The 143,665-nt window shown below is 48.6% G+C and overlaps 2 protein-coding genes across 3 annotated transcripts; one reads left to right on the top strand and one right to left on the bottom strand.

Moving 5' to 3' along the window:
• The first annotated feature begins 378 nt into the window (after positions 1–378).
• On the top strand, positions 379–27,619 carry EHD3 (EH domain containing 3). The gene is made up of 6 exons (XM_059660218.1): positions 379–1,329; positions 11,144–11,320; positions 15,186–15,283; positions 21,860–22,272; positions 22,932–23,096; positions 25,471–27,619. The coding sequence occupies exons 1-6, from the start codon at positions 1,103–1,105 to the stop codon at positions 25,996–25,998; spliced, it is 1,608 nt and encodes a 535-aa protein (XP_059516201.1). The 5' UTR covers positions 379–1,102; the 3' UTR covers positions 25,999–27,619.
• A 39,403-nt stretch (positions 27,620–67,022) lies between these two features.
• XDH (xanthine dehydrogenase) lies at positions 67,023–130,312 on the bottom strand. 2 transcript variants are annotated; one of them, XM_059660216.1, is made up of 36 exons: positions 130,114–130,312; positions 123,887–123,944; positions 117,806–117,902; positions 116,413–116,521; positions 113,180–113,306; positions 112,288–112,349; positions 108,181–108,249; positions 107,782–107,871; positions 106,555–106,696; positions 104,559–104,651; positions 103,813–103,964; positions 102,527–102,620; positions 101,149–101,258; positions 98,843–99,027; positions 97,687–97,861; positions 96,156–96,239; positions 94,277–94,446; positions 92,031–92,154; positions 90,243–90,362; positions 89,460–89,556; positions 88,436–88,560; positions 87,553–87,686; positions 87,063–87,150; positions 85,759–85,845; positions 82,346–82,537; positions 82,026–82,171; positions 81,183–81,264; positions 80,557–80,652; positions 79,557–79,685; positions 78,681–78,755; positions 76,489–76,541; positions 74,030–74,144; positions 72,977–73,042; positions 71,449–71,637; positions 69,845–70,021; positions 67,023–68,297 (listed from the first exon to the last, which is right to left on the bottom strand). In XM_059660216.1, the coding sequence occupies exons 1-36, from the start codon at positions 130,153–130,155 to the stop codon at positions 68,247–68,249; spliced, it is 4,005 nt and encodes a 1,334-aa protein (XP_059516199.1). In that variant the 5' UTR covers positions 130,156–130,312; the 3' UTR covers positions 67,023–68,246. The 2 variants fall into 2 exon arrangements, with proteins under 2 accessions (XP_059516199.1, XP_059516200.1); XM_059660217.1 differs by having other exon boundaries at positions 107,782–107,868.
• Positions 130,313–143,665: the final 13,353 nt, after the last annotated feature.

Here is a 143,665-nt window from a genome sequence, read left to right as displayed (position 1 = left end):
AGAGTCTGTAGGTGCTCGTCAGCTTTGAATCCAGTCACCAAAATTGGTGAGCCCGTATTACCGTCTCAGTACTGACAGGGATTTAGCTTGTTTTATTAGAATGAATGAATGAATGAATGTGAATGGTTTTGACTTCATTCTAGACTAGACCTAGCAAAAACTTTGGGTAGCTACAGTTTGGGTCCTTTTGTATAACCTGGTATTGGACTCTTCTTTCCATGCCCCAAGAAAAATATTCCCTTACTAGGGTACCTGCCTTCTTAAGGAATGGAACTCAGTACCTAAGGAAAGCCCTTTTCAAAGCAGGGAGAGTGATGAGCAGGTCAGCTCTGTCTTCGCAGCTGTCCCTGAGAGGGCGCTGTTCCCAAATGAACCCTCCGAGGCCTGGACTGAAATACCGGCGCCTTCCCACAGGATTTAGCATCCCTGGCTTCCCAGGCAGCAGCCGCGGGTCCCCAGCGGAGCATCTGCCCACAAACATGGCTGCGCCCAGCTCAGCTTCTCCTCGCCGGGACCCGCCGGCCGGGCCGGCCTTGCCAGTACTCGGGGACTTCCTCCGGGAGCCCGCTTCCTGCACCGCTGGCATTTAAACCGGCGCCTGGGGCTGCGGACGCCGAGCTGACCGCGGGCTGGAGCGCCGCCGCATCCCCCGAGCGACTGGGCTGGGCAGGAGCGCAGCCGAAGCATCCCCTAGCTGCGCCCGGGTCCGAGCAGGAGCGGTCTGGGGGGAGACCCCGGACCCCGGCATCTGGCAGTTCAATTACAGGTTTGACTTTAATTTCCAAGATCGCGACCCTCCCGCCCAGCCCGATCTTTCTTCCCTCCCTCCGGCCTTGGTCGCTGGATGAAGCTGGGGCTGGGCTTGGTCCCAGGAGCTTGGAAAGAGCGTGTTCTCCGCCCCGCGGCGTTGCTCCGGGGACCTCCGAGCCGCGCGCCCCGGTCATGGTGCGGCTGAGCCCCGCGCTCGGGTGAGGCGGCGGCGCGGTTCCGAGCCCAGCGGGCCCGCCCTGCGAGGCATTTTCCCCCCGAGGAGCCAAGGGCACCGGACGCGGGGCTCCGCGCCCTCCCGCTGGGTTGCGCGCAGGGGGCGAGCAGCGCCGCGATGTTCAGCTGGCTGGGCACCGACGACCGCCGGAGGAAGGACCCCGAGGTCTTCCAGACGGTGAGCGAGGGGCTCAAGAAACTCTACAAGAGCAAGCTGCTGCCCCTGGAAGAGCATTACCGCTTCCACGAGTTTCACTCGCCCGCCCTGGAGGATGCCGATTTTGACAACAAGCCCATGGTCTTACTGGTGGGCCAGTACTCCACTGGGAAGACCACTTTCATCAGGTGAGCCAGCCCAGGACCCCCCACCCCCACCCCCGGCAGCCCCACCCTGCCCCCAGCGCTTATGCCTTCCATTCACTCCTGGTGCCTCCTCCAGGCTGAGTACTGTCTTCTCTCCAGGACTCCAAAGCCTACCCCACCATTTCACTGCTGGTCCCCCACCCCCTCCTACCTCATGCCTCTCCACTGTACTTAGAGCCCTGGCTCAAGTGGTCAGTTTGAAATGTTAAAAACCAGAGCCATCTTGTTCTTCCCATTTTATGGATGGTGAAACCAAGGCCCAGGAGGCACGAGCGAGAAATCCCTTATCCCAAGAGTCCCGTGTGGGAGTATCTTACACCCTCACTTTTTAGGGACATGCCCTTTATGGCCACTTCCATTTCCCTTGCCTTTTAAAGGCTTCAGCCATTCACGTAGGGGCTTTACAGTTACAGCTGAAGAGGTGGGCTGGGGACCCTGTGGCTCCCCTGCCTGGTGGCGCCGCTTGTCCTTCTATCATTTTCCTTCGCGGAGCAGAGCTCCGACATGTATCTCTTGGAGACTGGACAGAAGCAGTATCCAGAAAGAGCATGTTGTTTTTGAAAATCTTTTCCCTTGTTTGGTCTTAATGGCTTGGTAATAATATTAAAGTCTTTTAGAGGAGGAAGGGATATTGATGATTGTCTCATCCAGCTTAGCGGGTGAGGTAACTGAGGCATGGAGAGGTGATGCACTGTCCAGAGGCATCTCCCTGGGGGGAGGCCAACGTGGGATGCTGGTCCTGGACCCAAGGAAGGAGATGCTTGGCCAAATGCCTGTGACTTTGAGGGTGAGTCATCCATTCTCTTGAATTACTGAGTCCTTGGGCTGGAGAGATCCGCCAGAAGTCAACGTGTCCACCTTGCATTCAGAGAGGTCCGCATATGGGCCACTAGAGGGATGAGAATCCTTCTTATCTTTAGACGACAGGCTTCTCTCCGGTCCTCAGGCCCCACATCCTTCAAGGCCAGCCATTTTCCTTGGCCTCATCTACAGCCCTGGCCAAGCTCTTGGAGCTTCTGGTCCTCTCTCTGTGTTGAGAGGCAGGCTCCTACAGCGTAGCGATGGGTCCCGTGGCCTCCGAAAGTCAGCGGTGCTCATCTCTGCCGGGTTTAAAGTGGGTGCTCTTGTTTCCTTGACTGAGCACCTGCAACACTCGGCTCTAGTCTTTGATTGGCAAGAAAAGCAGCAACAGGAACAGTCTGGTTACTGATTCTCCAGATACAAATGTTCTCTTAACGGTAAACTTCCATAACACACGCTTTCTGCAAGCTGCGCGTGCCCCACACTAACATGCTGTGTCTGAATAGACCACCAGATCAAGTTCGCCCTTGGGTGGGCGGATAGCCTTGGGCCCAGCAGCTTGGAGAGACTGAGTGATTTCTGAACAAGTTTGGTACCCAGGTGGGGGAGGGGGAGAGGTGGGTGGGCCGGTTGGCTTTTGGATCTTATATTGTTGGAACTACAAGGACCCTTCGCTATGAATTGAACCCATTGCTTCTTGACTTTTTAAAAGTTAGTTCCTCCTTTGAAAATCTGATGAAAGCTGCACTTATCTTTAGAAAAAAATACACATACATCACAAATGTATACATAATCTTGTGGGCCCGAGGACCACCGTAGACTTCAGGGCGAGGGTTTTGATCTAACCCATTTCCTTTACTTTATTACATACCCATTGCTGCCAAATACACTTGAGAGGTACCTGGGTTCTGTGCACAATTCCTTTTAACCTGTGTCTTTTCTCTGGCCTGTATTATGCCCCCACAGGAAGTCCTGGCCGTTTATAGATGGCTCCTGCCTTTGCAGAGCCTTCTCTGGCCCTCTGGACACACCTTGGTTCTTTAGAGCTTCTCTTTCCCGTAACAGCAGCACACAAAACCGTGCCTTAGCTCCTGGGGCCTCGCCTGGGGTCTCAGCCACGGGAGGTTCCCCGTATATGTTTGCAGAATGGGAGGGAAAGTGGGGAAAGGCAGGTGTCCCTAGGGTGCTGGATCTCTAAGCAGCAGATAGGTTTAAGGGCCTCTGTCTGAGACTCTCTCCTGGTTTCGCCTGAGTCATGCTGGCTGTTAACTGGGTCTAAGAAAGTGGCAGGGTCGAGCTACCATAGATTATTCATTATCTGAGGGAAACAGGAAGGCCGGGAGGGGCAGATCCCTCCGCTTTCTTATCCTCCGAGTACAAGAGTTCTCTCTCCCCACTCATGTCAGTAACTGAATTTAGCTCATGCATCAAAAGCCGCCTCCCCTTGGGGGAGAGTGGGCCAGCAGGGCAGGAGGGAGGGCTCACAGCACAGGGACGCCTTCCCAAACCAAATGGCATGTTTTCCTTCCTTGTCATTAAATCCACTGAACAGTTATTTTCTTTAAATTGGAAAATGCAGAGAATGGATGTACGGAAGAAGAAGAAAGATCACCCATAATCCCACAACTCCAGGGAAACCATTTTAGATATCATTCACATGTATGTAAATATATACGTATTTCCAGTATGGTTAGCTGTTTTATCACACGGTTAAGATCATTCATAATGTAATTTTGTATTCTGATTTGTTTTGCTTACAGCACGAGCATTTCTCATGTAAGTTTAAAAACCTCTGTAAGCATTCTTTTTGAGAGACTCGTGCTATTTCGCTGTATGTGTATGCAATTATTCACGGCTCCAGTCTACTTCTTTTCAATGTCTTAGGATGTTTCTGATTTTTCTGCTATTGCAGTATCACTCTGAATATCGTTGTGGGTAATATTTTTCCACACACTGACTGTTTTCTCAGAGATTCCCAGAAGCGAAGTCACTAGGCCAAAGGTTGTGCAGCGTTGTTTCTGTTTATTTATTTTATTTACTTATTCTTTTACTTTCAATTTTGCTATTCAGAGTCCTATTGCTGAATTGCTCTCCAAGAGGGTAAGTTGGTACAGCACCCCTCTCCCAGGCTGCACTGGGGTAGGAAGGTGCGCGGGGCGTAGATTCTCAGGGTGCCCTGGCCTCACCGTCCGCCCCATCCCTGCTTCCTGCCTTGGACACCACGCTTCTCCCCTCCGTCCCAGGCTGAGCCTGTGAGGGACCTTTCTCTCCAGAATAGAGACTTGCCTCTTCATTCCCAGCCCCGGGCCTTCGCCGCCGGAGTGCCCACCCACTTTCAGTTATATGTACTTGCCGCAGGGTTTATTTCTTTTCTCAGGAAGAACACGCAGAAAAGGGCATTCTTCTAACAACTAATTAATGGGCTATGATCTCTGCCTGAAATAACTTCTCTGGCCTACGGCCCGGCAACCCAGAGTAATAAAATAAACAATAAATTGGCCTGGTGGCTGCTCCCTCCAACACAGGCTGCCTCCTCGGAGTACAGTAGCTCTGTGTCCCTCGGGCCTGGCAGCCTTTCCCTGCCTCTGCTGTTTTTCTCCCTTCGCTCTTCCTTCCCCTGGCAGGCAGCCTCGAATTCCTCCTCCCTTGCCCCATCTGGCCCCCTGGTCACAGAGGTGACTAGCCGGCTGGTCCAAGGGCTGCGGGAAAGCCCAGCGCTCTCAGGGGCCATAAGGGAGGCCAAATAGAGGATTGGGGGTCAGGGGTCAGGCCTAGGGCTCCCAGAGCCAAGCTGCCTGTGTCTGCACAGGGAGGTCTGGGCTGATCTCAAGGCTCAGGTGGCCCTTCTACAGCATGACTTGAACTCTGAAGTGTGAGCACGCAGTGGGAGCTGCTACTAACTGACCCTTTCAACCTCTCCCACTTCTTCAGGGGGATGTTTGAATCCTCCTCAAAAGTGACTCAGCCTTTACCTGTGGCTGCTCCATCCCCACCGCCTAGGCCTCACCCAGTACATTATAGCATCACCATCCCACCCCCTTCCAGGTAGACCCACTGACCTCTGCCAGGTCTATCCCACCAGGCACAGTCCCTGCAACACCTCTGTCCTGTCCACCCTGAGCTCAGTGGACATCCTTTTCCTGTCAGGGCTCGGATCTGCTGGGCCCTAAGTGAGGCAGGGTCCGCCTGCCCCAGGTCGTTTAAGATCCGTCTTGGAAGTCAGGTGTGTGGATGGCATCAGGAGGAGCACTGCCTGGGAGGAGGAGGACCCTGGAGAAGGGGCTCCACCCCGTCAGCATTGGCAATGAGGCCAGACCATGGATAGAACACGGCCTGCTCAGCAGAACCTGGGCTCCAGCGGACACCAACAAGAGGCCTTGTTAGCAAGATCTGTCCCTCCTGTTTCCTCACCTCTATCGGGGGAATCGTAACAGCTGCCTCCGAGGGTTGCTCGGGGTTAGAAGGGGGAAAGGACCAATGTAGCTCGTTCCTTTGCAGGCCCTCTGCTTGGGGCTTCATCATTCCCTCTCCTCTTTCTAGCAGATTCTCTAACCAGAGGCTTAGAGGCTGGCCCTCAGGAGGTGGGGGAAGCCCTTGTTGGCCCCTCCCACAGCCAGGATGAGGGGGTGGGAGGGGGGGTGTGCAGGAAGAGTTGGAAGAGGGGCCTGAGCCACAGTGCTGGGGAGTGGGTGGGCAAGGGGAGGGGAGCAGGAGGCTTGGCAGTGTGGCCACCTGTCTTTGTGCTGGGGCCACCTCATCCAGTGGCAAAGGCTGCTGTGCCCCAGGGATAGTGGTGGCTGCTCTGCTCTGAGGAGCACAGAGCTGACTCAGACCTCAACTGCACCATCAGGGGTCTCCCCCACCTACTCCCTCATTTTGTGTCTCTGGGGTGCTTTACAGTCTCCCTAAAACCCCTGAGGCTGACAGGGCAAGTATGATTGTTGGGACTCCGTTTAATTTTATTTTTCGTTTTAATTTTTTAAAAAATCTTTAAAATGTTTGAGAGTATTATAGATGTGCCCCCTTTCTCCCCCCATTGCCCCTTCCACCTGGTTCCCATCCCATCCCAGGCCTTCACCATCCTATTGTCTGTGTCCATAGGTAAGACAGACCAAAGATTCAGATCTATAACACAAACACCTATGGTACAAGGCAGAAAGTGATATGTGCCTTCAGAGTCTACTAAAGATATGCAAATTAACAGCTATGTGATTTTCTGGGAAGAGTGTAAGTCAGGGTTGGGATGACGGCATGAATCCGTTAAGGCCTCGCTGAGGCGGCATGGGGACTGGATTTGGAGACGCTGCGGAAATGCGCTGAGTACTTAGAGGCAACAATGAGGTGTTTGTTTCCTCTAATTATTGTCTCTTCCAATGTGAGCAAATGTCTGGGATAGCCTTTGTTTTTCCCAAACTCATGGTTGTCCTATCAAAACCTTCAAGCCGTCCCTTTGGCTAGTTAGAAACCAAGGATTATCCCCTTTTTTATAAACCAGGGAAACTGAGCCACTGGGCTGTTGGGTGATGTGTCTAAGGTCCTATCTATGATGGAGGAGCCACCCAGGAAGGTGCCTTCTGGGCTGAGCCGAGGCAGAGGGCCCAGCCCACGGCAGCATGTTTGCGGAGCCCGCCCCTCTGTTCCCTCCCTGGCGCCGGCCCAGCCGCAGCCCAGCCGAGGTCGGGCCCACTGCTCTGGAGAGGGGTACTTTGGAAGCAGACTGTGTTAAGAGTCTTGGCTCCACGCCTCTCCCTGGGTGCTTAGGTCACCACTAAAGCAGACCGCATGCTTAGAGTGCCAGGCAAGCAGGAGACACACACACACACACACACACACACACACACACACACACACACAAATGAGGAAAATGCCATGAAATAATTTACTCAATCAAAACGTACAGAAAAGTGGTTCTCATAGAAAAAAATCAGCCTTGTGTAGGACTTCCATACACCTATTTTATGGTTTTAGTATTTACTTGTTTTTCATTCGGTGGCGGGGGATGGCATGGAAGGGGTGGGGGAGGGCACAGAGCACCAACATCGTAGCTCTTACCATTGCTAAATATTTTCCTTTGGCCATGAACCTGGGCAACCTATATCTCAATTGGCTCCACTGCAAAACGGAAATAATGCTGCCATCCCACAGTGCTTGTAGGATCGATTCAGTGGAATAATGTGGGTGAAGGTCCCAGAACAGCACCTGCCACTCAGCAGCCCCTCCTTACCCTTGCACGTCCTGGTCTCCGCCGTTCCCACCCAGGCTTGAATTCACTTGGCTTTGTGTCTGCTGCCGTGGGAATGGTTGCGCCTGGCAACAGAGGCGATTTGTATCACTTCCCACAGAGCAGCAGTGATGAGATCCCTCAATAGGTTGTCCTTTCCGGACACAGTGGAGGCTTTGTGAAGGGGGCACTCGGTGCTGCAAGCCATACCCAAATGTTCCTGAGAATTTACCCAGCTCCGGTTCTCTGCCCGGCCCCACTGTGTCCCTGGATGTGCTGGTGACTTTTCTGGACTCTGTGTTCCTTCAGGCCCTTGTGTGGTCAGCAAGTTTGGGCTCATGTGGGTTTAGCCACAAGGGCAGGACAGCCGGCCCAGCCTCCTGTCTTTTGCTCAGACAGACTCAGGCTGGGGCTCCGGCTCATCCCGGGAAGTGGCCCTGTCGTGCTGGGAAGTCACCCTTTGATCATCTGATCTCACAGCACGTCTCTCAGGGATGGAATCTGAGCCGCCTGGGTCAGCAGGATCCTCCATCACTGCCATTTGGCCCTGTTCAGTCTGAGTGTTCTCAAAGCTGCCTCAGAATTGCTTCTTCCCACTTCTGTCTATGCCAGCTTTCCCTCGAGCCTTTGGTCACCCACCACCCCCTCCTGCCTCAGAACTCACATCTGCCACCCCACTACTGGGCTCCGCTTAAGGCTTCTCACCCACGTGCTCATGGGGCAGGGGCTCCTGGCACACAGACAGAATGGATGGGGTTCCCCTGGCATGGTGTTGGTTCTCATGAAACGTCTTCCCAGGGAAATCTGGCTTTACTATTTTTAAGTCCCAAGACTGTCCTTTGAGAGCCAGGGGGCCTGGGGCCTGCTCTGGTCACTTGATAGCAACAGCTTTTGCATGCCACGCATCACTCATGGAGGCCTCGCTGAGAACCCTAGAGCAGGCGTGTATGGAGGTGAGTACATCGCTGGGTTTGTGGGACCCAGAGCCTACCTTTCTCCCATGGCCTGGGCCTGGACAGCCTCCTGCCAAGCCATATCCCTCCGTGGCCTTCTTGTCCCCTTCCTCATTCTAGTCCCATGTGGGGCTCAGCCTTTCTGCATTTCCTGGTCAAGAGGAGGCCTACGGCAGGAAAGGAGATAGTAACGGTGGTGGTTAGAAACATAGATTCTCAAATCCAAGTGACGGGTTCAAATCCGAGCTCAGCTATTTACCGGTGGCATGACCGGAGGCAAACTGTCTAACCTCTGTTAGCTCCCGCTCTTTAAAATGGAATGATAAGTCTGGGTGCCAGGCACTGGGTTAAGTGCTGAAGGACTGTAACTAGTTTAACCCTCAGAACACCCTATGAGGTGGGCTTTCTCATTAGGCCTATGTGACCATGAGGGTCTTAGTACTCACCTCAGAGTAGATGTAAAGATGAAATGAGATAATCCATAGAAAATCTAGAACAGTGCTTGGCACATCACAGGTGCTTGATACATTGGAACTATTACCTCCCGTGTTACAGAGGGAGGTACTGAGGTTCATAGAGGCCCAGTGCCTTCTGAAAGGCATGTCCCTCCTGGTTCAAAAACCAGGCCTGCTGGCCCCGGGCTGCTGAGATTCCCTGCCTCTCCCGTGAGGGCCTGGAGGAGGAGGCACATTGAGAAAGCAGGAAGCGCTCGCCCAGTGTGCAGCTGTTGGAAGTCTCATTCATAGCCGCAGTGCCAGATTTCACAATGGTCCTCTGATGGAGGAAATCCTGCTTCACACCCAGATTGTCGGGCTGGGATGCTGGAGGGAGACGAAGGGCTTCCCCAGGCCACCTAAACCCTCCAGTGTGTGCCGGCAGCGGGTGGAAGGGGAGCCTTCTGGGCACCAGCTTCTCTGCTGGCTCCCTGGGGAGGACCCATAGCAACCGACTTAAACTGCCTGAACCACAGAGTCATGGAACAGCTCCGAACCCTTCTCGGAGGCACCGGCAGGGGACCCATGAGCCGGAAGAAACCCCAGCGTGTCTCCCTGGCCACCACCCTGTGAGCAGAGCAGGACCCCTGCTGCAGGCCCACCTGGGGGAGGCATGGGATGGGCAGAGCACTTGGGCCGTGGAGACTTGGCCTCTGGTCCCAGCTCTGCCTGACCTTCGGTGGGGCCTGGATCAGCTCTCTCTGCAGTGACTTCCTCGGGGTAGAAGGCGGTTGAAGAGCAAAGGATTTGGTGTTAGATTGATTTCGGTCTGGGTTTCAGCTCTTACTATTAGCTATTTAACTTGGAGAAAGTCGCATACCCCTCCCAGGCCTCCATTTCTTCAATACCTACCTAGAGGGCTGCTGTGAGACCCTAAGGAGATAATGTTCCCAAAATGATTGGTGTGATGCCTGGCATGTGGAAATGCCATGGAGTGTCAGTGGTCTTATCAGTAAAATGGGAGTGCTGTCAACCCCAGCTGCACATTAGGGTCACCTGGGGAGCTCCTAAAAAGCACCAGTGGCTAGGGCCCCACCTCTGAGTGAATGGGTCAGAACCTCCGGGGGTGGGGACCAGGCACCTTAGCTAGAGCTCTGAGGTAGCTCAGCTGTGAAGCCGGGGTGAGGACCACTGATCCAGGAGGTCTCCATGTTCCCCTCCCAATTAACAGTGTCTGATTCTACCTCTCTTCTCCTGGGGGCCCTCGAAGTTCAGGAGGTTCTCAGCACAGTGAAGGTTCCCCCAGAGTCTGTGTTTGTTGGTCATACACCCGTAGCTCCTCGTCCATCATGGTCTTGGAAGATGCCCCTGGGACTCTCCTCTGGTCAGTCCCAACCGGAGGCAGTTCTGGGCTCCTCCCCTGAATCCAGCCTCATGCTATTTGGGCCCAAAGCTGTTCTGAGCTTCTTCTAAAAGACTCAGTTGTCTTTAGGAGCTGTTCTCTTCGTTCTCTGGCTCATCATGTGCCTTTGCTTTTGACATCTAAAGGGGGCTGTTTAGAGGGGCATGGCCTTGGGCTGTCACTGCTCTGGCCAGGAGAAGAGCGAAGGAAGGGGCCTGGCAGCTAGAGAGCGGACCAAAAGTCTAGAGGGAATGGAGACCCACTTTTCATAATGTAGCTGTCACACTGGCTGTATTTTTTTTATTTTTACTGATTTCAGAGAGGAAAGGAGAGAGAGAGAGAGATAGAAGCATCAATGATGAGAGTCATTGATCGGCTGCCTCCTGCACGCCCCCCCGCCCCCCCCCCCACCGGGGATCGAGCCCACAACCTGGGCATGTGCCCTGGACCAGGAATTGAACAGCGACCTCCTGGTTCATAGGTCGATGCTCAACCGCTGAGCCACACCGGTCAGGCACACTGGCTGTATTTTTGTCTCATGTATGAGCTAGTTTTCTATTAAAGGACTGACTAACCAGATAAATAAATAATGACCCGTGGAAAGCTGGCAGAGTCCATGGATGCTCTAATTCTAACCAAGTCTTTATGCAGATCCGCCAGCAGGTTACCTTCAGTTGTAAAGTCTGCCATGCTCTGTGCAGCAATCACTGTCCACCCGTGCTCCAGCCCCGAGCCCAAACCTTGCATTTTTTTCCCTACTGACTTGGGGAGAGGAAAAGGTAAGAACCAAGAACAGATTTGGTATTTTAAGTTCAGTTGTAATCCCACCTCCTCCCCCACGTCTTTGAAACCCTGCCCGGCAGTCATCTCCCTGCTGAGAAATCTCGTGGCTCTGGACCTTGCCCTTCCGTCCTGCCTTGTGGTAGATGCTCAGTGTTGATCTACCAGCAGCATCCCTGCTTTATGACTGTGCTCCCTCTGCCAGGTACCTGCTGGAACAGGATTTTCCAGGCATGAGGATTGGGCCCGAGCCGACCACCGACTCCTTCATTGCAGTGATGCAGGGTGAGGTGGAGGGGGTCATCCCTGGGAACGCTCTGGTGGTGGATCCTAAGAAACCCTTCCGGAAACTCAACGCCTTTGGCAATGCCTTCTTGAACAGGTGAGTGCAGAGGGGCTATACACACTGACTTTTCTTCTTCTTGGAGTATGAGAAGGGAAAGCACAGGGCCGGGTCTTGGGAGGCGTGGTGCCTTTCCCATACCTAAAGGCTCTCTTGATTGTTCCTTCCTTGCTCAGAATGTAACTGAGCCAGTCCCTATAGAGTAGGGATGTGGGAGCTGCAAACGCTAGGCTGCCTCCTCCTGGTCAAGGAGCAGGGAAGGGTACCGCAAGGTGAATCACACACACACACACACACACACACACACACACACACACACCACCCCCACCCCATATCTGCACCTCCTGCCAGTAAGAGCAGAGAGCACTCCCAGCCTTTGCCTGTGCTGCCAAAGGGGTGTGCATCCAAGTGGAAGGAGGCAGAGGAAGGTTTTTCTCTGTTCCTGGACATTGTTTTCCTTGGTGGAACGAACCCTGGACTTAAGGTGGAAGTCCTGAGTTTGAGCACTGACTTTCCTCCTAACCTCATTGTGTGGCCTTGGACAGGTCACAGGTAAAAGCCTACAGACACCAGAGTTGTTGTGATGATTTGAGTGAAAAAGCTCTAGGGAATGCTTGGTAGGCTGATCCAGGTCTTCCTGTTTCTGCTTAACCTGATCCCCTGATTGCACTTTTTCTATAAACCCACACCACATGTTTGCATGAGTATTGCACTGGAAATTTTTTAACTACTTTCCCTAATTGGAGGTATTTAGAGGAGAGGGAAAGGCTATAGGCTTTGGCTTCAGACAGACCTGGGTTCAAATCCTACCAAGGAGCACCATGGATCTCAGACAAATTACCTAACTTCTCTGTATCTCACTTTTCTCGTCTGTGAAATAGGATAATACTAATACCCTCCTTCGAGGCAAGAGCACTGAGATGGTCTTGTGGGAAGTTGGCATTTGACATGGGTGATCAAAGATGAGTGAGGTGACACTGAAAGTATAAAAAAAAAAAAAAACAACAACCCAACATTCCAGGCAAACAACATTCCACCCAGAGGGGAATGAAAGAATGTGGCTTAGTGCAGGAGCCCTGTGACCAGAACTGGAGAAGCTCCGTGCTTTTCTGACCAGGGGCTGGGGATCTGCCAGGCATGTCCATGGCAAGGGCAACAGGAGAGGGGGGCAGCTTCACTGCAGCTACTAACAGGAGGCTGCACCCCAGACCTTGGGTGCCCATCTCTGTGCCCCTCAGCCAACCTACAGCAGCCTACATCTTGTCCCTCGTCAAATCCCTGCCCTTCTCCAATCACCTCACCTCCTTCTTATAGCATTTGGCCTCCCTTCCCTTCTAGAGAGAATGGGAACCAGTGATGTGTACCCAGATCCATCTCATTGTTTGTTCAGTCTACCCATAAACAAGTTCATCTGCCTTTGTCCTCACTTCCTCCACCCGGGGCGTAGAGAGCTGTGGCTTCTCTTGTCCTCACAAGGTCTGACTCCTGCCACATCATGTCCTGGGCTACGGGACATCTTCTCAGGGACCCTTCCCATCAGTGACTGCTTCTCCTTCTGTCCACTTCACCCTGCCTTGGCTCCTTCCCTTCACACGAAAATCTCCTCTTGAAAACCCTACAGCAGGTCTCTCTCTCTCTCTCTCTCTCTCTCTCTCTCTCTCTCTCTCTCCTCACAGCCAAGTTTCTTGGCTTCATCTCCTCGTGTCTTCCCGTCCCCCAGCCTGTGGAATGTAGCTTCACCCTACCACAGCTGCTTGTGTGAAGGTCACCGTGACCTCTTAGTGATCATAAGCAGGGCCTCTTTCCACCCTTACATTACCTCTTTGGTATTTGTCTCTCTTGACCACCATCCCCTCTCCTCCTGCTTCCCTGGCCAGGCCCTCTGCATCCAGTCTCCTCTGTGTCCCCTTTTTCTCTGGCCCTGATGACTTGCTGTCACTCTTAGTTGGCCCATCATCACCCCCCTACCCTTCTTACTCCATATGCTTGGCCTGGATTTGGCCTCAGCCACAATCCTGGCCTCAAATACCAAATGACAGAAACCCAGCTCGAACTAGCTTCAACAAGATGGGGGATATATTGTAGAACACTGGGGTGTGTCATAGAACCCTAGGAGCAGAATGTGGCTGGGTCTCAGGTGTAATGGACAACATGGGCTTCGACAGGACAGGGGCTGTGTCACTTCCTGTTCTACCCCCCTTATCTGGGATAGTGCCAGGCATGTAGCAGGCACTCCATAAATATTTGTGGAACTGAACTGGACATGCTGACAACCATCATATCTGATCATGTCATTCTTTGGCTTAAAGCGTTCCAATGGGTTTCTGCTGCCTTCAGTATAAAATCCAAAATTTTAATGTAAGGCCCTTTGTGATCTGGCCTCCCGCCTCCTCCCTGTCTAGCTTCATCTCTGGCCACTCCAGCCTTCCTGTCCTCGCCTCAGTGATGTGTACCCACAGGAATGGTGCACACTCTCTCTCATTTCTGTGCTGCGTTTGCACCTACTTCTATTAGTTACTTGGGGCTGCTACTCGGGGTCTATAGCAACAGAAATGTGTTATCTCATAGTTCTGGAGGCCAGAGCTGAAACCAAGGTATGGCAGGGCCATGCTCCCTCAGAAGATTCTAGAGGAGCATCCTCTCTTGCTTTTCCCTCTCCTGGTTGCCCAGGTGTTCCTGTTAGCAGAAGCATGATTCCAACCTCTGCGTCTTCCCTCTGTGCATGTCTGTCTTCACATATGTTCTCTTATCTTATAGAGTGTTGTTTTATAGAATTTTATACCTGAGATTTACATAATATTATTAACCAGCGTTACCCTAACTTAATTTTAAAAGGGACACCAGTTTTATTGGATTAGGGGCCTATGCTACTCTAATATGATCTCACTCAACTAATTACATCTACAGAGACCCTATTCCAAATAAGGCCACATTCTAGACCCCCTGGGGGTTAGGACTTCAACAGATCTCCTTGGGGGACAAAATTCAACCCATAACACTGCTCTTTCACTGTTACCCCTTATCTCAGTCTGGAGTACTGTCTTCTCTCCACTACCCATCCACTGATACACACACACACACACACACACACACACACACACACACACAGGCTTCCTGCCTGCACTCTTATCTGCCTAGCAAATGCTGATTATCTTTTGTAGTCTTAGTTCAAGTTCAGCCTCCTCTGTGAAGCCCTCCCCCCCCCTTTTTTTCCCATGTGTCCTGCATCTCTGCCATATCACATAATATACGTGGGAGAGTAAGACACCTTTTTAGCTTCCACCAAAAATGGCATATGAGAGAAGGCTGAAGTAAGAAGGATCTAAGTAAGGTTTACCAGCGTGTATGTTGAGACTCCAGGATGTAACACTATAAATGTTTCCTTGAATAAGGCTTGACAGCTATCCTAATAGCAAAGTTTGATATTTGGACAGCCCTTTGAGGCATAAACAAATGTTTCTGGGTGGTGTGACCCCTTCATCAAGGCCAGTTCCAGTGCTGCCTCCTCCAGGAAGCTGTCCTGGACTCCATCTCTCCACCTTGGATCTCCCCAACCCTTCGCTTGGCCTCCCTCAGGTTGGCCACGTGCATGCCTCCTCTCCTCACCAGACTGGGTTCCCTGGGAGCAGGGCTCAAGTTCTGGACATCTTGGTGTCCCTGACAGCAGGGGTCACAGTGTAGGGCCCTGGCTGCCCAGGATCCCCCGGGAGCTTCCTCAGCATACAGGTCTTGGGCCCAGCATTGGGGCTAAGTCTGACTTGGAGCTGGGTGTCTGCATGGGAAAGCAGCCAGGTTTCTGAACCTCTGCCCCCGGGCAGGGAAGGTGGGCATGCGGCTGACACAACGGCGTGTGAGAGGCAGTGAGAGGACAGTGGCTCACCCCAGACTCCTGTCGTCCTTGCAGGTTCGTGTGTGCCCAGCTGCCCAACGCCGTGCTGGAGAGCATCAGCATCATCGACACGCCGGGCATCCTCTCTGGGGAAAAGCAGAGGATCAGCCGAGGTAGGGTCGGCTGGCTCTGTGCTCTGTTCTTCCTGGTATGTTCTCTCGCTTCCATACCAGGAGCGAGGCCCCCAGGGCCTAGCTGTCCCCTGATGAGCCAGTGCTGCCCTGTGTGCTGTATGGGATGGTCCGAGGCAGTGGCCAGGGGACAAGGGTGGGTCTACTGTGGCTCAGGAGATAGCTGGCCTCTGTCTTCTCCTCTGTTAAAATGGAGACATCAGTATCTGCCTTTCCTCCCTCATCGAGGTTATTCATGCTCCAAGCGACACCTAACACGGGCCGAACCCTGGTTGCTTCTGAAGTCCCTGCAGTCTCCGCCCCGGAGCTTGCAGCCCTGCAGGGGCGGCAGGCGAGGCAGAGAACTTCAGCTCCACAGCATGAGGACAGCATGCTCTGGGCCTGGGAACGGGAGCTGGGATGTGAGAGCACTTTGAAAACTGCTCACTCCAGACAGAAAGGGGGTAACCGCTCATGAGGGAGCCGCCCCCAGGGTGGTTAGGAGCTGGAACTCCAGCCAGACTGCCAGGGTTCCAAGCCTGCCTCTGCCACCTCCTGGTGGCGTGAACTGGGGCAGGTCTGTTTGCTCTGGTTGGTTCAGCTGTAAAGTAGGGAGAAATAATTCTATCTACCGGATAGGTTGTTTGAGGATTAAAAGAAATAATACAGATTAAGAGCCTTCTGCCTGGCACATAGCAGTGCCCAGTTAGCATGAGGTGTTATAGATCCTCACCATCATCATCACTGCCTTTTACAGCTAGACCGATGCTGTTTAAAGCTAAAAACAACTGCTCCCGGCTCCTCACCCCCAGCCTCCCCAGCCACAGCGTGCTGTGTGCCCCGGGTGATGCCCTACCCTCTCTGTGCCCTGTTTCTCTGGCGAGAAACGCAGACGAGGCACACCCGTCCGATAGCGGAGCTGGGAGCTGGGCTAGAGCCAAATCAGCACTCGGCAGTCAGCATCCGGGAAGGAACGGCTTTGGCCTGGGCAGCGGCTGGACTCTCGCCTCGCCTGAACCCTTAGCTGGCTGTCCACTTCCCTCGGCCCCTGTGCTCTGCGACCAGACAGACAGACAGGTGTGTTCTGCAGGCTGCCCGTGCTGCAGCAGGAGGCTCGGACACCCCCTCCCCCTGGTCACGGCCTGCCAGGGCCAGCACCCGCTCCCCCAGGCTGCACTGATTCCCACGGGCAGCCTGTCTCCTCCAGGTGGCTCCGGAGAGCTGGACTTCAATCCCTAAAGGTGGGTGGGCCTGCACTGCAAGGCCAGTGCCGCCTGACAGGTGGGTCTGGAGGTTTCCAAGGAGGCTGGACTCAAGTTCAGAGATGGGGGTTTAGAACCTGCGCGGCTCTCAACAGGTCACATGTCCCCCTGGGTCTCACTGTTCCCGTGTGTAATGAGGAGTAACGACCCATCGTATGACCTTGTGAGGTCCACGGATGGTCATGGACACATGGGCATCAGCTCTGAGTCTGGATCTCAGAGCGCTCCCTCCTTCCCCGACCTGCCAGCCAGGGCCACCGCTCTGCAGCCCCAGGGTCATCTGTGTGCATGGCCTCCCTGCAGCTGTGGGTGCACAGCCTGTGCAGCTGTGGGTGGCCGCCCTGCTTCGGGGACCTCTGCCTTCCTCAGCTCCTGTCCCATTCCAGGCTTCCTCTACCCCTCTGCCTTCTCTCCTGCCTTCATCTTCAGGCCTCAGCGGCTGCCCTGTGCAGATTGGCTGCTTGGCCATCTTCCTATCCTCTCCCATCTCACGTGACTAAGCCCCACCTCTGGGAGAAGTGATGCCCCATGAGTGCTGCCCAGGACAGTTTCTTCGCTGCCCTCCCGCGTCCAGACTACAAGTGCAGCTAGCAAAGCAGCCTGTGGTGGAAACCGGAGCTGGGAGCTGGGCCGCAGCACTGCACCGTCAGCCCGGGCAGTGCTGACTCAGCTCTCCAAGGAGACCAGGAAATCGGGGGAGGGAGGATCACACACTCCCAGATGTCAGGGGACCCCAAATGAGGAGGGTTTCCAGTATGCAGAGTCCCTCCTCCTCCTTCCTCACAGAGCTGTAGAAGCTGGAGGCTTCAGCTTATACCTACACACATAAACATGCACGCTCATATACACACATCCATACACATGTACATCCACACTCATATACACCCACACTCATATACACACACCCACACAAATATACACATCCACACTCATATATACACATCCACACACATGTACATCCACACTCATATACTCCCACACTCATAAATACTCACACTCATACCTACATCCATACACATATACACCCACACTCATATACACCCACACTAATACACACACCCACACACATATACATCCACACTCATATACACACATCCACACACATATACATCCACATTCATATACACCCACACTCATATATACCCACACTCATACGTACATCCATACACATATATATCCACACTCATATACACACACCCCCACACATATATATCCACACTCATATACACCCACACTCATATATACCCACACTCATACGTACATCCATACACATATATATCCACACTCATATACACACCCCCCCACACATATATATCCACACTCATATACACCCACACTCATATATACCCACACTCATACATACATCCATACACATATACACCCACATTCATATACACATCCACACTCATGTGCACCCACACACATAAACACCCACACTCATATACACATCCACACTCATATACACCCACACACATATACACCCACAGTCATATACACACATCCACACACACATATACACCCACACTCATATGCACCCACACTCATATACCCACACTCATATGCACCCACATACATATACACCTACAGTCATATACACACATCCACATACATATACCCACACTCATATACACCCACCCTCATATACACATCCACACATAAACACCCACACTCATATACACCCACACTCATATACACATCCACACATAAACACCCACACTCATATACACCCACACTCATATACACCCACACTCATATACACATCCACACATAAACACCCACACTCATATACACATCCACACATATACACCCACACTCATATGCACCCACACTCATATACCCACACTCATATGCACCCACATACATATACACCTACAGTCATATACAAACATCCACACACATATACCCACACTCATATATACCCACCCTCATATACACATCCACACATAAACACCCACACTCATATACACCCACCCTCATATACACATCCACACATAAACACCCACACTCATATACACATGTGCACATACACACACACCCCAAGTGTGTACATAGAACCAAACGCACTTTATCTGGCTGTGGTCTGGGGCCCTCAGAGCTCTGGGTTTGGTCACAGGGCAGATAGGCACTTCTTCCGTCCCTTCAGCCAGCCCAGGGCAGGGCAGAACCCCCAACCCTGCTCAGGGGTGTGGGGAGCCTGAAATCCAGGCCACATTCTGCTGCGTCCAAGCCTCGTGCCTGGCACAGGGCTGTGTCTCCCAGAAAAAAGGTGCCATTGTGACATTGGCAGAGCCTCCACTGGGCCCCATGTGGAAAGTGAGCTGCTCCCAAGGGCTCCCTAGGCCTCAGGCTTCACAGGAGGAGGACTCAGACCCCAGCCCAGAGCTGGACAAAGTGTGGTCCTTGCTTAGGGTGTGGCCCCATTGCCCAGGCTGGGGGTAGGTGCCTTGCAGGGTGGGAGAATGCAGGGGGCACCCCAGAACCCGGGCCTGGGAGGTCACGCGCAGCAATTGTCTCTGGATGGAGACGCACTAGGTGGGCAGCAGAGGGGCAGGGAGGCATTCCGGGAAGTGACAGGATGTGCCTGGCCCAGACTCATTACTGGGAAGGAGCAAGGAAGCAACAGAAGTGGGTGGGTCCCGGAAGCCTGAGTGTCCTCTCACTGGGGAACCGCGTTTCCCGGCTGCTCAGCTAGAAATCCCCACCGGCCCCACCCTGCAAAAGCAACACCCCCCCCCCCCGCCGGACATTGAGCTCACATCCCGCTCAGTAAGCCCCTTCCTGCACAGGTGAGCTCAGCAGCTCTACAGCAGGTGAACCCCTGGCCCAGGTCTCAACACTGCAATGGGAACTCCGGCCTCCTGACTCCCAGTCTAGTGGCTTCTCAGCCCATTTTCATGGAGGTGGGGAGTAGGCATGAAGGCAGACTCATCCCCTGGGGAACCTTGGAGGGTCTGGGCTGACTCTCACAGCCCTCGCCCGTCCCTGACACCCTTGCTGGACCAGGGCCGGCACTTAGGGGCCTCCTGGGCCTCACACTGGGGCAGCAGGAGAGTCCCATTGCCTTCCAAAGGACTTGCGGACAGCCTGCAGGCTTCCTCTGGAAGGCATGCAGTGTGGCATTTGTTCCCCGGAGTCATCTCAATTCTTCCCACTTTTTGGAAATCGATGCCTTGTTATTATTTTATTTTATTTTAAATCTTGAAAGAGATTTCGGGGGAGGCAGAGCAGGACCATAAGTAACTGCCTGTTCTGAGGGCTCAGCCCTCTGGGCTCAGCCTGGCACATGGCTCTGAGCAAGCAGGGAAGGTGGACAAGAGTCGAGGATCTGGGTTCTAGTCCCAAGTTTGCCACCACCTGGCTGTGTGAGCTTGGGCCAGCCCCTTAACATCTCTGTTCCCTCTCCCTTCCCTGTAAGATGTGCATGCCCTGTTAACCTCTGGCATAGGCAGAGTTAGGAGGATCAATGAGATTGCGTGGCAAATGTGCTGCCTTATCCCCTGCATTTCTCTTTAGACTGCGAAGGAAGCCAGTGGGTCATTAAGGAGCTGCCTTGCTTATTGGGTTTGTCTCATTGATTTCCGCCTGCCTGGCATTACTTAGGAATACTCTCTTACCAGTCGGCTGGAGCCTGGGGGCCGTGGGGAGAGGCCCGGGTCCCTGCAGGCTGCCCAGACTCTGGGCCGGGCGCCTGCAGTCCAGGTCTCTTGGAGCCAGCGGACTTGCTGTAAGCAATTCCAGGAAGGCCAGCTTCACCCTCCATCTCTTGGGGCTCGAATCTCCCCCACCCATAGCCATATCTTATGTCACGAGCCTCAGGCTGCTGCAGGTGCTCTAAATCTCTCGTTATGGGTCTGAGAGCTATTCCTGGGACCAGTGAGGGAAAGGGGGTCTGTCACTGGTGTCCTGTCCACCCCAGGCACTGGGGCAGAGCCTCCAGACTCAGCACAGCCCCTCCCTCTGCAGTCAGATCCTGTTGCCGTAGTTCTGCCACTGACCCCTCATTAGTCAGTTTTTATCCCCATTTTATAGCTGAGAAAATTGAGGTTCAGACTTGCCCAAGGCCACACAGTGAATACATGGGAGAGCCAGTCCCATGCCCTTTTCCTTATTGGCTCCGGCATCTGCCTTTCAGCTGCTCCCACTCCTGGCTGTACATAAGCCGAGTCTAGGCCACAATTAGCCAGTTAACTGCCATGCATCCAAAACGGAAACCATCTCCACACTCCACAATATTTTGAATTTAATTGCGTACAAAGGGTTAAACACCCATCCTGGAGGTTGCCCTGATTTTCTGAGCCCTCTGCCCCCTTCCTGCCCACAGTTCTGAAGGACTGCCTTTGGGAGGTGGGAGCAACCAGTGTACCAGGCTATGCCACAGGGACGATTAGAAATAGCCAGGAGCTATCCCTGGGGCGGCACAGGCAGGGGAGCAGGTGCTGGCTGCGGGCTGCAGGCCTACCTGCAACGGGAATGCACAGGCCTCCCAGGCTCTGTAGGAGCTGCTGGCTGGGCCTGTGCAGTGGGCAGGGCAGGGTAGGGCAGGGTAGAGCGGGTAGACAGGGATGTGGCCAGGTGCTGGACTGCTGTCCTCGTGGCATGTGCAGGGAGCACAGGGACCCGTTGGCCAGGTGCAGTCCTGGCCCCACCCCTTGCCTGCTGTTTAACTCTCACTTCATCTCTGAACCTGTTTCCTCCTCTGGAAAGTGGCAATGATACTCCTCACCCCACCTACCTCAAAGAGTGCTGTGAGTGTGAAATGAAGTCAAGCTGTAAACATCTTGCCAGCCGGAGCAAGCACTGGATCTGGGGCTAGAGAGCTATGTACCGCACGCCACCACTGCCTCCTACAAGCAGTGTGGTCCTGGATGAGTCACTGAGTGACTGTTTCTAGGTGGCACTGATACCATCCCTGCCTGGTCACTGGGCAGAGCCTGGCTCCCAAAGCACTTTCCTAGGCCCTGCTCCTTGATGGAGAGGGCCAGTTTCCCCAAATCAAAAGACTAAATAGGACTAATGGTGCTAATAATAATTAGCATTTATTGAGCGGCTACTATATGCTGGGCTTTCAGTGTTTTTAGTCCTTATAGTTCTCTTAATGAGGTACTATCAGTATGCCCATTGATAGATGAAAACGCACTGACTTGGAGACACAGAGTAACTTGCTCAAGGGCAAATAGTAAAAACAGTGGAAGAATCAGAATTTGAATCCAGATCTGACTCCCAAGATGGTATTATTTCTCCTGCACCTGGTGCATCTCCCCAAACCCCTAGCCTGTGCCCCAAGTGCCCCTCCCCCTGACTGTCGCTCTGCCTGCAGGGTATGACTTTGCTGCTGTCCTTGAGTGGTTCGCCGAGCGGGTTGACCGCATCATCCTGCTCTTTGACGCCCACAAGCTGGACATCTCTGATGAGTTCTCAGAAGTCATCAAGGCCCTCAAGAACCACGAGGACAAGATGCGGGTGGTGCTGAACAAAGCCGACCAGATCGAGACCCAGCAGCTGATGCGGGTGTACGGGGCCCTCATGTGGTCCCTGGGGAAGATAGTGAACACCCCGGAGGTGATCCGGGTCTACATCGGCTCCTTCTGGTCCCACCCGCTTCTCATCCCCGACAACCGGAAGCTCTTTGAGGCCGAGGAGCAGGACCTGTTCAAGGACATTCAGAGTCTGCCCCGAAACGCTGCCCTGCGCAAGCTCAATGACCTCATCAAGAGAGCCAGGCTGGCCAAGGTGAGGCCGCCCTTGGGGGGATGGGCAGCATGGTGGCACCAAGTGTTTGGGGGCAGGGAGGTCAGCTGTAAGAGCTACCTGCAACCTTGAGCATTGCCTGCCCATGTGAGCCTGTTCTGTAGCTACTGTGTCATGAGCTTCAGCCATGCCCACACTGGCAGCCAGGGGGCAGGATACGGGGGTTGATATGGTCACAGGCCCTGGGGTCAGATGGCCAGATTGGAGCTCCATTCCACTGTTTATAAACTGATCCCACCCCCAGCAAGGCCCTCCGTCTCCTGTTTCCTCACCTGTGAAATGAAAGGGTTGGAGGATAGAGTAGAATAAGAATGTAAAACCCTTTATTGCCATGCCTGTGTCCTCACAAGTGCTCAGTAAATGTTAGCTATTGTTGTTGTCTTCCTCATCAGCATCATCTCCAGTATTACCATCCCTGCTATTGCCTTGACCTTAACCTCCCCACAATCTCGCCTTTCCCGAGATCTAGAAAAACAGCTCAGTGCTGCAGGAAGTGTGAGAGCAAGAGGGTGGACAGAAATTATTTCGGAAGTGGGAGCAGGAGGAGGAGGGGTTTATGGGAAGAGATGGATGCGGGCCACCAAGAAGGAAGGAATGGATCGAGGTCTTGATCAGAAGCGTTCTCTCTGCCCATTTCTCAGGTCCATGCCTACATCATCAGCTCTCTGAAGAAGGAGATGCCCTCCGTGTTCGGGAAGGACAACAAGAAGAAGGAGCTGGTGAACAACCTGGCTGAGATTTACGGCCGGATCGAGCGGGAACACCAGATCTCGCCTGGGGACTTTCCCAACCTGAAGAGGATGCAGGTAACCAGGGTCTGGGGCTCCAGGACAAAGGGCAGTGAGCAGCCTGAGTATGGAGGCGATGCCCTAGGTCTGTCCTTCCTGGTGCTGTCAATGGCCTAGCAGGTGTCATATCTGGGGCTGGAGAGAAATGTGGAGCCCCAGCGATCCTAGTAGGACAGGGGTGTCCCATGATGTTTGGGATCTGTAGCTCCAGTTCCCTAGTCACAGCCACCACGTCCTGTGAAATAGGACAAGTCACCTAATGAAGGTTCTCCAGGCCCTCAAGTACGTAGGAGTGGCTGGGGACATAGGCCATGGAGAAGAAGTCTGCACAGGAGCGTGCCATTTTTGGAGCCCACTACAGGCCCCTCTCTTGAGCCAGGGACCATCACATATGGTGACTCATGTCATTCCCCAAATCAGCCCTCTGCAGAAGGTGTTTTCATCCTCCTTTGATGGATTAGCAAATTGCAATATACAAAGATAATTAATCTTCGCAGTTAACTGCCTGCAGTTTTCAGAGTGTAGTATTCACATGGGCTGCTAATAGAAAAGCCAGGAGCTGTCCCCACAGTCCAAGCAAGAAACTACCTCCCCATACCAGCTGAATCCTCTCTGATCCTCTGTCTGTTCATCTGTAAGTCAAGGCCCCAGACATGCTCAGCTATGGATGCTGTGAGCATCCGTGAGGTAATACTTATAAGGTACTCAGTACAGAGCCCAGCACAGACTCGCCCTTGAAATGAAGTAAGATGTTACCACCAGGGAAGCTGGGTGATGAGCAAAAGGGACTTACCTATCCATGTAATTTTTGCAACTTCTCATGGCTCTGTATTATATCAAAATACAGTGTTTTTAAACATCAGAGAATTAGAGACATTCTCTAATAGCCACAGACGTAGCAGTGATATTGATTTTGCTCTTGTTGCTGACTTCGATCTTAAGCTTGGGAACCAGTTTCTCAGCTCAAGACTGGGGTTTCAGAACTCCCTAGAGTCTCAAATAGGTACTTTTAGTTTCCTATCTGATTTAAAAAATAGACATTCAAAATATACATGTGTTCATGTATCCATTCATTCCTGTAACCGCCTACCGCAAGCCCGTCACTAACTTCAGAAATTACTTTAACGTTACTTGTGTCTCAATCGACTGTGCCCTGGAACATGGTCAACTTTTAGTTTCTCTTTCCATTAAGAATTTAATGATCTGTAATCAAGCATTTGGGAAGCTGATGTTTGAAAGGGACCATACAACCCCCTTTTTAATGTGAGAGATTCTTTCACAACATAAATGAGTCCATCTCCTGCTATTAGGTATGCTGATCAATAACATAAGTGGTTGTCCTTTGGGGGAATGTATGGGGGGGCGGGGGGGAGCAGCCACTGTGCCCCTGGAAGATATTGGGAACCCACCGAACACACCTAGCTGTGGACAGAGACCCGAGGGACCTTGAGGGGTCATGCCCTGAGGGCAGGAAAACAGCTGGTCATCCCCTGCCCTCCTCCCCTCCCAGCCCCCACTGCCCTGGTTCAGCCTGTCCTTGAAGGGAGATGAGAAACGCCCAAGCTAACACTCGCTCTTGGAATGTAGCTGTGGGTGTTGGTGGAATTTTTCTGCAGGAACTCGAGGTGCCTGTCCCCAGCCTATCCCTGTGCACTGGCCTCTTCCCCGGGTCCTGGGGTTGCTGTGGCCTAGCCAGGGCGGGAGCGGAGCGCTCTCACCTCGTCACTCCTGAGGCCCAGGGGAAGCCGGCGTTCTAGACTCAGGACCTTTCAAAAAATCACAACAAGGTGCAAAGTGGAGCGAGTTTCTCTTACCATGTGGCGGGGGTGTCATGGGGAGGCACGGAGGGGAGCTGTTGCAAAATCTGCGTGCCCACTGCGTCTACTGTGTCAGGAGCTTCGGGAGGGGAGCCAGTCAGTGAAAACTCTCTCCCGGTGATTCTGAGGAGCATCCTGATTAAAGACAGCTGGTTAGGGGTAACCCTGGGCTTTTACTATGATTTGTGTTTAGCTGCGTTGGCCTCAGGTTTTCCTCCCTAAATTGGGATGAAATGTGATTTCCCTCCCTCAGAAGGGCACTAGAGGAGTGAGTAAGACCATGTAGTAAAAGCACTCTGTAACCTTATTAAAGTAGAGACCCCCAAGCTCCATCTCGCTCCTTCCCAGCCCCTGAAGCGGTTCTACTCTCTCCTGAAAAATCCCAACTTCAACCCAGTGTGCCTGCTTTCCTCCTCCTCTCTCATATCTTTTATGATTTTGATGTGGCTCAGTTTGGCTTCAGGCCAAAGGGCTGTGGGCATCCCAGCATTAGTGGAAGACAGCCTCCCCCTCAGAGGAAGGCACTCCTCCCACTGTCTTCCCGCCTCACCTTCTTTTCTCCCCCCTCTCCCCAGGACCAGCTGCAGGCCCAGGACTTTAGCAAATTCCAGCCTCTGAAAAGCAAGCTGCTGGAGGTGGTGGATGACATGCTGGCCCATGACATTGCCCAGCTCATGGTGCTGGTGCGCCAGGAGGAGTCGCAGCGGCCCGCCCCGATGGTGAAGGGTGGCGCGTTCGAGGGCACCCTGCATGGCCCCTTCGGGCACGGCTACGGGGAGGGGGCTGGGGAGGGCATCGGTGATGCTGAGTGGATCGTGGCCAGGGACAAGCCCATGTACGACGAGATCTTCTATACCCTGTCACCGGTGGACGGCAAGATCACGGGTGCCAATGCCAAAAAGGAGATGTTGCGCTCCAAGCTGCCCAACAGCGTGCTGGGCAAGATCTGGAAGCTGGCGGACATCGACAAGGATGGCATGCTGGATGACGAGGAGTTCTCACTGGCCAACCACCTCATCAAGGTCAAGCTGGAGGGACATGAGCTGCCCAACGAGCTGCCCGCCCACCTCCTGCCACCATCCAAGAGGAAAGTTGCCGAGTGATGGGAGGAGGAGGTTCAGAGCAGGCAGGTGTTACAGGAGATGGGAGAGGCGGACACACACACACACACACACACACACACACACACACACATACACTCACGGGCACAGATCTGGAGAACCGCACAGCAGGTGAGAGGGATCAGCCATCCTCAGGTTTCCAGGCTGGACACAAGTTCTCAGCATCGGCAGAAGCACAGGGTCCCAGCTCCCAAGCCTCCGTCTCCATCCCTCTCTCCTTTCCGTCTTCCCCTGCCCAGAGGCCCGCCTCCTCCTGCAGAGGCAGGTAGTTCACCGCCCACATGGCCCACCCACCTCCACATTCCCTGGACTCGGGACAGATGGAAATACTTTCCACTTACTAGACAATTCACTTTGTTTTCTGAGCTTTCTCCCTGTCTTTAGCTTCCTAATATGAAATCTGCTCCGAGGCCGGGAGGTGTGTGGAAAGGGGCTGCTGCAAGGAGGGGGCTGGGAGAAGAGGTGTCCCCCGGAATCAGGTCCCACCTTGAAGAGACATGGCCCTGAACTCCCTTGCGGCCTCAGGCTCCGTCTGCCTCGTCAAGTCTGGCTTTGAAACACACACAGCCTCCTCCCCGCAACACTTTATTTCAAAGGATCCCAGGGAGAGGGAAGAGTCGGAAAGCTGGCAGGAAAGAAAGCAGGAGAGCTTCCTTGTCGTCCTCTCCTCAAAGCCAGTTGGAGGTGGCTTCATTCCGCAGATTTTGTGAGGTTCCTATTGTTTCCACCTGACCTCTGACGTGTGGATGCCCAGACTCACGGTTACCCAGCCCCTCCTGTATGCCAGGACCTGTGCTCGGCACTTTGCAGGCATCAGCCCGTGGGGCCCTCATCACTCCCCAAGGGAGTGTGCATTAGTGCCCCCATTTTTCAGACGAGGAGTCTGAGACTCAGAGTTTAAGGGACCTTCCAAAGTCCCAGAGGTCACACACGATGGAGAAGGACTCAGAGCCAGGGCCTCGCTCTTCCTTCTGCCTCAAAGATCTCGGCATCGCTAGCCCACGACCAGCCACAGAGGGCGAGCTCAGTTTGCAGGCCCCTCCGCTTCCCAGAGCCGGCTGGCGAGCGGGAAGGGCCAGCAGCCCTTGGTGGGCCATCAGTCTGGCCATCTGTCACATCGCAGAAGCAAACCGTGCCTTCTGGCTCTGTGCCCCATGTTCCTAAAATTGCCGCAGTCCCACAGCGTCAGCAGGAGAGTGGGCCTGCCTGCTGGATGCTGGATGCTGCTGCCGCCTGTCCCTGCTCCCCCTCCCACCAGAGCTGAGTCACTGACTCTGTGATGTGGGACCTCATGCTGACTCTCAGAGGTCTGAAGTGTCCCTGGCAGGACCGCCAGCAACTGCAGTGTCCTCGACACATCCCCACCATTCTCCATGCCCTGCTCCCGCCTCCATGGTCTCTCCCCTGATTTGCTTCACGGCCACTGAACCAGTCACTTTGTATGCTATGCTCCTACTGTGATGGAAAACAAAAGCGAGTATAACTTATTTTATATCTATGTTCAGACTATAGAGAGAATATTCTATGTATCTATGATGTGCCCACTACTGTAGTGCATTTGTCATTAGTGTTCATGTTAATACAGCACATGTATCCTTTGGTACCCGATTGGCCACAGAGCATCATTCCATGGGCGGCCAGGGGGAGGGGCTGGGTTCTTTCCTGGGATCCCTGGTAGTACCTTTGGCAGGGGATTGGGCTGCCATGGCAGCATCCACACACATTGTCCCACTGGCCTGATGACTGCCCAGTGGTTACCTAGGCCGCCCTTGTGGAACCACCTCTCCCTGCCACTCTGCAATGGAGTTGGCCCCCAAACCTCTGGGCTTCCTTCTGCAGCCACACATTCCTCTGTCTCATGAAGTGAAGGGCAAAGGAAAGTCAAGGCTAAGATGTCTAGCCTCCTCTCGCAGAGACCATTGGTCAGCTCTGTGCCTCTCTTTGAGCTGAAGGAAAATGGGAAGGAGACAGCAGAGGGGGGTGAAGTTTCTGTCTTTTTATTTTAGAAGGAAGGGGGTGTCAGTCCCCTCACCCCACAGCCACTTGGACATTTGCACCACCTTCTTGCCCTGCCTCTCTTCCCTCCCTTCTCCAAGGCTCCACCCGGGAGAGATCTAGGAGGCCTGAGATTTCTGTGTTGGCACTTTTCCCATCTCCCGAGAAAAAGGAAATGGTGCTTGAGGCTCCTCTCAACAGCTGAGGGACAGCTGAGGGTCACTTTCTCTGGGGCTGTCCCTCTGGCTCTTGCTGCCTTGACTTTCTGACCTCTTGCTGGCTCCGGGGGCCTGGGGAGAGCATGTGCCTCAGCTGGGAAACATTTAATAGCAAGCAGATGCATGCCATAGCGGTCTCACAGGCAAGGATCCCTACAGACTCCACTGTGCTGTGGCTCCGTCCCCATGCACCACTCAGCCGGGGTCACAGAAGTCGTCAGATATGAGGAGCACACCCTGCACCATTGCCCCAGAAAAGCCTGCTCCCGGCACCGAGGGCTACCTCCTGACCTGACCAGAGTCTAGTTGTGTTCAGGGACACTGCTGGTCATGGCAGGGCCTGGGCCTCAGAGTGCAGAGGGGCAAGAGATTGCCCTAAGACATCCCCACTCCCATCTGTCCCCTCATTCCAAGAGCTTGTGTTTGTGTGTTAGCTCATCAGAATTGGCAGAGCTTTCTGGGGAGAATAGGCTTGTTTCCTTTCCCCAGGAGACATTAACTGGTCTCTGTACACATTTATTTCTTTACTCTTTAATTTTTCTCATCCATTCATCCATCTAGCCATCCATCCATTCTTTCTTTCACTCGGAAGACCCTGAGAGCCTCGCCCAGAAGAGGCCCTAAGGTCAAGACAGAGATTCCTTCTCGGAGCCATTGAAAAATACTTAATAAATGCCATCTGTGCAGTAGGGACAATTCCAGATGGGTCAGACCAAGTTCTTGCTCTCAAAGAGCTCACAGCCTTCCAGTTAGGGAAATATTTCTACAAACATTGATAATACAAGGAGGGACAAGGACAGAACCTGGGGTGGGGATGCAGGAAAAGGGGATGGGGGGCACATGAGAGTCAGAAATGGCTTCAAACTTACTTAGGAGGAGATGGTCAGAGAAAGCCTGGGGTAAGGGCTGGGCACATGAGATGAACCTAAGAAACCTGGGGTCTCCCTCTGGTGCCTACTGGCTTCCTTCTCTAACCAAGGAAGATAGGATTTTATACAAAAGTAAACACACAGCGTTCCCAGCCCACCAAATCCTGCCAGACTCAGCACCACTGATGTGCTTGAGGAAAATCAGGATTCGAATTTTGTCTCTGGAGACTGCTGGTGTTTCACAGGCTGTTTTCAAGTAAAAATGTTATCAGTGTCTTTAAAGTTGAAATTTTCAGTGCCCGGAGGAAAAGAAAAATGGTGATGGGGGAATGTCAGCTATTCCCGCTGGAGCATGAGGGGGAAGGGAGGATAGAAGGGGCACCACTCTCCCCTTGACCTCCCATTGGGGTAGTCAGTGCTGCTCCTATGTGGGTTCTCGGGTCCTCCTGACAACGGGAAGACTCCGCTTTCTACCCCTTGAGGTGAGGGAGGCTGTGCGACTTGCTTTGGCCAGTGGAATATGAGTGGAGCAACATGCCCCTTCTTTGCAGAAATGAGTATGCAGTTTGCCTGGGCCAGCTCAAGTCCCTGAGTCACTCTGAAATCCCTGACCAGCCTGCACTGAACAGATGGCACAAATAAGATGGAAACCCTAGTCATGTTGATGTTAAGCCACTGATAGCCATAGGCTGTTTATCACCCAGCATCACCTAGACTATCATGACCAAGAGGCCAGGCCAACTCTTCCAATAGCAAGTGTAGAGGAGAGAAAGTCTAGGAGACTGAGTTCCTGCCTTCCTAAAGACCGAGGCCACCGAAGCTGACGTCACAGGTGATTCACACCAAGTCCTTTTGCATCTGAGCCACATTCTGCAATGTCCCAGACCTGGCCCCTCAACATCACTGCATAGCTTTGCACTACTGGAGTCAAACACTGCTGGGCCTTGTCATCTTCTGGCAGTAATATAGATTGGGCATTTGTCTATCTAGACCTGAAACAGAGATGTGTACAGGTCAGAAAGAGAAAATCTATAATTCCCAAACTCCCTTGCAGCCAGGGTCAGGATGTGATTCCGGGCCCTGCCAATCACATGCACAGAGGAAGAAGAGATGGAAGAGGGGATGTGGAGGGCCTGGCAGAGCAGTTTTTACACTGCCTGAACACCTGAAAGGGGAGAGGGAGGCCTGGAGACCACCTGTGGGTCCCTGCAGGCCCTAGCCCACCGTGGCCCCTGCCACCTGTGTGAATGCACAGCCCTGAGTCCCCGCCTGGCCTCCAAGCCATCCTCATCTGGTGCTGACCGCGGGCTGTGAATACTCGAAGTGCACTCATCACAGTGGGGTTGGGGGCGGGGGGAGAGTGGTGACATGGTTGCCTGGCTCCGATGCAGACCACCTAAGAAGTTCACAGGCAATAGCAGACCCTCCAATATATTGAATGCACAACCCAAATGGCAAATGTTTCTCTTCATTCACGCAGTTTCAGAATGACACTGTTGTGTAAGGTGAAGTCTCCTTTTCTGCTAGCCAGCGTCTTTTCATAGCATTTTTGAATCCTTGTTTTAAGACAAGGAGCTAAGGAAGCAGCAAATGCCAGCTCAGTGTAGAGAGGAAATAAGCCTCAATGCATCTCAGTCTCATCTTGGGAAGGAGCTAGGGTTTGGTTCACTTCTGAGAGGATCCCCCACTGGTTGGCATAATGATGACACTGGTGAAATCTGACTTCAGTTCGGGTTCACTATTTTCACAGGCCACTTCCTCTCCCATCCCTCTTTCTCCTGTCTCCTCCCTACCTCCATCCCAGGATGCAGAGGGTCACCCCTCCCCTGACTGGGCATTCTGTCCTCTCCAGGCCAGGAATCCAGCAATGTGAGCACACACAGGACCGCGCGCACGTGTGAACACACACACACACACACACACACACACACACACCAATCCCATCATCCATGTCTGCTCCATCCCATGGCGCTGGGTCTTGCTATGGGGCCATTGGCTGATCTGAAGAACCAAGAGTCTGCATGTCTGACCATGGGGTCAGAGGCCGTTGCCATGGCTCTGGTCACAGGTCTGAGACTAGCAGGAGCCCAGTGAGAGAGATTCCTGTCAGCCCAGTAGAGAAGAAGGTGAGAGGTTCAGGGGCAGGCAGGTTTTGGGACACGCCGCCATGTGGGCACTGCTCATACACAGGCTTCCCCACTGGATCTGACCTGCTGCCTTCACACCTTCCTTGGCAGTACAGGGCTATTTGCCTCATTCCAGAAACTTCTGTTCCTCAGGAGCATGCCATGGAATGAAAAGACAAGGCTCCCTGCAGGGATGTCAGCTAGTGCTTCTTGCCCTGAGCAGAGTAACGGTCCGGGCCCGAGCACATGCAGCCTGTCCCTTTGATACCCTGGCATGTCCAGCGGCCACAGGAAGTGAGGCCTGAGATTAGCGGTAGCCCTGACTTTTCAGTGACATTTCCTGGAACTTCTTGAGATGAAGATAAAACAAGCAAACCACGCAGAGCTGCAGGGCATGGCCAGATGTCACTCCTTAGCCCCGGGAGTGACTGAACGTCTAGGTTGGCATCCAGGTCTACCGGTCCCTGTAAAACACACCCCATTTTGTGCCCACATATTTCAGTTGGGCTACCTTGACTGGTAATGACAAAAATCCTCAAGCCAGGATTTTCCAAGACCCAGTTCAAATGCTCCCCCTAAGCCAATATGACACCTCCCCCACTACCACCCCCTCCATCTGCACATGCCCAGAGTTTCGGCTCTCCATCTGCCTGCTGCCACTGTCATTCACATGCTTGTTTAACTTCACCATCCAGATAACAAGCTCCTTAAAGGCATAGAATGAGCTTAACACGGTGCGAGAAAGGCCTTGCTGTGCCACCCAGATGGTCCTTGAGTGCTTATAACCCAGCTACAGGTGGTGCTGTCACTGTCCCCAGAAATTGCCCTCCACTGCAAAGATCTGCCTGGCCTATTGCCACACCTTCTTCCCAGGGCAGCTGCACCCAGTGAGTAGTCAGTGAAGGAATAGAAGGCTTGTCCCCCACTGCCTGAGCCTGGAATAGTCCTGGAGGGTCATTCCAGCTTCAGAACTCGCCACTGGGTCAGCGGAGCCCTGTGCCTGCATTGCAGCCCACTGCTCCCTCTGCCCACTCTTGCCTCCTTCCCTTCCCCTTTCCAGTGTTCAAGCCAAGAGCACTCACTAATAAACTTCCTGCAGCTAAACTCCGTCTCAGAGTCTACTTCCCAGGGACCCAGCCTGCAGAGAGGGTCTGGCAAAGAGGAGCTGCCCAATAAATGCTGGTTGGCACAACTGAGCAGCCAGTGGCTCAGCGATGAGTCCAATCACCGGACGGCTGCATGGGGACTAGTTAGTTGACCACGCAAATAGGAGCAGTGGCCTTGCCAGAAAGTGAGTGCCACGTGGCACCAGTCCCTACTTGGCAGGCCACTTTGAATCATCGGGAGAAGCTGGTGCCATGGAACAACACAAAATGGGAAAAGCCAAAAATGGTCTCATAGTGACACCTCAGACAGCTGCAGCCAGGCTGTTCGTTAGTGAATAAGGAGAAGGGCCATAGGACTCTTATTCTGTGCAAAACGAGGCCATTATTCAAACCACAAGCTCTTCCTTTGTTACTAAGAACAAACCCTTCCCTCCCATTCTGGGACTGGCACCCCTCCAGGAGAGACAGAGATCAATAGATGCGGGAGAAAGAATCCTTCCCTGGGTTGCAGCTCCAGCCACAGCTTTTCAAAAGGTAAACACTAGCCCGGCGTGTGGCTCAGTGGTTGAGCATCAACCTGGGAACCAGGAGGTCACGGTTCCATTCCTGGTCAGGGCGCATGCCTGGGTTTCGAGCTTGATTTCTGGTGGGGGCCGTGCAGGAGGCAGCTGATCAATGAGTATCTCTCACTCAGCTGATGAATGATTATCTCTCACTCTTGATGTTTCTATCTCCCTCTCCCTTCCCCTCTGAAATCAATTTTTAAAAAATCAAAAGGTAAATGGTAGAGGGAAGGACACTTCCTCAGGAATGAAACTGGGCAGAAGGTGATGACAAAGGTGCTGTCCTTAAAGCAGCAGCCCAGAGCCACTGCACAAGCGACGGAGACGTTCCTGCCTTTGATAGATAGCCCTGGGGATCAGGACGAGATTTGTTTTTCGTTGCAGACATGTAGGATATAAAAGATCAGTGGGTGATAAAACAAATGGGGAACCAAAAGCAGATTGATGGGGTTCAGGGTACTCCCCGCTACTTTCCACATTCCAGTGGCCTGACAGGTGGCACCTGCCCAGAACACAGAGGAGAGGAGTCTGAGACCCCGTGTGGCCTTCTGACCAGTCAGCAATGACTCTGCTGGCCCAGAAATGGGGAACCGTGGCACACTCATCCCAGACTCAAATGTCACCAGCTCCTCAGTAAAGAGGAATCAAATCAGCACCACAGTCATATTGTATGTTACAGATAGTTTGTTATATCAATAATGGTATACATAGTTAATAGTTCAATAACAAACCATGCAGACCTTATACCATATTTTCAATCATTTTATCATCTTTGAAAAGTCGGGGGTGGAGGGACATATTCAACAAATATGGACACAGTGAATCCCGAGATCATGTGTAAGGACCCTGTTGGCAGAGTGGGTAGAATGGGCCAGCAGCCGCCCTAATGGCGATGCCTTCACAAGGCCTGTCCTGATTGTGTCTGGCCCAGGTTACACAACCACAGGCCGTGGAGACGAATGGGACCTTGGAAACCATCATGTCCACCCGGACTCAGACACCCACCAATGGAATTCTGTCTCCTTATGACTGTCCCTGGCCACCCACATGTCTGGGCCGGTTTCTTCAGGACGCGGTATCTTCCGGCAGTCACTATCTAGCTACAACACTGTGCCTCATAAACATGTGCACGGAACTGCATCTGAAAAGAAAGTAGGATCCATAGGTATTTGTCAGAACCTGTAGAACATCCCCCCACCAAGAGTGAACCCTAAGGAAATTACGGGCTTTGGGTGATAACGACATGTCGATGTGGGCTCACTGATTGGGACAAATGTGCCACTCTGGGGCGAGATGGGGATAGTGGGGGAGTCTATGCATGTGTGGGAGCAGGAGGCGTATGGGAATTCTCCATACTTTCCACCCAGTTTTGCTATGCACCTAAAAGTGCTCTGAAAATGAAGCTTATTAAATACAAACAAATAAATAAATCGGGGCCCTCTCTGTGCGGAGCTCAGTATCTGTGCAGCAGGAGGGGAAATGCTGTCGGGCATGAGCTCTGGGGTGAACAGGCATGAGTCCTTCCCCATCTCACTTAGACAAATTAAACCAATGACCGCTGTGCACCCTGAGGAGGTGACTGAGCTTTAGGTTGGGGGAATTTGGGTCTAGAAAAGAAAGAAGATTTTTAAAAGATCCCCATTTAATTAATTGCCAGCAATGTCCTGGTCTTTGCAACCTCACCTTATCTTGAGGACACTTGGTTTCCCTTGTCCCCGTGCCCCGCTTCTAGGCACCCCACTCAGCTCTCTTCGTGAAGGCCTGCCTCCCACCACGGCCCGGCTTCCAGATCATCGTGTCCCATCACTTCCCTTTGTTATTGGTCTCCTTTGATTCATGCATGGAAAATAATAACCCAAGATGACTTATTGTTGAAAGCAAAGGAGATAAGTCACGAGAAAGGAAATACTTTTTTTACTTTGCTATTCGGGAAATGCAACTCTCTAGATAAGTTTGAGGGGAAAATGGACTCTCTAAGTTTCTTCCAATGCAACAATAAAAATTCCCCTCAAAACCAAATGTGTCGTTCATGTGTCCCGAACCACAGACAGTCATTGTTTTTTAAAATAAAACAGGCAGATTTGAGGCGGGGGGAGGGGTAAGAGATCAATTTCAGCCCACCCCCTTTCTCTGTGAGCATTAATTAAACAAGGATGAAAAGTAAAATAATCCTTCAATGACCTTCCCCTGACTCTTCCCACTGCCACAGAGGTTTCACACAAAGTATTCCAGCTATTATAGTTTCTGGCCCCAATCCAGCATTTTGGGGAAAGCATGTATTAGGACCTTGCAGTGTCTCCAGGCTTCAGCATGTGTGTGCACACGCTTGTGTGTGTTAGTTACTTGTATGTGTGTGCTTGTGTTTGTGTTATACTTGTTTTTGTCCCGTTCCTCTAGTAGTACAATGGTTTTAGAGAGTTCCTGAGAACCACTTTGTACACCTTCCAGAACCTTCCCATCCTGCTTCCATTCAGCAAACCCAGCTCTGGAAAGGGAACCAAAAGTGCCTCCAGCTGAGCCATTTGAAGATTCAGGACAATGTTTATGTAGCATTGAACAGCCAGCTCTCCAGGCCACCGCGTCCATTACCAGCGCCTCACCTGGGCAGGTAACGGAACCTTCTTTGAACCCCATCTGTCACACACAGGTAATGAAGCCCCTGTCCCAGGGTTCCCATGGGAATGAAAGAAGACAATGTCTGTAAGGGACCGAGCACAGCCGAGGAGTGCAGTCAGCAACAACTGCCTTCCTCTCACTCACCCCTCCGTGGCGCTCAGGCCAGGGCCTGGCTCTGCACCCCGTCCTCCTGGTGTGGCCTGCCAACGTGCAGCTAGGAAATGAGCCCACTCTGATGTTCACCACTCCCCCCCTTTCAGCCTTGGCCATAAGTCCACAGTGACCTCTTCCTTTCCCGCCCTGATTGCATCACGAAGTCAGCACCTAGCAACACGAGACTGAGCGGCTTCTTAAGGGTTTCAGGTGTCATTATTTTGTCGCTAACCAGACTGTAAGCTACCAAAGGGCAGGCTCGAGTTTCCTATTCCTGCTGTTTCCTCTCAGACTGCCTAGAGCAGTGGTCGGCAAACTGCGGCTCGCGAGCCACATGCGGCTCTTTGGCCCCTTGAGTGTGGCTCTTCCTAAACCTTAGGAGGACCCTAATTAAGTTAATAACGATGTACCTACCTATATAGTTTAAGTTTAAAAAATTTGGCTCTCAAAAGAAATTTCAATCATTGTACTGTTGATAGTTGGCTCTGTTGACTAATGAGTTTGCCGACCACTGGCCTAGAGCAACCTCAGCGACCTATTGGCATATGGTGGTGAACAAATTGGCACAGGGAATAGAGTCCCGTGAGGGCCGCAGCCAGAGGAGCTGCACTGCAGCCTTGCACGGGTGTGTGTCACACACCAGCGGCGGGGAACCCAGGTCCAGTCTGGCCATCAGAGCCTTTAAAAACACCAAAAAAAATGAATGAAGGATTTTTTTTTTTTAATCATAGAGCACAAACCCTTTAGGAAAATAAAAAGAATTAGAATATAAGAAATTTTAGATTATTTGCATACAGCCCCACTAGAGACCTGAAGAATAGACAACTTATTCTTCAAAGTCCTTTCTAGACTTATAACACTAGGTACTAAAAATAGCTTAAATATTCAAGCTGTTGACCTTGTTCATGTCAGTAATTCCTTGTGACCTGTCTGTTCATTGGTGGCTGACCATCTTGTTCTCACTATATTGCCACACTCTGCCTGTTAATTTCAATGGAAAGATGAAATGAGCCAGTGATGAGTGGAAAGACTTTTATCAGCTGGGAGAATCTTTCCACACTAATAACGTTCCCAGGACTTGACTAGCGAGTTCTCACTCGTCCCCTTCAAGGTCTTGACTGCCCTGTGAGAGCCTAGTGATCAGGGACGTGTTGATTACCTGTGTGGGAAGAGAGAGGATAGAATGTCAGGTGAGGGGAGCCAAGAACTCCCCTCTCAAGTCAAGGATGGAATATTTCCAAAAACTCTGAGAAATGAATTCTTTAGGTGAAAATATTCCATTTCCAGGTTGGATCATGTGACCTACTATAAATTTACTTCATGGAACAGCTGGGCTCCAAAAGTGCACACAAACCAAGGTACCCAACTCTTTTGAAAACCTGCCGAAGTAAAAAAAAAACAACCGCTCTAGATGGAGCACATATACTCTGGTTCTCTCCGTCCTAATTAAGTCTGTCTGTCCTGTTGTATTGCCTGTCTCACTCTTGGCATTTGTGCAGATGAGTGAGGGCATGGAACCTAGCCCTGAGCTTTGAGGGGTGTAAAATGGGCACAGAGAGCAGAGGGAGGTCTCACTCCCTAGATCTGAGACAGAGAAGCTGCAGCTCAGAGCTGGAAAGAGAAAATGCGATCCCAGAATCCAGTGGCTATCAAGAAGTAGGGCTGGTGAAGCTTGAAAGGGGACGGTCCAGGAGTCACCTGGAAGGTGAGGGGACTTAGTCAGATGATGGACTACATGCGGAAGAAGTGTAGCCGTCCACGGATGAAAAGGATGGGCTGGGAGCTCAAGGGGAAGCAGAGCTGAGTAACAAGGAAGAGTCACGAAATGTCCTCAGGTTGGGAAGGACTCGGTGGAGAGAAAGATCTTTAGGGGGGCCTGCCATCCTGGTTTGCCCTCAATGAAGAGATTTACTGGCATGTGGAACTTTGGAGCTAAAACTGATCAAGTCCCAGGCAAAACCGGAGTTGGTCATCCTACAAAATGAGAAGATAACACTGTGGGGTGGAGTGAGGTGATAATGACCCTAGAGGAGGTGGAGAGGCTCACTAGGAAAGGGGGACGGATGCATTCTAGACACCGTTGTATTGGCGCATTGTATTCCCCTGTCTTGGTTCGCAAAGAACATTTCGGTTTATGAATGAAAGAAACACACTCTCGATTGCCCAGTGGGCTTGGCACAGGGCTAATGTCTTGGTGTCTCCTTCATTTCATGCTCCTAGTTAGCTCACTCCAGGTACCAAGAGCCTTCTGGTCACTGACCTTCCAGCTCTCGGCTCTCCAACTCCAGGTTCAGCTTTCACTCTCTTAGTCCTCAGCCTCTGACAAATAAAGCCCCATAGCCAAGGCCCCAGACCTGGTCTCTGTTTTGGATAAAACATTCTCCCAAATGCTGCCTGGGAAGGAAATGCTCAGTATGTGCTTGTGTTTGCTAGAATGTCCCCCAACCTTTTCCCGCTCCCCTCTGGCCACATCCTCAAATCCCTCTGACACTTCACCTTACCCAGCCTCCCCCATCCTGGGTCCACTTCTTTTAACAGTGGTTTCACAGGACCACGGTGCAGACACATAATTCCTTTTTAGTGCATCTTAGAATTTAGGAAATTCTCCAAAGCTGACGAACCTCTCCCCTTAGAAGCAAACAGGGTGTCTTGAAAAGACAGAACCATTCTCTCATCTGTAAAATGGGTATATGATGCCTACCTCCCTGTGTCACCCTACTTAAATTAGAAGGATAAAGAAAAACAGTTTGTAAATTTTTATATACACTATAAATAAGCTAGCAGCACCAGAAGTAACAAGTTAAAAAGATATCCTAGAGCCCCACCAGTGTGGCTCAGTGGTTGAGCATGGACCTATGAACCAGGAGGTCACAGTTCAATTCCCAGTCAGGGCACATGCCCAGGTTGGGGGTTTGATCCCTGGTAGGGGGCATGCAGGAGGCAACCAATCAATGATTTTCACCATTGATGTTTCTATCTCTCCTTCCCTTCCTCTCTGAAATCAATAAAAATATATATTTTTTAAAAGATGTACTGGAAAGCCAGCAATATTTGTTAGATGAATGAATAAATGAGTGGGTGAATATGGAAATGCTAAGGTCAGTGAGAACTGTGGAGACCCAAAAACCCAGTCAATGCCAACCTCGGCATAAAAACAAGGGTGAGCAGTTCCAAGTTCATGGAGGTGGAAGTTGGAAGTGAGTTGGAGGTGTGAGTGGGAGCTGGCAGGACACCAGGTGCAAACCACCAGCCGCAAACCACCAGCCGCAAAGGAAGCCTCACAGAGGAGGAGAAGGCCCTGGCTGGGAGAAGCCTCATAAACACAAGGCCAAGCGCAGGGCACGCCACAGGCCGAACTGTGCTGGAATCACACTCACAGAGGCTGCTGGAGCCGGGTCAGGTTCAGACCTGAATGTGAACAAGCGAAGCAGGCAGGTGTAAGACAATAGGTGAGCTGGCTGCTGCTGACGTGAGAACACATGTCCTTTGAAATGGCAGCATTTAAAAATCAGTTAAAAACAAAACCTTTGCCAGCTAAACAAACACAGATGAAGAAACGGCTCAGAGAGTGGGAGAGCCTGCCCGTTTATGACAGCCCTGTTACTGCAACCACATCTGGCCAAAGCGGATTACCTCTTCTTATAAGGACACCAGTTGTATTGAACAAGGTTCACCCTGAGGACCTCCTGCGAGCAATACCTCGTCAGGACTTTAGGGGAGAGAAGAGAGTCTGTTCGAACACAGATCTTCTGCTCATGGTCCTCAGCTCCAGGTGAGCTCCACACCACAGCAGTGGCCTTGTCCCGATGCAGATTCAGAGGTGAAAGCGCCGTAAGGGAAGTGCGAGGAGCCGCATGAGGATGTGATGCTCAGTAGGGAACGAGCCACAGAGAGGCCAGCAGTTTAATTTGCTGGGGTGGTCATAGTAAAGTACCATGGACTGGGCAGCCCACACAACTGAAATGTATACCCTCACAGTCCTGGAGGTTAGAAGTCCAAGAACAAGGGGTCAGCAGGGTTCGTTTCTCCCAGGGCATCTTTCTCTGGCTCAGCCCCTCCATGCATCCTCACATGGTCTTCCCTCTCTCTGTCTCGTTACCTACTGCATGTGTCTGTGTCCTGACTGCCTCTTCTTTTTTTTAATTTTTTTATTAATCTTCACCCACGGATATTTTTTCTATTGAATATTTTTTCCATTGATTTTTAGAGAGAGAGAGAGTGGAAGGGAGGGAGGAGAAAGAGAGAGAAACATCAACTTGAAAGAGACACATCAAATGGTCTCCTCCCACATGTACCCAGGCTGGGGCAGGGGATTGAACCTGCAACCCAGGTATATGCCCTTGACCAGGAATCGTACCCCCAATCCTTCGGTCCACAGGCCAACACTCTAATCACTGAGCCAAACTGGCCAAGGCCGATTACCTCTTCTTATAAGGACACCAGTCATATGAATAAGGCTCACCCTAATGACCTCCCTCTTTAAAATGGTATCTCCAATATTCTGAAGTACCAGGGGTTAGATAAGACATCAAAATAACAATCTTGGGGTCAGGGCACCATTAAGCCCATAACACGAGCTCTTGGTAAAAATCAACAATCCTTCAACGTCTTCCTGAGATTTATCCTCTTTGGCCCTGTATGTACTAGAAATAATCGAAAAACCCTTATTGGAACAGAACAAGGGGCCTAGTCATGTGAGGTGGCAGCAAATCTCACATGATCAGCCTCCCCATCCCCCACACACCTTAATTCTTTTACTCAAGAACTGGTTTGGGGTTGAAGTTAATATATTTCAGGCACTCTGCCCCGTGCTGGGGACACAGTGGTGAGCAAAGAGGACCTGGCCTGGGCTCTCAGGTAACGCAGAGACTATTGAAAACATTATTTCTTCTGGTTCCGGCTTTTATTCTCTATGAGGTTGCTTCCCTCAGTGAGCCTCAGTTTTCGCATCCGTGAGATGAAGAAAGTGATACCCCTCATGAGAGAAGTTAACATGGCACATTAAGGGTCTCTCAGAATTTATGGAACGCATGCATCCTCAGTCAACATAAATCTTCTTCCCTAAGTCTTACTACCTAAGATTCCACATAAAATAATACATGGTAAAATAAAATAAGCTTTTCAAATTTAAAACGGAGCATCTTTATTTTGCTTAAATATGCTACTTCCTATTCCAGGGCAAGACAAAAACAGTACCATAACTTATTAGTGGAGACAATGAATATGTTATCAACAGAAATGCACATTCCAAGATAGCACAGGTCCTGCTTCCCGGGGCTCAGGGCATCCCTCCCTCTCTGACGCGGTGGGTTGAGGAAGGACTGGCGCCATCTTGGATCATAAATCATTTCCAGACAGTTCCTGGAGGGCACAGACCCCAGAGCGGTACCTTCCACACGGCTCAAGAATTTCCTGACCAAACGGATAAGAATTTCCTGTTTTGCTTTTCATTATTACTTTAAATAATCATATTCAGAGGCTTGGAGGATCGTAAGCAGCAGGGGCTGGGAGGGTGTGTCCACATCTTCTCTAGATTAGCTCAAAACGATTGCAGACGCTTTAAAAATGCAAGTTCAGCCTGGCCGGCATGGCTCAGTGGTTGAGCGTCAACCTATGAACCAGAAGATCACAGTTCAATTCCCGGTCAGGGCACATGTCCAGGTTGTGGGCTTGATCCTCAATGTGGGGCATGCAGGAGGCAGCTGATCAATGATTCTCTTTCATCATTGATGCTTCTATCTCTCTCCCTCTCCCTTCTTCTCTAAAGTAAAATTAAAAAAGATATATTTTTTAAAATGCTATTTCAGATCTGGACAAAATGACCCGTCAGGAATGAGAACAAGGACAGCTGACACATGGGGACCCCTGTTATTTGGCATTGAATGTTACCTGCACCTTGGACCATGACCTCAGACTAGGCAGGAGTGTCCTCCCTGTCACTGGGCCTGACGCTCACCTTGGAGTTCGGGAGGGAGCCCCACAAGCTCTCCTGGTTACCAGCTTTCTCTCCCAAGAAGGTCCCAGGTGCCCTTCGAAGCATGGACCTCAGGGGCATCTCCAGCAACTGCCAACCAAATCGCCCCTGCCCCTCGGGCACCTGCGCATGCTCAGAGAACACAGGCGGGACAGCTCGATGGTCTTCTCTGGGAGTCCTGGGTCACTGACTTGAAATCTCACACAGGAGGACTGCTTCACCCAACTGCACATCCACAACCATTCTCCCCTCCCTACACGCTCCCTCGCCCTTATCTCTAGAACTGAGCGCACCTTACACCTCCCTCATTCCAAACTAAGGATGCATCCTGACTCCCTCTTTCTGTAGATGCCACACTGTCCAGGCATCTGAACTCAAAACTTCCTGCTTATCTTTATTTCTCCCTCTTCCTCCTTATACATCACCAACCGTCACCAAATGTAAGCCACTTGGGTAGGGTGCCAAGGCCTGTGCTAGCTTCTTTCACATGTAGTCTCCCTTGCATTTGTCCTGTTTCTTCTGCTGTTCCCACCCCGAATTCAGCCTCAGGGCACTAAGGCCTCGTCACCTCCAGCCCTAAGGAGAGCAGAGGCCTCCACCTCATGTCCCCCACTCCCATGCTATTCTAATCACCCCTTCTCTAGAGCTGCATCCACACACGGCTTCATGGGTTCCCAAACCTGCTCAGAAAGGCCAGGGCCCAGCAAATAAGGCACAGGCCCCCCTCTCCTGGCACTCACAGCCCTGCATGGTCTGCTCTCAGATTTCTCTCCTTATTCCTCCCCTCATGCACCCACACTTTAGTCAAATAGGCAGTTCTCCACTTAGCATTTCTCGTCCTTTGCTGTTCCCCCGGTTCTGCTCCTGCCAGGCCTTTCCAGACACAGTGTTTTCTATTCTCTGCCTCTGAGTGCAGCCTTCTCCATGAAGTCTTCCCATCAAGTCCACTCAGGGCGGGTGCTCCCAGCCACCACCTCCCCCTCCCCCCGCCCCACACAGCTCTGTACTGTTTTGTCACCATGTGACACCATATGGGTGGAAAGACTGTTGTCAAATATTTTGAGTCTCTCCTTCTGGCCATATGGTGGATGACCTTGTCACTTGCTTTGGGCAGTAAAATGTAAGTGAAAGTGACATGTGCCATTGTGTGCCAGAAGCTTTAAAAGCCAGAATATGCTTTGCCACATTTTCTTCCCCATGAAACGTGGGTTGAGGTGGAGCCTCCATCAGCCAGAATCCCTGCTATGATCACATGGTGTGAGTGAGAAACAATTCTTTGCTTCTTCAGACATTGAGATGTGGGGGTTATTTGTTATCACGGCCATGTCTAGCTTATCCTGACTACTTGAATAAGAGACCTCAGAGACCATGTAGTCACCCCCTTTATGGATGAGGAAACTAAGGCTTAGGGAAGTGAAATGACTTGTCCAAGGTCACATCAGTAGTAGTGACTCAAGTAGAACCAGGTCCCCTAAGGTCTGGTCCAATATTTCTTCCATGACACCCTCTTCAGGATCCTTGAGACAAGAATGTAACATCAGGAGTCTGAGGTCTTCGCCCTGCCTTTCACTACTTAGCTATGTAATCCTGGATCATCGCTCTAACTCACAGGCTTCAGTTTCCTGTCTTCTAGAATGAGACTATGGAATAAACAAAAACCCCCTCTGTCCTGTCTTTCTACGTTCCCCTCTGTGTGCATTATCTTCCCCACAGTGCTCACTATATGCCTTTTGAGTGGGGATTCAGGTACTGAGGCTCACCTAGCAGTCCCATGGGCATATCCCATCTTCCCTGCAGGAATAAGCCACACTGCCTTCTCCTGGTGACAAAGGCCAGACTAAGTGCACTGGCCCACCCTTGGTTCACCCTTCACATCTCCCAGCTCCCAATACGATTGCCCAACGGGTGCAAGTTTATGCTTGACTCTTATCTACTTCGTTCCGCCTTTAACTGTTAGTCACTGAATTAACATTCACAATCCTTAACTGACTCCATGCAAGTACCTGGCTTTTGGCAATAGAGTGCACCCCTACAAAGAGAGGTGTGTGTTTGTTTTGTTGTATCTTATCACACCCCAATCCTTGAGTATTCTAAAAGCTGTCAGCCCTTTAACCAGGTCACTGGGTTTCTGTCCAGGACACGCTTTAATTCCATTTCCTTTGACTTTTTATTTCCTTTTCTTAGGCTACCTGTGTGAAAAGAACAAATTCTTTGGAATTTAGGATATGTATCAAGGTTTTAAAATGCACCAGACCATCTCTTACTCCCCGACATAGTGTCAAAAGTTGAAGCTGCCCCTCAGCCATTAGCCACAGGCTTGGCTTTCATGAGGGGGCATCAGCTGCAGAGCAAGAAGGATCTCGGAGTCTGGGTGACCTCTTCCTCACACCATGGCAGAGAGGACAGGCCATGACCTGGCACAGCTCCTCCCAGAGCATGCACATCGCCACATTCACTGGGTCACAAGGTCACTGACAGCTATGGACTTCCCCTCCCGCTTTGGGACAGCTCTCTGAGGGACATTGGAGAAAATGGATGAGGAGCAGCCAGAGGCGAGGGTCCCTGCAGCCACCAAATGAGTCTTCCCTGGACAAGTGAACTGGCCAGACCCAAAACGAGAGGGACCCAGAATGACTAGGCCAACCTGTCCATGGAAAACAATACAAATCACATATATTTTTAAATGTTCTAATAACCGCCTTAGTATAAAGAAATAGGCAGGTAAATGTAAATTTACTAATTTATCTTATTTAACCCAATATATCCAAAATATTATCATTTCAGCATGTGAGCAACATAAGTATTATTGATGAGAAGGTTTCATTTGGTTTTCTGATCCGTCTTTGAAACCCAGTGCATATGTTACACTTACAGCACATCCCAATGTGGACCAGTCTCTTACAAGTGCTCAACAGCCACCTGTGACCAGGGCCTCTGCACTGAAAACACAGGTCTAATTAAGCCTCTTGTTGCTATAGATGAGGAGACTGAGGCCCTGGGATGAGGAGCAAATTACATCAAGATCCCACCTTCAGAGGCAGGGGGAGAGACGAAGTATTTTTTATTGTACCACTAAAAAAAAAAAAAACCACACACAACATCAGAACAAAACAAAAATACCACCCAGCAAGTAAATCAGGTATTCATTTATACTAGCGATTTTCAACTGGTGTGTCCCAAGAATTTTTAAAACATGCCGTACCTGACTATTTAGTCAGGGGCACTGGCCTCTTTTCCCTTAGACTGTCAACTTAAAAAACAACAAAGCCAACACAACAATAGCCGCCCAGTGTAAATGAATCAAAACTATACCTATTTTTGTCAGATCAGCAAGAAATACATTTCTTGGTGTGCCGCAAATTTTAGTAATTAATTTATGTGTGCCGTGAGATGGAAAAGGATGAAAATCACTGGTTTATATGAATCCCAGAAAAAAAGGCTAAGGGTGCATTCACAGGGTTACGAGAAGGAGTCGTGTGACCTTCAAGGTCAAGCCAACTGGTCACTGCAGGAAAGGCCTATGGCCCTCTGAGGGAAGTGGGTACTTGTGGTACAGTTAACACTGGGCAAAGGCGGCTGCCCTGCTAAACAGACATGTTCCTTCCCAGAGAAAAGCTGCCACTCACCCAGCTGGCAGCGCCCACACAAGTGGCCACTGGGTCCATTTGCTTGGCTTATGACCTGCAGCAAAATGTTGAATAAAACAGTGAAGGCAAAAAGACAAGAGCATGAGTTTGGAATTAGGTTGACTCTGATTCCATTCCCTGACAGCCTCTCTGAGCCCCTGCTCTCTCCTCTGTGAAATGGGGCGGCTGCTGATGGAGCCGACACTCCTGCTGATGGTGTGGACAGATCCAGGCCCTGCTGGTAAGCACTGGCGCCAGGCAAGCCTCAGTAAACCCTGGCTTTCCTTCCCTGGTGCTCCTGAGCCTGCTTTCTCACAGCATATCAATGCCATTCTCCTACCTGCTTTGGGAAAAGGGGGTCCTCTGGCTTAAGGGTCACTCTTGGCCAGGGCCACTTGGTTAACGGGAGGGGACTGCTACCCAAAGCTAGCTCCTCGCTTTAACGAACATCCCTGGAGCAGCTTTCCAGACCCACCGGGACATGCATGGGACACTGTCCTCCTCCAGCCATCAGTCTTCGAAATCCAGTGTGTACGTTACACTTACAGCACATCCCAATGTGGACGAGTCTCATGGCAAGTGCTCAACAGCCACCTGGGACCAGCGGCCTCTGCACTGAAAACACAGGTCCAGTTAAGCCTCTTGTTACTGGAGATGAGGAAACTGAGGCTCTGTGATCCTCCTGGCAAAGTTGCTGCCCGGAGTGAGAAAGAAAACCCATGTGGGATACATAGCGCTCTGTCACCGTGCCATCCGGGCCAGTCTCCGAGGGAGCAAGCCCTGAGCGCAGCCGTTTTGGAAGAGAGTGCCTCAGTGGGGGATAAATTTAGTGCCCGGCGTGAACATGGAAGTTCCTCTCTGGTATTTTTAATTCTAACATCAAGTAAAAATAGAATTTCCTGTTGATCTGATAAGAAATTCCTGTTTTTCCAAGGAGCGTGGCAGCCTATATTGGGGGCACGGACAGCGGGGGTTGCCAACCACTTCCGAGATGGATGATTAAAGAAAGGAGGGGCCCAGTGAGCCTCGGTGCACATTCATTTCTTTTTAAAGTGTGGAGACAGCTCATGCCCAGAAGAATGACAATGAACAACTTCCCACGTACACGGAGGACCTGGCTGGCTTTGGGAAAGCCCCGTCGCTGGTCCCCTGGAACCTGGATGCTTTCTGTTGCCAGTTGGCTCCAGACTTCTCGCTGGGCTGTTGCACCTGACCCAAGGAGCGTGGCATTTAAGGGCACACCTTGCAGGGGCTGTGCAGGTGACAGGTCCCAACATTTACCCCAAATCCCTAGTCACCCCAAACTGTGCTCTGCTGCTAGGGTAGCCCCACAGCCCGTGGCTCAGCAGGGCCTGCTGGGCTTGCTTCTGCATAATCAGTTCAAGGAGTTTGGCTCTAGTCGACATTTGAGGCTTTGGGGCCTCCCAGCCTCCACTTCTTCCTTCTGTTAACGGGCCCTCCATTTCCATCCGGGGAATCACCTCTCCCCCTGCCCCCCACCAGAGTACAGGCCTGGTGGAACTGTCAATCAAGGATTCTTGCCCGCCCCTAGGGCCTCATCAATCAGACCCTCTCTTGGAATTTGGAACCCTGCTCCAGGGTCCCCCAGACCTTGTCTGGCCCCTGCCCTTTTGAGCCTGATTATTCATTTCTCTGATTCTGTGGGCTACCCAGTAGCCTTCTAAAGATCTCTATGTTTGAATACTTGCAAATAAATAATAATAAATAATGCAGTGACGAACACAAACCCGTACTGATGGTGAGTCAGAATTGTCACCTTGCGTGTCTTCTACTTGAGAAATAATTATCATGGCACAAATGTGTGATCCATGATGACTTGAGAAGCATCCCGCCTGGGACAGCTCCATCATCCTTCCAACAGCTCTGTGAGAAAGGCGAGCGGCGATCATGGCGCCTTTTGAGAAATGGGAGCCCGAGGCTCCAAGACCTACCCAGCTCCTCCAGCCTGGAAGCAGCAGAGCCATTATTTCAACAGGGATCGGTCTTCTGACTCTACCCAGGACGGTCTCCTCCAGCCTCCTGAGCGGGACTGGCGCTGTTTCTTCAGGATGGGGGCTCCCCAGGGACTGAAATTGGGAGCCTCGCCTTGGAAATACATTTCATGAAGTCCTGCCACAGCATCAAAGCAGAGGACACATGAAAACACAGTTCAAAGTCATCCTTAAAATGGCATCAGGACTGTGTGTGCATGTTTCTCATGAATGAATGGATGGATGGATTAAAAATGTTGGTTATATCCATACACTGGAATATTATTCAGCCATGAGAATGAATAAAGTACTAATGGTGCATGAAGTACTATGATGTGGATGAATCTCAAAAACCTGCCCAGTGAAAGGAGCCAGACAAAAAGGGTCACCTGCATAATCCTATTTGTGTGCAGTATCCAGAAGGGATAAACCCACAGAGTCAGAAGAGAGCTTGGTGGTCACCAGGGGCTGGAGGGAGGGGGAATGGGAGAAACTGACTAATAGGTCCAGGATTTACTTTGGCGCAGTAGAAATATTTTTGGTAACTAGATACAGGTGGTGGTTGCACAACATTTTGAATGTACTAAATGTCACTGGATCACTCACTTCAAAATGGTTAAATTGATATTGGGTATAGTTCACCTCAATAAATTATAAAAAACCTTAAGTTGATAAATAATAATAAAACTAATTTGAACAAAATAAAACAAAAATGTCATCGTGACCTATCCTTTTTGTTACTGTTGTTCATATTAGTCTCCCTGACTCATGTTCCCTTCTCCAGCGAAGCATTCAGACCCACCTGTCACCCCCGGGCTCCCTTCACACCACTTTTAATCGCGATGCTTGCTCTCTCAACAACGATCAATGACAGCCCAGGGACTGCAGGTGACGGCTCAGTCTCTACATCTAAACTGCCACGCATCCCTCTGCTTGACCTGCGCCCCTCCTGACCCACCTCTCCTAACCTCACAGGAGAAAAGATCTCCATGAACCTTCATCTTTTCTAAAGGTGGGTGATGATGCCCCCTAGCCCAGTGGTCGGCAAACTGCGGCTTGGCAAACTGCGGCTCGCGAGCCACATGCGGCTCTTTGGCTCCTTGAGTGTGGCTCTTCCACAAAATACCGACTTCTGCGCATGGGCCACAAAGTTTCAATCGCACTGTATGTGCGCGCCCGCATGTGGTATTTTGTGGAAGAGCCACACTCAAGGGGCCAAAGAGCCGCATGTGGCTTGCGAGCCGCAGTTTGCTGACCAAGGCCCTAGCCGGTTTGGCTCAGTGGATGGAGCATCAGCCTGCGGACTGAAGGGTCCCCAGTTCGATTCTGGTCAAGGACACATGCCTGGGTTGCAGGCTCAATCCCAGTGTGTGTGTGGGGGGGGGGGGCGGGGGGGAGGGCAAGAGGCAGCCGTTCAATGTTTCTTTCTTGCCATTGATGTTTCTCTCTTTCTCTCCCTCTCCCTTCCTCTCTGAGATCAATAAAAATATATTTAATAAATAAATAAATAAAGGTGGGTGATGATGATGATGATGGTGGTGGTGGTGGCAATGGTGGCTATGGTGTTAGTAAAGCACGGCTGCTGCTAATAAAGCTTCCATTTGTTCAAAACTGTGTATGCCCAGCTCTCCCAGCTGTTTCATAGCAGGAGGGGATGCTTCCCGGAAGAACAGAGACAGTGTTCTGAGCTAGTGCCCTGCTCGCGGTGGGCTCTGCTATTAATGGTATTAACTCTGCTCCAGTGACTACTTCACCCCCTTCCCTTCTGCACTGGACAGGGTGCAGCCTTCTCTGACCCGCATTTCTACCGTGATAACCTCTACTCTCTTTTGTTTCCCATTTCCCCTTACCCTCTCCCCTAGTGGATATGTAGGATTTATGTGGTTGGGTATTTGTGTGACCTACTGAGGCTGGACAATGGCACTGGAGCCAAGAGATCAGGACAGTCGCCTCTGTTAGGAACCTTCCTGTGAGGTGCGTGCAAACAGGCCAGAGAAGAAGATTAAGTGAGGTCTCCTGAGAACAAACATCTGACTTGAGGGCAAAGGACACCCCAGGTGGGCTGGCCTCCCCTGTCCACTGCTGGGTGGAGGATGGGGCTTAATTAGAGAGGAGCTTAATCAATGTTGGTTGAGTGAATACATGAAAAGGACAAGCACCTTGGGGACATGGCAGTGTCGCTGCCCCGTGCCACCCCATCCGGGCTGCAGGCTCCTGCTGGCAGCACCGAGCTTGTCTGAGCACAACGCCCAGGCCTAGGGCAACACTGAGCCGGCGGAGTCGCGGGAGTCGCCCCAACTGGCTGGCCTGGCATTACTGCTCATATTAGCGGTGGCCTGTCAACCCTCTACTTAAGGCACACATGTTTGCTCTTGTACCACAGACAGACCTGCCATTAGGAACTCTAGACCCAACCCTGGCTGCTCTGAAAAGCAGTAATTAAATCAGCAGACCGAGATGTCTGCTTTCTGTTCTTTTCACACCTGTCTGCCAACGGCAAGATGACTGTGTAAAAGATCTTGGCTGTGCCCAGACGGGTGAGCACCCTGTGAAAATATCCAGGAGGGCTGGGGCCAGCTAGGGGGGAGGTGGTGGTCAGTCACGTGCAGACCAATGTCTAACACCCACACCGCAACCCCGCAACCCGTGGACATTACTTTGGGGGCTGCCTTGAGGCCTGGGGGAGCTGGAGGTGGGGTTGGAATGAAAGTTCACACTCAGAGCCTGCAATCGGCTGTTGACCTCAGCCTGATACCTGTGCACTTCATGGGCAGTTATTGGGGCTCCCATGTGCCAGAGCTGTGTGCCACCCCTGCCTCTTGGTACACTCTTGCACTGCCAGAGGTTAGCCATTGCCCAGGGTGCAGGCAGCACAGTGTGCCCACAGAGACATTCTGGAAAGACCTGCAGGTTGGGCAGGGGTAGGGGTGGGTGACAGCTGAGACAGGAAGCCAGGGCTGCAACAGGCTTGGCTGCTGAGTTCCCTCCCCTCCTTGCACAGCTCAGGGACCTCCCTGGACAATGTCCTGAGTTTGAGGCAACGGGCTCTGAGGATGGAGAGGAGCTGCCTCCAGGCTCCCAGGGGCCCCTGAGAATGCAGGTCGTCATGTCACTTTCCTCTCCCAGGACCCCCCATGGCTTCCATAAACACGCACAGCCTGGAATTCCTGACAATCCCAGCTGACTGTACAGGAAAAAGAAGAAAACAATCACGGAGCCCTGCCTCCTTCCAGGTTCCACAAAGACTCAATGTTTAAAAATACATAAAGCCCTTAAAGGGACGCCTTACTCACCAGAGCCCAAGGATGGGGTCACAGGCCCTGGGCAGCAGGCGCAGCCCCTCGCAGAGACCGCCGAGCTGTGTGCCTCTGTGCTGGGGGTTTGGCTCAAGAAAGCGGAAGAGGAAGTGTCCTCGACCCCGGAGGCCCTAGAGAAAAAGTCTGCGAGAGGCCTGCTGGTTCTCAGAGAACCAACTGAGGCCTGTGAGTTTTTCTTGCTGCTGAAAGGAATAATGCAATCAACTGCAAGACACTCTTCGTGATCACCAAGTGGGAAAAGCTGCTGCACTTTCTTCTCCGATGGCCCCTGCATGACTCTAGCTTCCAGGCGGTCCCTGCCTCCTCGGCCCCAGAGGAAAGGCCTGGGTGTGCGCAAGGTGGCGATGCCCTCGAGGGGACTGGGGTTTAGAGGAAGGTTTCTACCCAAGGGAGCAGCCTGAGCTCCAAGTCTGCCCCCCACTGCTGGTGTGTGTGTGTGTGTGTGTGTGTGTGTGTGTCTGTTTGTGTAGAATGTGTATATGTGTAAGTATGTTTTATTTTGTTTTGTGAAGGTCAATGAGAATATGTATGTGGTAGCATTTGGGAATGGATAGAGGCCAAGAGACTTATAAAGTTTTAACCTCTTGTAACTGGACAACTTAGATTGAATCCAGGACCATGACTCCGAAGCTCAGTCTCTTTCCACACTGAGTCAAGCAAGTAGTATCTAGGAATAAGAATAACCACAGTGATGCTGATTACAATGATCACCCATGGCCTTCAAAATAGCTCAGGTCACTCTAGCTGATTGGCTCAGTTGGTTGGAGCATCATCCCATACACCAAAAGGTTGCAGGTTTTATTCCTGGTTAGGTCACATACCCAGGTTATGGGTTTGATTCCTGGTCGGAGCATGTATGACAGGCAACAGATCAATGTTTCTCTCTCACATTGATGTCTCTCTCTCTCTCTCTCTCTCTCTCTCTCTCTCTCTCTCTTTCTCTTTCTAAAATCAATAGCATATCCTTGGGTGAGGATTTTTAAAAAGTAACTCATGCCACGTGGCACTTCTGTGTTCATTAGAGGTGTCCCTTTGCATAAGGGGACACAGCTTGGTGAGAAGAACAAGGTCTCTATTTCAGACCCCACTCATTCCTCTCCCAGGCTCTCTTGGGCAGTGTCCGGCCTGCCCAACTCCACATTGTCAGCCCCCATGGTTATCACCTTCAGTTTTTAGTTGTTTTTCTGTAGTAGGGTGCTGTGTGGTCAACCTTTTACTAACTCCCAGGTTGGTTCCTCACAGAACAGCGAAAGCAGTGAGCCAGAGTGTAGACTTTGGCCAAGAAAGAGAAGTGCCAATCTAACAGACAGACAGGGAGGGGCAGCACCTTCCATCTCCTCCTTTCCTAGAGACTAGGGAAGAAAGTATGGCCTAAAAGCAAAGGGAAGAAAAGGTATTGGAAGGAGAGGGGAGACAAGCATGTGAGCAGGATTTCAGTCAGGCAAGTTCTCAGCTCAGAGGGGAGAGGGCGGCATTGTCACACTTGCCTTTAGAGAAAGGACACAGACTGAAGGGAGTGTTGAATGTTCTCAGTATTCCCAGAGGGTCTCCTCCATTGCTGATGCAAGCTTTCCCTCCACAACTGGGAGGCCTGGCCACCCATGTAGCAGCCCAGACTCCCATGACCTTAGCGAGAAGAAGAGCTGAGCCTTCTTGGGTTGGACTTGCATCTCAATTTCCCAGCACACTCGCCCAGTTTCTTCCCTGGCCCCTTCTCTCTCCATGAATCTCTCAACACTCATTAACTCTGGGTATGAACCAACGGCAAAGCTTGTTTTCATGCATCTTGCCTTGGTGGAGACATGACCCACATCCTTCGGTACACAGGACTCCATCCACTGCTAGCAGCTGATGGACTAACTCAACATCTAGTGGAAGTCACATAGCAGCTGGTAGGTGAAGGCAGGCAGCTGGACAATACTCTGTGTATGTTTCTCGGTCAGATGTGTTTCTGCGTCAGAGAAGTCAGTGGGTTACCTGATAGAAGCACAGTTTCAAGTCAACTGACCTAGATTCAAGTTCTGACTCAGTTACTCACCCACCCAGTTCGTGACCAGAGTGAGTTAGCTAACCTTTCTGAGCCGATTTCCTTATCAGAAAATGAATTAATGCCCAGGTCATGTTATCACTATGAATTAAAGCCATAACTTTTTTAAAGGTATGTGACCTTTGAAAGACTACAGTGAGGTGTGAAATAAAGGACAAGGTATTTGGGATTAAGAAGCCTGCATTTGGGTTCCAGTTCCACTGTTTACTGTGCTGGGACCTTGGACAGGTACTGAAACTTTAAAAACACACACACATGAACTTTATCTTTTACATCAGTCCTCATTTCACAACAACATTGGGCAGAAATTATAGAAACTTCCATATACCCCACCTCCCCACCTCCACAGCCTTCCCTACCAATGACACCTTGCACAAGAGTTACATTTGTTATAACTGATAAACCTACATTGTCACCCAAAATCTCTATCACCCAAAGTCTATAGTTGACATTAGGGTTCACTCTTGGTGTTGTACATTCTGTGTGCTGTGACAAATGTATAATGACCTGTATCCGTCATAGCATCAGACAGAGTTGTTTCATTGCCCTAAAAATCCTCTGTGCTCCACTTATTCATCCATCCCCTACCCCCACACACCACCACCACCACCAACCCTGGCAACCACTGAACTTTTTACTATCTTCATAATTTTGTCCTTTCCAGAATGTCATACAGTTGGAATCAGACAGTATGTATCCTTTTCAGATTGGCTTCTTTCACTTCATATAAGCATTTAAGGTTCCTCCATGTCTCCTAATGGTTTGAATAACTCATTTCTTTTTAGCACTGAGTAATATTCCATTGAATGGATGTATATAAGAGTTTATTTACCCATTACTTTACTAAAGGGCATCTTGGTTGCTTCCAAGTTTGGGCAGTTATAAATAAATCTGCTATAAACATCCATACTCAGGTTTCTGTATAGACATAAGTTTTCAATTCATTTGAGGAAATACCAAAGAGCACGATTCTGAATCACCTGGTTACTATTGTTTTTCTGAGCCTCAGCTTCTTCATTGGTAAACTGGAGACACATAATCCTATAGGGGTTGTGATGTTTAATTGGGCTAATGCACATGAAGCTCTCAGCACAAGGTCCAGTGCACAGGCAGTGGTAGCTCTGCTTGTCACCTCCTCAAACATTAGTGACAACACTAATGTGAAGGATGTGAGTCCCAACATAGACTGAGGAAGGTGACAAATGAGTCTGTCATGGTCATGGATCATCTGTCCATGAAGGCACAAGGCAACAAGAAAATCTGGAAGGCTATCAGTACCACTGCCTGCCTGGAAGAGGAATGTGGTGGTCTACCCAGCATCCTGAGCTGAGCGAGGGCAGCTGGAGATGAACCCATAGTCCCATAGTAGAGTTTGTCCCCGGTTCAGCAAGTCAGGGCCTTGGGAGGATCCTGTGCCCTTAGGCATTTGTTGTCCTCTCCTTCCCAAGCCACTCCTTAGGCAGCTTCCCCGGTCCCCTTCCCCACCTGACTCATCTGAAGCTAAGCCGCACCCATAACCAGAAGCTCGGAGGTGACAAAAACAAGGCCGTTTTCTGTTTTCACCTACTTCCTGTGAACTCACTTCATTGTTCCCAGGATTACTAGGTCACCAGGAAGCATGGCTAGCTCAGGGTTTTCTTTTTGTTTATTTGTTTTTCTTTCTACTTCTCTGGAATCAGGGCCTACTTGGGATCTGGATGTGTGTGTAACGTGTGAGCCCGTGGTGTTTCTTCGGAACCCACTTCCTCTGTATGTCTTTGGAGGGGCTGATGAGGGCATGTGACTGAGTGACAAAATGAGGCCCCCTGCGTGGGGGTGGTTTTCAGAAGGCAGTGTGTTCTTTCCTGCAGAAGCGACTCAAGACCCATTCTCCGAGCCTCCAGCGCTGGGCCATGTTAGCTGCAAACAACAATGGTGGCTGTTTTTGTTTGTACCGCACCCTTCCTTCTCCGGGCTGCGGTGGAATTATGGGGTGGTCTGAGTCAGAATCGGGCCACCTCTTCCCGGAGCCTTTGCTGACTCAGTCACTGCCAGTAGCTCCTTAGTTTAGCCTTCTGTTAAATGGGGTCATCACACCTTCCATGTGGCCTTCACCTCTCCCATCCCGCTCCCTCATGGACAAAAGCTTGGGGAGAAGCAAGAATGGCTCTACCCTTTCCTTCTGGAAGCAAAGCCCTAGGAAAGCTGGTGTTTCTGCCAGTGACGCTTACAAAGTGTGTCCAGGCTGCCGGCAGAGAACCTGGCATAGGCCCCACTCCCGGGACGTCACTTGAGCATCCTCCAGCACGTCACCTCTAAAGTGAGGGTGTTGGACTTGAGAGCTCTTTGATCTCTTCTATACCCATGTTACAATACCTTTCCAAGAGATCTTAGGACTAGCCAGTAGAAGTTTCTGTGATGAGGAAAATATTCACTAAAGCTAGGCTACCAAAAACTGGCAGCCACTAGCCCATGTGGCCATTGAGCACTTGAATGTGCCCATTGTGGACAAACAACATTTTCTAATTCATTCCCATTTAAATAGCCACAAGAGGCTAGTGGCTACCATATTAGACAACAGGTCTAGGGAGCAGATTCCCGTCTTTAAAAACATACGTTCTCTCGATTCTACCTGAAAATGCTGTCACAAGTCTGTCCCCTTCTCATTGCCATGGTGAGAGCCACCACCATCTCTTCTCTCCTGGTTTCTCTTCTCACACCTTCACCCCTATGGTCCTTTTCCCAGAGCACAGAGTGGTCTTCTTAAAGCATAAAATTAACCAAGCTGCTCCTCTTCCCAAAACCCTTCCCACAGGACCAAGCCCTCCTGTGGACTTCCAGGGGCGTGTCCACAAGCATCACTGAAAGTCCTCACAGACATGCAGAAGGACTCACTGTCATCAGAGCATCACCATTGTTGTCTTGGGTTGGTCATGATTTTATTTTACTTTTCTTTCTTTCTTTCTTTCTTTCTTTCTTTCTTTCTTTCCTTCTTCCTTTCTTTCTTTCTTTCTTTCTCTCTTTCTTTCTTCCTTTCTTTCTTCATGATTTTAAGTGGCTGACCTTTTTGGTCCTGAATGAAAGCTTCTAATTGGTTCATCATTGTCTATTTAGGTTATTACGAGTAGTACCCTTATAGTATATATGGATGCAGACTGGCATTTACACAAGTGGGACCTATACATTCCTAATACTTGCTATTCAAATATGAATAATCTTAAAGCTAAAGCATATACATATACATCCTCCAAAATTTGCTTTAGAATGATATTTTATTGTAATCAGGTTCATTTTCTACATGATGGAATGGGCTACAGGCAGAGTCATTTAACCAGCCCTGCTATTGTTACTCTTCTATTTTATTGGGAAGGAAAAAACCAATCTTTGCACCAAGGCCCACCTTCCTCAGTCAGAACTGCCATGTCTTCAGGCACTGCCTCGCCATCTTGCAGAGTTTTTCTCCAGGCCCATCCCCAGGCCCATCCTGGCAAGGCACACTGCCAGCCCTGGGTTGGGTTTCTCTGGCCTTCAGAAGTAGCAGCTAGAAGCACCCCCGGCCCCTATCTTCTTTTCCCTCTTCCCAGGGCTCCTTGATGCTTCAGCACCTCACACGGGAAATCACAGAGCCCAGCAGCAGCCCAGAGCCGGCTGCAGATCACCCTGGGGACGGTCCCCTGGGTGCAGACACAATGCTGGGCTGTTACATACAAGACCTTTACCCTTTACCATGGCACACATTTGCAAGGTCAGGTTAATGTCTGTCTGTTTTGTGCAGATGAGAGAACTGGGGTGGGAGCTGAGCCTCCCACTGAGGACCCCTCCTTCACGACCCCTCACAGGAGGTCAGCATCTGGACAGCCCTTCCTATGCCTTACCCCATTGATGTTAGCTTCAAAAGCAGCAAGATTCTGCTGATTTGCAATGTAGAATACAGACTTTTTTAAATATTGAGGATCGTTTATCTATAGGGAAATGAGTAGTTCTTAAGTGGGTTTTGATAGATGCTTCACCCACACCCCACTCAACAAACAGAATGCTTCCACCTTCCAGAAAGGCTCTCCTGTCCTTTCCCAATCAGTCCCCACCCTCCAGAGGAAACCACCGAGGGACATGTTTAGTTTTAAGATCTTCCAGTTTGTTAAAGCAACGGGAAGCAGCGGAGGGAGCACCGGGGAGAGAGCAGAGAAGCAGCCCAAATGTTGTCACCGTTCTGGCCGCAGCCTGTCGCAGTAGTGCCCATTCTCCCTTCCTCCCGTGGAAGCAACATGTCCTTAACTGTTTCCTCCACTTTCCTTCCAAAGGAAAAGCTTCCAAGAGTGGTTCCCAGGAAGCTCATGCTTGTTCCCCGGTGGCTGCGCCCTGGTAGGACTAGGGGCCTACACAGCCCCCACCCTGAGGCTGAGCCCCAGCTGAGCCCCCACGGTCCTCCCTGGCTCTCAGCCACTGCTCCTCTGCCCCTGCCATGCTGCAGCTTCAGGGTCCCAACTGGGGCGCAGCAAGATCAAGTTAGCAACAGAGCAATCCACAGGGGTACAGCCGAGGGGCCCGGATGAAGAAACTGCGCAAGGGGCCAGTCCCCCTAACAGCTGTGACTGCACCCGGGCCCCCCTCTGCATTCCTGCTGCGACTTGGATGACATCCTGTTCAACATGTCTGTAAAAACAACCCTTGTTATGTTCATCTCGGCACTGTTTACGGTAGTAAAACAGCTTGGGAACAGGCCAGATGTCAACACGGGCAGATGCGTTCAAGAAAACATGGCGCCATCCATACAATAGAGAAGTACGTATCCATTAAAAATAACACTGAGGAAGAGCATTAATAGACACGGAAAGCTGGGTGGATATATTGGTAGGTTTTAAAGGCATCTCACAAAACAACAAAGCCTTCACCGCTGCTCTGTGTCAGGGTTATGGGTGATCATTACATTCCTCTGATTTGCCAGCGCTTTGTGCAATGAATATGCACTGTTACATAGAAGTTATTTGTGGAAGGTTCTCAGAATGACACTGTTAAATCCAGAGGAAGACAGCATGCAAGGAAGCGCAGAAATGTTAGCCATTTCACTTGCAAAACTGAGGCAAGTGGCACCTCACTTCCCCCGCCCCTCTTGTCTGGAGCCTGTGGCTGCCTCACTCCTCTCCAAAGGATGTCCTCTACCCAAGAGTTTGCACACACATCTCATCATTCAGAAGAAACTTGTCCGGTCACACCCTGAGAAAGGCTGGCTGTTCTCACTGCTCCTTGCATGAGGTGTCCTGCCTCTGGTTTGTTCTTCCCATTCTCTCTTCCTAAAGAGCTCTGGCCTGGCTCAGTATATGTAAATGCTCCCCATCGGTGGTAGGCATGGTACTGGCTCTTCCAAGATGTTCACGTCCTCATCCCTGGATCCTGTCCATTTGTTAGCGTGCATGGCAAAAGGGATTTTGCAGATGTAATTTACGTTATAGACAAGGAAATAAGGAGGTGAGCCTGGCTTATTGGCAGGGGAGAGGGGGCAGGGGGATGCGCAATCTAATCACACGAGCCCTTAAAAGCAGAGAACTTTCTCCAGCTGGGGTCAGAGAGGTGGCAGGAGGACAAGTCAGAGAGACTCAAAGCCCAAGAGGGGCTCCACCCCCACTGCTGCAGGGGCAACATGGAAAGCATGAGGAGGAATGTGGGTGGCCTCTCAGTACAAAGACTGGCCCCAGCTGAGAGCTGCACAGAACAGGGCCTCAGTCCTGCCACCGCAAGGAACCGAGTCCAGCCAACAGCCTGACTAAGCGCAGAAGCAGATCCATCGCCAGAGCCTCCGGAAGGAACGCCGCTCTGCCTTGATTTTGACCTTGTGGAACTAAGCCAAAGACCCAGCAGAGCCACACTGACCGGCAGCACCGAGGGACAGTAACTCTCTTACCCATTTTTAAGTACACAAAACAGTATCACTAACTGTAGGTACCCGGGTGTCCATTACCAAGTGTTATTTCAATGCACTGACCTGTGGTGCTTTGTTAAGGCAACAACAGGAAACTAACACACCACCCTTGAGCAGCAGTACAGAATGCCCGTTCCGTGAAGCCTTCTCTAGCTCCTCCATCTGTAGTTGCGTGTCCCCTCTGAATTCCCAGAGCTTTCTGCCCCTGGGTCTCTTCAGCCATTACACCTGGCATTAGGGTTATTACTATACCCATTATATCACTCCTTTTAGACTCTGTGCTACTCAAGGACATATCAGAGGCTCAACAAAGAACTGTTAAGTAAACAGGCTTTTCTAAACTAAGTGTGCATGTTAGAAATTTAAAGATTGTCTCTAAAAGAGCAGAAATAGAAAATAAAACTTCCAAACTAGTAGAGAGAACAGGGTGGAGAAAGAAAGAAAAAGCTTGATTAAATCAATGGAAGACAATGAGAATAAGAGAAATAAAGAATATCGTCTGTAGAAAAATACCCAATTAGATGACATAAGTCAAAATATCTTGTTAGTCACAATGGCTGTAAACACATTATTTTGCCAGTTAAAAGAAAAACGTCCCCAAATTGCACTTAAACACATGCATAGACACACATACTATGTATAAGAGACCCAACTAAAACATGACATGGACAGTTGAAAAGAAAGGAGCAGAGAAGACATGCCCAGAAATGCCAGTTTAGGGTCTGAGCCTTAGGCAAAAATTCTCAGACGTTGCAGAAGCAGGGGTGCTCGAGGATCCTATCTAATAAAAGAGAAAAATGGTAATTGGCGTACGACGATACCCTTTTCATTGGCTAATCAGGGCTATATGCAAATTAACTGCCAACTAAGATCAGCAGTTAACTGCCAACAAGATGGCGGTTAATTTGCATATGTAGGCACAATGCAGGAAGGCGAAAGGGAAAGCAGGAAGAAGCCCCCTGCCAAGGAGAATCAGGCGACTTTGCTGCCCTGGCCAGTGATAGCAGGAAGTAGGGGTGGAGCCAGCGATGGGAGCTGGGCACAGTCGAAGCTGGCAGTCCCGGGAGCTAGGGGTCCCTTGCCTGGGCCCAAAGCGGAGCCCACGATCGCGGGGCCACTGCAGCTGCGGGTCCCTGCTGCCCGGGCCGGACGCCTAGGCCAGAGGTGTTAGGCCTGGGCAGGGGCGGAGCCTGCAACCACGGGGAGCTGGGGGTCCCCTGCCCAGGCCTGACACCTCTGCCGGAGGCCTCAGGCCTGGTCAAGGGGCCGATCCGGTGATTGGTGATCGGAGGGTGATGAGGGTCAACTCCTCTGGCCGAGGCATCAGGCCTGGGTGGGGGGCGGAGCCGGGGATTGGAGGGATATGATGGTCCCCTTGCCCAGGCCTGAAGCCTGGGTCAGAGGCGTCAGGCTTGGGCAGGGGGTGGAGCAAGCGATCAGAGGGAGATGGGGGTCCCCTGCCCAGGCATGATTCCTGGGCCAGAGGCCTCAGGCCTGGGCGGGGGACAGAGCCAGTGATCAGGGGGAGATGGGGGTCCCCTGTCCAAGCCTGACACCTCTGGCGGAGGCGTCAGGCCTGGGCAAGGGGCTGATCAGGAGATTGGAGGGTGATGGGGGTCTACGCCTCTGGCCGAGGCATCAGGCCTGGGCTGGGGGCAGAACCAGTGATGGGGGGAAATGAGGGTCCCCTGCGCAGGCCTGACGCCTCTGTCAGAGGCGTCAGGCCTGGGCAAGGGGCCGATCCTGCCATTGGAGGGTGATGGGGGTCAACGCCTGAGGGCTCCCAGTATGTGAGAGGGGGCAGGCTGGGCTGAGGGACACTCCCCCCCCCACACACACACACCCAGTGCACGAATTTCGTGCACCGGGCCCCTAGTATGATAATAATAATGAAAGATTGGAAACAGTATAAAGATCCATTAGTATGGGGATGAAAAAATAAAGTTTGGCCTATACATATAATAAAATGATATAATAGTTGTGGCTGGTGTGGCTTAGTTGGTTGAGCATCATCCTATGCACTGAAAGGTTGCTGGATCAATTCCCGGTCAGGGCACATGCCTGGTTGCAGTTCAATCCCTGGTAGGGGGTATTCCGGAGGCAGTTGGTCAATGTTTTGCTCTCATGCCAATGTTTCTCTCTCGTGCTCCCTCTCCCTTCCTCTCTCTCTTAAAAAAAAATCAGTGAAAAAGTATTAAAAACAATAACAAAAACCAACAATGATATAACAGATAAATGAACTAGATCAAATGAGCTAAGGTAGATACATATTAAAAGCATACTGTTGAATGGAAAAACAACTTGTAGAAGGATATCATCACATGATATCATGGATGTAGGTTTTTTGCAAAGGAAACTTTCTATTGCAGAATAATGTAAACACATAAAAACATACAAATCATAAACACCAGCTCAATAAATTGTCACAAAGCGACGTGTCCTTGAAACCAGCACCCTGATAAAGAGATCAAACCTTACCAAGCATCCCAGAAGGCCTCTTTACTCTCTTTACTACATCCCTCCAGAGGTAACGATTATTGTAACCTCTAACCCTATAGATTGGTTCTACCTATTGTTGAAATGTACGTACATGGGATAAAAGTGTGTATCCTCATTTAGTGTCTGTCTTCTTTGGTTTCATGTTATGCGTTTGATATGTGTAATGTTCCTATTGAAGCAGGTAGCTGTGTTTGTCCATTCCCTTTGCTCTGCTGGGTCCCATTGTATGAATCTGCCACGACTCATTTATGCACTCTATGGGTCATCTGCATTTGGGATTTTTTTTTAGTTCGGGGCTATTACAAGCAGTGCTGCTATGATCCATTTTGAACTTTTCTTTTGGTGCATCTGTGCATGCATTTCCCTTGGGTATACTCTCTAGTAGTCGCTGGGTCAGAAGTATGCATACTCTCAGTAGAGACTCCCAACTAGTTCTCCTAATTGGTTTTACCAATTTGCTTCCCTAGAAGTGTCTGAGAACTCCAGTTACCCTGTGTCTTATTAACACTTGTTTTTTCAGTCTTTCTAATTTCAGTCATTCTCATGGTTGATGGGAGTGAATTTTAAAACACACTCACACATAAGTAGTATATATATATCCTGTGGTTATATACATAGTAAAGATATGAAAACATGAATGGAGAGGATATAAACCAACCTTGGATTACTGATTACCTCAAGGCCTAGTGGGGAACTTGATGGTGGAAGGATAAAATGGAAAGCTTCAACTATACTTTTAACATTCATTTTTAAACTAGGGAAACAAATATGGCCAAACAAATGTTTTTAGAACTGGGTGGAGAGCACATATGTGTTTTTTCTTTTTCTCCAAATTACTTATGTTTCATACATCGTGTAATTAATACGTTTTAGCTAAGGAAAAGTTCTTAAGGGAAAATATATACCCTCCACAGGGAAGCAAAGAAAATTATAATGCATCTGATTATAAACAATATTCAAAACATGACTCATAGAACAGACATCCCACTTCTGGGTATAATCTCAATACATAGGAATGTTTTAAGAAACTGTACTACAAAATAAATAATTATGGGGTTCTGATAAAGGATTCAAAGCAAATGTCAAAGTTGAGTATCACCATTGATAATTTTTCTGCAGGGGGGCTAATTTACTATGCAGGGGTGGCTATGAGCATCCATTTAGAAATAAGAAATGTTAGATATATACCTAATCTAGGAGAGATTTCTATTCTACAGAGAGATGGTTATTATACACTTTCTGCGTAGGACTGATACCATGATGACATAGTGAGACAGCAAGATCAGGAGAAAGAACCAGACAGGTTTTAATTCTGCCCCAGCCACCCCCAGAGTCCTCCGTCGCTTCCCTGACGTCAGGATGGTAGGAGAGACCAGGGTTTCTCAACCTCAGCACTGTTGACGTTGAGCTGACTAATTCTTCGCTTCATAGGTTCTTTCATTTCACATTACAACATGACTTTCTTCTTTTTATAAATGAGGAAACCGGGGTTCATAAGGCAGGTAATTTGCCCGAAGGAAGAGAGCTCATACCTGTCCGAGAGAGCAGAGCATTCACTTACAGTCCATGCTCTTTCCAGTACATCCCTGAGCAGAGTCTGGTGCCTGCCCTTCAGGAGCACATGGCATGTGAACTTGAGGAAGGAGAGAGCCTGACTGTGGGACTTAGGGACTTGAGGGCTGAGCCACTTGAGAGCCAGGGTCCTCATCAGCTGAGGTTCACAAATGACCAGCAACTGTAGACAGCCACCTCTGGCCTCGGGGACAAAGTAGAGGTCTGGGATGGGAAAGGGAGGCTGTTGTCAGGTTAGGATAGCTCATAGGAAAGCCTAGGCCCACCCCAGAGCCACCAGCTACCGTGGGGCCAGTGCCACCAATCCCAAAGGGTCTATGAAGTACACAGGGTTCTTGCAAGAAGCCCTGAGCCCATGTCTAAGAGCACAGAGATCACTTCCATGTGACTTTTCCTGAGACCCCTGGGTGTCCAGGAGGAAGAAGAAATGGAGCAAGACCCCATACATATGCTCTGTCATACAAACAACCTAACTGGGCCTCCCTCCTAAGATTAAGGGCCCCCAGTGGATGTGGAGGAAGTGACCATAGGGCAATTGTCACTGGTGCTTTCCTCTCTCCCCACTGAGGCCACTCAACATGCCTCTGGCCCTGAAGGGGCTCTTCTGGGTTTGGAAAGAGAGGAACAGGTATCTTCCTTCTGGCAACAAGCCAGGCCCCCTCTTGGCCTTGGATTCATAGCTGGTATAGAGGACAGTAAGAAGAGGGGTGTGTGCGTGTGTGCGTGTGTGCGTGTGTGCGTGCGTGCATTTTCTGATGCTTGCCATTCTCCCCACAACTCGATGGAAGAACCATCATTATCCCCATTTCACACTTGAGAAAGTAGAAGTACAAAGATTTAAGTAATTTGCCCAACAGCTAAGTGAGAGACCCAAGACTGGAACTCATGACTTGGTTTCACAGTTAGTGCTCTTGATTCACCATCATCTTCTGTCCCAGAGCCTCTGTTTGCTCATTCATAAAATGGGTGTGATTGCAAAACATACCTCATAGGTTTATTGCAAGTTACGTGAAACAATGCAAAGTAAACTGCCTTGTGTGAGACTGTCAGTTGCTGTCATTCCCAGACAAGATTAAACGTCGAGGGTAACAAAAGGGAGGGGCCATCTCCTTCCAGGCTTTTTGATAAAGGCCAGGAAGACAGCTGGGTGAGATTGGGTTCTGTTCCCCAATCTCACTTAGTCAGCCACGGGGAGCTGAGAGCCAGCCCTCCTCCCTACCCAGAGTGCTGGGAAAATCACATTTGTGTGAGAAAGCTGAGACATGCTAATCCATCACTTTTGTCATTTGTGCTAAAATATAATAAGATGAGCTGGTCTTACCTGGTTTAAGACCACAGCTCTGTGTGTGCTGCCAGTTGGCTCATTCTTGCATCTTCCTTCACTCCTGTGTTTTGATCAAAGACCTGGAAATGACAGCGGTGCACTCTTCGAAGTGCTTTTAAACCTCTCTCTCTCTCTCTCTCTCTCTCTCTCTCTCTCTCTCTCTCTCTCACTCTCTCTCTCCCTCCCTCCCTCCCTCCCTCCCTCTCCTCACAGCAAGTGGGTATGATTATCCAGGCCTGTTTTACAGATGAAAAGACTGAGGTTCAGAGAAGCTAAGCGACTTGCCCAAGAGAGAAGAAGAGAAAAGAGGAGCAGAGGCTTGGCCAGCCCCTCCCTGGTACACTGAGTGCCTGAATAACTAGGCATGGGCTGGGTGGGTTGCCTGCCACTGCCCCCAGGCAGGAACTCAGGCCAGCCTTGGTGGGAAGCAGGGAAAGCCTTCCTCCTGGGTTGGGGGAAGGGTGGGTAGGGAGGCTGGAACAGAGGATACAGGGCAAGGATGTGTGAGTGCTTCTCATGGGCCACACCGAGAAAGCTGACCTAAGGCTATTTTGATCCCTGGGCACAAGATGGCCCTCTCTCTGTTGGGGTTACATGACCACCCGTCCCCTCCAGGCAGTCCTCCTGGGTGGCTTCCTCTAGTATAGCCACACTGGTATCCTTGCCCTGACACTGCCCTTCCCTGTCCTGCTACCTCAGGCTGAACCAACCACAGCTTCTCAAGCTGCTCTCATGGTTTGGGCTTCTGAGCGGCCCACTCGAAGCTCTCTCTCTCTTTTCCCCCCTCCCCAACTCTTTTGGTAAGGAGGATGTACAGCTTGCTATTTTCAAAGAAATCCTCTCTCCAATCTCCCAACCTCTATATTTCAATCCCTTATTCCCTGAGGTAGGGGGTGAGCTAAAGGTGGCAAAAGCATTTCCAGCCAACCCCTCCACAAGTCTTGCATAGATGACTTAGCACCTCAATCTGGAAAGAGGGGATGTTTTGCACTTACGGTTTCATGCCCACCTGTGGGGCTTAAGAAAGAATCCCACTTGAGCTTCCTGTCCTAGGAGCTTAGGCAGCTGTAAGGCCTCTGGCCCTCCTGCCATGGCGTTCATCTTGGGCCCCAGGCTCTCCGTGTCTTCTTCCCGGCCAGTGTAACTTGATTTCTATGCTATCCCCCAGCCATCCAACCCAAATGCATAAGAGAAGGCTCGAGTTGATATATTGATCTAGTTTTTTAAAGAGTCTGGACCAGCAGTCAGACAGCCTTGCTGTAGTCCTGTCTCTCTCACTAAAGGGCTGTGCAACCCTAAACAAGTCCGTTACCCTCTCTGGGCTTACATTTTGCAGCTCTAAAACAAAGAGGTTGAAAAATAAAATAAAATAAAACAAAGAGGTTGAACTTGATGGTCCCTGAGGTCCTTCCAACACTGGGATGCTGAGTGGTCTGGGGAATGTACAAGGCCAGGGCCAGGCCAGTTCAAGGGCAGAGATGACGCCAAAACCCTTCTGGCAGTGCCTGACATTTCCACTCCTGTCAGCGGGCTGCTTTGTTTCAGGTGACACGGGATCTGTCTCCTGCCTTAGGGAACAAGTAGGCCCCCAGTTCAGGATAGAGACACAACAAAAGGGCAGGCCCCTGAGCCTGGGGGGCCCTGGGTGATGTCAACCTCAGCAGGTCCAGGAAGCGGCATGCCCCAAATAGCCTTATCCCAGCATCTAAAATAGGCAGCAAATGGAATGGTTTCCAGGCTCCCCTTCAGCAAAAGATAAAAATATAATGGGCTCAGGGATGTCCCGTCATAAATCAATCAGCGGGGACTATTTCTGTCCTTATCCCTTGCTGGGGTCCCTCCTATGACCTCCATCCATTCTGTCCTCTCGTCCTGGTCTCCCAGCCACCTTAGCTCTGAAGTAGGAGGCCGCTCACCCTCTGCCTTGGGATGGAGGTGCAGCAGCCTGGGCTGCCAGTGTGAGGATGCTACCCCTGCCTACAGGTGCACAGATAGGCATTCAGGTGCCTCCACCAGTCTCTGTGAGCCTGCCCCGCATGAGTCCACCCCGACAGGCCGATCAAGTCCCATACACGCCAGGGTTCGGGCCGCATGGCCGTCCGCGGGCTGGGGTGGTTTCCCAGGAGTAAACGTTCCTGAGGAAGCCCTCTGCCTGGCTGTGGGTCGGGATTCTCCTTCATGTCATTACAGAGGTGAAAGGCCCACCTCTTAAGGGCACTGGGAGGAATAAAGGAGACTTGTAAGTAAAGCGCTATACTCAGCACCTGGCAAGTTGCCTACCCAGAAAATAAGACTGGCCCCGCATCCCCCATTGTCAGAAGCCCAGACTTTCAGGACTGACCCATGTCCTCAGAGAGGTCCTTTGAGGAGATTTTTGCCCATCTGAAACCCTAAGTCAGCTGCAAATCCGGCTCTTGGAGAGACTTTTGAAGGCATGTGGTCTGTTCTGAGAGACAAGTCAGTTCCCTAGTAACTAACCATACAAGCAATGCTGTGGGGCCTGCACACTACATTCTCATATGCTGTCCTCCACCGCCCTCTGCAGGTTCCTGTGCGAAACTGCAGGCACCGTTGGCTGCATCCTTGAGACCAAGGATCCTCACTTTGTAGACAGACTTGAGGCAGTTTACTGACCAAGACAGCAGGGCAAGGCCAGGTGTCTCCGGAAGACAGCACCCCAAGTCACAAAACACTTGCTCGTTTGGTTTTCATGACCCCTCTGCCTTGCCTCTGTTCCAAAGCTCCGAAGGGAATTCACATTGTTCAGCCCTTCCGGCCACACTAATAGCAGCGGACACATCAAAGTCTGGGGTATGCCCTAGAATATTCCAGGAAATCATTTGAAACAGACAAATACTGGTTGCATTTCTAAAGCTCTTTAGTTTGAATCACACTATCTAGAATACTCTGAGGAAGGGAAGTGTGTAGGAAAAGCGTGTGTGTGTGTGTGTGTGTGTGAGAGAGAGAGAGAGAGAGAGAGAGAGAGAGAGAGAGAGAGAGAGAGAGAGACGGACAGACAGAGAGAGAGCATTCTCCAGAAACGAAGGCTGGCTAAGATATGGCAGACACTAGCAGTTGGTGCAGTTATGACGATTACTAAGCATTTCTCATATGCCAGTCAGCTAACAGTCTCCTTTATTAGTGACATCAAGCTCCAGCCTCAACTGCATGGTTCCACTATCTTTCCATGGCCAGAAACTTGAACCCTGTCTGGCAGAAGGTGGGTATTTTATACAATGAAGGCACGTGACAATGTCACATCGTCCACCTAGTGCCACAGGGTGATGAAATCACCAGTGAGAGAAACCACAGGGATGTCTGCCTTTCTCTTGTTCTCTTTACCAGACTTAGGTAGGGTCTTAGCAGAGTTCAATGCACCCGTAGAAAGGGAGCCAAGTCGTTGGCACCTGCAGGTTCCTTATATCAGTGAAGTTTCCAGGGCACGTATTTAGAGACTGTTAGAGCTGGAGAAGACCTTGGAGATTATTCCAGTCCAGTCCTTTCATTCTGCAGCAAAATGAAGTGCAGAAAATGGAAGTGACATTCCAAGGTAAAGACAGAGACACAGCTGGGATGAGAACCCCAGCTCCTTGACTGCTTTTCTTCTGACTGATCTTGATTTTTTTATATCATTTCTAGGTGGAAAGTACTCTGGCTTCATGGGGAGATTTTTATAACTGATCTTTTTAATACACAAAGGGGAAGAGAAGAAATTCACCACATAGTAGGCACTCAATAATTGGGTTTGTTGGTTTGAGTGTTATGGAATAATCTTACTTTATGCAACTTAACAAAATTAGACCAAATTAACCTTGAATTTGTTTCATTCTTTATTCTCTCCAATGACCCAAAGGTGGTTAGAGGCTTGAATCTCACCACATTGTCCCATTAAAATTTTTTAGGTATGGATCTAAGGTGATAATATGATGTTCATTGGCTCGAAGGAAAGGCTGCCTGAGGAAGGCACGTGGATTTAAAGTAGCTTTCGTTCAAGCTTCTGGAGGTTTGTGGGGTTCCAGAAAGACAGACACTGTCAGCACCTGAGGTTATATAGTCTGTCCAATGAGTTGGGACATGGCACACACACTTCCTGAATCTATTTAATCATATACATGATTAAAACAGACCTGAAAGGACCCTTCATTGCCTAATAACCACTTGGGCCTTGAGCCTAATAGGTCTGAATTTGCTTATCATTATGTTTACAAATCACATTTTTATCAGAATCTTCCCATGCATTCAGTGTTCTACGTTGTCATCCTGCAGTTTTCATAGATTCGTGTTCTTCGGGGCATGTTCCACGCTTCACATGAGAAGAGTCCCCTGGGGGCTTTCTCTTCAGACCCTCCGAGACCAGGGTTTATAGTTTCCTGGTACATCAGTGACACTCTAGAAAGGAACGACAGAGAACTCACTGCCAGGGTCTTCCCATAGCGCATCCCCCCTCACCCTCTGTCCATGCCACCTCCCACCACTGCCAGCCACCATGCTAAGCCCAAACACCACTCTGCAGTCCCAGCTGTTGGCGATGCCCCCCGGCAGGACCCCTTAACTTCCTAGTCATTCATTTCTTTCTACTGAGCACTTTTCATGTGGCAGGCACTCTAGGAGGCTCTGGAAGTACAGGGATGACCAAATTCAGAAGTAGTCCCTTCTAGGAGACATTCTCAGTTCTTCAAAAGCATAGAACCAGCTGCTCGGTCAAGTCCCCTGCAGGGACTTTAAATCACTGGTGTGTTTTAACACAGCAAAGGGGCTCATTAAGTCATGGGGTTGTGCATCAGATTGTTTACAAGGAGCTACCTTAGCAACCTGTGCGGATTATAGAGAGCCGTGCAGCACTTCCCCTCTCGGGGAATGGGGTTTGGGGACCTGTCAGCACTGGGCCATGGTGGAAGGTACTGGGCTGTGCGAAGGTTGTGGCACAGCTGTGGGCATCCTCCCTGTCTGGTAGCTCCCGCCCCCCAGCTAACGCTATGGTCAGACCTGAAGGATGACCAGACTAGAGACGCATCCACCTCCCTTCCTCTCAGTGCTGAGATCTGGGATGGCAGAGGTGCCTGCCCAAGGGGCTCTCCTGTCCCCTCCCCATCCCCGGAACACTTTGGCTCCATAAGTACCTACTTCACCTCTAAACCCAAAGGGCCTATCAAATTTCCCACCAAATAGCCCAGGAATACAACTTGGGGATTGGGAAGAACCTGGTTCTGCTACCTCAACAGAGGCTGCCATTGCAAACTCAGAGCCCAGGCTGCTTCGGAGGGTCTAACAGTAGAAGACACTATCCTAGCTTAGCCTCTTGTTACCAGGCATTGTCCACTATGAGTACCCCATAGGGCCTTCCCCAAATGATCCCAACGTCCACGGAATTCCTGTTCTATTCTGCTACAAACATCTCCAAGGTAGAAACCCACATAATGAGATCACGTGGCTTCCTGAAAGGCTGCAAAGTCTTCAAGGGCACCCGTGTGTCCCCAGTATCTGCCTGGCACATGGTAATCACAGAACAGCTATGGGTCATCTGATTATTTAACTGGTTCTTCTTTTTCTCTCCATCTCCTTTGTACCTCACACAGTGTTTTCAACAAAGAAGGGTCTCAAAACACATGCGAGTGGTGGACACTAACAATTAGGCTCTTCCGGAGCTTTAGCTATCACCCTCATCTTCATGGAAAATAATGAAATCCATGGGTGTATAGACTGCCCTCCTTTTTCTAAGGAGGCCCCACTACAAGCTGCAGCTTTAATGGGAGTTATTGTTCTTTTCTTGCAAGTTCAAGGGCGTGCCTCAACCAGAGAGTGGAGGGTGGCCTTAACCGGTGTGTGGTTGAAAGAGAGCCTAATACCTCTGTCCCCTGGCAGAACTCGCCCCTGCAGTTCACGGGCCTGTGCCCTGGCCTCCCCCAGACTGAGTGGGTGCTCCAGAGCCATCATACCAGGGTGGTGAACTTGTCCACGCAGGCATTGCGGATCTTCTCCGGGGTGGCAGGGCTGTCTAGCTGGAAGAGCGCCTTTGTATTATTGTCTGCATGCTGAGCTCGGGCTGCACGGATGGCATCCTTGATGGCAAAGAAGATGGAGGCGGCCAGGAAGAGAGGCGGCTCCCCGACAGCCTAGGGGGGACAGCGTGGGGGACAGGAACTCAGGCCGAGAAGCCCCAGCCTCCACAGCAGGAGGGCCAGTGCTGCTGGAACACCAGCCGCCAGCACTGACAGGCCTCAATCAATCAGGGGCCCAGAACAATGTCTCTAGTAAATGACTCGACCTTGTCAGCATATTTCTTTGAATTCTTACTGTGTGATTCCTTGATGACACCACACAAATATAATGTACCATGAAATGTAATATTAAATAGTCACAGTGTATAAACAAACAAAATCTGACATGAGTTTTTAACCCTTTCCTTGCGGTGATGAGCCTAGCAAAATAATCTACCTGCAACTCCGACCCCAACATGTACTGGCATCATAATTATATGCACAGCATCTACAGGAATATAGGCACCATGACAAACATGAATTAAAACACTTTCTAGCAGAGGTGGTTTTGTCCCCCAAAGCACAGATAAGAGACTGTGCATCAGAATTACTAGGGACACTTATTAAAAATGCATGTTCCAGGGCCCGAGCCCAGATCTACAGAATCAAAATTTCTAGGGGTGGGCCACCCAGAACTGCTTTTTTAAAATATTTTTTATTGATTTCAGAGAGGAAGAAAGAGGGAGAGAGAAATAGAAATATGAATGATGAGATACATTGATCATCTGCCTCCTGCACACCCCACACTGGGGATCAAGCCCACAACCCCAGGCACGTGCCCTGACCAGGAATCAAACTGTGACCTCCTGGCTCGTAGGTCAGTGCTCAGCCACTGAGCAACACCAGCTAGGCCAGAACTGCATTTTTATCATGAGCCAGTGGCAGGGGTTGCAAAGTGTCTCAGATGCTCCCATGATGATGTAACCATGAGATGAGCAAATGGGTGGGTTTCATTGCTTTCAAATGATCACCTGTCTTCCTTAGACCTAGGACTAGATCAATCAGCTTGATTGATTTTCAACCATTTTTCCATACATATTGCGGACAGGGAAGAAACAGAGGATGGTTATCATCCTTCAGGCATGCTGATCAAGTCTTAAGGTCAGGGGGCAGCCCCTGAAGGAGGTGATGGGGTGCACAGAGGCACTGCCCCATCTTCAGTGAATGTGCTGGTTCTTATAGGAGACAGTGGTACTGGACCTGTGAGATCGTGTCTAGGACCGAACCTCAAGGATGGACACCTGAGATCGGGGTGTAGGTCAGGGTTTGGCCTATAGGATTGAGTTAAGGAACTCCTTGCTACACGGAAGAACTGTCATGTTCAATCCAGTTCCCTGGTTCTCAGGCAGGACTGGCCGCCCCTCCACCACCATCGCCAAAACCGGTATCAAGCCCTCTTCTCAGATGAGCCACCTGCAGACCCACATGGGGGTGGAGGGGCCTGTCACCACCCAGGGCCTCCCACAGTGCAGACAGGAAGGCAGCCCACAGGGCGCCAGTACCTTGGATGCGTAGATGGCCTTCTTGTTGGGAGAGTCACGGAGCAGGGACACCCTGAACTCAGTGGGGATATTGCCAAACGCCGGGATCTTGTAGGTGCTGGGGCCGCGGGTGAGCAGGTTGCCCTCGGGCGAGTAGTGCAGCTCCTCCAGTGTGAAGAGGCCCAGACCCTGGACAAATCCGCCTTCCACCTGCAGGGCAGATGGACACCGTGGACACACTGCCTCCCCATTCCCCAGGGACAGGTACTGCTTCCACCACGGGCACCAGGCCACCCAGAGCGGGGCCTGGAATGAAGCTGGAAACAGCCCTGCCCTGCTTACCTGGCCCCTCACCACCCGGGACAATCTCTCCAGGCCTTCGCCAGGCATTGGCACTGAAGGTCCGTTTTAGAACTCGTCGGTGATTCCGGAGGCCCATGCGGTGGTAGCATAATTTCCCATTAAAACCTGCCGCAGGGCAGTGCACATGTTCCTCCCGTGTCACCACTGGGGAGACAGTCACTCCGCGCTAAGGCAAGAGCTCACAGGCTAATGGGTGCTGAGTGCCCCCAGGGGCCCGTGCTCCTTCTGTGGGACCCTGCACTTCTGAGCAGCCCCAGGAGAGAGGAGAAGCTTTTTGATAGTAGAGTGCAGGCTTTCTGAACCCCCAGCCTTGCCTGCCCTCTGGGAAAAGGAGTGCCTCTGCGCTAGCTTATAGGTCTGCTTGGGGGCACCTGCCTCGCTCTCATAATCGGATAGGTGGTGCCATGTAGCCAAACAAGAGTGTTTAGGGGAGACCAGGTGCTAATCATCTTTGTGTCCGCGGTGCCCAGCTCAGCTCCTGTGCACGGTTGTTCAATGAATGAAAGAACTGATTGGACTAGCGGTGACGTTTCTGTATACTCGGTAATTGTCCATTCTAGAGAGATATTCATCACATTTTCTACCAGGTGCTCAGTACTTCTGGTCCTGATTCCGCCTTCAGTCTCCTCCTGTTCCACCTGCTCTGTCCAATACTCTTATATTTTCTAAAAGTGCTTTTCTTGGCCAGCCCTTTACCCCTCTTGCCCGAACCCAGGCTTCGGCACATTGTTGTCCTGGGTGGGAGAGAAAGGAGGAGGGGAAAGCTCGCTGACCTCAGACCTCACTGCCTGCACATTGATTCCAAACTCCATCTCCATCCACCTGTGCTCCCTCTCACACTGTGTGTGTGTGTGTGTGTGTGTGTGTGTGTGTGTGTGACTGTGTGCATGTGTGCGCGGGCCTGTGTGTGTGCATGCATCTGCATGCCCAGTGTTTTCCCCATTCATCTTGTTCTCCGAGGCGTGAGAGCCCTTTCTAGATCAATCCACTAATTTGCCTTCTGCCTCAAAAGTTGGTTGGTCTCTCATCCATCTAAGCATCACTCTGCAGAAGACCCTCTTGGTAACACGTTCAGACCCACGTAAAAACGACATTGGACAAGATGCTGTGGCTGGTGGCCCTGGGAAGGGGATGGGGCACATCAGTAGCCGAGTCCATCACCACCCAGGTTCCCTGTGAGCCTTACCTGCCCAATGTCGATAGCAGGGTTCAGACTGGAGCCAACATCCATGACGATGTCTGTGCGAAGGTTCTACGGTGGACAGGGAAGTAAAAGCAGCTTGAGAAGAAGGGAAAGTGTGGAATGATAGGTGGGTCTTGGTAACCCTAGACCAGTGATGGCGAACCTATGACACGCGTGTCAGAGGTGACACGCGAACTCGTTTTTTTGGTTGATTTTTCTTTGTTAAACGGCATTTAAATATACAAAATAAATATCAAAAATATAAGTCTTTGTTTTACTATGGTTGCAAATATCAAAAAATTTCTATATGTGACGTGGCACCAGAGTTAAGTTAGGGTTTTTCAAAATGCTGACACACCGAGCTCAAAAGGTTCACCATCACTGCCCTAGACTATGAGTGCCAGCCCGGATGGTACTTCCGCAAGCGGAGTGCTCTGGGCATGCTCAGGCAGTCCCCAGTCTCCACTGCCACCGTCACTGCTGAGGTTTGAGTTCTTAGAGCAGCTGGGGAAGGGGTGGGAGTGACCAGGGTCTCAGTAATCCAAAATAGCTACACACACACCCACGTGTGAGTGGTGGGAGGGACAGGCTTGCAGTCCCTGGGGCTCTGAACCTGAGTCCGGGAAGCTCATGTAAGGAAGGAGTCAACACACTACGTTCCATGGGCTGAATCCAGCCGGTGCCCTGTCTTTGTACAGCCTGTGAGCTACTAACGGCTTTTACATCATTAAATAACACACAGAAATAAGAAGGATATGTGGTGACGTGAACACTGCGTGAAATCCACAGTGTGTCAGTAACGCTTTAGGGGCGCACCGCCACGCTCATTTGTTTCCATAGGTCTTGGCTGTTTCGTGCTGCGAAGACAGCGTTGAGGCAGTGTCTTCGTGGCCCCAAAAGCCTAAAGTTTTTACTCTCTGGTCCTTTAAAGGAAGTTTCCCAAGCCGTGATATAAGGCATTATTTTCCCAACCAGAGTTTGTCTTTGGTTTGTATTATAATTGAGTTGTTTCTCTTCTTTTCCCCCCTTAGTACTGAAGTTTTGCAAACATCTTACCTTATGGTCCCCTGTTAAGCAGTCAATTTCCACCTCCGAGCAAGCCACCCCGTAGGTGAAGTAGTGGAAGGGTTTCCCTGAGTTGGTCTCAAAGCTGTAGCCAACGTTGGGTGTTCTGGGGGAGAAAAGAGAAGATACTGCATGTGTATTAAAATGAATATGCCCCCCCCCAAAAAAAAAACACACACACACAAATGGCTTGTCCCACAAAATCTTAAGACCCGAAGCTTTATTTTTTTCATTCAGCTGTTCTTCCCAGTAGCCCATGTGCTTTGGACATTTTAACCTGTGAATGAAACCCAGGCATTCCAGAGCACTGATTTGTTTTGCCAATGACCCTCGGGTGAATCATTCCGTCCAGCTGAGCGGTGTTTAGAGTCAGCGTGCTGGCCTCTACGTGCTGGAAACTGACAGAGTTCTCCCAGCTCATGAAGGATGTGAAAGTCACACCCCAGAGGATCTATGAGCTAGAATTCAAGATCTCAGAACCGAAGGCTCCTGCGCTGGCTCCTGGGCTGTTCCCACAGGCTCACCTGCCCGTCTTCCTCAAGGTGGAAATTAACAAGATCAGTATCTCAGGCCAGCCTGGGTGCACTTTTAAGTAGCCTCTTGCCTGTGTTACTCTTCATCTATTGGTCCCTTCTAAATTTCAACAAATGATTTGAGGAAAGTGTTATTAATAAAAGCAGATGGCCTCTTACATTTTTTCTTCTTCAATCCTATCTTCTATAATTCTAATTTTGCGTGAGTCCCATATATGTGTGTGTGTGTACATGTGTGTGTGTATATTCTCACACTAGAGTTTATAGTAGTATCTATGGTATTCTATACATTACACAGAAGTTATGTGAGCTAATGTGACCAGAATCTGCATGAGAAGAACACCAGTTCAGGGTTGAGGGAGAAGGCTTCTCCCAGGGGAAACCACCACTGTCTTTGACCTCTGGCTTCCCCACCTTCATCTGGGTGTTTCTGTATATAACCCCAGTTTATCAACTCCAAAAATGGAATGTGAATTTGTGAGAAAACCTGCACTAGCTTATGTTTGTGCACGCCAAATGTTATATAACCCAGGGAGCACTGACAAACCATTACTTTGCCTACAAAATAAAAATATATATTTACAAAAAAAGACCCTTTGAAGTAAACATTGAACTGTTTGCCAAATCTATTGATCTATGAAAGAAAAGGTCCCCGTTAAACTTCTCAGAGAAAGCTAAAACGTTGTGGCTGACAAGTCGATATGATCCTGTCTTTTTACAGCTTCTAAGTCAGATGGGCCGGGTCTCTAATTCTTCATGCAGCTACTGAATTTTACAGTTACAGAAGGTACGTGCTCTTTTCTAAATCTCACTTTAAGTTCTGTTGAATTCCACATCTTGTAACAAGACTGTATGCTCTAAATCTTCCCCTCATTCTCTTTTTTATGTTTTTGTTGATTTTTTAGAGAGAGAAGGAGGAAGAGAAATAGAGAGATGGAAACATTGATGAGAAACATTGATCTGCTGCCTCCTGCATGCCCCCTACTAGGTATTTAGTCCACAACCTGGGCATGTTTCCTAACCAGGAATCAAACTGGTGACTTCTTGGTTCATGGGTTGATGCTCAACCATTGAACCATGCCAGCTAGGCTTCCTCTCATTCTTTTGAAGTAAAGTCTCCAGAAAAAAGTCCAATGCATGATAAAAGGAAGAAAGAAAGAAAGAAGAAAGAAAGAAAGAAAGAAAGAAAGAAAGAAAGAAAGAAAGAGAGAAAGAAAGAAAGAAAGAAAGAAAGAAAGAAAGAAAGAAAGAAAGAAAGAAAGAAAGATGAAAATGAAAGAAAAGAAAAAAAGAGAAGAGAAGAGAAGGAAAGGAAAGGAAAGGAAAGGAAAGGAAAGGAAAGAAAAGAAAAGAAAAGAAAAGAAAAGAAAAGAAAAGAAAAGAAAAGAAAAGAAAAGAAAAGGAAAGGAAAGGAAAGGAAAGGAAAGGAAAGGAAAGGAAAGGAAAGGAAAGAAAAGGAAAGAAAAGAAAAGAAAAGAAAAGAAAAGAAAAGAAAAGAAAAATGCATAGTACAAAGTAGCATGCGTAGGTAACTCAGAACATAGGACGCCCTGGTTGTCACAGGGGAGTGCTGACAGAGGAGTGGTTGGTAACTGTCCCATTCTGTCATAAATGAGGTTACAGGTTCAGAGGGAATCACTGATTTCCCCAAGGGCAATAGTCCACTAAGACCAGAACTAGAATGGGGGTCTCTGATATGGCAGCTCATGCTTTTGCCTCCTGGGCACGTAGCTTGGTAACCCCACGTATTTTAGAGCATCTTTACGTTGAAATGAGTGGAAGTACGCTGAAGAGGTCAGAGTTTTGATGGAACTGTTCTCTCCTGACCACAGGCTGATAGAATTCAGGATTAGGAAGGACCTGAGAGGCCAGAATGACAGCACGTTGTGAGATGGGTGAGATCACCACCGTACATACTTGTAAAACCCAGTAGCAGACAAGCTCACTGCATCCTGGTAGGCAGCCGTGACCTGAGGAGAAGAAATGGCCATTAGGAAGGGGTAAGCATGGTTTCCAGTAACCATGACTCAGCACTAAGCCTTTGTATGCTCATCCTCCTTATCTGGAAGTTGATCAACCCTTGACTGGTGCTCTCACCTCACACCCTCACCACCACCCCCTGCATCAGGTCCTTAACATCAAAGCCTGGAGCACTACAATGGTCTCCTAACTGGTCTCCCTGCCTCAAGTTGCCTCCCCCAACTGCTGTGTAACCCAACCCAGCCGAGTGATCCTCTTAACATACTGCACTGCCCATGTCACTCTCCTACTCTAGAGCTTTCAATGACTCCCCATTGCCTACAGAGCGAATACCTGATTTAAGGACTCCAGTCTTCTCTGGTGTAGCACACACACCATTGCCACTCTTCCATTGCCTCGGTCTTTACAACAGCAACTCTCTACATTGTTTATTTGATGCCTGTGTTCTTATTGGTACTTTCCTATTAATAAAGCTATCCATCTGTCTATCCATCCACCCTATCTCCTAAACTACATACATTCTCTAGGGCAGTGGTTCTCAACCTTCCTAATGCCGCGACCCTTTAATACAGCCCCTCATGTTGTGGTGACCCCCCCAATTTCATTGTTACAAATTGAACATAATTAAAGCATAGTGATTAATCACAAAAACAATATGTAATTACAAATGTGTTTTCCGATGGTCTTAGGCGACCCCTGTGAAAGGGTCGTGACCCACAGGTTGAGAACCGCTGCTCTAGGGTATCCCTAGCACTGGCACAGCACTAAGATTTAATTTATTGTTGCTATAGTTTGCATCATGATTATTGTCAATAATAAAGCTCTTTACTATGTACCAGGTGCTATTGAATAATTTGCACACATCATCTGACTTAATATGCAGCACAACCCTGTAAAATCAGTATTCTTATTATCTTCATTTTATAGATGAGAAAACAGAGGTTTAGAAAAGTTTCTTTAAGATCCTTACCATATGTATATGGAATCAAATATATGCATATATAGTGGTAGAGGTAGTAATGGCTTATTTTCAATACAGTACAGACTCAGTAGGAGATTTGGTGCCTATCATTCCTGATCATGTCTTTTTGATCGTGGCCTTTTTTGAGGTTATCTGCTTATAAAGAACACTGGACTATACAGCTCATGGTTGAGGACAAAGCTCAGGTCAACAGATTGTAAAGGCTGTTGTTGAAAACGTTAACATCACCTTCCAAACCTACACTAAAACCTAAACTACCCAAATCAACCTCCCTCCGTGAGGTATTTATGTGTGTGGTGTTATGAGTATGGGAAGGGAAGGAGAGGTTATGGGAGGCTGAGTAAGATGAGAAACATCCATCAGCTGCCTCCTGCATGCCCCCATAAGAGTTCATTTTTTTGAACCTATTGTACTATCTGAGCTGGTTCATGTGTAGTCACATATTATGTGTCACTGCTGTGCCCAGTTCTCTCATTCTGATACAGGGGATGGTGAAGCAGGGCCACCATTAATAGTTCTGCATCTTGGAGAAGCTAAAGTCTCCCACCTGAGAGCCTTCCTGCAGCTTCCCTCCCAGGGTTTCTCACATGCAGGCCTCCCAACCAGAAATCAGAGAATCGGGTTCATTCTTATTAGGAGTGCTTGTTGTGTAACTCCCTAAACCACAGGAATGACATAACCCTTGTACAATGTCTTCCTCCCACTTCCTCACAGATGGAATCTCAGTGGACCCGGACTCAAAAGCTGGGTAAGGGGAGAGGCTGGTAGGGGCAGACCTCTGAGAAAAGGAGTTTGAAGAAAGCCCAGCTGATCAAGCCTGTAGACAAATGAGGTGTGGGACTAGGCCAAGGGAAGAATTCACAGTGAGGTGTGTTTGCTGAGCTTGTCTTCTGGGGCTCAGGGTAGCCAAACCCCTAATTCCCACAGAGCTATCAAAATCCTGGATCAAACATTTTTCTCAGTGACTTCCCTCCACTGTGAACACCACTGAGAAATGGGGTCCAGCAAGAGTGAGCATCTACTTGTCCTGTGAAAGCATGCAGACTCCCTCAACTTCTCCCCGCTGTGTGACTAGATCAACACCTCCTATTCCTGATCTTCATTTCACTCTCATTTGCAAAAGCGACTTGGAGAAGCTCAGACTTACCCAGTCTTCCCAGGAGCCACTGGGGTTCTTTCTCTTGAAGGGCTCCAGCCTCTTCAGGATGGTCTGACAAGCTTCCTAAAGAACACATCCACCACACACCAGACCCGTCAGCCCTCTGCATGCCCCAGCACAGGGAAAACCTGAGAGCCTCCACCGACCACCTCCCACGGATGCTGTGCCCAGGGCGCCATTCAAACAGTCTTGTCACCCTCTAAGACAGCGGTCACCAACCGGTGGTTCGTGGACCACTGGTGGCCCATGAGGTCCGAAAGGTTGGTGACCGCTGGTTTAAGGAAACCTTTGGAGCAGCAGTCGCCAAACAGTGGTCTGTGAGGTCCAAAAGGTTGGTGACCGCTGCTCTAAGACATCACCGAGGCTAGGGTGGAAACCACTAGACCCTTCCCAAGGGATCACCACTGTCCTGTGCTTGGAGAGCACTTCCTAAGCCAGTTCTCACACTGACAACAAGTAAAACGCTTGAGGGCTCTCTAAGGAGGTACTGTCTCACATTTGTTTGACGATATCCTCCACCTGGGAGAGAAAGCAGGTATGTCTGACCTGGCCCACCCCATTTCAATTTCAGCCCATTGTCCAGTGGCCAGTTCTCACAACAAGAGTATGTCTCCCCAGAATCCCCTGTATTTCTCCAACTCTCCTCCCCCTCCTCCCCTCATCCTTCCTGACTCTGATGGACGTGATGGTGGTTCTCTCTTTTAGCTCAGCATTTGGAGGAGCAGGGTTCTGCTCAGTAAGAGAGCCCAAGGCATGGTCACAGCCAAGAGCCTGCAAGGACCACTCCAGCTCTCATCCCAGGGACTCTCTGGGCCCAAAGCCCTGGTCTGGCCCTCAGCTCCGCTGGCTCCTGAGGCTCCTTACATAGACGGCCTGTCCATTGATGTCAGTGCTGACAGAGGCGGCCGTGGGAGAGGTGTTGGGCACTGTACTAGTGCTCGTCTCGCTGATGTAAATCTTAGAGGTGGGGATTTTCAGAGCTTTGCCGGCCACCTGCGAAGAAAGACGACATACATATGATAGAGAAGATTCTTTAAGAATGTTCCTTTAGGGAAGGGGAGAGCATGGGACCTGGCTGCCTTTCCCCCAAGACAGGATTCAGGTTCACAGGTACAGGCAAGGAGACAGTTTTGTAAACTATAATTCTACTGAGACTGGAATGTTCCCATGTCTGCTTGAACTTGAAGCAGCACTTTATGGAATGGGCTGGGTGGAGAAAAAATTTTTAAACCTCATGGTGATTAAAGTGCCCTTTAACAAAGTGGTAGTTACAATATAGTCCCGGGGATGTAAATTACAGCATAGGCAATATAGCCAATAATATTGTAATAACTGTGCATGGTGCCAGGTGGGTACTAGAAAAATCAGAGGGAACACATTGTAAAGTATATGATTGTCTAACCACTGTGCTGTACACCTGAAACTATTACAAAATAACATTGAATGTAAAGTGCAATTGAAAAATAACATTTTTGTAAAGTGCCATTTAAAGCTAACCCTTATTTTAAAAGATCCCATTTGGCCAGGCCCCAGGAGCCAAGCAGGTGTGCTCACTCTCATCCAGCTCCACCATCCAACTCCACTGTGAGGCGGCTCACTTGTGCGGGACTAGCTACCTTTATATACACAACACCCACCTTCCACATAGTCGCAGAATCCTAGACTGTTGGTGACGGAAGTGACCTCCGACAACACAAGGCCAACCCCTTGGCACAAATGAGGAAACCCTTGCTCAAGGTCACATTTAAATGGGCAGCAGAGTCAGGGCCAGAGTCTAGGCCTGATTCTGCTCCTGGGATATCCCATCCCTCAGTTTCTCCGAGCATCTCCCCTCCACAGATACCACAGTCCGCAGGCCGCTCACCTGTACCATCTTGGTGTGGAGACCCTGGCCCATCTCAGTGCCCCCATGGGTCAGCAGCACGGAGCCATCTGTGTACACATGAATCAGGGCTCCTGCCTGAGGAGAGAGAAGAATGCCAGCCACAAAGGTAGTCAATTCTCGTTCAGCTTAAGACTTGAGACAAAAGGTGCTGCAGCCCAGGGAAAAGAGAACCAGCAGCAACATTTTGGATATAAACTCCCGACAAAAATTAAAGCAGCATAAATCTCATGGTTTAATTAGGCAACCCTTCAGCACTTGGCAAAAATTCTTTAGCTCTCTCTCGCTCTCTCTGCCCCCCATCCTCAGAGGGAGGGAGGTTAAATATCTTTGTCCTCCCTCTATAAATGAAGAAATGGGGTCAGAAACCGAGTAACTGTCCATGGTCCTGCAATCAGGAAGGGTGAGAACTAGAATTTGACCCCAGGTCTCTGAGTCTCAGGCTGTCCTGTGGCATACTGTACAAATAAAGGATATGCAAATTCATTTACACAGCAAAGAGCTCCTTAGTCAGCTCTGTTAACAGGGGCAGTTGGCTTTCCCTTACAAAGAGGGGGAAATAGGGCCCCAGTCTCCTGGAAATGGACAGAATTATATAAAGCAATTACCTGATTCAGAAAAGGAGTAAGGAAGGATATTCCAAACTTGGTAGGAATTATGCACAATCCTCTCTTTTTCCAACAATTCTCCCTGGAGAAAAAGGAACATTCTCACAATATCTTCTCTATCCTATTTTCGTCTGATTGAACACGTTTTCTGGCAATAACTTAAAATTGATATTGGGCATCCTCAGAGCTGCCCAAAGCGTCAGTGTGATATCTGCATTGTATGGACAGAATGGGAAAGGCAGGGATTTGGGTTCTGGGTCCTTCAGTGCAACCGGAGTAGGGCCTGCCCCTGAGCATCTGACTTGAAAGAATCATTACTCTTCTTCCCCAAGTGGAATTCAGATTGGGTCAGACTGTCCTGGTGACCTTGGACTGTGCTCACCCCAGGGAAGGACTGGGGCTCACTGATGATAATGATAGCACCTCCTCTGTGCTTTATATTTGGTTTTCCCAATTATTTAGCGAAGAAGACAGAGCCAGCAGAATTACCCCCTTTGTATATGATGAAACTGAGGCCCAAGGAGGTGGGGTGACTGCCACGGTGACATTTATAGGTTAGTGTTATAGGCAGGTGCATAACTGTGGCATTCTCAGTCTATAGAATGTGGTATGACCAGGAGGCAGACAAAGGTGTAAAAATACCACACTGAGGGGTTATGACATCGAATGCAGGCTGGGCCCACCTGCCCCGGGCTAAGATCATCTCACAATCTGAAAGGGATGCCTATGAATGAATTGGCAAATACAGCAACCTCATAACTTATTCATTAAACTATTAGCTTTGTATTCTGAGTTCAGCAAAAAGGCTGTAGAATGGAAAACGCCTCCCCTCCCAGCGCTTACTTGTTGAACTTGTCAACCTCACTCTTCCGAGCGTGATACTGAGAGCTTGCCAGACACTCATCCCAGCACCTGGGCACGGTGAACCCCTCAAGCTTCTGGTCGAAGTAAGTCAGGTCCCCTTCTTTGTACATGTTCTTCCTCCGCACCTTCCCAAGGAGAGAGACACTGAGGCCTTGTTGGCGTGAGATGAGGGCAAATCCTACAGTTAAGCTTCCAGCCCCTCTCATCAGCCCCTGCCTGCCCTCTGTCCTCAGGGGAGATACCCAAAACACAAAGTAGGCTAGCCCACTTTGACCTGTGCCACCAAATTCCCAGCTTACTTCCTCAGCAGGCAGCCCACAGGTCACTGCAACTTCACTCATCCAGTGCTCGGCAATGAGCATCCCCTGAGGGCCCCCGAAACCCCGGAAGGCCGTGTTGGAGGACAGGTTGGTCTTGCATAGCCGCCCAGTGCCCCGGATGTTGGGGATTTTGTAGCAGTTGTCCATATGGAGTAGAGCTCGCTCCATTACCTAAAGCAGAGGGAGCCAAAATGGGAGAGAACAGCTTTTTTAGTTTTTATATTTGCATGGCAAAACGTTTTATTGGACAGCATTGTTACAGACAAATAAAAATGAGCAATCTGGGTCTGCGTGTTTCAAAATACATAATCTCAAAAATGTAAGGTTGATAGGAAAAAGGAAGCAAGTTGCAGGAGGACAACTAGAGTATCCTCCCATTTAAATAGGTTGAAAGAATTGGATTATAGTTGCCTTCAGGAAGGGAAGTGTGTGGTGAGAGATGAAGTGGCTGGGGGGCTTCTCATATATGTCCTTTGCATCTTTTAAATTTCAAACCATGCAATTGTATCATCTAGTTAAATATAGTAAGAGAAGTCTCCTGGCCCCCAACCAATTCAAGAAAAAGGCCCAATGTATGTACAGTCAGTTTGGACTTTGGCAAAACCATATTTATTAGTTATTTATTGAAATCTTCCCATTAGGTTATCTAAAAAAAAGTAATCCTATGTTTCTTCTCTGTGATATTCTTTATCAGCTATTTAATTAACATCCATATTTCTAAGCATGTGCTTATATTGCCACCCCTAACTTTTCCAGTTGTGGACTTTTGAGGATTTAATTTCCACCAAACCCACTTCCCCTGAATGCACACCTACTTCCTGTCCCCTGTCCTTCCCATATAGTTATATTTCTATCTGATCAACAGTCAGTTTAATGCTATGATTACTTCTCTTGCTTGATAACATTTCCCCCTGGAGTTTATAATTTTTGTCTTTATTTTTCCACTTGCTTAGTTCTCTGGGCATTTATTACTAAGTCAACTTAAAAATGTATGCCCATCAGTTTGGGGAAACTGCTTGAATTACTTCTTGAGAGTTCCCTTCTCTCTTTTTTCCATTCTTCCCTTTTGAATTTCTACTATATAGATCTTCTGGACTGGCTCTCAAATTTTTTTGTATTTTCTCTCCTTTTATTTCCACATTATTTTCTCTTTTGGGGGCAGAGCTCCTCCATGTTCTTTCAAAACTTCTGCTTCCACAGTTATGATTCACAGGAGTTCATTTTTATTCTCTGGCTGGTCCATTTTTATAGCATACTGTTCTTTCCTTAAGGTGTAATAACTCATCTCTCTGAAGCCATAAATGGTAGCTTTTATTTGTTTCATTTGGGTGTGGGTTTTATTAGTTTGAGATATGTGTGTGTGTGTGTGTGTGTGTGTGTGTGTGTGTGTGTGTGTGTGTATATATATATATATATATATATATATATATATATATATATATATATATATTTCAGAGAGGCAGGAAGAGGGAGAGATCAATAATGAGAGAGAATCACTGATCCGCACTGGGGATCAAGCCCTGACCTGGAATCGAACAATGACCCCCTGGCTCATAGGCAGGCCCTCAACCATTGAGCCACGCCAGCTGGGCTGTTTCATTTGGGCTTTAGCTTACTTCCTCACACAGATTCTCTTTCCCACAGGTTGCTTTTTGTGTCTAATTATTTCAGTCCCAGTCATCCTAAACAATTTTTGTATGTCTCAGTTCCCTCTTTGCTTTTCCTTTGCATGCTATCAACTTACACTTTTATTTTCTCTTGTCTGTTATTATCTGTCTCCCTCACCATGCCAGAACTTCCTGAGGGCAGAAACAATGCTACATGCTTTTTCATGTTGCCACCCTAGGCACTTGATAAATATTTGCTGGATTGAATTTAAAAGCTTGTAAAATCTTTGGGGACAAGTACTACATCTTTTTCAATCTGATTTTTCTACAACACCAAGAAGCCAGTGTTATGAACTGTAAGAACACTAAAAATATTTCCTTTTTTGAACAATTTTTACAGCAGAGCTGAAGTGTGAAGTTTCCTAATTGAGCCGATTAGAGAGCTCCTAGCAGGGAGGGGTTGGGGAGGCGGATAGTGAAAAACTTCTGCTTTTCCTGAAATGTTTGACTTTTTCTTTTTTTACAATATATTTTTATTGATTTCAGAGAGGAAGGGTGAGAGAGATAGAAACATCTATGCTGAGAGAGAATCATTGATTGACTGCCTCCTGCACACCCCCTACTGGGGATCGAGCCCAAACCCAGGCATGTGCCCTTGACCTGAATCGAACCCGGGACCCTTCAGTCTACAGGCCAATGCTCTATCCATTGAGCCAAACCAGCTAGAGATGACTTTTTCTTTACAACAAGAATCTATGCACATGTAACTAGTATGGTTATAAAATTAAGGTTTTTTTTAAAAAAAAACTTTAAAAGGAGTACCACCAAGATAACTTAATTTTCAAGGTTGACAAAAATATGTCATACAAGACTCTTAGGAGAATGTTCAAAGCAGCATTAGCCACAAAAGCTAAAAACTGGAAATAACCAAATGTTCAACAAGTAGCTAATAGAAAACCAAATATGGTCTATATCAAGAAATATTATTTATCAATAAAAATGAATGGAGGAACGACGCATGCTATAACATGGATGAACTCAAAAACATTATTCTGAGAGAAAAAAGCCAGATACAGAAGGCTACATAGTGCATGATTCCAGTTATTTGAAAAGGAAAATCTACAAAGACTGAAAGTGGATTAGTGGACGTCTGGTCCTGGGCATGGGAACAAGAGTAACTGCAAATGGGCACAAGAGGTCATTTGGAGGTGATTGAAATGTTCAGAACCTGGATGGTGATGACGGTGCATGACTTTAAAACCATGAAATTGTATCATTCAAATGGGTGAACTTTATGGCATATAAACTATATTTCAATAAATTGTTTTTTAAAAAGTAACTCAACTCCTTATTTAAAATTCAAATATCACAGAAATGTGCAGTGTAGAAAATGACAGTGTCTGTCCCCTTCCACCCCCTTAACCCATCCAATCACTGTTTGGTGTATCTCCTTCAGACTTTTCCATGTGTATCGCTAGACATATGTGCACACACACACAATGTCACCATATTATATATGAAGTTTTGGAACTAACTTTGCTTGCTTGTTAAAATATCTTGCACAAGAAGGATGAGTTTCCAATCAGAGAAGAAAGATGCTCATCTTTGTGCTTTAGAGATTAACCAAGGATGGGGAATCTTTGAAGGCAGGGACCAGTTGGGAAGCTATTGCAACATAGCAGGCAAGAATGGAGGAGGTGTGTACCTGGCTGTATGAATAGGTTGGCGGGGGGCACGCACTTAAGCTCCCAGTCACCCCGACGTGCAGGAACAGGCTCTACTTACACCCCTAGAGAGATCCAGGGAGTTCCCGGCATTGCTGTAGTGCTCCACCTCCAGGGCGACAATCCTCCCCGTCTTCATGAAGCCAACCTGATGAGAAAGAGAGTGGTTTCCCAACAGTCCCCTTGCTCTGTCTATCTCTACCTCTCCCCTCCCACCTATGCTGCCTGGGGGAAACAGAAAGAGCAAGACACCACACCATGAAAAAAGGTGAACATAAGACATCATCAGAACCAGAAGAAAGGAACTAACATCTCCCCAGGGACGTGCCCTGGGCTCAACCCTGGAATACCTTCTCCCCACACTCCTCCTCCTTTCTACCTACTCCTGCCTTCTGGTTCTACCCCTGTCTATCTCCACCTCTCCCCTCCCACTTTTGCTACCTGGAAAAATATAGAAAATATAGTATTGGTAATGACAGGGCAGGCAGGAAGGACTGGGAAAAGAAACTGGGAAAGTGGCTGGCGTCTCTCCTCATAGCTTTTGACCAGAAAACAATAAAAGCTACACTTTACAAGAGCTTCAGCGTGCTCTGACTCCCCTCACCTTACGTAATCATTGAAACAAACTCTTAAGGGTCACTTGATAAGTGAAGAAACTGGGACCCCCAAAAACCAAGTTACTTTCTTTAAGCCCACAAGAATTAAGAGAAATATAATCCCTGTGGGGAAGTTCAATCATGAAACAATGAGAAGAGTTCAAAGTGCGGGTGTTCAAAGCCAGCTCGTGGAGAGAGAGGAGGCCCAAGTTCACAGAGCTAGACTGGAACCTGAAAGGTGGTACTGGTGTGCAAGGGGACAGGATTAAGGGTCAGAACAGGAACTGGTCACCCACAGGAGCCCAGAAAAGGCCTGTCTTACAGGGAAATTGGCCAATGCCCAGCCACACGTAATCTGGCAAAGCAGGTGCCCACCCTACCAACGTGTGCCTCTAACAACTTGTGCCTGTCCAGGCCCTGGGAAGTTTTGTTTCTCATTGTAAAATACTAAGTAGTCATTCTGGTTTTCACAACCAGCTGTGAACACGTTAACATTAGACCATACTGCAGGAAGGATTGTCCCAGGTCTGCTGACCAATTATGTTTCTGAACCTGAATGGACAAAAACTTTCATAAAAGTTGGGACCACCACCCTGTGACACCAGGAGGCCTGCCAGCGTCCACAGCATCACCCTTCTATGTTGGCCAATATGAATGTCTCCGGTGGCTATTTCTTCTTGCAACTTTTACAGATAGTCCTAAGAAAAGTGAGAGTCCATCCCAAGGAGGTGGCACTGCCTGCCCTGGCACAACCCCCAACATCTGAAACCTTGTATCTGCCCAGGAAGGGATGTCTGCCGCCAGTGATCAGCATGTCCTCATCACGATCCAGCATGCAGCGTACAGGGCAGCCAGTCCTGAGGGAAACACCCGAGGGTAAGAAAACTGGGATCCCCCCAACAGCCCAGCCCTGTGACTCTCGGGGGTGAAAACAGCAGGGAAGTCTTCTTTGTCCACCTGGTACACTCAGCACCCCGGCTTTGCTGTCTAGGCCCTGGGCCCGACAAGGTGGGGAATGCAGGATGTGAGCAGTGCCCTTGCCCTCAGGGCCCTCACAGCCAGGTTGGGAGATAACGACACAGGCATCAGAACACTAAGAACCACGTGATGTTATCTTCACCCCTATGCCCAAAAGTTCTAAAAACCGAAGGCTGTGAAAACAAAAAGCAAAGAGAATCTACTTCCCAAAGAGGGAAATCCAGGAAACCTTCCTGGCAGAGGCAGCCTTCTTCTTCCCAGAGCCCATGGGGAGGACTCACTTGTATGCAGCCAGGGCCACTGCTGTGGATACCAGGGTGCTCCGGGTCTCCTTCCCTCCAAAGCCTCCTCCCATTCTCTTCACTCGGATCACAATCCGGTTTGCTGGAACCCCCAGCATGTTTGCAACAAAGCTCTATGGGCAAAAGAAAACATACTTGCTCTGAACACATCATCTGGACTTACTTCAGCTTTCACCCAAAGCCTGCCTGATAAGAACAGGCCTAATTACTGCTGTGAATCTGAAATTCCCAGATTCGAGAGTCCCCCTTCCTCCCCGTGCTGACCCTTGGGTAGTGATGCTGGGATCCAACACTAATCAGCCACTGAAGACTGATTTCAGGCACTTGCTTTTAACCAGAGGGGCAAGCAGCTAGTCACAGCTACTTTCAGAGCAAAACGCATTCCATTGAGCCAGGAACTGGTGGGTCATGAGTGTAGAACCGGCTGCCAAAAACACTGGCATCCACTGTCACATAATAAGCAGTGTAGAAGTGAGGGCTATTTAAGCTGCTGCAGATAATTTAGTGGTTCCTGTAGCTATCACCCAAGCCCTTCATTCCACAGACGAGGAAGCTTAGGCCAGATACAATGTGACCGAGGCCATACTGCACTGGAATCACAATAGCTAACACTAGGCTCTACCCAAGTATTAAGACCCACCTATTCATTACACCAACCCTACCAGGCCCTATTTTATAGAAGAGAATGATTTTATAACAAGCTCAGTGACACCAACTTGTTGGTGACAGGGGTCTGGTCCAGGACCACTACTCTCTAATTCCCTTCTGGACCAACCCAGGTCTCCCTCTTCCCATTTCCCACAATGCCAGGAGCTCCCTGGTGTCCTTGCCAGGCCCCTGAGCTGACCCAAAGGACACCCACCTGGGTCTTATTGGTGTTCTGTGTGGACACAAAGAGCTCCATCTCCCCTGCCTCGCCTTTTGGGACAGCGATGGTGCACTGAGTCTCCAGGTAGAAGTGATCTTGGCCACCAATATACACCTCACCTGGGGAAGCAACAAGACCCCCACAGTGAGCCTGCTGCTGCAGAGGGGACATGTTTGCTTAAGAAGAGTGTGTACTTGCCAAGTGCCCAAGGCAAGAATCAAGTGCTCACAGGTAACCTCTAGGTTCCCCAACTGGTGTGAAAAGTTGTCTCAGTCTTAGCAATCTGGGAGCTGAATCCCCCACCTCAACAAAGAAACCAGAATGACACTGAAATGCATCAGGCATGAAGCTCTCTTCATGCTGCAGCCAGTGGAAATCGAAGAGACTCAAACTATTACTGTGAAACTTTGGAAAAGATAAAGAAAGAATTAATAGAGGTGATTGGAAAGCTAAAAATACCTTCCAGAATGGAAGCTATCAGGCCAGTTAGTGAGTTAACTTACTAGTGACTTAGCAATGCACAATAGAAACAGAAAATTCTGAAAGGGGCCTATCTACTTACAGCTTTGCCCTGGGGTTAGAGCTATGCACCTCATTTCACAGTGTGGATGGTGGAGGAGAAGGAGGGGGGCAGGGAGAGTGCTAGCTGAAGATGGGTGAGAACGGCCTTTGTGGGGGGGAGGGAGAGGGCCGGAGTCCACGTGGCTAAAGGCCTGGCAGATCCGAGGCTGACCAGGCATCTGAGGCTGTTACCTTCCCCAGACAGTCTTCCAAATCCACGACACTAATCTCTCTCTAGATCATTTAGGTGTCTCCAGCCTACAGTCAGGAGAGTGGAGAATGACAGAAGTTCTTTCCCAGCCAACTGTCTACTATTTTTGTTACAAACACCAGAGGAACTCTTCTGTTTGGAAATGATAGGAAATCCCTTCCCTGACCCAAGACTCAAGGTACAGCTCTTGAATTTCATTCACAAGCCAGGGTCGGCCCAACCCCACTGGTGCACATGCAGCTGTACCTGAAACAACGTTATCTGCTTCCGAAAACCCCTTCTTGAGGTCTCCTTTCTCGATCTTCAGCTCCGGCCCCCAAAAGGAGTTGTTTTTTATCGCATCCTGAGGATCAAAAAGAAGCTTCAGCGACGTGACTTTCAGAGGGAGGAAGGTGGTTTCTGAGTGCGGAAGAGAAGCTCCCAGAATGGTGGCTCCTCTTTTTTCACACAGGCATCTCTGCAATCTTCTCCTACAGATTTAAAGTAAGCTCACGTGGAGCCCAGAAGGTCAACCCTTTCCTTAGACCAGGGGTTCTCAACCTGTGGGTCGCGACCCCTTTGGCGGTCGAACGACCCTTTCACAGGGATTGCCTAAGACCATCCTGCATATCACTTATTTACATTATGATTCATAACAGTAGCAACATTACAGTGATGAAGTAGCAACAAAAATAATTTTATGGTTGGGTCACAACATGAGGAACTGTATTTAAAGGGCCAGAAGGTTGAGAACCACTGCCTTAGACAGAGGTAGACGACCTTAGATCTTGAGGAAAAGCAAAGAATCCCTCAAGGGCCCAAATGGAGCTGAACTTGGGTAGGAGGGACTGAGTGTGGCTGTTAGGCACTAACAGTTAGTGGACCGAGTCTAGGTTTCACAGAACCACTCAATCCCAGGGCCGGAAGAGATTAAAAAACTTATCTCGTCAAATCCTACCCGGTGCTAGAATCTCCACTAGAGGATCCTAAACAGTGTGCTTCCAGAGACAGGGGGCTCACCCCTCTCCACAGGCAGCCCATTCTCATTACCTCAATGGAGATAATGGCTGGAAGTTCTTCATAGGTGATTTTCACTCCTTGAGCTGCTCTCTGTGCGTGCTCTGGGGTGTCGGTGACCACGGCGCCAATGATGTGCCCAACACAAGTCACCTAGGAGTAGAGCCAGACTATTGAAGAACACCACAAAACTCCTCAAAAAGCCAATTATTTTGAATTGTTCAAAAGGGCAAAAAGGAAGTCCCCCATCCCACAATTTCCTATTAAGACACATCTTAGGAATGCTCTGGGGACTTTTCGTGTCCTTATTCTATTATTTGGGTTGTGTGCTCCTTTATAAGTGTTTAGAATCTGTGGGAGTAGAAAGGAACTTGGAGATGACTGGTATTGGGATGGCAAACTCACTTCTTCTCAAGGGCCAGTTCTGATGATTTAGTACTGACAGCCTGTTGAGAAGCTGCCCAGGATAGAATGTGGTGATTGATTAGTGATGCCTGCCTTGCGCAGCAGAATGGGAGATATGGCAGCATGACCTGTATCTGTCAACTCAGATCTACTACAGCCCCCTTGTTCTTCATACAAAGAGATGGTGACCCAGACAGCAAGATCACAATTGGCTTGTTCCCAGTCCATGATTAAATCTTGGGCCCTGACTCCCAGTTTTATTTTCCTTCCACCACCCACTCTCTTTCATCTTCTGTTTGCCAGATTTATACCAACAGCTCCTCAAAGGTAGCCATCATGTCATATTTACGTAGGTACCCAGAAGCAGTAGTTTCCAAATGCTAGCTCTTAGACTTGATGACTCATATTTTTTTGTTAGATTTGTAGAATAATTATTCTTTTTAATTAATAGTTCAGTTCCTATGAAAGATTAATTCTCTCCTTCAGAGAGAATTTTCTTTCAACATGCTCCCCAAAATAAGCAACAAACAAAAAATTTGTCTAACTCATCTCTGAAAAATGAGGTTTCTGACAATAGGAACCAATACTTAGTATGCCTGTCTCTGATCATTTTTTCTTGAGGGCCCTGTTAAGTTATTGACTTAATTGGTTAGTGCAATGGTTGTTGAACCTGAATGACTCTCACTAACCATAATGCTAGCCATGCTCCTGGGGCTCTTGGAGTTTGTAAAGCAATTGGTTTTTCTCTCAAAAGCTCTCCCTTGTGCCTTGGGTCTACAGTTTTTCTTTTGCTTCTTCACTTTTACAGCAATAATAAGGTGAATTTGCCCTTCAGCAGACCAAGCCACTTCTAATTGCAACGTTTGGAATTATAAAGTGACTGCTTGAGAACTACTCTGTAAGTATATGGATTTTTGTAGCAGCTGTCTTGAATGTTTGGAAACTTGTTTTTTGGCAGGACTCCATATATAGTAGAAATCAATATATGGACTTTCATATAAGTGAATTATCAGTACACATATAATGGTGGTATTGTGATTTCTATCTGGTTAGTTTATTTAATGTATTTTTATTTTCTTTTAGTAAAGGAATTCAATATCGTACCCTTAGGAATCTGATTGTTAGTCCAAATACAATCACCAGCCTTTTTTTAACGCCACTTTGGCATGGAGTCATTCTACTATGTACAAACAGCAGCCATCAACTAAATAAACAGATAAACATTAAATGAAAATAAAAGGTGCTACCAAGCATATTCTCTCCCTTTACTGATTGTCCTGAATATTGGCCAATTGGATGATGCCAACACGTGCAAATGTATAGTCCTTTCAACATGAGGGATTTGGAAGAATGTGCACAAATTAAAACTTAAAAACTCATTCCACTAACTTCATATTTTAAAAATGCAAGCCATACCTTATCCTTCGCAAAGATTGTTTCATCATCACCAAGTCCAGTTGTGTTACTCCCAGGAATATCATCAGCAGAGACAAAGCAAACAAACCCTGGCACCTTCTGAGCCTCTGAAATATCTATGGACCTGCAAGACAGAGCAGCATGAGGGGTCAGCAGGAAAACCAAAGTGGGAGACCCACCATCCAACTGTCCTCATTTTGATGGGTTTTCCTCCACCCTAACTTCTCCCTTCTCTACATTCTATTCTATTCTATTCTATCCTATTTTATTAGGCAAGTGTTGATTAAATGCTTACTATGTGAAGGCTGCTATGCTGAATCCTGCTGGGAAGATAAGATGAAAAGGACAGTCCTGCCCTCCTGGACTTATTACTATACCCTGTTCCGATGGCCAAGTACAAGGGAACCAAATATAGTGAACAGCAATCTAAATGCTGGCTAAAGCCCACCTCACAGCTAATACCCATCCACAATGAGCATGTTAGGGCCCTGCTGTACTCATCCAATGGACCTGAGCATCGTCACCCAGACGAATTTCTCTCCCCACATGCACAGAGCTATCCCGGAACGGTAGGGCACCCCAGTTATAATTAGACAATTCAGGCCTCCAAGGGAGAATGCATGGAGAGTCCAGCCGTTATAACAGTCTGAACTGTGTCCCGCTCACTCTGGCCCATGACCCCATGGGGACATAGAGCAGAGGCACCTCAGAGAAAGGTATGGGAACTGCTCTGTACCAACCAACTTTCAAATAGGTAATCCTCGCCAGAGCCCCAGAGAGTCACTGTCATGGTCCCCACTTTACATTTGGGGAAACTCAAGCTCAGGAAAGTTAAAGAGCCTGTCCAAAGTCACCCAGCCAGAGAGCAGCGTAGCGAGATTGGGACTGGGGTTGAGTTGTGAAGAGCGCCAACGTCAGGTCCACTTATGCTCTCCCACACTCCCTTCCAGGTGCCAGCAGCCGGGAGAGCCCCATCACTGCAGTTACCACAGAGTCCCCCACCTCGCCCTCCCACATCCATCCTGACATGGCTGGGACGGAGCAAAGTTGTTTGAGTGGAGACAGTGCTGGTCATGGGACTCTCAGTATGCGCTCAAGACAAGGACAAAGGCAAATGAATTTACCCCATAGCTGGCAACCATATCATCTTAAGCAAACTTTTTTTTTTTCAGAGACCTGGAAGAGTTTCCCATTCCTGGGATCTTTTTCCAGTCTAGGAGTGTCAGCAGAGGAAAGACCAATGACAAGGGGACCCGATCCCACATCCATGCCACGGTCAGACCCAAGGAGGGTCACTTGTCGCTGGTCTACTCAGTGGGATGTGTCTCTAGGGCTCACCAGGAAATGAAGTCCCCTTCTCCATCCTGAACACCCAAAGGCAGCACAGCCCAGTTGCTAATGCTGCCTGGCTTCAAACTCTGGCTCTGCCACTTACCAACCGTATGACCTGGGCAAGTCAGTTACCCTGCCTGTGCCTCGGTTTCCTCATCGGAGCATGTAGAGAATAATAGGACCTGCCTATGGGATTATTGTGAGGAATAAATAAGCCAATATATGCAAAATGCTTTACACCAAAATGTGGTGATTAAGTTCCATATAAATGTTAAGGGGTTTGTTATAATCATTACTATTAATAATAATAACAACAACAACAACAACATAGAGGTGGCATTCTTGCTGTTCAGGCTCTCAAGGTTCCACAAGCAGCTACAAGAGACTGTTTTCTGCTAGGTCCTTTGTGGCCACTGCCACTAACCCTCACAAGCGCATCCTATTACATACTAGCACATATGGGGGACTTAGAGCTTAGGCACACACAAGGTCATGGTGGCTAGCACCGGAGCAGGCATCTAATCCCAGGTCCCTCACTCTAAGGCCATGCTCTTCCCTCTAGTGCTGACTCAACTGCTTCTGAAATTTCACATGGAAGTTTGGCCCAATACCCAAAGTGCAGATCTAACCTGATCCTATTAAGGGCCTTTCCGCAGCTCCTCATTGCTTTTTGGCTCAAGTGTAATCTCTCTGTCCAGCAAATCCAAGGCTTTGCTGATCTGGCCCCTGCTTACCTCTGCAAGTCCACCCTTCACCCTCCTGGCATCCCCAAGCCCCTAACCTCTCCGGCTCCTCTACAAGCTGTAGTTTTAAGATGATCCCCATCTTCCCCTCTGGACTGACAAGGATACATCTCCAGTGCCTAGCAGGGTGCTCCCAGCACCCTCCTCTCCAAGTGTATTCATTATACTCACTTGATCTTGGCGTGTGCCAGGTTGCTGGTGACCAGCCGAAGGGACAGCTCATTCTCATAGCGAGGGATGTCGTCACAGTACACGGCCTCTCCGGAGGCCTGCATGGCCGAGGCCAGGTGGGGCAGGGGCCGGCCCACCGTGTCCTCCTCAGACTGACCCTTGGGCACCTCCTGGAATGACATGGCCACCAGTCAGGCTGAGCTGAGTGGGGGAGGGGCGGGTGGAAAGATTTGGGGCGGGGGGGGGGGGGAACATTGTTCTCCTACAGGCCCAGGGAAACCATGGGGAGTCTCAGGCCAGGCAGCAAAGCAACCCTAAGGAGTGAGAATGGAGGGGCATGAGGGGAGCCGGCGAAGGAAACAGAACAGCATGTGCTAAGTCGTCAGGAAGGTGGTCACAGGATCACCACGTACAGGACCGGAAAAAACACAAGAGAGGAACCTAAATGTCCATTCACTGGGGATTGGGTAAATAATGTTACTCTCCTATAAAGAATAGTATGCAAATGTGAAAACATACTTTTGAAGAATTTTAATGAGAAGGAAGGGAGCTCGTGTTAAGTGTAACAGGACATAAAGCATTGTGTATGTGTGTATCTAAAAATGATTTGAATTTCATAGTAAAAAAAAAGCATGTGTTATCAATATAGCATATAAATGTCCATATATTCATAAAAATGGAAAGTAAACAAAAATATAATAATGATTTTTCTCTTAGAGGTACGATTTGAGGTGATTTTTATTTTCTTCCTTTTTTTAATATATTTTATTAATTTTTCACAGAGAGGAAGGGAGAGAGATAGAAAGTTAGAAACATCGATGAGAGAGAAACATCGATCAGCTGCCTCCTGCACATCTCCTACTGGGGATATGCCCGCAACCCAGGTACATGCCCTTGACCGGAATCGAACCTGGGACCTTTCAGTCCGCAGGCCGACGCTCTATCCACTGAGCCAAACCGGTTTTGGCTTTTATTTTCTTCTTTAGTCTTTTCTGTATTTTTCAAAGTGTTCTAACATGTGTTCATTTCATAATAAAATTCTGTTTTATGTTTTAAGTAAAACTGGTAATGGCCAATATTTATTGAATGTTTACTATGTGCCAGGAACTACCTAAGCTATTTACTTTTACTGACACATTCAGTCCTCAAAACTATCCCATGAAAGAGGTACCATCATTGTCCACATTGTGGGGGTAATTAGCTTGCCCAAAGACACACAGGAATTGAGGATCTTGTCTAAGCTTCCACGGTTATGTTGGATTCCAGTCCTGGCGGTCGGACCCCAGAGTTCACGCACTAAGCCACTGCATTCTAGTGCAGGGGCTGATGAACTGTGGCCTGTGGGCCAAATCTGACCCACTGCCTGTTTTTATAATTAAAGTTTTATTGGAACACTACACCTTCATCTATGTATTGCCTCTGGCTGTGCCACAATGACAGAGCGGAGGAGCTGCAACACAGATTATATGGCCCACAGAATCCAAGACGTTTCTAGGAAAATTGACCTTTTACCTAGTACCTCTCAAAAAGCTTCTGCTGATAGAATGTTGTTTTTGTTGTTGTTCTGTTTTGTTTGCTTACATGACTCTGCATATTAGTCCCACAGAGGGGCCAGAAAAGATAAAATGGGAGGGAAATTTCTCTTTAAGGAGCAGGTGAAGATGAAAGTAATCCCAGGAGAAAAATTTAGGTGAGTAAGGAGGGAAATAGCTTCCCTGACATTAACATAATTCCCATTTTCTTCCCTGGATACTTATGCACAACAGTACGGAGCTTTAAGCACCTACATGCAATTCGAGTAAGTCATTTGCCCATAGTCAGCGTCATCTGATGAACTCAGCAAAGACCCCTGATGTTAGCACACACTGTCTCCACTCACCTGGAAGAGCTGGACGTTGGCTGGAGGGTCTTTCTGAAAGAGGAAGGTGGCACTGGCAAAGGTGGGGTCCAGTTTGCCACACTTCTGTGGAAGCAAGATAACAGAGGTGACCTTGACTATTTCCATCATTGACCCCAACCTTGGTGGTCCCCCAACTGGCAAAAGTAACAACTGTTCCCCTCATCTCCTCATTTGACACTCCTTCTAATACTGGCTACATCTGTCTCAATACTGACCATGGGCTCTGAGAGCTCAGTATTCACTCACAGCCTCTGCCTCTCTACCCCCACCACGGCCCCTGCGTAATGAGTGGCATGTACTTCTGCCCACACACCTAATGGCTTCCCTCCTCCCTGCATTTATGCATGCTGCTCTCTTTTGGGCTATTCTCCTCCCAGCCTTCCTGGAAAAGTCTTCGTTTTCCTTCTCAATTCCGTGGGAAATATTTAACGATATGGGAAATGTTCACTTCAATGGACTCAAGGGGGAAATAAAACTGCATGCAGCATGACCTAAAATTTATTTAGAAAGTGATATATCCAGATAAAAAAGGATTTTAAGATGATAGATATATTGATGGATAGAAGGGAAGAGAGAGAAAGAGAGAGAGAGAAAGAAAGAGAGAGAGAGAAAGAGAGAGAGAGAGGAGATGGAGTAGAAAAACAGAATGAGACAGATGGACAGATAAATGTAGAGGAAAGTTCAGAGGAAGAAGCAAAAATATTAGCAGTGGCTTTCTCTGGAATCTGAGAGTAATTTTTTTATACCATTCTGTATTTTTTAAAGTTTTCTATAGTAAGTCTTTATTACGTATATAATCTGAAAACATTGCCTCGTGAGGATTTTTAAAAGAGGAATTTTGCTCTGCTGTCCCCACACCTGTGAAGCCTTCCCTCCTTTTGCTCCTCAGGCTCCACCTTGGCAGTTATCACACTAGACTGGCCTTCACTGACCATGCTCTCGACACACTCGGCTGCCCCCTGGTGCCCAGTGCAGTCTTACTGTCTAAAAGGTGAAAAATAAGTGCTTGTTGGTGGGCCAGTCTGGGGAGCTGGGCCCACATCAGCCAGCACCCTCTCCTGACTGCATACCCTTGCAGTGGCTAGAGAAGCCCCACTTGGCATTCCCCTTCCATGCTCCACATTCTCATCATTCTCTACGCTCCCATTCCAACTATAAAACCGCAGTTGTATCAGATGCATGGCTGAAGGATCATCTGGTCTACCTGTCCCCTTTTGCAGATTTTATAACTGAGAATTGGAGTTATGACCCATGTAGGTTCCCACTTGAGATAATGACACAGATGGAACAAGAACCCAGGTCCCTGACTCTCAGCCACCCAGTTGGATCCCATCTCCGTGTGGCTCCCTAGGCTATGTCCCAGGTCCTTGCTCCTCTGCCTTTTCATGTCCACAGGAAAGAAGAAAGTTCACCACCTGGCCCACAGCACTGTCTCATCCACACCAGCTACCCAAATTCCCAAACAAAAGTGCTGCAGAGAGTCCGTGCTTTGCCCAGGCCCCACACTCACATCTTCCGGATGGTCTTTGCCCAGCTTATGAAGCACCGTCAGGTAGAACTTGAAGAAGAAGCTGAGGGTGAGTGTGCGCCGGAAGTCCACCATGCCGCCCGGGGCATCGGGGGGCAGATACAGCTCCTCCGCCAGGCCTGCACACACCTCATGGAGCAGCTTCTCGTTCCAGAAACTGCCGGAGAGCAGGTGTGGGAGAGCGCTCCCATCCCGCCCCCAGAATCATTGTGCAGGCGGTGAGCACAGAGCCTCCGAGCCATGTGAACCTCAGTTCGAAATCCGGCTCAGAGACTCATGATTGTGTGACTTTAGGCAAGTTACTTAGCCTCCTAGAGTCTCAGTTCTCTCATCTTTAAAAACAGATTCAATTTTAAAAGACCACAAAAATAATAGTTAAGTCTATGAAGTCCTTACAATGTCCTAAGTGCTTTTTATGAAACATCATTTTTAATTTAAATTAAAATGTATAGTAGGAAAAATTTTATACTCATTTTACCAGTGAGAAAACTGAAACATAGTTGACTTATTCTATAGCCATCTGGCAAGTGTTGGAGCCAAGAATTGGAACCAAACTCCAACATTAAGATTTATCTATCCATACAGGTATGGTAAGGATTACATAGAATAGTGCCAATGAAGTGCTTGGTTCCATTGCTCCCATATAGTACCTATAGTTATAGTAGTAGCCATAGTAATAGCATAGCACTAGTAATAGCATTAATAGCAATACTGGTAGTAGTAATACTAGCATTGGCACATGTAGTGCTAGTAGTAGTACTGGTGGGAGCAATAGTAATAGTAGTAGAAATAGAAGTAATATAGTAGTAGTAGAAGAAGCAGTAGTAGTAACAGTAATAGCAAAAGCACTAGTAGTAATAGTAGTAGTAGAAGTAGTAGCCGCAACAGCAGTGATACCAGCACTAGAAGCAACAATAGTAATAATAGTTGTAGCTGTGTAGTACTAGTAATAGCAGTAGCAATAGTAGCAGCAGGAGCAGCAATGGTAATAGTACAGCAGCAGCAATACTATTGGTCATAATGCTACTAGTAATAGCAGTAATCACAGTAGTAGCAGCAATAGTAATACTGCTAGCAGCACAGGAGGAGTAGCAGCAGCATAGGGCAGTAGCAGGATTGTTTTGCTGTTAGCTCTTACCTTGACAGCTGCTTCCGCGTGGTCTTGAAGGCTGAGATGGTTCTGTCAGCCATTCCGCCAAAGCAAAGGGCCAGCTCCTTCACCTGTGTGGTTCCTGGCTGGAACAGGACTCTCATGCCGCAGGTCACCTTGGCTATGTCATCATCTCTCCGGGAGGCCTGCTTAAAGGCTGAGAAAAACTCGCCCTGAAAGAGAAGAGGACGGTACCAGTTTCCCACCCTGCTTTGCAAAGACTGCAGATGGTGATCCTGAAACACAGGGATATGAGGTGAGGTGAGGTGAGGAGACAACACCATCGCACATCAGCAAGGAGCTGGTGACAGGGATCAATGATGGAGGCCTAACCATCACATTTTCAGAAGTTCCAGATAGCATTCCCTGAATCTGGGAGGGTCAGGGTTTCTCCCTATTAGTCAGGAAACAAAGTCAGGGACAAAGAATGGGGTGCTGTCAACCCAACAGCTGAGAGAGGAAGGGTGTTTTCATAAAGTCTTCCCTGAGACCCTTCAGGCCCAAGAACCTTCCCCATCCTGGTGCCCAGTATCAGAGCACACGGCCTCTCAGGGGCTGTGCCGAAACCTCTGTTGGTCGGACTGCCTCTCAAGAAAATACAGAGAAATGCCCAAGAGTGTTTGAAACAGCCTGCAGCTTGCAGCCCCCTTGCTGGCTCCCTAACTGGCTCTCCCACCACCTATGGGCTGTGCTTAGAAATCCGGCTTCCTGGCTGAAAGAACCAACCACACTATGAGGCAGTGGCTGCCTTTGTCCTTTGATCACCCATTTCCTGAGTCTAAGCCAGCTCTGTCTTTGGGGTCAGGGGGAAAGTGTGAGTTGCTTTCCTGGTAAGGACCATGTGCTATCCAGCCCTCTCTGTGTCAGGTTCTGCTTGAGGTTCGCACTCACCCTGGCAGCACAAACTCTGATTCACCTCACAGTGGGGAGGTGTAAGGGAAGGGTTGTTGGAGAAAGCAGGGGACCCACTGCTGAGGTCTGAAATGACCACAGGCTTTTGTTTGGAGAAGCCATAGAGGCCCCTCCTGATACTAAAGCTGGTTCCGCTTCCTGGTGTCAGACAGGCCCTGGGGCCATGAGCCCAGACCTTGAACTTGGTCCTGGGACAGAGGTTCCAGCTGCTCACGTCCAGGGCTGTGCCAGTCCCCTGTGACGTTTCCCCTGGGCTGCCAGGAAAGGTCAGTGTCGGCTCAATTGTTCTTTCCTGAGAAATCCTTCCTGATTCTGGGTATTAACATCTCCTTTCTTTAAGGAGAGATATTTTACGTCCCTTGCCTGGCAAAATAAAAACCGGGCAGTTCTATGCCTGTTCTTGCCTCCTTTCCCAACCTCATAATTTAACATTCTTTTACTGATCTGTGAAATACAAAACTCTGGGAATCACTGCTCAAAATGGTCTATAAGGACAAGCAAGAGCACCATTAAGAAACCACCTCAGGGATGTAATTGCTCTAATTTAATTAGCATTTTCATTAAGGAGGTTAAAATTAGCCAGGGTGGAACATGCCTTGTAACACTCAAGCACTAGCTGTGGAAAACCCTTCATACGCTCCTTTATCGCTGGTTCCCAGCCTCTCACAGGTCACTTTCTACAAGGCCCATCATGGAATGACGTGCTGCTGAGAGAGGCGTGAGTCACGCCAGGTGAAGCCACCACAGGCCCCAAGGAACAAGAGCAAGGTGGTCGGAGGCGCCCTGGCCTGCTGAACAAGCTGGAATCTTCATCCACCCAGAGCAAGGTCAGTGAGTAAACGCCTTGTCAAGTGCAAGGTCAGCATGTGAGGGTCTGACTTAGAGGCAGCCTCTTCCCTTAGCACATGAGCCCCACACTTCACCTGATGAAATCGGGTCTCCTCTGACCTGGGGAGAAATACTCGCCAGCAGGATGCATCCTTGAAACTGTGTTGCTAGTTACCAGTAGCATCCTCCTTCTGTAATGTGTGATCTCCACTGGCTCCCAGGCATCTGCCAGGAACCTTCAGAATTATTTTCAGTCCTTACAATCACCTTCCCAGTAGGTAACATTGTGCCCATTGTACAGGTGAGAAAACTGGGGCTCAGAAAGGTAAGTTGACTCACTTAGGATCGCACATCTAGCTTCTCTCCATGCTCTATGCTCCCTACCCTAAAACTTCTCATTGTCCAGAGAGGAAAAGGGCTGGTCAAAGGCAAAATTCAGAGACAAGAGCATCAGTGTTATGGTTGAAAGATGCTAAGGCTGGTCCCAAAGCCAACTCTGCTCTCCTTGTCCGGAGCCTGGCAGGTGTGGGAGTGATTCGAGCACAGCACCTTACCTCCCTGCTATAGGGGATCTCGATGGAAAGCAGTATCTCTTCTGGACCTAGCAGCGTCTTTCTGTAGCCAGGGAAGAAGGAGTGGTCCATCGGAACCGTTCTCCTGGTGCCTGTACAGAGGCAAGATGAAGAGGGACCGACGTGAGAAAGCACAGGGCAACCCGCCAGTGGGCTTCTGCATCCTGGTCTCTGATGCCCACAGTCAACGGGAGTGGATGGCACAACTGGGGTCGAGGCCCTCCCTCTGAAATCCGTAAGCAATGGTGTGCTGGTGAACGGTTAACAATCAGCTGTTGGGGGTGTGGCCTTGAGTTGCGTGTGTCTATGGTATAAATACTCCCACCATAGCCAATTTCAAGCTATCAGAATGACATTACTGATGTGGAGTTAGAAAAAGGCCTGCTGTCCTCTGAAAGGCCTGTTTACAAGGTGGGCCCTTGGCTGTCCTCTGGGAACGTGGGTCTCCAGAGGGTTCCTAGCATTCCCTGATAAGAATGGCTCACGGTTTGTAAAAACAACATGGTTTATGCTGAACACCTGCTTTCCTTCTGGCCTCTGGACTTTGGTATGTGCCGGGCAGACCTGTGTGACCAGCCCCCCAGTTAGATCTCTGGGTGCTGAGTCCCTAACAAGTTTCCTGGTCGCCTGCACTTCCCCTGGGGAGCTTGCTGCTGGGGGAGTCAAGGGCGTCCTGTGTGATCCTCTGGGAGGCCCTGGGAGGCCCTGGGAGCTTGTATCAGATTTCCACTGGACTTTGTTCCATGTGCCTATCCCTTTGCTGATTTTGCCTTGTAGCCTCCTTCTGTAATGAGCTGTAGCCATGAGTATGACTATATGCTGAGCCTGTGAGTCCTCCTGGCAAGTCATCAAACCAGGGGAGGTGCTGGGGACCCTCTGACAAGGAAGGATGCTCAGTAGCACACTACTATATAGATCTCCACTGCAGATAGATAGAGGGAAGGAGCCTCAACAGCACAGACAACAGTAAAACAAAGTAAAATAATTAGCAAGTGGTGAATTTTGAGTACTCATTACTTTTGTCATTAATATAATCTATCTTATTTCATGCTTATATAACATAATTTTTAGTAACGGCCATGTTTCACAAACGCTGTTGACCCAGCGATCTGCTGTGGTGAGCTGGTGCATCCTGGCTCTAGCATCCTACTAGGTAAGGCCTCCGGACTGAGCTGGCTGTGAATTCTTAATAAAGAAGTGGCCCAGCTCTCCTGGCCCAAACACGAGTGATCCCTTGTAGCTTCCAGGAGTCCAAACTATAAGACAGCGGGGTCATTGGACCTTGGACTCTGTCCCTCCAGGAAGTAACCCATCTTGTGAGACTTTTCTTCTGCAGGACCCTCTGCATGAGGCAGCTCACCTCTGGACACGATGGTCAGCTTGGCCCCGCTGGCCATGAACACCGGGTTGAGGTCGGAGATGGGGCTGGCGGTAATGATGTTCCCTCCGATGGACTAGGACAAGCAGAGAGTGTGCGTGAGAGCCCAGCCCGGAAACCCATGCTCACCCAGCTGGCTCCCAAACGCAGGGTGGGAGGATGACAGGCTTCATCTGTGAAGGGAGGCCCGACCTCCAGCCCCTGGAGACACAGCCCGGCGCAGTGAGAGCCCCGCAATCAGAACATCGAACATCGTGCGACACTTGTGATCTGACCGCTTGGGATTGGGGCCCAGCTCTGAAATTCAGCAGCCAGTGCACCTCACTCAGCCCCTTGAAATTCATATGTTGAATGTCGCCCAACCTTTTTCTGAAAGCGTTTAGGTGGCTTATCACAGAGCCATAGAGAGTCAGTACCGAAGATAAAGATCAAGGACAAAGAGGAGGAAGATTTAAGGATGAATGATTTGTTCTAACTGGATCTGAGCTTCCCGGCAACTTGGCAAAGAATGCTGGGAGAACCAGACCCAGGGTCCTCACTCCTGGAAACCAGGGAGGAAGCCAGCTGCACGATGAAAGCAAACCCTCCCTGAGAGTAGATGCCAGCTGAGCTGGGGACTCCGGAGAGATTGCTTGTTTATATCTCCTCATCTACACCCAGAAGCGGCCGGGGCTTGGCGTAAGGTGTGGAGAATGGAGTGGGCTGTTTTGCTTTATTTTTTGTTTGTTTTAATTTAAAAATACATTTTTTAAAAACAGAATAGAAGGGTAAGCTTTCCTCCCAACACCAGCAACAATTATGAGCCTCAATTGGCACTGTGTGCAAATGCCACTTGCAAACTGGGAATCTGGGGTTTAGTCTGAAGGCTGACTGTGACAGCCCTCCCTCCTCTCAGGGGGTCTACCTCTGGTTCTCCCCAATGCGGAAAGGCTGTGCCGCTCCCTGGTTTGGCCTTTCTCTAACTTATCTCTCATCCACCTGCTGAGAGCCTGGGCCAATCAGAAGGGGCGGACAGAAGGCCCCATCTCTCCAACACCAGGGAGAAGACTGAGTCCAAGTGAATGTCACCTGGAGTGTCCCACAGACCACCTGCACCAGCAGCACCTGCAGGCTCACCCCAGCCTTCCAGGCCAGCATCTCGGAGGCAGGGCCCAGGAATGTGCATCTTTAACAAACACTCAGGCAGTTCTACCCATTCAAGTGTGAGGCTCCTGGTGTGGTGAAAGGCCCTGTCCCCTGGGCCTCGCGGCCCCCGGGCAGGGACTCACCGCCACAGACTTGACCTGCTTCCCGGCAAACCAGCGCATCTGCTCCAGGACGCCTCTGAACACCTCTGTCTGGTGGGCAGGAAGCTTGGCCACGGCATCTTTCAGGGTCTTTTCCACAGAGTCCAGAGTGCAAGCTGCTCCGAAGGAGATCCCTGGGAACACACGCTCAGAATAGCAGCGATCCCCTCCCCCGCGCAGAAAACACTCTCACACACAGAGTCTCTGAAGCTTCACCGCAACCCAAGTGCGGCTGCACCAGGACTCGCATCCTTATACAGATGAAGGAAAGTTGGCCCAGAGAGGTTAAGTGACTGGCCCACCACCATGCAGCTAATGAAAGATCCAAGACTCAGCCCCAGGCCTCTTATCCTACAATCAGAGTGCTCTTTCACTAAACCAGCGGTTCTCCACTCAATAAAATCAGGTTTCTGAGGGTAAAGTCCTGGCATATTTTTTTAAAGCACCCACGCATGCCTGCCCACACCAGGCTCCTGACCCCATGAGTGATTCTAAGGTGTGGCCAGGATTGAGAAGGACTATTGGAGATCTCACAGCCCTTGCCCACTGATGCCTACCATGATGGAGAAAGGCGGTGAAGGTTGCCCCTCCCCCTGTGCGGGGAGGCTCCAGGACAAGCAGGTGGCAGCCAGAGCCAAAGGGGAGGTTGTCCTAGAACCCACCACCCCCCAAGGGGACCCTTCCCCAGCATCCCAGCCTCTCCGGGGGCCCAGGTGAACCTCCCTTACCCTCTGGGCCGTGCTCCACTAAATTCAGCTCGGGGATCCAGGCTGGGCTGACGATCACAGGAAACAGCATGTTCTTAAACTTCATCTCAATGCCTCAAGGGAAACGGGAAGCCGGAAGTTAGAGGTGTGTGTGTGTGTGTGTGTGTGTGTGTGTGTGTGTGTGTGTGTGTTTAGGAGCAGTATTAGAAAACATGGGACATTAAAATATGTCAGTAACTCTCCAAAGCACTACATATTTTAACTCATTTAATCATCACAACAACCCTGGGAGATACTGTGATTTTCTCTTTATAGACGAAGAAACTGAGGTATAGGGAGGTTAAGTTTCTTGCCCATGCTACACAACTAAGCATGGGCAGATTTCAGAATTTGAGCTATTATTAGAGTTGGGATATAACTAATAATAACACGAAAGTTTACCATTCAGAGAAAAAGGAAAATTGAGAGAAAAACTTCAAATCTGCTAATCAAGGTAGAAACTCTATGGACAGACTCACCCCATTCCTCAGACTCAATTACCCAGCACCTCTCCCAGCCTCGCTCATGGGCCGGTAGAGGGAAAAGGTAAAAAGGAAATGACTGCGCATCATCCCATGTCCTCCCTCTCACGTGCTGTTTGGGATTTCTGAAGGAGGCCCAGGCTGTGGGGAGTCGACCAGTCTGAATACCAGCTCCCAGGACAAAGAACGTAGATGGAGACAGAAAGTCTTAAGTTTCTCTCTACACCCAGCTTCCCCAACACCTGCCCCAGCTGTGAGTGGTTACTCTATTGGGTCTGTATAAGGAAGGAAGAGGTGGAGCCAATGGAGTGATCTTAAAAATTTATTTCTAACTTGAAGCTTATAAAATCTCTGGGAATTCCTTTCTCTAAGAATCTAACTTGGCTCAGGATATTTATGGCTCATGGCAAGGAATCTGTCACATGTCAAAGATCTTGAAGATCCTTCCATCCAGTCATTCTCCACTTTAACTCATGCTACCCGGGACCATGGCTATATGGGCCATAGGATCGCATCACCTGAGGCAGATCTCACCCTGCCATCCAGGTGTCACAAAACTGGCTGGGGACTCTGTACCACACACATGCTCACAGGGCATGGCCAGCTCTGTGCTCCATCAGCACAGAACCGAGCCAAGCTCTCTTCTCTGTGGCTGCAGAACCAACCAGAACCCAGGGTCCTTCCAGAACCAGAGCCATGAGTCTCCCACAGGTTGGACTTGGCTGCTCAAAAGTATGTCAAGTTTCCCCCAAACCAGAGGTCCTCTGTGGCAGACCTCGGCTGTGCCACAGTCTTCCCCTTCTAGCCTTTCTGGGACTGGGAACCAGCAAAGTGGAGATGGGCCAAGCCCGGCTTAGAAATGGATGGAGATGAGCACGGCCTTGGGCAGCTCTGCTCCAATCCCTTCATGCACCAGAAGAACTGCACAGCTCGAGTCTCCCTGACCTGTTGGCATATTGTGGGCCTCATGTCCCAGGTGGAGGCACCACCAGGACAGGTAGCCATGGTCATGGGCAACACAAACGATCACCCTTAGATATCTCCTCTCCTTTGCCTTACCACAGCATGCCCAGAAAAGGGTGGAGAAGAGAGTGACATGTATGGAACCCCTAGCATCCATCAGGTACCAGCCTGGACAGTTTACCTACATCGCTCCCTCCTGCCTCCAACTGGGAAGACATGTGAGGGAAGGAACTGTGTCCAGTACATCCTGGCACCCAGTCCCTCCCAGGGTCCCTGGCACAGAGCTGGCACTTTATAAATGTCTATGGAAAACAGTCAACAAGGATCTCAGTTAATACTCAGGACAACTCTTGAAGGAGGCATTATTAACCCCACACGTGAAATGGGAAAATGAGAGCAAGGGAGGAGACATCATTTTTCTGAAGACCCAGGGGTTGAAACACATCTCCAAAGCCAAGAGCTTTACGTAAGTTCAAGGGCCCAGGGTTCCTCAGTGGGTCCCTGGCCCCCAGTCAGGCCACTCAGGCTCTTACCGATCTCCGTGTTCCCCACCACCAGCTTGGCCTCGGGGTGCTGCGCCTTGAGGTCCAGTAGCTCCTTCAGGGTGGAGGCCTGGATCCAGGTCACACGCTCCCCTTCAAAACGTAGCTGCTTCCGGGGCGCGTCTTTCAGCCTCTGGAAAATGCCATTTTCCAATGAGCTGTCTCCTTCTCCCCACTCCATTTCCACCGCTATTCCCATGGCCCTGCTTCAGGTCCACAATGGGACCAACTCTTCTATGGACTTGTTTACTACTGAATTCAGAATGAAAATACTTGCCAAAGAGAAGGGAGAAAAACTGCATGGATGGAGGCAGGAACTAGGTTGCAGCTCTTACATACATTAGCTCACTGAGCCATCAGAAGACTTGGTGAAGGAGGCATTGTGAGCCACATCTTGTATCGGTAAGGAAGTTATGTGACCTGCCAAAGGTCACTAGTCACAAGGCAACCTGGACTGTCCCCACTGTCTCCAGGAGGAGCAGTGCACAAGGTGTGGGCGGAGATGGGGCAGCAAAGGAAGGGGTGTCAAAGGGAATGCAATGCAGAGCTGGTCCCAGTGCATGAGGGGTGATGCTGGGGAAGAAAACCCCAAAATCACACTGACGGTTTCAAGGTTGCCCAATCTAGAGGAGGATATGCTGGCGGCCTGCTGCGCAGCCCTTCTCTCTGGCCCTTGAACTGAGGGAGTCCTTGTGTGCTCAACAGCCCCTGAGAAATCTGCACTTGAGATGCTCTGAGGGTGGCTTGATTCTTTCCTCGCCACAGATGTTGGCGTGAAGGAACCAAATCGTCAAGGGAAGAAAGGGAGTGTGAGAGGTGTCCTTAAGCAGAGCTGCAGGCCTTGGGTGTGTCCTTTGAATCCAGCTTTGCTTGTTTGTTTGTTGATTAAATGGACTATTTGCTTGGGGGGCTTTTGCATTAGATTTAGCCAAGAGGCCAGCAGATACTTCTGGGGTCCCTGTTATTATACACAGGGCACCAGAGAGATCCACTTCCTGTCCTCAGAGAGACCGTGTGAGAAGGAGAGAAATGTAGGTCCCTATCGGAGCACATGAAAGAGGGACTTGACCCCTGGGTGTCAGAGAAAGGAAGGCAAATTCAGGCTGAGACCTGAAGGACAAGGAGGATACAAAGTTCCCAGGAGGTATGAAATAAAGCAGGTCTCCAGGGGGCTCATGGCACAGAGCCTCAGGGGCCTTTCCTTGGGGCATCACCTACCAGCAACTCTGGTGGGAAGATGGGCTCCTGGGTAGGATCCAAGGGCATGAACTCCTCTGGGTTGAATAAACATGGAGACTGAGTGACCTGCTGGGAAAGGGAACAGATGTGTGGTACAGTATCTCCCTGTTAAAATGCCCATACGACCAATGCAGCCCTTTGTCCAAGCAAGCTCACTCGCAGCCCCCGGCAAACTGGTGGAGGGGCAGGCAGCTCCTGGATGCAGGACCAAGGTCTTGCCAGAGGACCCAGGGCTAATGTGCACAGTCTCCACTCTCTCAGTCTGGGCTTAACTGTTTTCTCTTCCAGCCACCCTTGCCAAGAGTACGGAGAGAGACCACTGGCTCCTTTGAACTGCGACTGGCCCCCAGATTTCCAGGGAGAGAAGGGCCCACTTACTGTGTCGTCTTTCTTCTGGTTCATGCAGCAGTTTTGGTTGTCCGCATTCCCTCCACAGCACCCACCATCCTACAGAGATGACCAACGTTCACACAAAAATATTTGCAAAGAGTTTCACGGAAGCGGAAGAACCCACATTATTAATTTCCAGTGAAATCCAGCTCTGACAGCCACTCCAGCATCAATAGTATTAGTAGATACCCTGTCCCATCCATTTGCCTTTGCATAGAGGTAAGGCCTCTGCTTTAACTTCCTCTTGCTTGGTTAATGTAGATTAAATAACTTGTGAATAAACAAATAAGATCTCTCCTGGAAACAGCAGGGAAAGTTAATGTTAAGAACATCCTATATAATAAAAGGGTAATATGCAAATAGATTGAAACACAGAACAACCAACCAATCAAAGCATGATATGCTAATAATATGCTAAACATGCTCAACTGCTCACTGTGACATGCACTGACCACCAGGGGGCAGACAGCCAACTGGTCAAACAGTCACTATGACGTGCACTGACCACCAGGGGGCAGATGCTCCAACTGGTAGGTTAGCTTGCTGCTGGGGTCCAGCCGATTGGAACTGAGATGGGTTGGACACACCCTGGAGCCCTCCCGTGGTCCTTCCCTGGCCCAATCGTGCACCAGTGGCGTCCTTCAGCCTGGCCTGCACCCTCTTGAAATCTGGAATCCTTCGGGAGATGTCGGAGAGCCATTTTCAGCCTGATCCCGCAGGCCACTCCCCTTGGGAGGGTGCCAGAGGCAGGGCTCATGGCTGGCGAGTGCTGCTGCAGCAGCGTGAGCCTCTCCCAATCGGGACTGATTGGGTGTGAGCCCGTGGCAGGCACAGTGGGGCTGGGATGAGCGGGAGCGACAGGTAGGAGCTGCAAGTGGCATTGGACTGCGGGTTTCAGCCCGATCCCTGCAGGCCATCCAGAGGGACCCAACCCATGCACGAATTTGTGCACTGGGCCTCTAGTTTCTCCATAAAGATAGGTCATCCTATTTTATCAAAACATTTCTTTATGCCCATTTCCCTCTTCAGTGCTGCTCCCTTAGGAAGAGGGACAGAAATCCCCTTGGTTCTCTCAGCACTCAAGAGCCCCCTCTTTTAGATCCACCAAGTTCTTGTCTGGGCACCTCCCAGGTAGGAGTCTTTGTGGGGCTCCTAACGAGAATGTCCAAGACTGCTTGCTGGGTCCAGAGCTGTGTCTAGCAAGTGTGCCTGGGCCTCACCACGCCTGATTAGACACTTCTTGCTAGAAAGATAAGCGCTCTTTATTCCTCATTATGGACCTGTTCCAGGGGAAGTGCACAAGTCTGATGACCCATTACCTCTGGGGAAAGGACTTGCCCAGGACCTCTCAGGGTGCCAATAGCAGAACACAGAGGAGAGCCCACCTGACTGATGTGTCCCAGAGAAAGCAGGACTCTGAGCTCAGGACCCCATGGGACACTCCAGAATCATGGAATTGTGCTGAGAGGCCAAGTGAGGGGAACTTCCAGGCACAGCCCAGGCACATTTCCAGGGCAGCCAATTCCTGGAGGAGCGGACTGGGGCAGCCCCTCTGCACATGAATCATGGGAGGCACCCTTCTATCCTGACATTTCCCAAAGGATGAGTCACAAACTATTTTTTTTTCCAAGAAAGCTCTCAGAGGGCCAGGGTGTGGCCTTTGAGAAAAGGAAGGCCCTTGCAGACTTGGCATTGGGAGAGAAAACCTCTTTTGCCTTGACCCTCTGCAACGCTGCCCCAAGTACAGGCCCCTCTGGCATTCACAGCTTTGCTGTCAGATCTCAGAGCTGCCCTGGTTTGGACCTCTCCACCCCCACCTTGCCCTTGCCCTTGCCCTTCCTATTTAGACAGGAAGGGAGGAAGGAAGGGAGGGAGGGAGGGAGGGAGGGAGGGAGAAAGGAAGGGAGGGAGGAAAGAAGGAAAGAAGGAAGGGAGGAAGGTTGGTTCCTATAATGCCTCTTGTCATCTTTCTTCTCAGAGAAGGAGTGATGCAGGGAGTACCAGGTCCCGAGTGAAGTGAGGGGCACCCAGTGCTGGTGGGAAGGATGTATTTCACAGATGCACATTTTTCCCGGGCATTGAATGCCAGCACATTCTTTCTTAAATCTTTGTTCTTGATAATTCATTGGCGTTCTTATGACATAAACAATTGCTATGGACGATGTGTCACTGCCCTCAAGGTCTACTGAGCCCGGATAAGACTGCTTTCCCCCCTGCAAGGATTTCCACTTTTCTCAGGAGGCTGAGACACTGAGCTCAGGGTGGTTTTTATGGTTCCTTCCCTTCCTTGCTTGCTGCTGGATGGACACTGTCATTTCTCACTGGGAACATAGTGCCTCCCTCTAGAAGATGCTCCTTACCCTTTTCTAGTATGTGCCATGGGCGTGAAGACAAGAGAGCCAGGTCTGTTAGAACTGTGTGTAAAACAGGAGTGAAAAGGCTCTGTCCAGCAGGTTTTCTCAGTGGTTAGAGCGTGGGACCCACAGACCAAAAGGTCACGGGTTCGATTCTGGTCAAGGGCACACACTTCGGTTGCAGGTTCAATCCCAAGCCCTGGACAGGGTGCTAGCAAGAGGCAACCAATTGATATGTCTCTCTCATGTCAAAGTTTCTCTTTCTCTCTCTCTCTCTCTCTCTCTCTCTCTCTCTCTCTCTCTCTCTCCCCCCCCCCTTTTCCCCTTCCCTTCCACTCACTCTAAATATCAATGGAAAAAATATCCCCATTTCTCAGGTGAGGATATTTTTTTAAAAAGAGTGAAAAGGCTCTGAATAAAGGCTGGGGGTCTCTAAGGAGTAATGCACATGAGCTTCCAAAGACACTGTGCAGGCCATGTTGGCTGCTCAGAGAACTCAGCTCAGCTCAGCTCAGCTCAGCTCCACACTGGACAAAGGGATGCACCGCCAAACACTAGAATCAGGACCCAGTTCGACCCTCCAAAGGAGCATAATTATCAGCTACACTCAAATGCCCTTCTGTTTTGAGAATCTAGGAGGGCTGGCTAAATTGTTCCTCTTTGAGCAGCCGCCTATGAAATACATTCATGGACAAGATTAACAATTCCTGGTTCTCAAAGAAGCCTGCACCATTTGTAAAGATCAAGTATTATTAAGTCATGGAAGAAATGGACCGGCATCGTGATTTATAGCTGCCACTTGCTGAATACTTAAGATCTGCCCAGGCTTGTTCTGGGGACTTTGCAAGAGGTACTTTCAACATTCATGACAAGGTAGGTAGTATTATAATCCACATTCTAGAAACAAGGCCATTTGCCCAATGCCATGAACCAGTTAAGTAATGAAATGGAATTTGAACCCGGGTCTGCAAACTCTAGGTCTGAGCTTTCAATCATTTTTCTCAGAACCCACACCTCCTAATTTCTCTCAGGGTATGGTGTCTTCCATCTTTATGAGCCCCACTTCCATCTCCACCCCTGTGAATTATTTGCATGAAACTCTCCTTTTTGTAATGCACTTACCCAACAGGTCAGCAAAAAGCTGCCTCTACCATCAACCCTAAATCACACTGAGAGGAGGTGTGTGGCTGGAGTCAGGATCAACCTGACCCAGTTGGAGAATCAGGTAAAATCTGAGGAGATTAAGGTAAGAAAGGAGAGGCCAGCTGTGCGTCCTCCTTGCCAGGTGGCAGCTGTGTGCCTGTGTTTATGTAAGCGATGCCCACACACCTGGCTGTGGCTTCTCACTCAGCATTCTGTGAACACTGCAGGGCTTCACAAACTAGCGATTTGATGAGCAGTTTCATCAGCCCAGCAGAGTGCCAACTGCAGAAGGCAGCCAGGAGAGGAAAGGACGAGGCACCTGGGTGTGCAGTCATTCAGCACCTGTACTGTGGCCTGAGCAGGCCAGTCTCCAAGGAAGGCTTCCAAGCCTGAACGCCCTGGAGAAAATTAGTTCTTGGGCAACATGCCTCTTCTAGGAACCAATTCCCCAGGTAGCCACAGTGGGAGGACCTGCCACCTGGCCATCTTATCTCTCTTCTCTGTAATGCAGAGGCCCTTGGCATCCCTCCCAACTGTGATTTCAGGGTGTTGCTGCTTCAGGAACAGGGCCACTGATGTCCTGGGGGCCCCCACTTACCCTGGCAAAGGTGCGGAAGCCCTGGAGGATGGGTCTGTAGCCTGTGCAGCGGCACAGGTTTCCTGTGAGACAAGGGAACAGATGCGATGTCAGTGCGGGGTCCAGGGCAAGTGAGGGGCTCTGGTTGAGCTCGAGGCTCAGATGCCTTGTGCACATTCTGTTTTCTCTTCCTAGAATGCCCCTCCTCCTCCCTTGTGCTTCTTCCAGGAAGACTTCCTGGAATGCCCTAAGTGCTTCTATGGTGCCTAGTCATCGTTTTATGAGTGAAACTCTCTCTCCCTCAGAGTATGAGCTCCCTGGAGTAGGGATGGTGTCTTTTATCCTATGACCCTTGTTCCCTGTATAGTGCCTGGCTCATGATAGGACTCAATATAACTGGTTGAAGAAATGATGAACTGAAATGGTGAATGGAAGGGGGAGTCTTCTCTATTCAGTTCAGAGAGACACCTGGCCCAGGCTCCTAGGCCCCTGTACCGAGGGAACGTGGGAAGCCATCCCTGCCCGAGCTCAGAATCCTGGCTGCCTTCTCGGATGGGCCTTTGCCCTACAGAGTCCTGTCCTGGTAAAAGCTGAGATGGAAGGAAGTGATACCACTAGGCCCTGTGGAGTTTCCAAATGGTCTCCCCATGCCACCCACCCCAGTGCAGAGGGAGAGCAGGAAGACACCTTGGGAAGATGAACACACAGGCAAGCTGTCTCCAACCCACCTGTGTGCTCCTCAAACTAAGAGAGGCCAGCCCCCCAGCAGATCTTAGCCAACACGTGCGGGTAGGCTGAGCTTCTTCTCCTAAGGGCAGTGCCTCCAACTCCTGGTCCACTCCCGGCTTCCACTCGGGCCCTGCACTGACCCTCTCAGAGCCCCATCTGCCACCCTACCTCCTGGGGCCCGTACCTTGGAAGGAATTCTCGATCTCCTCCACAGTGGGCTCGGGCTGGTTCCGGAGCAGCGTGTACATGCTCATGACCATGCCAGGGGTGCAGAACCCACACTGGGAACCGTGACTTTTGGCAATTCTCTCCTAAAAGGGAGAGATGACATGAACACCCGTGTTGGCAGAACCCCTCTCAGACTTGCTACGTGACTCAACTGAAGCCAGGCCACGTCGACAGGCAGAGTGGGCAGCAGGCACTGCACAGAGTCAAATCCTAGTGCCACCACTTGCCAACTGTGGCCTTGGGCACATCACCGAGCCTCTCTGAGCTGCAGGTCCCTCGTCCTGGTACTTACCTCTAGACCTGTGGTGAGGATTCAACGATAATTCACAAAAACTCTTACCATTATACCTGGCATACAGTGGGAACTCAAGCAGTGCTCGCTATTAGTAGGAAAGGCCCTTCAGAGAAGAGTGACTATTAGAGCCAGAAGCATCTTCTCACCCTCCGTTCCCTTCACTGAGCAGAGGAGGAAGCAGGTCCAGAGATTAAGAGATTTACCCTGAGACACACACAGTGAATGGAAGAGCTGTGTCACCTTCTGTCACCTACACTACCCTGCAATCCACCTCAACCAGCCTTTGTTCAGAACCAACTGAATGCATCTTATTCCAAACTAGAATACCACTGTCTAGTGGTAATCCTTGACATCCAGTGGGGACCTACGAGTTGAGAAATGGATCATATAGAACATGTCATATGCATTGACTATCACAAAATTTTCATTCAAACCTACAAGATTTTCATTACAAGGAGATTTTCCACATTATTATTATTATTATTATTATTATTATTATTATTATTATTACTATGTCTCTTAAGAGTCTCTCTTGGCACTTACATTAGGTAAAATTATTAGAATATTGTATCCCCAATGCCTAGCATATCTATTCATTCATTTTATGAATAATTACTGAGAAACTATTATGTGCCAGGCATGGTAGGGGACCAGACAGTGAAGAAGAGAGATAAGGTAGATAAGGTCTCTGGTCTCATGAAGCTCATGTCCTAGTAGGAAAAATATTGACACACACACAAAACCTAAATTCCAGGAGGAGATCAGCACTGTGTAAGAATTAGTTCAGGATGGCAGGACCCTGAGTGAGTAAGACTCCTCAAAGTGGTGGCTCTGAAAAGGTGACTTTTAAGTTGAATTTAATAACAATTTGGATCAGGGAAGAGTGTATTCCAGTCAGAAGGAACAGCATGTGCAAAGCCTGGTGTGCTAGAGTGACGAAAGGGTCAGTGTGGATGGAACCCACTGGGATAAGAGAAATTCTGGCAGAGATCACGCAGCTCCTCATAAGCCATGGCCAGGAACCAGATTTTTATTCTGGGTGTGATGGGAAGCCATAATGGGATAAGATCTAATTTATGTTTTTAAAGAATCTTCTGGCAGTTGGGTGGGGAGTGGGTTGTAGGGGGCAACAATAGAAACAGAGGATCAGGCAAGAGGGGATGGCGGCTCAGACCAAGCAGTAATAGGGAAACAGAGAAAATGGAGGTGTCACTCTAGGATTGGGAAGTAAACACTACTTCTGGATGGAGTGGGGGTGGCGTAAAAGAGAAGGCATCAAGGTGACTGCTAGGTGTTTGTGCTGAGCAAGTGGATGGATGCTTTTGCCATTGCCTCCGAGGGAGACAGACTGGGGAGGAAAGGAGTAGGGAAAGAATGGGCTTTTGTTACATTTGAGACTAGACGCCATGTAGTGATGCCAAGTGGGCAGCTGGAAATCTGAACCTAACCTCTGAGGAGAGGTCAAAGCTGAAGATATAAGTAGGTGTGCTGTTCACATGTAGACGGTATTAAACTCACATGGGAAGGGTGTGAAGATGGAGAAGAGCCCGGGCAGGAGCCCTGGGGATCGGCAGCCACAGGGACTGGGCAGAAGGGACCAGTGCATGGAGATGGGAAGAGAATGAGGGGAGGGGAGTGTCATAGAAATCAAGATAAAAAACTGGGTAGACAAGGAAAAGTGGAATCTAGCTCTGCAGCTTATCTGGAAGCCAAAATAGGAGCATGGGGAATAAGGACTTGTGTCACCGGAAAGGCAGGGTGTTAGCCTAATTATACAGATAAAATCTCAGTATTAAAACTGTTCATGCTTTCTTTCATCTATTTGTCTCAAAGGTGATTATAAGCCCTAATGAACCTTCTCACATCTCCTTCAGGTTGGACAAGTTTAGCAATTTTCCGTTTTCCTGCCTAAGCTAAGAATGAAGTCACAGAGGTGGAGCAATACCACCCACACCCTGCACTGGCCTCACCTGGCTGGTCCCAGAGGCTCTTCCCAAGGAGTATAACCAGAGGCCCTGGCTCCCACATTCACGTCGGTGCCCAAGGACGGCATGCTCTGGACAACTCATCTCCCCGAATGGTCAAGGCAGGACAAAGACCTGGGTGTGGCTCTGGCACCCTCTGTGATTGTAATCTCCCAAAGACCTCCCTGCCTCAGTTTCCCCAAACAAAAAGCACCGGGATAATGGCCTTTCCTTGCCGCAGTGCTCTGCTCCCACGCGTGCTCCGTTCCACTTCACCTGAGAGCATTCTGCTTCTCTCCACAAAACCTCCCAGACTACTGCCCACTCTACCCAAAAGCGTTCCCAGTTTCAATCTGTTCCCGGGGGGTCTGGTAGCATCATGAAGAAAGCCTTGGTCAGACCCTCTAATGTCTCTGTTCTCTTCTTATTCAGGCCTTGTTGACCTGCGTTTAATGAGGATGGAGGCCTAGCAGCCCACATTTGTATTACCTGCAGGTGGCAGGTGAGAGGTGCAATGGAATTGCCACTCGAGGGGGCAGGGAGTAGGTGGGCTTTTGATCAAGGGACACAGCACTTGGAATCTTGAATCTGGGAAGGCAGGGGGTTTCCCAAGCATATTCAAGCTCAAGGTGAGGAAGTTCCCCCACCTCTCCTCCCTCCAGTTCTGGTGCAGCTGGACTGTCCAGCCATCAGATCCAGTTGACCTCTTGGTCCCCTTGGAGTCATGCAGTGTTACGTTCCCCCCGCCACAGGAGAGAGCCGCAGCATGGCGCCTCCTCCTTTTTCTGTCTCACAGCCCAGTCCCCACCCCCCACCCCTAAGGAGATGGGGAAGTGGCCCGGCCATAATGCCTCCTTTGCCCAGGGGTGACAGCCCAACAACCCAAAGCAAGTCTGTAGCTTTGTCATGAGCTCCCTTTGCTCTGGTTACCTGCACGGGATGCAGCCTGGACTTGGTGCTTCCTATCCCTTCCACAGTCGTCACGGCAACATGGTGCAAGGAACAGATGGGAGCCAGGCAGGCATTGGCAGAAAAGTGGCTGCAACCCCAGATTAAGGTCATTCCATTGTCCATTCAGGCCATCAGGATGGACCTGACTGAGTGCGGGGCCTGGGAGACTTTGTGATGCTGTGTCGTTTCTTTCACTCTACAGTATGTCCTTTTCTCTTCTACAGGTGCTCTTGCCTCGCCACCCAAGACCCTGACCAAGGGACAAAGGACACTTCCCCCCCACTCCCCCCTTTTGAGGCCTGAACCCTCCAGCATTTGGGGGTCAGGCAGCAGGGCACCCAATGCTCTCCCAGCTGGAGCAAGGGAGCCAGGGGCACTTTCAGATGCCTCTTACTCAGCCCGACCTTGGAGGCTGAGTTAAGGGGAAGTTCCTGGCAGATGCCAGGCCCAACATGTGCTCCTCTCTCTATAGGGCCCTTCCTTCACCTCTTTAATTTCAGTACCTCCAGGCACTTTTGCTTTCCTGTTTTCACCCACCTCTACCTCCCCCATTTCTCAGGGGACATGAGATACCAACCCCTTAGAGCTTGCTTACATCCATTCCTTTATCCATCATTCATTCACATGATCAGTTCTTGATTGCCAGCCATATACCAGGCACTCTACTGAGGGCTGATAAGTAAAGGTGAATAAGATGAAATCTCTGTTCTTTAATCATTTGCAGTCAACCAGGAAAATATAAGCCAGTGTGAAGGTGAAATTTAAATATCTTATGATCAGTGCTCAGGAGGGCGGTGCACAGAGCACTATGGGACTAGCTCAGACAAAGGGCCCCTAACACAGTTTAGGAGATCAAGAAAGGCCTCCTGGAGGAGGTGGTGTTTTTCCGAGTCCTAAAGACAGCAGTGCATCTTTGGCCTCCCAGAAGGAGCCATGTACAGAAGTCCTGGAAGAAAGTATATTCAAAAAGACTTGGAAAACAGCTTATGCAAAGACTAAGAAATTAGTGGGAATGGAATGTTAGTTGTTCGCAATTGTCTCTGCATGAGGGACTAGGATGCACTGATGAATGGAGCGCTGGGTCCATGGAGAGAAAGAAAACTGGAGAGGAAAGATGGGGTATATTGTGAAGGGCTTCATGTGCTGAGCAAAGAGATTGCACTTTATCCTGGGGATGATGGAGACCTATTGAAGGATTTCATGGGATGTGAAATGAGACTGGATTTTAGAAAGGTCACATGTGCGTGCGCGCGCGCACACACACACACACACACACACACACACACACACACACTCACACGCTCACTCACTCACAAGCTGACTGCTGCTTCATAGTCCTCACATGGGCAATCAGCCAACAGGCAAAGGATACATGATCTTGTTCTGGAGACGATCATACTTGGAAAGCATCACGGTGCAAGCTCCACAGCCCCCTTCTCCACAGCCCAGCTTGGTCCCGCTCAGCCCCACTGAGTGGTCAAGGGTTAAGGAACATGAACTCAGAGAAAAAAAGCTTTGCTGGGCGGCTGGGAAGTACTGGGCAGAGCTTCGAGTGTAGAGCCATCCGCTGTCACACACAGGCCCCTCCACCAGGGAGGCAGCAGATCCACACTGCCTCCTCCTCATCAGAGAGGCTGCACTGACCCCAGGAGGCAGGGATCGGGCCATGCACTTGACCAGGACTTGAATACCAGAAACTTTTCTTGGTGTCAGGGTCTTCCAGGCATGGCCTGATAGCCCCCCAGGCCTGTGATCTCCCTAGGCAAGAGATTTGAGCACCTCAAAATCTGAGCATATGGGCAGCTGTCACATCCGCCCAGCAGGGTTGCCATGAAGTCACCCGGACCCAGAGAGAGACATTGATCTGTCCTGGGATTTGCTGAGTCCCAGCTTTTTATCCTGAACCTTTGAGGCTGATGAAATCGAGGCGCCCAAATTAGGGCTAGGCCTGGCCTTTTAAATATCCAGTCCATAGGACATGTGAAGGGAAATTAAAATGAAGATATTTTTGAGGTCAGGGACCAATGTCTTATACATACTTGCAGAAATAAATAATCTGATACTTTGCAGGCTCACTTCTGTGGGTGTGGAAACAATCCTTTGTTGTCCCCAAATATGTCACTGAGATCAGCCACTGGATATTCCTGCCTCTGGGAACAAGAGGGGTCTGTTGACAGAGGTCAGGATGAGCATCGTCCTGACAACAGACCCCTGGAGAGCTTCCAGTACAGGTAGCAAGTGAAGAGCATGGCTCTAAGCTTTAGTCTAGGCCAGCCGTGGGCAAACTACGGCCCACGGGCCGAATCCGGCCCGTTTGAAATGAATAAAACTAAAAAAAAAAAAAAAGACCGTACCCTTTTATGTAATGATGTTTACTTTGAATTTATATTAGTTCACACAAACACTCCATCCATGCTTTTGTTCCGGCCCTCCGGTCCAGTTTAAGAACCCATTGTGGCCCTCGAGTCAAAAAGTTTGCCCACCCCTGGTAGGCTGTGCCAATGTTTGCCCAGAATGCATGAGTGAGAAGGTCCCTCAACATGTGCAGACCTCACTTCCTCCTCTGCCAAAGGCATTGCTGTGGGGACCAGTGAGATAACCCACGGAAATCACCTTGAACTCCACCTGGACATAGTAAGTGTTCATTAAATGTCAGCTCCTGTTATATTTTTGTTACTGTTTTTGTTCCAGGGTCTCAGAATAATTTCCTACCCTGAAAGAACAAACGTTACAAGGGCTCATTACAAAATATGGGGATGTAAAGTACAGCATAGGAAATACAGTCAATAATATTGCAATAACTATGAATGGTGCCAGATAGGCACTGGAAATATGGGGGGGGGGGGAGGAACACTTTATAAAGTATGTGATTGTCTAACCACTATGCTGTACACCTGAAACCAATCCAAAATAATATTGAATGTCAACTGTAATTTAAAAATAAATAAATAAGTAAATAAATAAATAAATAAATAAAATCTTAACAAGGTTTGGGGGCTCTTACAGGTACCCTCCCCACACTGAATGAAGAGCAGAATCTGAAATCCCTGTCAGGAGTCCCCTCCCCAAGCCTCCCGGCACTGTCATTTCCACAATTGGCGGCATCTCTACATAGTTCTCCACCTCAGGTTTCCCTTCTCCAACACACACAATGCTTCCTCTGACTTTCTCTCCACCTTCTCTGAGCTGGAAACTTTCCCCAGGAAGCCCATTTAGGTCTCAGGCAGAGATGGGCTGAGGATAGTCTGGCTCCTCTGAGTGGGAATGACCATGAAGCTGGCCAGGGCTAATGAGTGCCTATGGGAGCTGCTTGTTTTTCAGGCCCAGGGTCAAACCTTGGCTTCAGTAGAGTCTTCGCTGGAAGAGATCTTAAGAAGCATCAAGAAAGATCTTCCAGAGAACCAAGAATGATCTTCCAGAGAACCAAGATGGCAACATAGGTAAACACCTGTACTTGATGCCTCTCACAACCACATCAAAATTACAACTAAAAGACAGAACAACTATCATCCAGAACCACTGGAAAGCTGGCTGAGTGGAAGCACTACAACCAGAGAGGTAAAGAAGAAAGCCCATTGAGACTGGGAGGAAGTGTGGAGGGGTGGAATGGACTGGCACTTGGGTGCACTGATTTTTTAATCAGGAGGGAGGTACAAGCTCCAGCTTGCTCTGAACTCCAGTTCTGGGAAAGACTCTGGGGGACCCAGACACATATGGGAAGAAACTGGATTGTCTGGCATCAGGGCAGGAACATGAGGGCAGCTTTCTTTCAGACAGAAATGCTCGCAGCAGTCATTGTTCCTGCGCTGGGATCTCTCTGGTGCAGGGCTGACTGGCAGCCATTGCTGTTTGCTCTGCCTTGGAGATTCCCTGAGACCCTACCCCACCCAATTTACAACCCCACCCAATTTACAACCCCACCCAAGCTGTGTGCAGCAGCTTTTACATATGAATGGCCTGTCCTTTCTCAGCCGAAAACCTAACAGGCAGCTGGGTCAGGGAGCCTCAAAAGAAGGCCCAAGGCCAGCAGCAGCAGCCTGCCTTGCTTCACAGCTGGGCCTCATCTGGGTACTTCCAAACCCAATACAAAGAGGAAGAATCTGCAGATCTCTCTGTAGTTCCTGCTGGTTGGTCCCAGGCAGTGGCTGACTTTGTACCTCCTTGGAGATACAAGAGCCAGTGTACCCAGTGGTCAGTATGAGACCATACCAGATTACAACTCTTCACATCCATAAGTGACACATTCAAGGGGCAGACTCAGTGAGCACCAAAGCCCCAGAAAAGCAAGTCCTGCACAGCAGCTCTTCCACTGTAGACACAGCTGGTCCTCACAGCCAATTTGCCTGGAGGTCAATTCTTCCCAGTGATACCAACAGCAATCAAGGCCAACAACAACAAGACTGTGCACACAGCCCACAAAGGGATGCACCAAGAGTGTCCACCTCAGGTGATTGGGGAGGCTGAGCCACTGGGCCCTATGGGACACCTACCACACAAGGCCACTCTATCAACTCAAGGAAACTTAGCAGCTACCCAATATATAGAAACAAACACAGGGAAGCAGCCAAAATGTGGAGACAAAGAAACATGTCAGAAATGGAAGAAAGAAAAATACTGGACATAGAGTTCAAAACCACAGTTATAAGGTTACTATGGAATCTTCTAATAACCTCCAAGGAACTTAGTGAGACCTTCAAGAATCTTAGTGAGAATGCCAAAAAAATGGAAAAGGACCAGTCAAAAATTAAGCATACACTCACTGAAACAAAGAATAATATATAGAGATTCAACAGTAGACTAGAGGATTCCAAAAATCAAGTCAATGATTTGAAATACGAGGAAGCAAAAAACACCCAACTGGAAGAGCAAAAAGAATCCAAAAATATGAAGATAGTGTAAGGAGACTCTGGGACAACTTCAAGCATACCAACATCTGTATTATGGGGGTGCCAGAAGAAGAGAGAGAGCAAGATATTTGAAGAAATAATGACAGAAAACTTCCCTACCTGGTGAAAGAAATAGACTTACAAGTACAGGAAGCACAGAGAACCCCAAATAAAAGGAATCCAAAGAGGACCACACCAAGACACATCATAATAATTAAAATGCCAAGGGCTGTATTACAAAGCACTGTTCTCAAAACTGCCTGGTACTGGCACAAGTACAGAAATATAGATCAATGGAATAGAATAGAGAGCCCAGAAATCGACCCGAACCAATATGCTCAATTAATATTTGACAAAGGAAGCAAGAACATACAATGGAGTCAAGACAGTCTCTTCAATAAATGGTGTTGGGAAAATTGGATAGATACATGCAAAAAAATGAAACTAGACCACCAACTTAAACCATACACAAAAATAAACTCAAAGTGGATAAAGGACTTAAATGTTAGATGGGAAAAGATAAAAATACTAGAGGAATCCAAAGGCAACAAAATCTCAGACATATGCCGAAGCAATTTCTTAGGGCATTGGAAACTAAAGAAAAAATAAACAAATGGGACTACATCAAAATAAAAAGCTCTGCACAGTAAAAGAAACCATCAACAAAACAACAAGAAAGCCCACTGCATGGGAGAACATATTTGCCAATGTAATCACCGATAAGGGTTTAATCTCCAACATTTATAGGGAACTCATACAACTTAACAAAAGGAAGATAAACAATCCAATCAAAAAATGGGCGAAGGACCTAAATAGACACTTTTCAAAAGAGGACATTCAGAAAGCCAAGAGACATGTGAAAACATGCTCAAAGTCACTAATCATCTGAGAAATGCAAATCAAAACAACAATGAGGTACCATCTCACACCTGTCAGAATGGCTATCATCAACAAATCAACAAACGACAAGTGCTGGAGAGGATGTGGAGAAAAAGGAACACTCGTGCACTGCTGGTTGGAATGCAGACTGGTGCAGCCACTATGGAAGACAGTATGGAGTTTCCTCAAAAAACTGAAAATGGAATTCCCATTTGATCCAGTGATCCCACCTCTAGGAATATATCCCAAGAAAACAGAAACACCAATCAGAAAGGATATATGCACCCCTATGTTCATAGCAGCACAATTCACCATAGCTAAGTTCTGGAAACAGCCTAAGTGCCCATCAGCAGATGAATGGATTAGAAAACTGTGGTACATCTACACAATGGAATACTATGCTGCTGTAAAAAAGAAGGAATTCTTACCATTTGCATGGATGAAACTGGAGAGCATTATGCTAAGTGAAATAAGCCAGTCAATGAAGGAAAAATACCATATGTTCTCACTCATTTATGGATAATTAAGACCATTATAAACTGATGAGAAAAAATAGATACAGAGGCAGAGCAACATCGAACAGACTGTCAAACTACAGCGGGAAGGCTGGGGAGGGTTGTGGGGGGGGGGGGTTAAGAGATCAACCAAAGGACTTGTATGCATGCATATGAGCATAACCAATGGACACAGACACTGGGGGATATGGGAGGCTACGGGAGGGTCAAGGGGAGAAAAAGAAGAGACCTATGTAATACTCTTTGTAATACTTTTAGCAATAAAACAATTTTAAAAAATGCCAAGGGCAAAAGACCAAGAGAGAATCTTAAAATCAGCAAGAAAAAAATAGTTAGTTACCTACAAGGGAGTTACCATAAAACTGTCAGCTGATCTCTCAACAGAAACTATGCAGGCCAGAAGGGAGTAGCAAGAAATATTCGAAGTGATGAATAGCAAGAACCTACAACCAAGATTACTCTACCCATCAAAGCTATCTTTTAGAATTGAAGGTCAGATAAAGAGATTCACAGACAAGAAAAAGCTAAAGGAGTTCATCACTACCAAACCAGTATTATATGAAATGCTGAAGGGTTTTCTTTAAGAAGAGGAAGAAGAAGAACAAGGTAAAGATAAAAAAATTATGAACAACAAAGTGAAACAAATACATATCTATCAACAAGTGAATCTAAAAATCAAATGAATAAAAAATCTGGTGAACAGAATAAACTGGTGAATGTAACAGAATCAGTGCATGAAAATGGGAGCAGACTGACAATTCTCGGGGTGGGGGGGAAAGGGGGTGTGAGAGGTGCAGGAAGAGATTGGAGAAAAATCTTATACCAATGGACAAGGATAGTGGGGTGGGGGGTGAAGGCCTGGGGTGGGGTGGGAACCGGGTGGAGGGGAGCTATGGGGGAAAAAAAGGCACATCTGTAATAATCTAAACAATAAAGGTTTTGAAAAAATGATCTTCCTATTCAATAGCTGAGAATTGCAGACCCAGAACTCAAATGAGTTGCCGGGGTCACATTGCTGCTGAGGGCAGCTAGAATGCAGGTGTCCAGAGCCCCCGTCCAGTGCTCCTTCTTCCACATGCCATAGCCTCCCCAGCAGTCACTAGAAAATGGCATGCAACCCAGAGAATGCGTCCCAGCGGCCCTCTCCCGCACCCCACTCCAAAGTCAGGATACGCTTTCTTCTCAGGTAGGCCAAAAGGGTTGTTTCTGGATCTGCATTTTTCTCCACCACCTACAAAATAACAGAAAAATATATCATAGGTGTACTTAGCCGTTTTCTTACTGAAAAATTGGTAAAAGTTAATGGGGATGTGTTAAATATCTTACAAAAACTAAAGGGTTTTTTCTTGAAAATTCCATAAGAATGGCCATATTAACTACAAGCCCAACTATGTATGTGCTGACATCTTCAATCCTAAGGTTCTACAGTAGGACCCACCACGAGCACTTAGGTGTCGCACCTGCCATGCCGGGCTGACCGAGGAAAAGCTTTCTTTAAATCAAACATTTCACCTCATTTCCAGCTGCCGATCACACCTGTGAATGCCAGGGACAGCTGAGGTGGCAGCATGCAGACCTCTGGGTTTGCCTCCTGGGTGTCACTCAGAGAGCAGAGGGCCAGTCTGTGGACCTGTGCTCACAGCGGAGTATTGTACGCATTGGGCTATCACAGTCAACAACATTAACACGTGTCAGAACAGGAGGAGAACTCTCCAACCAAAGGACCACAAATGGAATTCCCAATAAAATGGAGGAGGTTGTCTACAGAGTGAAGTGCTAGTTCCCAAAGCAAATTTTCAGAGGAAATCTATGGAAAACCGTTTCATGCCTCCTCAAGGGTGAAAGGGTTTGGGTGATTTGGATGGTTAAAGGTAGAGAATTTGTGATGAGGGTTTCTGTAGAGAGCCCTGTGGTATCACTTCCACATCTTCCAAAAGTCAGGAGAGAAGTATCTGCTCGCTCCTCATACATCATTAGCGGGCTTTCATAGCACCGCACCACACATGAAGCTAGTGTGTGGCCTTTGCAGTGCTGGGGAAGAGGTGGTCTAGCCCATCTAAACAGCCAGAGGTAGGCCCACCAGACAGCTGAAGAAGCAGTGTCAGTGTTGGGATTGGGATGCACTCCCAGAGTTCGGGAGAGCAAAGCACATAAAGTGTTGACCGTGGACCTAATGGAGGCCATGCATAAGAGAGAGACAAAGAGAGAGAAAGAGAGGGAGAGAGGGCATGCGGAAAGTAGAGAGGGGGAGAGAGAGAGAGAGAGAGAGAGAGAGAGAGAGAGAGAGAGAGAGAGAGAGAGAGAGAACTATTTAAATCATTCTCCAAAAAAAAAAACAACAATTACAGGTGATGGGACCTCCAACAGAGTCTGTGCGGAGGGGACCTCCCAAACCGGAGGCTGGGAGAGAGCAGCGGCCTGGGACGAGCACAGAACCCATGTCAGAGCTCCCACTGCATGTGCCCCCTGGTGGGAAGCCACCTTATCCCAACACCAATCAAATGAAAACCTTCTTGCTGCCCTCACCTCTGTCCTGAACTGAGACTGTTCAGCAACTCAGAAATGACCATAGGGTTTCTTGTTAACCAAAAGTAGTCAGAGAGATAACAAAACTGCCAGAATTCACCTCTTAATCAAGTCTGAGGGAAGGGAAAGATAGGATGAATTCCCCTTTTTCATTACACCCCACAGCTTATTCAAGGTCCTGATTGCAAAGTTTACACAGAAACTATGTCTTTCCTCTTGGAGAAGAAGTCATAAGTGTACAAACTAAAGATCCCCGGCACCTGTTCTGTAGACGGACGTGAGCGCCTTACCTACTGTCTTCTCCCCAAGTGGGTCCGTCCTCCTGCCCGCAGCTCTGATTCTGTCATATCACATCGGTCCCCTGCTCTGCCCTCAGTGACCTGCAAGGTCTCCCAGGTTCCTTAGGCTGCCTGTCAAGGCCCTTTTCAATATGTCCCCCATCTTCATTTTCAGCCTTTCCCCTGCCTACTTTCCCTGCCAAGCTGGTTTTCGTACTCCAGTGAAAACACACCATCTACCTTCTAGCTCATAAGTCTTCAACCATTTCGTTCCTCTGCCATCTGTGTCTTGACTTATCAGAAGACCCTGGACATCTCCCTACTAAGGCTTTTCCTATCATCCCAGCCACAAGCCCACCTCCCTGAATTCCAATAGAGAATGGCTGTGCCACTCTCAGGGCCTGGCTGCAGAGTTTGCCCCCAGAAAACGCCATGGAACCCTCTCTCAATAGGACACCAGTGGGAATCCCACAGGAAAAACACTTTGTGGGGAAGGGAGCTTAGGAGACACTGGGTTAGGTAGATTGTTTTAGAAAACCTCAATCACCAAAACAAATAATGGCCAAAATGGGTTTATAATCCATTAAGTAAAGTTAAAACCCATGAGTCAGAAGTCATAATTAATAAATAAAGAAACAAATGGGAGAAAAGGGAAAGTTTTCTTGGCAGAAGAAAACCAATTAATAAACATGATCGGCCATCTTGTCACCTGCCCCGTTACTAATCCAGCCGAGAATGATTAACATTAAGAGATCATAAAACTAGTAGGTAGACGTTTGATAATGGAGATATTTACAGCCTCAAAGTACCTTCTCACAGATCATTTATTAATTATAAAGGAAGCAAGAGTAACCTGACAGCGGAGAAACCTAAGCACCGCCTCACCAAAGGAGCAAAGTTCACACTCAGTAACGCGGGTGCTGACAGGATGGCCTCCCGAGAAGGTCGCACTACTTCCCTGCAATTCCCACCCACAGTGCAGACTCTGGATCGAATTATTAGGAAGCATGGCACAAACTCAAAATGAGGGACATTTAAAAAAAAAACTGACTTGTTCTCTTCATAAACATCACCGTCCCAAAACACAAGGAAAGCTAAGAAGCTGTTCCAGATTAAAGGACACGAAAGAGACTTGACAATTAACTGCAAGATGCAACCCTGGGCTGGGGTGGGATCGGGGGAGTCATGAAGGACGTCACTGGGAAAATGGAAATAATGTTGCATAAAATCTATAGATTTTAGATCATAGTATTATGTCAACACTAAACTTCCTGATTTTTAAAATCTGTGCTTCTGTTATAATATCTTTATTTTTAATTTAAGGGGTAAGAGGGTATGATGTCTGAAATTTACCCTCAGATGATTCAGAAATAAAATCTTATGCTTTATATATTTATTTAGTTCTATTATTTGAATACATAAGTAAATATATATTTGTGTACTTATAATACATACACCTATATATCTATGTAGGTACCTATAAATACATACATATAGATGTAAAGAGAGAGATAAATAAAATATAAATGTGGCAAAATGTTAACACGTAGGAAAAGTCTATTTAATATTTCTTTGCATTCTTCCTGTAACTTTTCTGCAAACTTAAAGTACAAAGTTTAAAAAATAAATTTCTTTGCCAGAGGATTTTTTAGGACTTTTACTATTCATCCATTCATTCTACTCACATGAATTGGGCACCTACTTTGTGCCAGCGCTGGCTGAGTGGTTTAAGAATATCTGAGAAGTGTATCTCGTGGGGGTAGTTTCCTGTGAAATACATTTTGGAATATATCACTTTGCCTAACCATAATCCACCTCTGCAACTAGTTCATAAACTCTTGAATGGCAATGCCTCCAGCCCATGTGTATCCACAAGCCCAGGTCTGGGAGGAACTTGCAAAATGTCAATGATGTGAGGGAGGGAGAGAGAGAGGCTCAACTCCCTGACACTGACTTCTTGTGGGGGGATCACTGTTGGACACCTTCAGCCGCACCTTACATGCTAAACCTCCCTAGCTTCCTCCAAATGCCACAGTCTCCACTAAACAGAGAGTGATTGCTCCGAAAAGCAAGGATCTTAACCTCCCAAAGGACTATCACTACAATAACAAAATCCTGGGCAGCTCTTTCCCTTCCACTCTTTCGATCAGAAGAAGACGTGAAAACAATAGCCAATAAGGCCCATCATCACCACAGAAGGCCCCCTGGGTACTTGATGGTTGGTATCTTATATAGGGTGTCCCAAAATTCACGCAAGATTTGACTTTTGCGTGAGCATAAACAACAACAACAAAATAAAATAAAAGCCTAATTTTACTTGGTTTATTGAATCAAATTCTAATATCTGTTGCCCTTTGATTTCAATCCCTTCAATTTGATAAGCATTACCAAGTACCAATTATAGCCTAGGAGCAGGGACAATGAAGACCACGGCTTTGCGTATGTGCCAGCAAAGCCGTGGAGGCTATTTACCTGATGTGCTATTCCATACATAACCTTATACTGTATACTTTATGAATCAATAAAAAATTTACAATTTTTAATTATAAACCTGTGTTTTCTATCAAAATTACTTCTTGCGTGAATTTTGGGACACCCTATATCTTCCCCAGGACCCCAGCTAGTGAAGGACAGGGAGAGTTGAATGCTCACATTGAAGAGTGAGTCACCAAGTTCTGGCCTCTTGTTTCATAACTTCTGTGTATAATGTCCTGTAACAAAAGGTCTAGAACATTTGGGACTCAACATGGGAACACGCTTACTCACACCTGCCTTAATTTGTTTGGGGATTCCCTGGCTGGGTCTCGTTTTTACCATACTGCTTTTACCTCATCACTCCTTGCACTGCCTGTCCTCTTGCCAACGGTTTCTCAAACATGGATATTCATCACAAAAACTGGTCCGAGTAGATGGTAGGGTTTGATGTGATAATTCCATCTACAAATTCCGAATTGCTTTCCTCAAGTGAAAATAAAACTCATGAGAAAGCAATTTTTGCCAAGTCAGATTTCCCTGCAAATGCTCCAGTGCATCGGGGCAAACAATTTGTAAAGAAGAACAGAAGCTTGTACTGACACACAGGAATTGATGGCTCAATAAAAAATATCAACCTTAGAGGCGGGTGTGGCCTTGAAAGTCATTACCCGGTAAATCCAGCTGCTCAAGCAATGTAAAAATTGCCTAGAACAATTCCACAGAAGACACACTTCTAGAAAGCCAATTCAACAACTATTTCTTAAATCTCTGCAGTGTAATTGCTGAATGCAACAAAATTGTTGGAAATCTTGGGTGCAAAAGTCTTACTACCACCAACGTGGAAGCTTCGCCCTACCTCTTGGTTTGCTGCCAGATACCAATCCTGGAAAGAACCTGGCACGGAGAGACAACTTTGAACACAGAAGGGCATGGCTGACCCCACTTCCCAGTGCCTCCCGGTGACACCACTCACACTGAGTCTACAGCCTTTGGAACACTGATGTTACGGTAGCTCATGGAATTTTCTTGCTAGTCTCTCAAATACACCCTAACACTTAAGCACTTAAGCACTAGATGTCCTATGAAGCACATTTTAGTTCTTGAAAATTACCGTGAAAGTCACCCTGTTTTTCATCTCAAAACTGCCAATACAACAAAACAAATGAAATTGCCTTTTTTTGAGGGGGGGTGCCCACTGGGCACATTATTCACTCACATGGTCCCCATGGCTATTTACAATGCGCAACAATCCCTTTTACTGTCCCATTCATTCCCAACTGGGCAACTAAAGTAGATGCAAGCAAGTCAGCAGCAGTGCAGGGAGGGCAAGTGGAAGATGGAGACAATGTAATATGCTTGCACCCCCTCTCTCTGCACCTACATAAGAATTTGCAAAGGTCCTCATCCTTCCAGTGCTGCAAGGACATGGTCCCCATGTCATAAGTCCCTCTCTGCCCCATCTTATCCTCACCTTCCCTAGGTCCCTGGGCACCCCTGAAGTTAATCCAAATGGTCCATTTTTATCAAAGGGATTTGCATTATTAACATGTAGAACTAAGGGCAGGGGCAAGCATGCCCTTAATGAAAATAAATGTATCTGCCACAAGATGTCAGTATACGTACTCCCACAAGTTAGCTGCTATATTTCCATACATGAAATATCAGAAGCAAAGGCTGCATACATCTTATATCCTGATATTAGCAAGAAAACACGTTCCCGTTCCTTCCCTCGGTAAAGAGATCAACCGAAGCCTTAGGCCATATTTGATTAAATGCAGAAGTGTGGTGGGTGACCTCCAGTCTCACCTAGAACCCTGTCCTCCCTTCTCAGCTTCGTGCCGGTGTCTCTCCTGCTGCGGGGTGGGTGGGGTGGGAGAAGCTCCCAGACACTTCTCTCCTCACTTCCCTTCCCCTCACTCTTTTGCCCCTTGAGTATCTATCTTGACTCTGGTCTAGCCTGGAGAAGGTTTTCTTTCCCCAAGGTCACCCCAAAGGCAGCCACACCTTTAAAGGAAGAGAGAGAAAGGAGAACACAAAAAGAGAGAGAACAGCCTCTTCCACTGGACACATAGCCCTTTCCAGGGAGCAGGGAAGCCAAAGCAAAGGTCAGCTCCTGCTTACCTTTTTGCCATTCACAAAGAAAACCAACTCGTCCGCTGCCATTGTCAACAGGCGGGTCCCCTGAACTCCAAGTATCTCACTCCCAAGAGGCAAGGGCAGTTATCACTCCTCTGCCACTTGAAAAACACACCTCCCCAAAATAATGAGAGCAAGTAGGCCAATAGGAGGGAAGGAGCGTAGAGCCTCAGGGGGTTGAGAGTTCCTGGCAAAAAGCCATCGGTTTGCATAATCGAGGAAAATGAAAGCAATCATTCACAAGCAAATCACACCCCCAACACCTGTGTCAAAGAGCACAGAGGAAGGCACGAATCAGCAAGATTATCAGCCTTGGTACTGTGCCACCGTGGGTCTTAGGCACTGCCCCGTGGAACCTGCTTCATCCTCCCACTGGCTGACGACAGAGAAGGGGGAAGGGCCATTGTCAGAGTCAGGGCAGTAGGGCTGACTCACATCCTCCTTGTCTGCACTTGATGGTTCACCATATATAGTTACAGCAATGCAGACTCAGCACTTACATGCAGGGCTCATCCTTCTGGAGGAACATGGAGGTCACAGATGTGGTGCCCAGTGATCCAGGTGCAAAACCTGGCATTGGACCTCCGCCAGTTACTTACCTCCTTCGGAATTCTGTGCTCACCCTCTAAATGGGCACACCAATGACACCAAAAGCAGAAGGCTGAGGGACATATGATATATTTTGGAAGCACTTGGTCAATTTGCAAAGAACTAAAATATTGATTACTACTGCTGATGTAAACTCAACAACACAACAAAAATAATGCTAACAATAAATCATTTTTGAGGCTTTTCTTTATGTCTCTCAGGAATATGCCCTTAATACATCATCAGAGTAACTCATAAAAAATATTTCGTAATACCAAATAAATTAAAATGTGCACACTACCTAGTCATAGGCCAAGTTAGCTCGGAGCTGAAAACCTGCCCTCGTCCAGTATTCATTAACTCCTAATGCAAACACACATGCGCATTGCCCACCCGGGCAGCACCAATGAGCTCTCTGCAGTCTGGCACCCAAATGCCCCTCCCAGTCCACACACACTCACACACACACACACACACACACACACACGCACACGCACACACGCGCGCGCACATCAGCTTTCCCTCTGGTCTCCTTTCACCCTAAAAGGACCCGCACAATTACTCAAACAGCCCTTGAAAACAGGTAACTTTCCCCACACTCCTGGCAGGCTACATAGAGTGGGGTGGAGAGACAGGAGTATTAAGCAGAAGTGCCTGGCACCGCAGCAGCTTAGAGAAACTGAAGACTACAGGACAGCCATGTTATCCACACAGGCGTCTCTCCCAACCACAGCCTTCATATATGCAGAAGATGAAATTCCATTTGTAGGGTGGCCAATCATGCCAGTTTGCCCCCACCTATCCTGGTTTTAGCACTGAATCCCTTCAGTCCAGGGCAAACTGTGTTGGTTGGTCACCAGAAAACAATGATTTTTAACTGGGGTGGGTGAGGATTCCCAACCTCAGAAGCCATTCAGCAATGTCTGGGGTTGAGTTTTATTGTTATGACCAGGAAGAGTTGCTACTGGTATCTAGTAGATAGAGGCCAAGGATGCTACAAGACACTCTATACTGCACAGGACAGCCCCAGCAACAAACAACTATCTGGTCTTACATGTCAACAGAGCCAAGATTGAGAAACCCTGCCCTAAAAGAAAGAAGGAAAGAGGGGCTGAGCCTGGGGCGGTGCTTGGTAATGGGCGACTTCTCCCTGACCTTTCACCTCTGTGATGGAGAGGCTTTTCCTCTATTCACTGATCCACCCCAGCTATCCAAGCCCTTTACTTCCTAGCCAGTCTCTAGCCAAAGTCCCAAGAAACTCTCAAGGTAAAGAGGGAAGGCTGAGGCAGGAAGGACCTTAGGTTTGATGTGTAGATAGACTGGCTTGAATATTAGCTCCACCACTTCTGTGTGACCTTTGGCAAAAATCACTCTCTTGGCCTCAGTAGACTGATCTATGGAATGGGGGCAACTATACCTACTTGGTAAGAATCCACTGTGGTGAGAATTAAGTGGGACTTAGGTTAGGAGTGTGACCCACAGACAATGCTCAGTACATACACAGTGATTTACCTGTCCCCCGTCGGCCAGTCTTCAGCCTCCCAGAGGTGAAGTTCCTCTCTGTTACTGTGGAGCACTGAAAAAATGAGAGCAAAATAATTTTCAAGAAGGGCTCATGCTGTCACTCATATTTTATTTCTATAATAATTATAATAACTAATTCATTTCTATAATACTGAGATTTGACCCCAAAAACTTTAAATTAATATTACTTTTTATTCAGCAAAATATTTGTGACCATTTCTTTCTCTGTGGTTTTTCTAGATGTTATAAATTAGGGGAAACAGTCTAAAATAAGCTTTTGGGGGTTTTTCCAAAGCTGATGACCACCTGTGTATGCTTTCAATGTTGAATGAATTCCCAACTTTGGGTTGAATTAATGGGATTTCGTGGTCTGGGAATGGGCCAACTATAACTTACATTACATTAACTTACCGCACTTTTCAAAAGGACATCTTGCTTTATAATTTGCACGGCGTTGGTAGACGAGGTCCCAAAGTCCATGGAGAAGTCAGGTAAGCCCTGAGGCCCCCTGGATACAAACAAGTCTTCCTCTTGGAACAACACTTCCAGGAAATCACAAGAGATAATAAGAGTAAAAATGTTGCCAAGAGCCAAGTCCTAACTCCTGGAATAGTGAGCTCTTTGGGCCAAGCATGCCCTGGAAGGAGTGATTCAGGAAAGCGCTCGAAGGTTCTCTGAATGCCTGGCCAGGCCTAGTGCTCCGGCAGCTGCTGCCCTGGCAGGTCCCACTTCCCGCGGGTCTCAGGGCCAGCCCTGCCTGTGCCTGCCTCTGCAGCAGCACCTCTGGGCTGCCCACTCCCTCTCTCTGCGCCCAGACGTGTTCCTCTGCCTGTACCCTACAGGTGTCCCCTGTTCACTTTCTTCACTTACAACAAACTTTACTTGAGCCCAGCTGGTGTGGCTCAGTGGTTGAGCATCAACCTATGGACCAGGAGGTCACGGTTTGATTCCTGGTCAGGGCACATGCCAGGGTTGTGGGCTCGATCCCCAGTGTGGGACACGCAGAAGGCAGCTGATCAATGATTCTCTCGTCATTGATATTTCTATCTCTCTCTCCCTCTTCCTTCCTCTCTGAAATCAATAAAAATATATATTAGTTAAAAAAATTTACTTGAGAAAAAGAAAAATCACATTCCATGGTTCAGACTTTTCTTAATTTTCTTGCCAAAGACCTGATTTTCCTCCTAAATAGGCCCATTCTGGACGAAAGATTTTGCCACATTCTCAGAGACTCACTACCCACCACCCAAGTCCTCCCTTGTTCTCCGAACATCCTGATTATTAACCAGTCCTAACGATAGCTTCTGACACCTGAAGAGCACTTCTTTGCGCATAATGTGATTTCATTTGATCCTTATAAAAGCCCCGTGGGATGGGCCGGGAAGTTTTTATTATCTTTCCGCTCCAGACAAAGAAAATGAGAGGCAGCAAGTTTGACTTGCTGTCTCACGGCGAATGAGTGTCAGTTTCTACATCTGTCACCCACTTCCCAGCAGAGAAGTCATCTCCCTGGTGGCTCTTCACTAACTATGGAGCATGAACCCCAGGATTGTGAGCATGGCACTCACAGCCCTTCTCAGCCCGGCTGAAATCCAGGCTTCTGGTTAGGGAAGCCCCTGAGACCAGGAGCAGAACCGTGTTTCCGACTATATTGCTGGTGCCAGCAGAGGGCCAAGTCTATAAAAAGGATAAAAAATGCTTATGAGCTCAGCTGGTGTGGCTCAGTGGTTGAGGGTCAACCTATGAACCAGGAGGTCACAGTTCGATTCCCACTCAGGGCACATGCCCAGGGTTGCAGGCTTGATCCCCAGTAGGGGGCGTGCAGGAGGCAGATGATCAATGATTCTTATCATTGATGTTTCTATCTCTCCTTTTCCCTTCTCTGAAATCAATAAAAAATATATTTTTTAAAAAATCAAATTTTAAAAATGCTTATGAGTTGAGCCCACAATACAAGGAACAAATGGATTTCAGAAATGTCTAAGCCTCTGCCTTTTACCAAATGTGAAATTTTCTTCCATCATTCTGTATCTCAACACCACTGAACTTCCCTCGCCAGCAACTTTCCTTTTATCATTGATATGAGGTAACCAACTGGTATTCCTCAACATAAAGGTCCCCATTATTACCAGGGAGGAAATCAGCCCCTGGTTTTCTACATGCATCTGGGCAGTGGGTTCCTTTAGAATCAAGAAGGGGTTACTCAGAAGTGGACACAGAGTCAAAACTAAAAGGATGAGAACTTCAGCCTGAGTTCGTGCCACAGACATGTAAAAGCTAGAGGAGCCAAACCGGTTTGGCTCAGTGGATAGAGCGTCGGCCTGTAGACTGAAAGGTCCCAGGTTCAATTCCGGTCAAGGGCATGTACCTTGGTTGCGGGCACATCCCCAGTAAGAGGTGTGCAGGAGGCAGCTGGCCGATGTTTCTCTCTCATCGATGTTTCTAACTCTCTATCCCTCCCCCTTCCTCTCTGTAAAAAAAATCAATAAAATATATTTTTAAAAATAAAATAAAAAGCTAGAGGAACAGAAAAGACCCAGAAGCAAATCAACCCCACGTTACCAGTCTTCATCTGTTGTGTTTTTTGATAATGTCTTTGGCATTCAATAAGCTCTGGAACTCCAAGGTCATTTGTGGTGATGACCACGTGGGTTTGTCTGCACACAAAGTAAGGTCTCTCTTTCCCATCTGAGCTGCTCTAGCACAACTGAGGAAGAGGAGCTTTGACTTCTTCACCCAGAGGTCAAGTCACATATGCTCTGTAGACAATATGGCCCAATGAGTAACCCCTGAGAAAATTCTTTTCACAACTGTTTGCAAGCCCTATCCTCCTCCTCTGGCTTTTTTCTTATTAATCATCTGAAATACTATACCAGTGATGGCGAACCTTTTGAGCTCGGCATGTCAGCATTTTGGAAAACCCTAACTTAACTCTGGTGCCGTGTCACATATAGAAATTTTTTGATATTTGCAACCATAGTAAAACAAAAACTTATATTGTTGATATTTATTTTATATATTTAAATGCCATTTAACAAAGAAAAATCAACCAAAAAATGAGTTCGCGTGTCACCTCTGACACGCATGTCATAGGTTCGCCATCACTGTACTATACCATGACCTCAGTTACGTATTTATGGTCTCTCCCCCTGCGCCCATGATGATGTAAGTGTGCAAGCTGTCTCTGCCTGCCCTGCAAATATCCATACCCTTCTTCTCTATTGAAGCGTTTCTGCTGGGAAGTCACTGCCCAGCCAGGAATGACATTTCTCAGCCCTTCTACATGTAGAAAGCCGTATAATTGAGTTCTGATCAATGTAATATGAGAAAGTGCTGTTCACAGTGTCACAGCTCCCATTCTCTCTCTCCCATAGTTGGATGGCTAATGTCAATGCCCAAGCGGACCTTGGAAGCCACACAATGAAGACAGCAGAGCTTCCAGTCAGCCAACGTCCTTAAATAAACACAGTAATCTGAGCACTTCCATCCCCCAGTCTTGTCATGTATTGGATTTTATAGGAGCAAGAAATAAGCTTGCATTGTGTTTTCTCACCGAGATTTCTGGATTTGCCTGTTACAGTGTCTAGTGTTATATTCACTAATACATTAAGTTCCCCAAGGGCAGAGATGTTTATCTGTTTTCTTCAGTGCAAAACACAGTGTAGATATGGTAGACAGAATACTTATTCAAAAAATAAGAATGAATGAATGAATGAATGAATGAACGAATGAATGACAGCAGTGACAGAACCTGGTTTTGGTTAAAGGCAGTGGGGAGCATGGCTCAGGTGTATGGCTTGACCCACATGCAAAGCTGCATTGAGGATCCTGGGCTCCTAAGCAGAAGACAACTTTGGTCTCATCCCTCAGTCCTTGGCCTTAAGTGTCTCCATCTCCACACCCTGCATGAAGGATGAGCTTCAGAGCAACTTCTACACTAGGTAATAGTCACACATCATTCAGTCACCAACCTTATGAGACTAAGCATGTCTCGGGCACTGTGCTGGGCACTGATTAACTATAGGGTGGGTCAGAGAGGCTTAAAGAGCACCCTCATTATGCCTTATAGATAATTCATGATCCCTGAGCCAACACTGTGGAAACTGACCCAGGTGCATCACCTTCCCTCCTAAATATCACCGCTCCCCTGAGGAAAGATGCAGATGCCAGGCTTATATATTGATATCTTTAAAACAGTGATCATATGGAAACTCGAGAGCTTCTTTCACACCTCCCGTTGCTGCCTCCATAGTTTTATGACAGTGGCCTCTACAAACTCAATTCAGAATGCAGAAGTTTAAGGAAGATCACCTGCTGTTCCTGTTCTAATTTTGTGCTTGTACTAGAACACTCTCCACAGGAACTTGGTGTTATTAATACTGTTATTTGCTTTATTTTTCTTTTAAAAAGGAAGAAACCCCTTATCTCCCGGGGGTGGGGGATGGGAGGACGTCCATTAAACCACTGTTCACAATCTGAGGCACTCAGCCCAAAAAGGAATATAGTCCCCAAAGCGACCAGGGACAGAGAGCAAGCTGGGCACCTCAGACCTGTTCTCTAGCATCTGTTCAGTTCTCCCAACACTCAAGGAGAGGAGAGGAAAATGGAGTAACCTTCTGCATAGAGTCTCCCTGCTGCGTAAACCCTTCGCTGGTGGACTTGTCCAGCCTGGCCACTGCTGTCCTCCTTTGAAGGGACCTTCCCTTCCATCCTTGGTTGCACTTTTGGAAGAGGTGTACCCCTCTCTCCAAAACCTTGAAGGCCAGTTGATCTGTGGCACATGTGGATGAATATTTGAGATTTTAGCTACTCGTGAGTAACCCCAAAGTTTCATGACATGATGTTTGCTATTTTTCTGAAGCACGAATTTTAGTCTCATGAGCCACAGTGCTGCACCCATGTCACAGCATGCTGAGCAATTCTCGTTGAGCGACTTAAGGTGATTACACTGTTAGCTTTATTTGAGTGCCTTTTGTGATGACTGGGTACATTTAGACAATCACATTTTCTTACTGATCTAGCAAGTAATTTTGAGCTCTCTTAAGAGAGTATATAGTTCTATAAATGCTGCAATGAGAGGCCTCCACTCCTGAGGCTAGTCTATGGGTCAAGGTTAAATCACCTCCATAGTGGAGACATTTGGAAAAGGACCTAGATTTATAAAGCTGCTAATATGTGCCCGTTTCTTAGCCTGGGCATTCTATATGGATCTCCTTCCTTCCCACAATATCCCTATGAGATAGGAAACATTTATTGTTTTATAGATGTGGAAGCGGCCGGGCTCTGAGTGGTTAAGTAACTCACACATCTGAGAAGGGGGAATCGATATTTGAACCCAAGTCCCTCTGATTCTAGAATCTTCTGACAGCAATCTTCTGGCAAGTGTGGTGCTCCTACAAAGTCAGCCCAGTAACCCTAAAAGAGATAGGCTTTCCCTAGCTAGATACCCCTCCCCCACCCCAAATGGGGAGAGGAGAGACCACTTTATTGGCAAAGGTTTCACTTAATGCTGAAGAGGTATCAGCAGTAAGGAACTCTGTCCTTGAGAGAAACAGAGGAAGGAGAGTAGAGAGCGAAACAGAAAGGACGCTGGTGTGCAGCATGGCAGAAGCTGGTGTGGGGGCCTCCAGCTTGTCTTCTGAAAAATACAGCAGCAATGATTTATGTCTCTGTTTTCACTCTGTAAAGTGCTTTGAGGACAGAGATCATCCAGTGAGCAGAAATGGGGTGTCTGACTACAAGAATCTTGGGAAATACTATGATCTCAAATGAAATACAGAGTGTAAAACGTTATAGGGAGAGAGAAGAACCAGACAGTGGGAAGTCAATACAATCCTAGCTGTCACCCATCAGACAATTTGGAAATTTGGGGATCTAGGAAATGGCCCAGGTCCCAGCCTCACTCTGCCAGGAAAAGCAAATGAAATGGAAGTTGTGACTCCTGCCACCTCTCCAACCCCACCACACCCCACTCACAGATGTGCAGAGAAGAGGCAAGGCGAGATTTATTCTTACAGGCTGCTTAGCACTTGAACTTGGACCTTTTTCTCTCAGGTGAATCAGGAGGCTTCAGGACAACAGTTACGCTTGGTAGCTCACTGGAACACTGAGGGACCATGAACCTGAATGGGGAGGGCATTAAAGTTGCATAATGACCCCTGTGGACCTGAGCAGAGATACTGATAGACTTAGACAAAAGCAAGCAAGAATGAAGGCAAAAGACCCAAATGAAGGAATAGTAGGAGTGGATCCTAAGGATAATGAACATAGACTGGTAAACACAGTTACCTCGGGGACCATGCCATGGCCTCTTAGTGAAGTCCCCACTCACTATCATTCTTGGCTGTCTTCTAGCTCCGGGTCAGTAGCCAGACCAGAAGTGTGAACAGTCCTCAGTGACCTGGCAACTATAATGTTTTAGTCTTGATCACTATCAGTGTTTCCACTGTATTAAATGTCCTGTATTCATCCTCTCTATCTTATTATCACCATTATTCCGAGAATCTCATATGGAAGTAGGAACGAGGGTACCAAGAATTGTGTAAATGAATCACACAGCCCCAATAGCCATGTCTGGGTGCCAATGAAGTAGTAGCTAGAAGCTCCTGGCAAAGGCATGAAGTACCTTGCCTGCAGCTAAATGGAGGTGCTTCAATGGTCAGTCTGTGAGCAGAGCTTGTGAATTTGCTTTTAACACACACACACACACACAAAACTTCTTCCTAGGCAAAATCCCACCAGCTCTGCCTTTGTTAAGAGCTGGCCTGGTCTAGAGAATTTTGGCAACAAAACATTAGGTTGAGATGAAGCCATGCAAAGAGTTCCAGTCTAGGAGATAAGAGACTCAGGTGACAGCCAAGGGTCAGCTCCTCCTCTAACTCTTTCAGTGAGACCCCTTCCCATCTGTAAAACACCACGGACCCCTCCAGATCTGACCTCCTAGGGTATTCTGGTGTGGAAAAATACTTGGAATTTTTTTCCATCCTTTCCAAAGGCAAAGCCTTTCCCCAAGTGTGTGATGGCCCTTTTATTCATATCCTCTGAGCCTCACCCATCTCTGAACAGGTTGTGCCTTGTCACAGGACAGGCCCACTTCTAATCCATCATCAGTGTAGCTGGAGTGTTAAGAAAAAGAAAACAATATCAGATGACAGAAGTGCTCTCATTGATTTTATGCTTCTCATTTTCATGTATGTGCTTAGACCAGTAATTTCTAATATAAGCACCCTGAGTAAACTTCTCCTTAGTGTTCATAATGTTTAGTGGCATTACAAAATACGTTGTCTGCCTGAGACCCTGTCTACCCTGCGCATAGAGTGGACTCACTTAAAAGATCCACTGGGGAGTGGGCAAGACGAGAAGTCTTCCTCCTGGCAAGTGTGGTGCTCCTACAAAGTCAGCCCAGTAACCCTGAAAGTGAGGCCCACCACGGATAAGAGATGGCTAATCACAGCCCCACCTTGAGGCCCGCACAAGAGGTGGCCCTGCCCTGGGCCAGCCCTTTATAGGTTATGGAATAAGCTCATTGCCAGTCATGGGACTAGATAAGGAGCCAGGCACTCCCCCTGCTGAGGCTCCTTTGTTTTGTATCCTGGTTGATTTCAATAACTGACCATTTGAACTACTTGGCTTGTTGTTGTTTTTTTCTCTCCCCATGCTTTCAATTTTGGCTCTTATGTTTTAAATTCACTAATAAAGAATGAGCCTGCAAAACACTAGACCTCCCCACCTTTGACCAAAATAAAAGCAGAACCCCAGGCTCACGGGTTCGTGCCCCTCCCCGCACCCCCAACCCTGCGACCTCATTGTGTGGGCCCAGGTGTGTCATGTAATATCTAGGTCCTGTAAGTAATAGCCTTTTTTAAAAGTTTCCTCATGGTTTTTGCTGAGGGATATTTTGCAATCACAATAAAAACCACGGGGGAGGTTGGTGGGGGTGGACAGGTGCCGTCAGAGAAATGGCAGCGCAAGGGTGCAACTTTTCCTCTCCCACGGAAATTTCAACAAGTTAACCATCTATAATCCAACAAAGAAATCACAGCATAAACAGGGATAATTTGTGACAACAAAAACATACAAGGGGAAAAGGGAGAGGTCTCAACTGGCAAAGAAAGATGAAGATCAGCTGCACTCAAAAGAGCAAAAGGTATAGTAATATGCAACTTCATTCTTTATAAACCTAATGGTAACCACATACAAAAATCCCCAAACCAGGACATATAGCTTTAAAAAAAAGAGGAAAGATGTGTGGAATTCCCCCAAACAAAAATAACATACAGAAACATAAAGGAAAAGAACCAATGGAGGAGGCAAAGAGCTACCAGAAAACAACAGATAAAATGGCTATAGGAAAGTCTTATACATCAATAATTACCCTAAATGTAAATGGTCTGAATTTACCAGTAAAGAGGCACAGAATAGCAGAGTGGATCAAAAGAACAAAACCCAACCATATGCTGCCTACAAGAGACACATCTAAGCTGCAAAGACAAAGGTAGATTCAAAGTAAAAGGGTGGAAAATGATTTTCTATGCAAATAAAATCCACAAAAAAGCAGGTATAGACATACATATAACTGACAAAATAGATTTCAAGATAACAAGAGACAAAGATGGACATCAAGAAACATAACACTGCCCAGCCAGCATGGTGCTCAGTGGTTGAGCTTAGACCTATGAACCAGGAGGTCACTGTTCGATTCAGTTTAGGGCTCTATCCCCAGTGGGGGGTGTGCAGGAGGCAGCCAATCAATGGTTCTCTCTCATCATTGATGTTTCAATCTCTCTCTCCCTCTCCCTTCCTCTCTGAAATCAATAAAAAATCCATTTTTAAAAAGAAAACATAACACTTTTTAATATATATGCACCCAACCAGGGAGCATCAACTATCCACAGAACTAAAGGGAGAAACAGATAAAAACACAATCATAGTTTGAAGCCTTAATATTTCATTGATAGCTCTAGACAGATCAACCAAACAGAAAATCAATAAAGAAATATTGGCCTTAAATGAAACACTAGACCAAATGGACATAATTGACATTTACAGGACATTTTATCCCAGAACATCAGATGATACATTCTTCTCCAGCACACATGGAAAATTCTCAAGGATAGACTATATGTTGGGTCACAAAACTAGCATCAACAAATTCAAGATGACTGAAATTATACCATGCATATTCTCTGAATACAATGCCTTGAAATTAGAAATCAACTACAAAAAGGAAGTAAAGAACCCAACAAATACGTGGAAATTAAACAGCATACTTCTAAAAAATGACTGGGTCAAAGAAGAAATAAAAGATGAGATCAAAAGATAGAGAGAGACAAGTTTATATCATTACAAGCCTATCTCAAGAAACAAGAGCAATCCCAAGTAAACAACCTAACATCGCATCTTAAAGTACTAGAAAAAGAAAAACAAAAGCAACCCAAAGTCAGCAGAAGAAAGGAATTAATAAAAATTAGAGCAAAATTAAATGAAATAAAGAACAAAAAGACTATACAAAAAATTTAGTAAAACAAGGAGCTGGTTCTTTGAAAAGATTAATAAAATTGACAAACCCCTGGCTATACTCACTTAGGAAAAAAGGAGAAAGGCCCATGTAAACAAAATCAGAAATGAGAGAGGAGAAGTCACCACAGACATCACAGATATACAAAGGGCCATGCTAGAATATTATGAAAGACTATACGCCACCAAATTTGACTCTGGGCGGTGGGCACACGGTGCAATATACAGATCTTGTAACACAGAAACCCACACCTGAAACCTATATGTTCATATTTACCAATGTCAATCAATTTAATAAATAAAAACCACAGGCAGGGCTGGTCCAACCACAAGATTGGTCACTAATGGGCTGAGACCCAGACACAATATATTTCCAGGAAAATTCATTGCTCCCTGTGTATTTCCATTGTATTTTATGCCTACCTCTATTATGGCATATAACACAGAGACCAGATCTTACTTATTTTTGTACACCCAGGAACACACACTAGATAAACATTTGCTCAATGACATCTGCTTAGCCGTAGAGCACTGAAGGAAAGGTACCAACAGGATTTGCCTAAGTCTGCTTCCCTCCCAGCCAGAAGTGAGAGTCATCTTACTCTCATGCTTATTCTTATCATTTCTCTTCTTCTTTCTTCCTCTTCACCATCATTGTCATGGTGCACTATGCTTTGTACAATATTATGATTCATTTGTATATATCAATTCATAATATCTTCATAAATATATGATACCATAAGCCCCGTCTTAACCTGAAAAAATAAGTTCTGAGAGTGAGTGAGGAGCAGAGTTTGAACTTGAACCCCAGGTTTTAATTCCGGAGTCAATGCTCCTTCACTAAACTGGATCCCCAAGATTTTTTCTTAAGCACACTCATTGTCTCAGAGCTGGGAAGATTGCATAGGCTCTGGAAACTCACCAGGTCAGAGATCTAATCAACCCTGGATGACAAATAAGGAAGCAGGGAGGAAATCTTCAACATTTACAAAACAAGACAGCCAAAACCAACAATGAAAATCCAGGGGTCAAGAAGTGAGTTCACTTGAATAAACCCCAGTTACCAGAATGCTGGTTAAAGTAGAACTTTCCAGAAAACAGAAGATCTTATGGGAGTTTCTCAGGGTTTGGAACTGAGTCATGAGCGATGATTGCAGGGTGCTCTCACGAGGAACACTTCAGAAGGGAGTTGAAAAGAATGTTTACTGAGGAGCCGGAATTGGTCCGTAAATGGGCAAGTGAAGACGATAAGGAAGAGAAAAAGGGACAGGCGGAAAAACCAGTCTGGGCAGAGGATGAGGAAGAAAGCCAAGAAATAGCTCAAAGAAAAGCAACCCCAGGCAGAGGGAGGGTGAGCCAGGCACATCTGCTCACCTCTATGGCCACATAGTTTCTATGGCATGATGCCAACTTAACTACACTGCGTCAGGTGAGTCAGGTCTGACAAGGAGGCGCTCAGATCATGGGGTTATCTGTACCTCCTCGATGAAAAGTCCTGAAGAGCTAAGATAATCTCTTCTCACCTCCCTTCTGGTAAGTAGCAGCTGGGCTGCCAGAGCAGCTGTCCTTTCCCTCCAGAAGGTCCCACAGGTTCCCCTCAGAAAGCCAAAGTCCCCACACTCAAGTTCCTCTCTGCTTAGACCTAGGGTAGGGCAGCTGTTGTTCACTTTTACATTGTGTGGGAAGCAGCAGGTGCTGTGCTGGCCTTTGTAGAGTGAGATAAGAAATAAATTGGCACCCAGCGCCTGTTAGTAAAGACCAGCTGTCCAGAATAAGGATATGGTATGAGAAGCTGACATCAATTCCAAGAAGCAGTAATTGGCATGTCCTGATTAAAGAGCCCAAATATGCTCCCATTTTCACACGCCTAGCACCTGCCTACTGCCTCAGTAAGGGCCCAGAAATCCAG

This window comes from Myotis daubentonii, chromosome 12, assembly GCF_963259705.1.
Source record: "Myotis daubentonii chromosome 12, mMyoDau2.1, whole genome shotgun sequence".
Classification (NCBI taxonomy): Eukaryota; Metazoa; Chordata; class Mammalia; order Chiroptera; family Vespertilionidae; genus Myotis; species Myotis daubentonii.
The sequence above is the reverse complement of the archived record's forward strand: the minus strand, read 5'-3'. Positions and strand labels throughout refer to the sequence as shown.

Bases quoted from the DNA above. Each gene is read 5' to 3' on its own strand.
- XDH (XM_059660216.1), bottom strand. From the start codon at position 130,155: ATGGCAGCGGACGAGTTGGTTTTCTTTGTGAATGGCAAAAAG. The intron at 104,652-106,554 runs GTAAGAGCCTGA...GTTTCCCTTGAG, and splicing joins GGTGGGGAACACGGAGATCG to GCATTGAGATGAAGTTTAAG. The intron at 68,298-69,844 runs GTATGATGGCTC...GTTCCTTTCTAG, and splicing joins TGGACAAGTTCACCACCCTG to AGTGTCACTGATGTACCAGG.
- EHD3 (XM_059660218.1), top strand. From the start codon at position 1,103: ATGTTCAGCTGGCTGGGCACCGACGACCGCCGGAGGAAGGACCCCGAG. The intron at 22,273-22,931 runs GTGAGGCCGCCC...CCCATTTCTCAG, and splicing joins AGAGAGCCAGGCTGGCCAAG to GTCCATGCCTACATCATCAG. The intron at 23,097-25,470 runs GTAACCAGGGTC...CCCTCTCCCCAG, and splicing joins CCAACCTGAAGAGGATGCAG to GACCAGCTGCAGGCCCAGGA.